Consider the following 129173-nt stretch of genomic DNA (forward strand, 5'->3'; position numbering starts at 1 on the left):
TATGCACTTGTGTAAGCAGGCAGACTAGACTAGTCATGCCTCTGAGAAGAGGTAAAAAATGATTGGGGATGAGTTAGAGAACTGGCCAAGGAACTGTAATCCCGGGAGGCCATTTTGTCTCCTGGATTTAATAGTTTCTGGAGGAATCCAGAGACCATGACAATGAGTGTGAGTGAATTGGACTAGGCCTTGTGTTGTAGGCTTTCTGGGAAGCTGACTCTGAGATAGAGCATAGGAGGCAGGATGCTTACTAGAGTGTGCCCTTGGGATCAACACCTGGGGAAAGGAGGGGAAGGAAGTAGGAGTGGGCAATGGGACCTAGGATGCAGGCCCAACAACAGCTTCAGCTGACCCACAGGGAGCTCTGGAGCTACAATGGCCCATCAGAGTTGTCCACAGTTGGGCCAAAATGGCTGGGAGTTTATATTCCTGCATTGATCTGTCATTCAACATGGATGACCTCAGTAGGTCATCAAGGAAACCACCTTTTGGTCAAGATGGCTCTCTGCAGCTGAGACAATCTCTGAAGGGGCTAAGAGCTGAGGGTTGTCTACCACCAGGATTCCTAGCAGCTGGGACAACAAGCACTTCATTGAAGAGGGATCTGAAAGTGGCCACTACACCTGGTCAAATTTGGGCTGTGGCTTATCTGAGTGATTACACCAGGTAATGGGAACCCAAAAGAACTGCAAGGCTAGCTGTCAAAGGCAAGTCATGCCACCTGAATTTTGTTGCTTCTGCCTCTAAAAATCATTTTATTTTGAGATGTGACGGGGAAGGGCAGAAGTGAAGAGTTCTGGACCTGGCCCTAAGTCTGTCTACAGGGGTGAGGCAAGCTAGAGTGTAGTCAAGGGTAGAAGTGACACAGGCTGAGGCTGTCCATGGAGCATCAGAATGATGAGTGGGTATGTCATCCAAGTCCTTCAGCAAGAGTCAAGCAGTCAATATAGGGCATCTAAAATGAACCAAATGTCAGGTGGGGGTAACATTTGGAAGCCATGCAGTCTGTTGGGCTGTAGGGGAAGGCAAGGCACTAGGACACAAATGATAACAACTACCCTTTATTACGTGCCTAGGTGGACCAGGAACCCTGCTAAACACTTTACACACATCACCTCATTTCACACTTACAACTCTGTGTGGTAGGCATTATTATCTCCTTTTTTATGGGCAAAGAAACCAGTTCAGAGAGAAACATGCTCAAAATTATACAGCTGGCAAGTGGCAGAGATTATGGAGACAGACTGCCTGGGTTCAAATTCCGGCTCTTACTAGATGTGTGACCTGGGGAAAATGACTTAAGCTTTCTGCTGCTCAGTATCTTCATCTTTAAAATGGGAATAATAATAATAATACCTACCTCTTACAGCTGTTATGACCATTAAATGCATTAAGATCATTAAAGTACCAAGAGCAATGCTTAACACAGCTTAAGAGCTATGTAATTGTGAACTAAGGGAACAGTGGGCCTAACTCTAAAGCCTGTGTTCTTGACTATTATGCTACCCTGGCAGGACTCTCATTCTTGGGATGTGCAAGGAGACAGCTAGGCAGCCTAAGTGCTAGGGAGTAGCTAAGATATTAGGCAACTAATCATTCATTCATTCATTCACTTATTCACAAATATTTACTGGGCACCTCTATATACGTGCTAGGCATTTTTATAGGTACTAGAGATAAAGCAATGAACAAAACAGCTAAAGTGTCAGCCGTCATAGAGCCTATACTCTAGTGGGGAGACAGGCAATAAAGTAAATAATAGATAAAAAATAATGTCAGGTAGTGGCAAGAGCTATGAAGGAAATGAAAACAGGGTAAGGACACAGGGAGCTGTGGGGGTGGGGCTGGAGGGAAGGAGGAGACTGTGTTCTTTCAGAAAATGAGATCAGGAAAGGCCGCTCTGATGAGTTGCCATTTGGGCAGAGACCTGAATGAAGTGGGGGAAAGAGTCGGGCAGTAATCTGGAAGACAAGGACAGACAGAGAAAATAGCGAGAAAAGCAGGCCCCCCCGAATTGTCCTGAGTTGGGAGTGGTGGGCTGCCCTTAGGAGATGAGAGCTCGAGCGAGGTGGTCTTCTTCAACGGAGGCAATCTCCAAAGTGGGCTGACAGCTGAAGGCCATTGCAACAGCACTCCCGACAGCTGGGGGAATAAATGTTTCTTTCCCGGAAGGCCATCTGGGTGGCACATCCAGCTTCTACCACCCTGTACGTGCTTCAGTTGCTTGTTCTACTATTTGGCTTACTTGTGGAAAAACATATCTTTGCCACTAACGAATATATGCTAAATATTTTGAAAATTTCATCAAAGTTCTCATACAAAAGCACAAAGGTTGAAATGTGACACTGGGTGAAAGTAGCTAGAAAGACAATGTAAATGTTGGAACACTGATTCCTGAATAACACAGGGGAAAGGAGCAAAAGATTAAATCTGAAAGTTCTTTGGAAAGGAGTACTTGGCAGATGGGTGATTTGAAAATGTGATACCGTGGATTCTTCTGCAACTTGATAGCATATCAGCACTGCCCACATGCTCTAGAAACCAAGTGAATGAAGAAGGCTGTCATTAGAGCTGGATATTGCTTTGTGATTCTGGCAACGGTTTGTTCTTAGGCCACGTTCCGATTTCCCGGTTTCTGAATTCTAACCAGTAATTGCCATTACAGTGTGTTTGGGGGGATGGTTACCAGAGATTGTGGCAAGAAGATAGACTTCTCTGCCTTTTAAGGCATCTTAGTCATGATTTTGGCAGCATAGGAGCCTTCAACTTAGTAAAGTGAGCAGCCATTTCCATGGCAGAGAAATAAGCTACTGTTTGACCCAGAGAGGGAGCTTTCGGCTGTTTTTCGTTGACCTGAGCCAAGGGAAACAAGATGACAGATTGGACAAGCAGCATACCATGCAATTTATGCCCTTCACGGACTGTCAAACATTAATTTAATTTAATTTTAATCATTACCATCTGGTGCTTATATAGAGAGGCCCAGATAGATATTTCCTTATCTTGAGCTGGTGAACAGTGCTGTGTTTTGGCCTGCGGCCATGTCCATATACCCTGAGGAGGGGGTAGGGAGACTGTGGGAGGGGACATCTGTACTGACGCCAGACATGCAGCCATCACCAGCCCCAGAGGTTGTAAATGGGACCTGTTGTTCGTGCTGGTCCCACCATGGGTCAGTGGCCCTTTCTCCTGCCCCACTCATGGAGGCATCAATGCCGAGCCGTGTCTTTGTACCCCTGGACACTGGCAAAGAGGACTGGCTGAGGATGGTGTCTGGATGAATTGGGGCATCGGACTCTGTGGCTTAAACCTCTTGAGCAGATAAAGTGACCAGTAGCCACATTTAATCTGTTCATCAGGTAATTGTTAAGCATTGACAATGGGGATAAGGACTGGAATCAAATGACCTTTGAGGTTTCAGCACCCCCGAGCATCTGTGATTCTTTGTGTCGATCACAGTGCCAGGCCCAGCAGGGAATAAAGAAAAGGATAAGGAAGCATCCCTTCCCTATGAGCTAACTTAGTCCTGGAAGGGATTTTCCCTTCTTCCCAGTCCCCAGACTGAAGCTCAGATTATTGGTGGCTGGTAGTGGGTAGAAGGATTGCCAATGAAATCCCAAGGGAGTAAGGGAGGCGGCCTGGAGAGAGAAGCCCTTCATTTTCCTGAATTTTAATTTCTTAATTGCAAAGTAGCTTGGTGCCTACCAGGCTGGAGAATGCCATTCATCAAGCCAGTTCTGGCTTCAGGAGACAAACACTGAGCCATGTTTGTTGCTTTGTGGACCAAGATCATATGACCTACTGGAGAGGAGAGAGCAAGTTTTCCCCTTTTCTTAGAAAATAGAAACAGTTCTCTTTTTTTCCTGATTTTTCCGCAGTAATTTTAGATACATGCTCATTGCCCCCAAAAATTCAGATAATACAGAAAAGTAAAAAGTAACAAATTGGTCAGGCAAAGATACAGACCAATGTTAACTTTTGGTATATGTCTTTGCACACACATGCATACACATATATATTTACAAAAATGGGATCATGTTATAGGTAATGAAAAGCAAAATATCTTGCTGGGTGATTCTCTTCTCCAGCCAGATGTCAGCATGACCAGAAGGAGCATTCAGGGCCTTCAAGCAGGGAAGGGAGAGTGGCGTTGCAAAAGTTGCCACTTCAAATTTCAAGGCTGGATGTTCTTTCCAGCTCAAGCTGTGTCTGTCCAACCCACGTCTTGGCAACCACTAAGGGCAGACTTGCCAGCCCTTCTGAAACATGAGGCCACCTCTATTCAGAATGTGAATCTTGTTTCTTTCTATGAAACATTACATTTTTCCTTTTAAAAAGTAACAGAAAGCACTTTTCATCATGGAGGGCTAAAGGGCAAGTGCAGGTTGGAAGAAACATTTGCAAGAGTTAAAATGGAGTATGGTAAGTAAAAATTATTTTTTGTCTTCTTTTCCTAACTAGACAGATTTTTTTTTATGTCAAAAGAGAACACTATTCCACACAGAATCCATTTTGATCCACATGCATCAAAATTCACAGGATGCGATCCCCAAGTGTATTTTGTCCCAGGTAACCATGTGGCGGAAGCTGTCTCCTTGGGGGGGACTCCACTTCTGGAGAGTGACCAGAGAGTAGAGGCCCAAAGAGCCAGGCCATGTGAGGAGTGGTGGAGGAAGCCAGGCTCATTTCAGGGAAGATGGGGAGTCTTAGATCAGTGGGAAGGTGGGCTAGGCTTATTTTATATTCTTCTGGAAGTTAGAACCAGAATGAAAGGATCAAACTTATTATGAGGCAGAGAGCTGATACATGAGATTTGGGAGGATGGGGAAGGAAAAAGAGCAAAGGCAACTAATATTTATTTAGCACCTACTATGTGTCAGAAGTTGTGCTAAATTCCTTATACTACTTTATTTAATCTTCACAGTAATCTTAAGAAGGAGATAATATTATTCGTATTTTATAGCTAAAAAAAGTAAGACTCAGAGAGGTTAAGTAACTTGCCCAAAGTTACACAGCCATTAAGTGGAAGAGTCCGGTTCAAACTGAGGTCTGCTTGGCTCCCAAGTGCCTTTCTTTCTCCACATCACACTCTCTGAAAATGGAATGGGTAGCCCTCATGAGCTAATGTGTTCCTGGGAACCTGGCTGTATTTAAGCAAAGACTAGATGATTACTTGTCAGAGATGTGCTTAAGGGGATTGGTGCATTTGTCCGGAGCTGGAACACATGGTTTCTAAGAATCCTTACAACTGCATGTTCTAACAAGGTCTCTCTAACTAAAACATGTCACTTTTGCTTGTCTGCTAGGACACCCACTGTAGTCATGATTAGAATTATGCTTTTGGCTAAGGCACCATCCTCAGGAAAAGCAACTGAAGATATATTCCCATGAATGTTTCCTTGGAGGACCAACTCCAGCACAGATTGTTGGTGCCCTATCTACACGACCTCAGCACTCATCATTCCCATACATGCCCAGGGGGTCCTGCCACAAGCACCAAAACTCTCCACCTGAGGGGGCTTTCTTTTGGTTCTCAAAGAGCAGGCCAGAAGTGCCAGAAAGTTAACATCCTTGGGAGCAGTCCTCAGCCAATGACAGATGGGATTTGAAGATAAGTATTCCAGCTTCCTTGTCCTTGTTTAGGATAACCCTAAGGCACACCTCATAGTCTCCCAGGGTCCCCTAGTAAGATTGCGTCCTAGTTGCCCATAGGGGTAAGCTGCTCTTTAACACACCCTTTATTGGTTTTCTTCCTCTTCCTTGTCTCATTTACCCTCATGCCTACTGGTTCTTTCAGGGATCACCTCTTAAACTAATTGTACTCAAATGCTTGTCTCAAGGTCTGCCTTTGGGAGAACCCAAACTAAGACACCAACATTATTTACCCATCAGCACAGGGTTTCTCAACCTCAGAACTATTGGCATTTTGGGCTGGAGAATTCTTTGTTTGGGGTGGGGGGCACTGTCCTGCACACTGTGGGCTGTTTAGTAGCATCCTTGGCCTCTACTCACGAGACGCCAGTGGTACCATCCCCCTGTTATGACAACCAGAAATGTCTCTAGGCATTGCCAAACGTCTTCTGGGGAATGAAGTCAGCCCTCATTGAGAACTACTGCCTGTTTGAGGTGCCATGGGAAGCACAGGAAGGGTAGGTTTTGCAAGGCAGACCTGTTGGGGTTGGCTGTGGACAAGCTTCACAGTGAGCCCTGGAGTTTAGTGGACGTCACAGGGGGAATGAGGAGACTGTGTGTATGTGTGTGTGTGTGTGTGTGTTTTGGGAAAGAGAAATGATGAACCAACTCTTTCTGTTTCATAACTGTGCCTGGTGCCAGGCTGTCCATTGTCCAATACAGTTGAACAGCTCAGAACTAAATTGTACCCCTTACAGTTCCTTCTAGAAAAATGACAAACACACAGAGACCATTTCGCTGTTTGTGTAATATCGGTTTTCAGGTGAGTTCGGTTTGGATAACTGGTCCTTAAGCAGCCATTTCACAGCCTGTCAGTTTCTGGGTTGCTAGAGATGTTTTGACTTTTAAGTACTTGTGTGCAGCTATTAAAAAAATCAATACTGGGGCCGGCCCGGTGGCACAGCGGTTAAGTGTGCACATTCCGCTTTGGCGGCCCGGGGTTCGCCAGTTCGGATCCCAGGTGTGGACACGGCACCGCTTGGCAAGCCATGCTATGGCAGGCGTCCCACATATAGAGTAGAGGAAGATGGGCACGGATGTTAGCTCAGGGCCAGTCTTCCTCAGCAAAAAGAGGAGGATTGGCAGCAGATGTTAGCTCAGGGCTAATCTTCCTCAGGAAAAAAAAAATCAATACTGTATGTGGTTCCAATATGGGGAATGTGGTCAGAGTAGAGGGTCTGATAAAAGATGCAAATACTTTCTCAGCTGGAGCTTTGGGGCTGATTTGGCTTGGTATATGTGCACATGAGACCCCTGAAGAGAGTTACAGATTTTCAGGGCTGGTAAACGAGATTACAGACGTGGGCTCCAAAACCCCTCTATTCCCTGTAAATAGAAGTAGCAAAGAGGTATAAATATAGGTTAACATCCATGATAAAGTCTTCATTTTATCCCTCGGATTCCTGTTAAGAAGGTACTAATTGAGGTTTCTCATTTCCACTGTACTCCAATACTTTGCGAGGTCAAGTAGGGAAGCAAGCTGCTGATGGATACTGTTCATGCCCCGCTCAAATCCTATCAGATCCCTTTTACCTGTTTGGTGTGCTCAGTACCCAGTTTCAGTGTGCTTTTCTGCTAATGACTAGTACCTGAGACCTTCTTCGGCTTTCCCTTGGGCTGTTGGAGCTGCCACCTGTACACAGAACCTGGGAATTTATATCCCCTGGGGAGGCCCACGGCCAATAGGCGGGAATATGAAAGTCCAGTTCTCTTGCGTCATGTTGAAATAAACTCTAGGTGGTGTAATTTACACTCCAGAGCTACACCTTGGGATGATTATGAAGCTGAGACTTTTCCTGAAATCGCAACTTTGTTTCTTGGTTTCCTCTTTCTCTGTGCTGCTTTCCCCACTCTCTTTTGGTCTTTCCTGGGAGCGCTTTCCCAATAAATCACGTGCACAGGAATCCTTATCTCAGGGTCTCCTTGTGGGGAATCGGATCCAAGATATAAGCATTTCAAAGTCTACATTTGAGTGGGAGAGGAGGTGAATTCTACCATTTACATGGGTTGTTCCGTAATGTTACCCTCTCCTATAAGATAGACATTCATTAGAAGTTTCTTGCTCTAGTGGATGATGATCTTGGGCTGGAGAACTGAGAAAACAAATAGACCCCTGCCACCTATGGACTGCTCCTTCTGCCTCCATAGCCCACAGGGCCACAACGGACCTCAGGAGGTGTTGCTGAATCTCACTTAGCCAAGGGAAGTAGGAGAAGCTGGCTTTGCTCATGTTTTAAACGAATTAGATCTTAGATACCCAAAGCTGTGCCTCTGTGCTTTCCTACTTGAAAGGACATTGTCACAGAGGATACGTGATTCAGCAAAACAGGTCTGCAGTGAGGACACTTGGATTAAAAACATATTGGGGGGGCCGACTCAGTGGCATAGTGGTTAAGTTCACACATTGGCAGCCCAGGGTTCACAGGCTCGGATCCCAGGAGCGGACCTAGCACCACTCATCAAGCCCCTGAAGCATATTAATTTTAACCAACTTTATTGAGGTGTAATTTACATGCAACAACACGCACAGATTTTTAAGTGTATGGTTCAATGCGGCGTCCCACATAAAGTAGAGGAAGTTTGGCACAGATGTTAGCTCAGCAACAATCTTCCTCAAGCAAAAAGAGGAAGATTGGCAACAGATGTTAGCTCGGGGCCAATCTTCCTCACAAAAGAAAAAAGAAAAAAGAAAAACATTGGGCTAAGTCTCTGATACTTACTAGGGTTTGAGAGGGTCTCCACAATTTTATTGCCAAACTGATTGATGATACAGCACTATTTTTTGAGTGCTTTCTACTTGTTTGGCAGTGTTTTCTCATGCATTATATTATTTAATCCTTGTGGTATACTTGTTAGATATTAACATTCCCATTTCACAGGCACGAAAGCTGAGGCTCATGAGGTTATTTAGGCTACCCGCCTAAAGTCACACTCATAGTAAGTGGCAAAGCTGGGATTTGAGCCCACATCGGTCTGATTCCGACAACTATGTACTTAACCACTCACCAGAGTATAGTTAGAACACTGGCTCTCTTCTCTCCAAAGTGATGAGGGAAATATTTGTCAAAAAGGCAGAAAACTATCTCATCTGAGGTTTATATAGACCTTTTTCTTTTCCAAGAAGACTAAGTAAACGTATAGGAAATTGAAATATATTAAATGGGCCTGGCATGCTGCAATACAGATAGTATGTTATATGGTGAAGTTTTCTCTAAGCTTAGCATTTTCTTATTACAAGGTCAATATGATGATTAATGGTTTAGGCACAAGGTAAAAAAATGATCATTTTCTTTGCAGTCATTGGAGGGTATCGCATCTAGTGTAATTTCTCTATTTGGGTATGTGCTAGGATTGTTCTTGGGTTTGAATTTTTGTTTCTGCCCCTCCTCCCCACCCCCAGCCTCTCTTTTGCCCTAGAATCAAGGCCAGAATGGCTGCAGAACTACTCCTGTTTTACCCAATTAATTCCCTCCAGGATTGAAAAATGTGCTATTCCTGAATTCTAATAGTTTTTGCAAAGCTCAGATGCAATATGAGAACACTTTTGGACGACAATCTTCCACGAAAAAAAATTACCAATATATCCTGTATTTAGATACAGGATATGTATTCATATTTTAGCTAATGCAGTGAAGGGAAACTGCAGATCTCTTTGAAATTTTTAAGATGTCAATTTTCAGCAACATAGAAAATAAAATTTGAAAGTAGCTGCAAAAGAATGGATTTTTATTTTCATTTACCATTAGGTCCAAAGTTTAGAGCAAAACTCTCCTCTCTGGGGTTTCAAATATTGTTTACCCTGAATAGACTATGCCTTCCTGTTTGATAGAAAACACATGAAAGCGTTCTAATTGTGAAGCAGCCCCAGGCAAGTGGTATTTAGAAAAATAAAATGCTAAGCATGGAATCACAAAGCTGGAAGAGACCCTACGAGAACATCTAGTTCTGCCCTCATCTTCCAACTGAGAATGGTTAACTCATCCTGTATGGGTTATTTTTTATTTTGGCAGGATTTATAAATCTACGTTTTAATGTTTAGTGCTTACTCACATGACATGTTTCAGTTAACAGTGGAATATCTGGGTAATCACAAGAAGCCACTAGTACCTAACAAAGCACTTGGCATGTAAACAGTATTCAATAGAACTTTTATTAGAAGGAATAAATGCATCAACAAATGAAAAAATGAAGGCTGAATAGTCGAAAATTTATGGTGGGATTCTAACTGGTACGATTAATGGAAACGAATTATGCCCAAGTTCAGTGTCTTGCAAACTCTACCCATTTCACATTCCACAGCGTGGATTTTGTCCTTCTCAGTGAGCAAGGTGACCATGTAATGTATATTCCAAACAAAGACCCTTTTGAGCATGAAAGGGGGTGCTATTTTTTAATTGATTAAATTTAGGGGGCACTATTAATAATTACACCAAGACAACAGGACTGCTCTGGGCAAATTGGAATAGTCACCGTCTCAAAGAGGGATTAGGAGCAAGGAAAAACATATTTATACAGGCTCCAAAATAAGAAACAAGGGAGTTTTAAACAGAAATGAAGGTTGGAAGAGTTTCACTCTCAACACTTTTGACATTCTTACCTTGGACGTTCTTACCTCAGTTTGGCATTATGCTGAGAAGTGGGGCAAAATGACAGATAAAGACTCCTTTCCAATACTTAGGAAAGAGAGAAGAATTAGACTCTTATCAAAAGCTAGACTGAGAGGGAGCGCACCCTGCAGACTCCCAGATCTGTTTCTTGCTTCAACAGTGTTGGAAAGGAACAGACCGGATGCTCCCTCCCTTACCCGTCACTTACCACCCTCTAACCCCACCCCTTCCGTGGCAACTTCCGGCACCATCTACTTGCCTTCCTCCTGCTTCCGGGACCAGCTCAGGCACCTTATTCTGTGGTGAGCTCCTCATTGCTGACCAGCCATGGGCACCAGAATCCGCCAGACTTATTGTGCCAACGTGGAGGCCGCCGTCAACAGCCTGGTTAACCTGCATCTGCGGGCCTCGCAGACCTACCTCTCTCTGGGCTTTTATTTCGAAGGCGACGATGTGGCTGTGGAGGGCGTGGGCCACTTCTTCCGCAAGTTGGCTGAAGAGAAGCGTGAGGGCGCGCAGCGTCTCTTGAAGTTTCAAAACCAGTGGAGCAGCCTCGCCCTCGTCCAGGATGGGGAGAAGTCGTCCCAAGATGAGTGGAGTGGCAGCGTGGATGCCATGGAAGCCGCCATCGTCCTGGAGAAGAAGGTGAACGAGGGCATTTTAGATCTGCATGCTCTGGGTTCTGCCAACGCAGACCTCCATCTCTGTGAGTTTCTGAAGAGCCACTTCCTGGAGGAGGAGATGAAAGTCATCAAGAAGATGGGCGACCACCTGACCAACCTCCGTAGGCTGGCCGGCCCGGAGGCCGGGCTGGGCGAGTATCTCTTCCGCCGGCTCACCCACAAGCACAACTAGCAGCTTCCAGAGCCCAGCAGCCTTTGAGTGACTCCTCTGCATTCCCCCGACATCGGGAGTTCTGCCTGAGCCTCTTTTTCCAGCCAGGAGGCAACTTTCTAACCACCTTGAAACCCTCGCCCAAGGCCTGGGACCAAATGGAAACAAATAAGGTTCTTTTCGCAGAGGGGATAAAGGTTCTTTTGCAAAGGTTGCGAGGGGGAAAAAAAAGTATGCAGAATAGCATGAAGCATTTGTAGTCTGTTTAATTCTCTAGATTTTCTAAAGAAGCTGTTCCTGACTTTTGTGAATCACCTGTGTATGTTGAGAATCTGGCAAACTATGTTTTGTCTGTCACAAAAACTCACGTATTCATAAAATGTTGCGTTCAATTTTAGGGATTTCATAATTTCTCTGAAACCATCCTGGGTACTGGATTAAACTCTATTGTTCTAAAATTTAACTTTGGTTTTGCCTAGCAGAGCAGAGAGCCGAGTACCTTGACCATGTGATGTTGTGTCCCCCGCCCCATCCCGACATTAATGACAAAATTGCTTTTCCTGACTTTCAAGTTGGTGTGATGTCATCTGCCTATGTTAAATATAATAAGAAAGAGCCCTGTGAAATCCATCTTTGTGTCTCCCATTAGGTTACAACTGAGAACACTGATTATTACACCATACACTGACCTCTTTGTGAATCCTCTTGAGAAATTTCTTTCTGGTCTTAGGAATAACAGTGCTTCACTTGGGTAATTGGGTTGCTTTTGTTTTATGGACACCATAAATGATGTAACTAATTAAGTTTCCTTTTCTAACTGCCTGATACAGAGTTTAGAGCGAAATATGTGGTCCACCCAGAGTAAACGAGTAGAATTGTATAAGCATTTTTGTGTAAGCTTCATTCCTGATTCTTCTGTTACTGATTTCTTGGTGTGTTTTGTGGATTCTTTTAAGCCACCTTAAACCCTTTCTGGAACAAGGTTGCGTATAAAGAGATAAATAAAGTAAACTTTAAAAAAATGGCTCTGCAATTCATTTTAGAGAAAAGAGAAGATAACTTTAAGGAAGTGCTAAGGGAGCCGACGTGATTAGAATGGAGGTGGGTCAGATGGAGGTTAAATTCCAGAAGCCAAGAGGAGAAGCAGTCAAATGTAGCATTCTTTTAAAAATATGCTTCATTTTTCTGGTGAGTTGTTTTCTGTTAAATCCATACGTTTTTGTCCCACAGATATCCTCTTAATAATTGTGTATTCCTTGCACTTTGAAAAGCTGGAGTTATAACTTGTTTTCAAACCACAGAAGTGGAAAAAATCAATTCTTTTCCTACAGCAGCTTTCCTTCCCCGAGCAGGAAGACCAAAAGCATGCTATCATTTCTTTTATCCTACAAGGGTCAGAGGTGTACGAATATTTTACAGAGATTTGGACAACGGTTTTGCTCAGTTAAGCAGGGAACTTTATCTTCCTGTTTTCATGCAAAGTCTTTTGATAATAAAAAATAATATAGTGGAAAAGTTATTCCTAGAGAAAGAAGTTTTGCCTGTTTGCTGGTAGTTGGCAGTAAGAGATAGAAGAAAGCAGTTAACCATGCTCAGATTTGGATTAAAACTCGGATCTCTGTACTTAAATGTATACTTCAAATCAAACTTCTTTTCAAATTAGCACTCAAATATAAACATAGAAATCTGAGAAAAAAATCACTTAAAACTATGAGATCAATTGGAAGACTATAATTTGGAGTAGATTATTTGGGAAGAAGGATGCTAACATTTGTTCCCAAGTAATGACATTGTATTTGTCAAACCATTACTAATTAACATCTTTTAATGTCAAGAATGAGCCTGTAGGAGAAAGCTTTATTAAAGTCTCCCAAATAGGCTGAAATGTTCTTTGGTCATCAAATAATTTCTGAAAAACAGCAACTTGCTGGGCATACAATAAATGATTCAAAGACGTGTGGATAAAATATTCGTTTGGCTTTTAAAAACAGCTTAAGGTTCTTGGCAAATTTATTTGTGGAAAAAATGGAGATTTGATGACATTAAAATTCTAGAGATTAATTTGGAAACAAGTCCCACAGTGATTTCCTCTATGGCTAACCACTCTGTGTGTGTGTGTGTGTGTGTGTGTGTGTGTGTGTGTCTGTGTCTGTGTCTGTTTGCACAGAGAATTATGATTAATGATTCCTGTAGGCTATGACTAAATTCTTTATACCAGCCTTCAAGCCTCTCCTTGGTCTACCATGTCTAGTCTACCTTTTAAATTCAATTTCCTACTGCTTCCCTATTGTTGGAAGTTTTAGGGGGTACCAATTGCTCATCTTTCCTTTCATCCAAGTTCAAATCAGAACAGACACAAGAAGCCAAATGGAAATCAAGATAACCTTTATTGGTGGTAAAACCAAATTGGAGAATGTGTTAGGGCTTCCTATTGCCACATCCTGAGTTAAATTCAACCACTCAGTTCCAGGAAGAGAAGCTGAAACAGAGCAGAAACCAGGCTGGGCTGGCCAGAGGCAGGCTCAGCCTTTCCTGGTGGCCCAAGGGAAGTGGGGAGGACACGGCAGGCCCCATTGCCTTGTCATTGCAGTGACCCTGTACTATGGCTAATGTGCACCAAAAGACATCAGGCTCTCAGAATTCTCCACATTCACTCCAATGCCCTCCTGTTAGGGACTAGAGTGGAAGTTTCTTCTTTTATAGAAGTGTGAGGCCTAGGAGATAAAGGTCTCCTGCAAAAGACCGCAGGAGCCCTCTGCCATAGCCAAAGTGCTCAGTTTGCCGTCCCAGTACCTGCAATTTTCATGTGATTCCTTTCACCTGGAAGGCTCGTTATACTCCTCTTCACCAAATCACTTTTCAGCCTAGTTTCAATCTGCTTGCTTCTGTGAAATCTTCCCTGACCAACCCAACTCAGTCATCTGGCATGGATTCATCTTCTTTTAGTTGTCTTATGGTACCCACTAGACTATAGGCAAGTTGGACTCTGGAAGGCAGTGCAGTGGTTGAATGATGGGCTCTGAGCCAGACTGCCTGTGTTCAAATCCTGCCTCTAACTCATCTTGGTCCAGTCTTTCCACCTTTGTTGGTCCCGGCTTCCTTATCTGAAAAACTGAACACGAGCATATTAAAGATAATACTATCCAACTCATAGATTTTAGGGAGGATTAAATGGGATAAGCCATGTAAAATCCCTAAGTCATGGCCCAGTCAGTACATGCTAAATGCACAATAAATATTAGCTATTTTTATCAACTGACCTTGTATCCAAGCAGAGCTTAATAAAGAGCTATGATGGTAGCATCTCAAAATAAGCTTACTTCTCAGTTTCAGGAAAATAGGTAACTTTAGATTCTAGAATCTTTCTTAATGATCGTTCCTCCCTCTAAACAGGCACTAGGTATGGAAGTGAAATGCAGGAATTTGCTCATTTCTTGGATGTGATGGTCAGTGAGTAGGAGAAGAAAAAAAAAATGAAGGAGAAACACTCTCTCTTCAGCCAAATAAGTGGAGCCATCTTATTTAGGACCTGGGATTAATTGTTTTAATTACCACACTGCTAAAAGCGGGCATGACGACATTTTAACCTCTCTCAGGAAGGACAAGCCACACAAAGGGGTCATTTCAGAGCCGAAGCTAATTAGCTACTAGCTGCTACTCTTACATAGTTTCCAATTCTTGGGAGTCTTCTCTGCCCACTCTTTTCGCCCACGTGTCCTCCTCCTTCCACTTCGTGGTAGCCTTGGATATGGCAGCGTGAGGGAGCAGGGACTGAATAGGCACAGTGAAGACTCCAGGCATCACTGAGGCCTTGAACTTCTCTTTCACTGTAGGGCCTGTTTAAAGCTCTTGCTTTTGGGGTGCTATGTAGTTGGTTTTCCATCTCCAGAAAGATGGACAGTCTTAGAGGGTCGGGTTAAAAATGCTACTTATTTAGAAGAGGGGAATGTTTTTACTACATTCATGTCATGTCATTTATCTCCATAAGCCATTTATCCACCTTGATGAACAATTTATTTTTCACGATAATAATGAAGGAGGTACTAGTCCATGGGGGACTGGCAGGGGGGACACATTAGGAAAGAGTTTTGAATTAATGTAAGGTTTCAGCTGAGTATAAACTCCACAAGAAGCAGCCATCCTCCTCAGGATTTTAGAAATTCTGATGGCTAAATTAGGGATCGTAAGCGGAAGCAGAGAAAAGTCTGGTTTTCACCAGGAGACCTCAAAGGCCCCTGAAGTGCACAAGGTGTCAGGTCAAAGTCAGGGGGACACGGGTAGAGGCAGCTATTCTGGGATTTAAAATCAAGTACATATTCCTGCTAAAAAGTCATACCATGAATCTAATAATAAGAAAACCCCAGACAGATCCAAATTGAGGGCATTCTACAAAATAACTGGCCTGCAATTTTCAAAAGTGCAAAGGTCGAGAAAGGGAGAGGAAGACTAAGGAATTGTCCCAGGTTAAAGAAGACTAAAAGGCATGACAACTAAATGCGTGATCCTGGATTGGACCTGTGTAGCAGGAAAAAAAAAAAAACTTATAAAGGACATTGCAACAATTTATAAAATTTCGACCTGAACCATGGATTGGATAATGGTATTGTATCAACATTAAATTTCCTGATTTGGATAATAACATGGTAGGTAGGTGGGAAAATGTCCTTGCTTTTGGAAGACACACGTTAAAGTATTTAGGAGTAGCTGGGCACAATTTCTCTAACTTGCAAATAGTTAAGAAAAACAATTAGTGAATCTCTATGAAGGGTATACTATTATCGCAACTTTTCTGTAAATTTGAAATTATATCCTAAATAAAATGTTGTCCCCCAGAAATCAATCACAGATAATTTAGACCTGTAATTACTGCAGCTAGTATAATACCTAATTTATACTAAGTGCTCAAAAATAATTTGTTGAATAAGTATTGTAATAGCTTTCAAATGACCCTGTGGGCTTGGATTTCCAGTCACAGGGCTTCATAAACAATTTAACTACCAGAAAATTCCAAAGTCTTTGTTTTCTTCCTCAATATAAATTGCATGCTTTCAAATTTATCTAACCCTCATCCCCACAAAGGATGTCAACAATTTTTTTTTAAAAAGAGAGGGGCCAGAACAGGGAGGCAAGGAAAAGGAAATCCTATTATTTTATCACTACACAAGTGATACTGCTGCTGGACTAAGTATTTTAATTTTCCAGACTTTATGGTTTTATATCTTCAAAGGAGAATCTGTGCTACTTGCTTTCCTGGTGAAAAAAATTCTTTCTTTCACCATTGTATCCTTTTAGTACTATGCAGACCTTCAGGGTTTAAAACTCCTGTCAACCTGAAACATCACAGAGCAGAATAGAAGATTCAGTTTTATTTTCACTTTTATTCCCTTCTTTTCAGCTCTCATTCCACACTCGTGAATGCTATCAGCACCTGTACATATAACCTTTCTTTGGGGCCTTCCTCTCCTCTCATCGTCGCAGGAAAAAATCATTCCCTGAGATTCAGAACTTATCTAATGTTCACAACCAGACCTCGATGTTATTACAGACTGGTCAAACCTTCACAGCCAGCCCATTTTGATCTGTTGGACATAAGCCATCTCACAGAACACCAAAGTCAGATAAAGCTACTCTGAGACCATGATACAATGAAACAAAACAAGGTAACTTAATAATTTTGTCTAAGCACAGGCAAAACTCAAAGTCACCGTGCCTCTCACAAAATACCCAATCATAGGATTGCCCTGCTTTCTGATAGCATCTAATCTAGAGCAAATCTCTGCTTCCTTGGTCCCTCCCCCAAATCGTCTATCCAAAGCCCAAATCCTATAATAGTTTCTTTCTAACATACTCTTACTGAGACACCCCACAGTCCCTCATGATGTGTGTTCCCTCTCTGCAATGAGTAAAATTCCAACTTGTTTAACTACAAGTGTGTCTTTGGTCATCTTTGGCTGAAGGGCAATGACACACTATTCTGGGGAATATTCTCCATTCTATTACAGATATTTGAGAGGTATTATTAGGGGTATCCAAATCAAGTATGCACAGCCTCTTGTTTCATCTAATCAGGTAGTATTTATTGGTCATGTTCATTTATTCATTCAAAAAGTATTTATTGAGCATGTACTCTAAATCAGGCACTGAGCTAAGTGCTGTGGATATAAGACACAGTTTACGTTCTCTGGTAGGCAAGACTAACATATAAAAGTGTAACTTCTGTACAGTATGAAAAATTGTATAGTAGAGGTAAGGGGCAAGTAGTGGTTTGCAAAAGAAGGCAGGATTACTCTGCTTGGAACGTGAAATGCTTTTATGAAAGAAAATTTGCTTAGCTGATCTTGAAAGATGATCAGTGTTGATCAGTTGGACAGGAGAAGACGAGGTATTCTAGGCAGAGAGGAGGCACTTGAGGTAAATGGAATGACTGAAGTGCTTGGAATGAGAAAGTGGACTGGAAAGAAGTCTGGAGGGGAAGACTGGGCAAGGCCCAGGTCACGGTGGGCTTAGTGGATTTAATCTCACAGCAGCAAGGAACTTGCCAGAATTTATGGAGGAAGCAACACAAATATAAGCTGTGGCCCATGCATTCAAAGAGTTTACATTCCTGTTGGTGATGTGAAACTTACACTAAAAAACAACCAGAAAATAACACAAGCAATATAGAATTATAGCACCCACATCCTCTTCATCTACCCTGGCAATTGCTTGTAAATAGTGCCCATACAACTCTTTGCCAGAGGGCACTCTGGCCAAAGGAGCATGCTTGGTCTGCATGTGGGAGAGTTCAGAAGTGCTAACTTTCGACCTTTCCCTCACGGTGACCTTGAACCAATAAGGGATGGAAATTCATGTATAAATATCTCAGTGTCCTCAGCTCTCAGCAGGACAATTCTGAGGCACGTTTCACACAGCATCTCAGAAAGTGCCCAGTGAAATTGAGCCCCAGTTTCCCATAGCAGTAACCCTTTCATTTACACACATTGTATTGATTTTCCTTCCTGCTCTAGGAACTTCTGGAAGAACCCATTCTTCTCTCCTTTTCTCCTCCGTCCAGTATGCCTCACCCTTCTGTCCCCACCACCTTGCTCCATTTATTGCTTATTACCTTGCCCCTACATAGGTACCAGTCTACCCTCATGGTGTTGATGGCCCCAGGAGAGACCCAGCCTGGAATGCCCGGCTCCCAGGCAAAGCTACTGCTCTTATTCCAGTCTCAGTTAAGCGAGTGAATTGGCTGCTTGTCAACTTTCAAACAAAATCATCACATTTTGGGGGCACTGAGACCGCTGCCAGTCACTGTAGCTTCCTAAATATTCATAAATACAACAGCTGGGGCTTGGTAAACACATTTTTCAGACAGTGGTCACTTGGAATTCTGTGAGTAATGACAGCCTTAGTACTGGGCTTGGCTGTAAATTTCTTCATCTAGACATCCAGGTCATGGACCCTCTGAGACTTGAGAAGAACATTTGAGCCTATTTCTCTGAAGCGAATCTTAACGAGCCGGATGTCTATTCTTGAGTCAGCTCACATTCCAATTAATATTAGCTGCTTACGTCAGTAAACCTGTATTTAGCATGACACCTGTTGCAAAGAGGATCATGTTTCTTTATGCCTGTAATAACAATTTAAATCTCTGAGTGCAGTCAGAATTTGACATTGACTCTATTCCTCCAACAGTGTTGACTGGAAAATCTTTTTGGCATGGTGGGATAGGGTGGGAAGTAAAACCAGAAAAAGAAAATGGAGTACGATACTTTTTTTTTTTTGGTGAGGAAGGTTGGTCCTGAGCTAATATCTGTTGCCAATCTACCTCTTATTGATTGAGGAAGATTGTCCCTAAGCTAACATCTATGCCAATCTTCCTCTATTTTGTATGTGGGACACCATCTCAGCATGGCTAGATGAGCAGTGTGTAGGTCCACACCCAGGATCTGAACCAATGAACCCTGGGCCGCCGAAGCAGAGTATGTGCGAACTTAACCACTACACCACTGGGCCACCCCAGAATGTGAGACCTTTTTAAATGACTGGCCCAAAGCTAGTAAGATGTTGAAAGTATATATTAAAAAATAGAATTTAGTAAATAAGCATGCTATAAAATCAACATATAAAAATCAATAATGGAGATTGTGATTAAATGAATATATATTTTTATTAAAATTCATTGAACTGTACACTTAAAAATCTGTGCGTGCTGTTGCATGTAAATTACACCTCAAGAAAGTTGATTAAAATTAATATACTTCAGGGGCCAGCCCTGTGGCCAAGTGGTTACGTTCTTGCACTCAGCTTTGGCAGCCCAGGGTTTCACTGGTTTGGATCCTGGGTGCAGACCTAGCGCCGCTCATCAAGCCATGCTGAGGCGGCGTCCCCCATAGCAGAACTAGAAGGACCTTCAACTAGAATACATAACTATGTCCTGGGGGGCCTTGGGGAGAAGAAAAAAAGAAAAGAGGAAGATTGGCAACAGACATTAGCTCAGGGCCAATCTTTAGGAAAAAAAATTAATATACTTCATATACACAAGCAATAACAAGTTAGAAAATATAATGGAAGAGAAGACCTCATTTAAAACAGCAAAGAATAAGCCAAAATAAATAAAATATAATACCTAGGTGAAACTTACTTTTAAAAAGCCCAAAAGCTATGTGAGAAAAACTGTAGCACACTTCTGAAATACACAAAAATACACATGAACAAATTAAAAGACATACCATGTTCTAGGTTAGGAAAATTTATTATCATTAAGGTGTCAGTTCATCTTAAGTTAATTTTTATGTTTGTATACTGACGAAATATTTAATAGTAATAAACAATTATTGTTAATTTATGATGTGATAATGGTATTGCAATTATATTAAAAAGAATTCTTTTAGAAAAACATTTTGAAATATTTATGAATAAACTAATACAATTATCTGGGATTTGCTTCCAAAAAAAAATCCAGTGGTGGGGAGAGGGGAGAAGTCGTTAAGGGTATAGATGAGTCAAGATTGCCATATGTTGATAACTGTTGAAACTGGGTCATGGTATAAGGGGGTTCATTATACTACTCTCCTTGCTTTTCTATATGTTTTAAATTTTTCATATTAAAGAGTTAAATAAGCAAAGTGTAAAGTGATCTGTTTTTAAATTCTATTTACAGATACCATAGTAATTTTCTATTTTCTCCCCTTATAACAATTGATCAAAGAAACAAAATCTCAAAATGTAAATCAGTATTTCCCAAAACCAAAATGCAAAGAAAGAGATGAAGGAAGGAAGGAAGAGTAAGGAAGGTAGGGAGGCAGGGAGGGAAGAAAGAAGAAAAAAGATATATATGATCAAATAAGGTTAGAAAATATTGCAGATATTTTCCCAGTCTTGTAAATTCACAGCGCACATTAGCCAGTGATTCTTAACCAGGTGAACATCAGAACTAGCGAGAGAGTGACATTTTTTCTCTTATTCCCTAGATCTGGGTGGGGCCCAGTCATCTGTAGGTTTTAAAACTTCCCCAGGTGATTCTAATGTACATTTTTGAATGAGAGTCACTGGGAGCATATAAAATGCCCAGAAAACGCCTGCAGTCAAGAAACTTGTTTGCTATTGCTTGCCTTGGTACTTCCCAAACTTCTGTGACCAAGGAACCCTTTTATCATATACCACCTTTTAAGATCTCCCCCAAACCAGTGTTCTGTAACAGGCAGCAAAAGGCAAGCTTAAACTTCCTTGAAAGCTGTCTATACAGTAGAGTTTGGATTAGATTACCTCCAAGGTATCTGCTAGCTGTAAAATTTGCAAATTGTAAGGCCCAGATCGCCAGGGATGAAAAGTGCCGACATTATTAACTTGTGCCTTTGTATTCAGCCAAATGAGTCCATCAATCAATAATATAACAATAAGAACAATAAATAATAAAATAAAAAATGAAAAACAATAAACAATAATAATAATAATATAAATGTGCTCTTAGTCCATATCTTTGATAGTTTTCTGTCTTCCCAACTCACTCCTCTATCTTATCTTCCACCTTTCAGCTCAAATATATCATCTGAGTAACAGCAGTAAAATCTTTCCAATGTATTTTTTACTTTTAATGGAAGAAATAGAATTTATGGCACTACCTTACAAATGAAGCTCCGCCGATAGAGTATTTATAGCTTTCAAAGAGAAAAATTTAAGAAAATACCTATTAATTGACCCCTCCAATTAAAAAGCAAGTCAACGGGAGCTGAGCCCTTTAGGAGTTAATGGTTGTTGCTAGAGTGACCAACCATTCTGGTTTGCCAGGGACTGAGCTGTTTCCTGGGACACAGGACTTTCAGTGCTAAAACGAGAACAATCTCAGACAAATCAGGACAGTTGTTGCCAACCACTGTTTGAAAGGGATAAAAGAAGGTGTGCGTTTTTCCCTGTGGGTCATCATTAAATTACCTTTATCTTCTGGACTTTCTCTCCTCCTACCATAATAGTGGATGTGTGAATGACCATGGCTCAATGTCATCCATTCCATTATTACCTTTTCTTGCTGTGGAAGTTGGAGGGCTGCATATTTTTTAATATTGCTTCTACCTTCTCTGAGTTTTAATCTGTCATCGCATGGCAACAAGAGGAGTAAAGAGTTGTAGAAAGCAGTCTTGGCTGATTTCCATTTACATGACAACTGTGCTATATGTGGGTGGGGATACAGGGACAGGGAGAGGCACACATTGGAAAACATGATGTTAACTGCAAGGCACTGAACATAACTATGCTTATCATTGCGCAATAAGCCAGCTGGTGCCCAATTTGCATTGTCCCTTATTGATTGATTAATTGATTGAAACAAGCGCAAAACCAAAGGCTTATTTTGGATGCGTTAAAAAATTCTTTATCCAATCCTCACTCATAATTTATTTGTTGTTTACGTGGTTCTAAGGGCACCAAGTACGATTCACGCTGGAAATTTAATGCTTTTCGAGCGGTTTATTGCCATCATTCCAGTTAAGTTTATTGGGCTATAAAATCACTAGAGGTGATAGATTATTGATTAGCATTTCTATTGGTAAGTCGCTGAGCCAGAAGTTGCCAGTGTCATACAGAATAACAAAACTGACTCCTTCCTTGCTTTCTGGGCAGCAGTTTTTTTTTTTTTTTAATACCACAAATTTATTACCTCCCAGTTTCTGTGGATCGGGAATCCAGGCACAGCTCAGCTGAGCCCTCTGGCTCAGGATCTCTTCTGGGCTGCAGTCAAGCGTGGACCGTGCCTGTAGTCTCACTGGGGAAGGATTCACTTCCAAGCTCACCCCCGTGGTTGTTGACAGGATTCGGTTTCTTGTAGGTGTTTGGACTGAGGGCCTCAGTTCCTTGCTGGCTCTTGACCAAGGGCCACCCTGAATTCCTTGCCACACAGGCCTCCTCAGCATGGCAGCTTGCTTCCTCAAAGCCAGCAAGATGGTCTGCTAGCAACAGGGAAGCCAGAGTCTTGTATAACTAATCATCGAAGTGTCGTCTCATCACTTTTGCCATACTCTATTTGTTAGAGGCAAATCACTAGGTCCAGTTCACACTTAAGGGGAGGAGATTATGTATGGGCGTGAATACCTGGAGGCAGGGAGCATGGGAGGCCATCTGAGATGTCCACCTTCCATTTAGCAGTTTTGGAAGAAGCTTAGCAAAGCGGTTGACTGAGATGCCTCTGAAGCCTTGTTTGGATTTCTGGCATTGCCACCTACTAGTTATATAGCCTTGAGAAAGTTACTTAACCTCTCTAAACTTCGGTTTCCTCATCAGTTAATTCAGAACAATAATAGTACCTAGCTCTCAGGGTGGTTTTGAGGGTTAAATTTAAATGAAATTAATAATGTGCACATTTAGCATGATGCCTGGCATGTGGTTGGTACTCAAAACTATTACTTTCTTAGCCAGGATTCCCTAGTAGCACACTGAGAGACGGGCAGATGGGCTAGGGAGCAGGGAAGTAGAGGAAGGCAAGCAAGGGTGGAATCTTGGCAAAAATCCTACAAGGGGTAATGTCAGCCTGATCCTGCAGGGGGCTCTCAGTGTGTTAGCCTTCCAAGTTATCATCTTGAGCTCAGGCAGCTGTGCTTTACTCCCCCACACTCTATATCCTCTGGATAACAACCGTCCACCTCAAGGCAGAGTGGGGGGATGGAAACTCCCGGCACTAGCCCTCTGACCTTGTGGGCAAAGCAGCTCCAGTAGCCTGAGGGCAGCTCTCTGAAGAAAAGCCACCACAGGGGCTGGGCTGGCAATTCAAAGGACACTGACATTGGTGGAGGGAGGGCACATATTAGTAGAATGCCAAAAAGGGATCTGAGTGGAGCACTGATATTATCCAATATATTACCCAATTAAAAGATGAAAGTTCCAGTCTGAGTAGTGGGATAAAACAAGTTCACAGAAAACTGCAATTGGATGCAAAATGTAATAATAGCTGTCACTGAAGTTTCAGATGGGGACTAGGCAGAAGTTTCAACCAGGTCTTTACAGGAGAAGATAGAAGGCATCCAAAACGATACTGAGTATTGGTCAGGATTTTAACAAGCAGAGTGAGGGAAGTGGTACGGAAAAAACAAGAAGATAGGGGATCTGGGGACAGGTTTAGGGAACAACAAATAATTCAGTTTTCTTGTAGGGTATGGTAAGAGTAGAGGGAGAAAAGCCAAGCATAGATGTGTTGAGGACAGATCACAAAGAAGCTTGAATGTAGGGATGATAAATTTGCACTTAACTGAGAAGGAACTGGGAAGCTATTGAAGGTTTTTGAGCAAGTAAGAGATCATTGCTCTACTTTAGGAAATTAATTTGACTTTGCTAAATTTGATTGTTTGGAATAAGAAAGGAAGTGTAGGGGAAGAGAAATTAGAAGCTTATTACAAAAGACAATATGAGTAATCGTGAGGGTTGGGAGTAGGGCAGCAGTAGTGAGAATGGAATATGGGAGCAGATACAGATGTCGCAAAAGCAGAGAGTTTACAAATTTGGCAATTAATTAGATAGAGTGAGGAACAAAGAAGAGTCTTCCAGCCTCTGAGAAAGGAGATAATTTGTGGAAAAACATAATGAATTTACCTTTGGACCTGTTGAGTTTGAGATGTTGTTGGATTATCCAGGGAGTAATTTCCATCAGGAAGTTGTAAACACAGGAATAGAGCTTGAGAAAATAATTTAATTGTGAGACATAAGTTTGGTAGATGAAATTATGGAATTGATGAACTCACCAAGGTCCAAGTGTGGGAAACATGTAACGACCAATGACAAAGTCTTGGAAAGCCTTTAGGAGCAAGAGGAGGAAGATCAGTGGAGAAGACAGAGAAGGAGCATCCAGAAGTCGAACGAGGAGGCTTCGGTGTCATAAAAGTCAGGAGAAGAGAAAGGCTCAAGGAAAACAACATGAAAAGATGGAGAAAGATGAAGAGGAATAGGTAGAAAGGGACAGAATGGGACTGACCATTAGCAGATCATCTGTGACACTGGTGCGTGGTTTCAGTAGGGCAGCAAAAATGGAATCCACACTTTGAGGGAATAAGCAATGAGCAGGTTATAAGACTTTTTTCAAGAAGTTTGCAGTGAGTTTGGCAGCTTGTGGGAGGTAGGATATAATTATTTTTAATACAGAATAGACCTAAAAGAGGGAAGGGACAGTAAAACAGGAGTAATTAAAAATATGAATGGATAGAGTCAGATCTAGAGTGTCACTAGAAGAGCCTGAGGTCAAGAGAATATACGTATTCTTCCTGGCCCTGCTGGCGCTGATCAGGGAAATAAACTCATTCATTACAGCTTCCTGTGGTTGATGTAGCTATCATCCCCCCTTCTTCCCTTTAAGCTTAGAATCTTTCAAATTGTTACTCAAATAGTGTCTTTAGTGAAGTGTGTCTAATTTCGGATGAAGCTTGGCATTTGAGAGAGTAATTTGCAAAAGATGACTACATCAGGGTGTGGAATAGCGGATGCCTGACGAGCAGTGAAAGCTCGCAAATCCACCCACCACACTCATCATCATGGAGGAGAGCAATCACCCTGAACCAGAATGCAATTTCCACATCTAATTTTTGGTTTCTGTGTTAACTAAAGGTTACAGTAACCAGCACGCAGATAAAATATCCTTCAACTGAACTTCATGTGCCCGGTCACTCTTTATACCTCTAAAGGTAAGGATTTGGGGACAAGTTTGTTAGTCAAAGGCTCTAAATAGAACCAGAAATGAAAGAATCTTAAAACCACTCACTATATTATTTTTATCTTCAGTATATTTTTGTTGTCGTTGTTTGGATTTCTTTTCTCAGACATCAGGAGAAGGGATGTGGGGTTCTAAAGTGGGCCTGGGAATAAAGAAAGTAAAACTATCCCTGTGACATTATTAGTGTTTGCTCAGACTATCATCTCAGATTACAAACAGGCATTAAGCTTCTTAGATGCAGCAAGACCCTACCTTGTGCAGACAGTGACAATGGCAGCTGTGTTCCTGTTAAGGGCTTAGTGGTGGTGCTGGTGACCTTTAAAAGCTGTGCAGAGCCATGCTACCTGTGCAGCTGCTTTCCTGCTGTTAGATTTGTATATGCCATGGTTAACAAACTGGGAATTAATTTAACCATATGGTATGTGCACGAGGTGGTTTCTTTTCACCAATCTGTAGCCCACAAGAAAAAAACCTAAGGACCAAATGATGGAACAGAAAAAAACTTCAAAAATATAAATCAAGAAAACATTGCTGAAGTGATAGGAGGCTTGAATCTACAGATGGGAACGGCATACTGTATCCCAGGAAAATTTGATACTGAATGAGCATGCCAATTATTACCCTCTCAGCTTCAAACGTACTTTTCTATACTCTACTTGGTGATGCTGGGCCTGAGACTCTGCAAGTGACGTTTTTCGTTTGCCAGCTGGTTCCTTGTTAGGCTCTGCCAATAGGGGGCACTAGAGAGATGTCAGAAGCCAGGAGGAGAGACCATCCTTTCTTCTGTTTGCTTGATACTCCCCATCAGCATAGACCCAGCAAAAGTACTTTGTTGGTTCCTGTCTCCAGCTTCTTTTGGTATTTGCATAACTGACTGATCTTGCCCCTTCAAGATACAGCAGCAGCCAGAAGTGCACACTCTTCAGAGGTCTGAAGTTCAGCTCTGCAGCATCTCTTCAAGCTTCTAAGGTGACAGCACCAGCCAGGTAGCACCCCTTCCTTGGGAATTGGAGTCCCCTCCTCCAAGCTTCTAGGTTCTGATCATCTCTTCCCTTTGATTCCCAGTCTTAGAAGTGATAGATGTTTTCCGCAGGTATTATCTCTGGGTTCCCCTAGTGTTCTCCTTTTGTTTTTCAGTCTTCTCACACCTATGCAAAATTCCCTATATTAAATCTCCTCTGCTGAAAGACCTAGTACATCCGTTTTAATGATTGGACCCTGACTGATAGAATGAGCAAGAACAAAACATATCCTAGTAAACTTTCTAGGCTTCAGAAATAAAGAAGGTACCCTGTGGGCATTAAAACATAAAGATAGAGCCACCTACAAGGAAAAAAATCAGGTTGACTTCTGACTTCTACACAGTAATATTCAAACCTCGAAGATAGTAAGTATAGCAATGCCTATAAACTTCTAAGGGAAAAAGAGTCCTAAGAATATTATAACCATCTAAAATGTTGTTCAAGTATTGAGTCAACAGATAAATATTTTCAGATATTCAAGAATTCAGGAAATACATTTCTCTGAAATCTTCTTGATGAAACTAAAATAAGAAATGTTTTCAAACAAAAGATGAATGGAGACTATGGCAAGTGACTTGGCAATAGTCATTAACTTCACTTCAGTATATGCCTAAAGGTAAAGTAAGATGGTAGACTGCAAATGTAAAATATGGCAATGAAACAATAAAATTACTAACAAAACTCAAGAAGTAGAGGAAATACATCTTCTTACAGATTGTTGATCATTTGTAGAAATGCAAGTAACTTTTATACATTGTTTTTTTTAGTTAAGGAAGTCTGCTAAACTCTTCTTAACTCTAATAAGTTATAAACTCTGTGAGATTTTTCTACACAGATAATCACATCATTTGCCATAATGACAATTTTTCTGCTTTTTCAATTCCTATACATTAAAAATGTTTTTCTTGCTTTATTGCACTGGCTAGGAGTCCATACAATGTTGAATAGAAGTGGTTATAGGAGGTCCCCTTGTCTTTTTTTTCTGATCTTAATAGTAATCCTTTCATTTTGTCACCATCAAGTATAATAATTGCTATCAATATTCATAGACGTCCTTTACCAGGTTAGAGAAGGCCTTTTTTATACCTAGTTTGCTGAGTGTTATGATCATGAGTATATATTAAGTTTATCAGACCCATTTTCTGTATCCATATAGATTTTCATCTTTAAATTGTCAATGTAGTGAATTTCATTGATCAATTTTCTAATATTAAATTAATCTTGCATTCCATGGCTAAACATGGCCATATTTTTAAACATTGCTAAATTCAGTTTGTTAATATAGTGTTCAGTGTTCCTATATCTATATTCATCAGTGAGAACAGCCTGTAATTTTTCTTTCTTGTACTATCCTTGATTGGTTTTGGAATCAAGGTTGTGCTAGCCTCATCAAATGAGTTGAGGTATATCTCGTCTTTCTCTGCTTACCTTATGGTCTATCAGATAATAATTTTTTATAAATGTTCCCTATGTGCTTGAAAAAATGTGTTTTCTCCAGCTTGGGCATGCAGTGTTCCATGAATATGCATTGGACCAAACTTATTGATTGTCATATTCAAATCTTCCATATCTTTGCTGATTTTTCTGCTTAACCTAATTCCTAAGAGAGATGTGTTAAAATTTCCCCATCAAGGTAGTGGATTTGTTTATTTCACCTTGTTTCATATTCTTATATATATTAGGTACATACGAATTTAAAAGTTTTATATTATCTTGATGATATAAAATATGGAAGAAGATAAAAACATCTTTACCCGTCTCCTGAACAACACAAGGGCTCTAGCGTTATCTCTAATGGCCACTCTCCATACTTACATGGTTGTCCAGTATTTTAGTTCCATATTATTTTCACTTTAAATATTAAACACTACTATCTATATATTCCCTTGTTTTATTGTTTTATATACTCACTTTGGATTTTATCTATTGTCTTTTCTTCTTGCATTTCACATATTACATCTAAGATTATTTTCTCCTGCTTGAATAACAGCCTTTTAGGATTTACTTTAATGAGTATCTGTTGATAAAGATCTTTAATTTTTGTTTGTCTAAAAAAGTTTTTTGTTTCATTTTCGTCCTTGAAATACAGTTTCTGTCGGTAAAAATTTCTAAGTTGACTCAGAATATTAAAGATATTCTGAGATTCTGGCTTCAATTGTGGCTATTGATCTAATAGCCATTCCTTTATAAGCAATTGTTGGTTTCTTTTCTCTGGCTGATTTTGTTATTTTCTCTGTCTTTGTTAATCCACAGTTTCTTTAGGCTATATGAAGGTGTGGATTTCTATTTATTTATCCTGTTTGGGATTCATTAAGATTTCATAATGAGATTTAGTGTCTGTTAACAATTCTGGAAAATTCTCATTCATGAGCTCTTTAAATTGTTCCTTTCCTCCATGTCTTTCATAGTTTTTATCTCCTGTCTCTGGAATACATTTTAGGTAGTTTCTTTAGATCTCCCAGCTGGTGCCACCCCAACACATTCTTCTGATGGCTAAGCCTCTTTCCTCCCATGCTACAGTGGTGCAGCAGGACTGGAGCTCCCAATTGCATCTTCTCTCTGTTCATGTGGGACCCATCTTCTGTCCCTCTCAGTAAACATGAACCTAACTGAGGTTTGTTCCTGGAACCCTCTCAGCCTGGTAGTCCACCACCTTACCATCGCCTCCCAATTCTCATTTCCCTCCTACACCAGTACAGGGACAGTCCAGCAAGTCTTCCAGCTAAGGAGACATCTAATAAGAGAGTGAAATTACAGTCTCCTTTTCTAGTAGGTGTCCATAACTTTATGAGGAATTCTTTTGAAACCCTCTTCTTCGCTTTGAAAAAGGGGAGCATCCTCCCCAAACCCAATCAGAGAAAGCGTGTATAGTAATGGCGAAGGGTCAAAACAGCTCACTTTACAGATCCTAAAGGGCCATGAGCTGTCCCCTAGTTCTCCCTTTATATTTACTAGGAACAGAATGGAGTAGGGTGGGTGGCAGTAGTGTCTGTTTTTTTGATCTCTGATTCATCTTCCTTGCAGGGAGGCAGCTAGCTCCAACTCTAGAAGGCTTGATGAACTTAGATTTAGGGTACTAATTAGTCTTTTGTCATCAACTTTGGGCCTTAACTGCAATTCCAGGACAACAAGAAAATCCCACTCAACATCAAAGCATTATTTTTTGAGAAAAGTTGATCAGTCATTGGGCTACTCGACTGATATTGTCAACTGTATTCCTAACCATACTTGTTAGTGCACCGTGCTTAACTCAAATAACTAAATGAGTATGTGTTTAGAAGAATCATAAAATCTTTCTGAGCTCCTAGTTCTGATATAGGAATTTATCTCTCAATTTCTAAAATTAGATCTGCTCTAAAGAATAGTTTGTTGAACACTTTAGGATGTATGAAACTTACAGAACTCAGTACACCCTAGGCTCCTCTTGGATATTCCCCCCAAACAATAGCAAACAAACAAAAACTTCAACTTCTGGTTAGCTTTTCAAATTAGAGTGAGTACAAGCACAGTCTATCGATTGTCTGGGATGAACACACACTGCCATCATCCATTAACAGCTCTAATTAGGGGAGCCATCAATTAAAGTAAAGCAGGCCTTGGGCTAAGAATAAACATGACAGAAAACAGTCATGATCTGCTAATTATCTATCACTAATGGACATTAGTGAGTTGAAGGACATTATGACTCTCATAAAAACAATGAAATATTTAAATAAAAAGATACGTGCTTATTGTAAAGCAAGTTAAACAAGGCAGAAAATGATAAAAAAGAACGCAAAAATCTCCACAAATCCCCTGACCTGGGGATAAATGCTATTAACATTTTGGTGAACATCCTTATAGCCATATAGTAACATCCCTTTAAAAGAATTACATTTTGTCATTGTTTGCAGTCTCTGTAAGATACATTTTAGATGCTTCTCCATATTCTTCATGACCTCTTCACATCCTTTCACTTTATAGAAGTAAGATAAATGATTAGCCAGTGTCGTTTGTGGATACATGCTGAGGATTGGTAGTGGGGGCAATCTCTGGAAACCTGGGATGTGAAAAAGTTGTGGAGAATATTGACAAGCATCCAAAAATTTCGAGAGTTGCCCATAATTTTAGGGAAATTCCCCAACTTTGATAAGGAAGACCATATTTAAAGGCACAACATTAGCAAGTCAGTTTTGCCCTGTTGATCTGATGCTGGTGTTAAATCAGTGGTAACTTCTTTTTGGATTTCATCGGTGTGGATCTTCATGTAATTGTCTTTATGGTGTCTCCTTTAATTGCCTAAGCAGGACTGCCACCTAGCTTCAGTTGCTAAGTTTTCAGAATGTCAGAGCTTCCATCAGATAATAATGAGTGGCCAACTTGAAGGTTCCTTCAATTGCCTTGATCGCTTATCACTTCAAGTGCCTTTATCCCAGGGCAAAGGAGCTCTTCATTTGGACTATTATAGTCCGAGCATTATTATATCATCACTGCAGGCATTGAAGATTTCAGAGGAAAAAGTAGAATGATTTAGAATAGATTAGAGGATAACAAGAATGAGAAGGACCTTTGGCCACCCAGAGGATGGAGCAAACGGAAGTATGCCATGGTCCTTGGTTAAGGTGGCAGGCAAGGGCATCCTTCTTCCCCAAGGAGATACTGAGTTTCATACATCACTCAGAACATCAGGTGCCTTGTAGCAGAAATAATTTTTTGATGACTATCAGAATCAGTGGTTCTCCATCCTGGCCGCACATTAGACTTACTGGGGAATCTTTGAGACAATATCAATGACTAGGCCCAACCTCAGAGATACGGATTTAATTAATTGTTCCAAGATGTTTCTCAGGCATCAGTACTTTTAAACTTTTTAATGACTCTCATGAACACGCAGGGTTGCAAATCATTGGTCAAAATAAATAGAAGGGAGAGAAAGTCTCATTATATCTGTAGTTTAGTTTGTGCAAGATGTCAGTATGAGCATCTTTTGGGGAAGGAGAAATGGAAAAAAAAAAGGTAGGAATTTTCTTATTTTGGTCATTTGTACTTTAGTGCTGTTTTCTTATGTCTAGGATACCCATACAATTTATCATCCAAATCAGGACTCTTGTGAAAGTGAAAGGGGTAGCTATTAACAATTATGCCAGGACAACAGTTGTTAACTGTAACCGTCTAGGCAAACTGGGACCAATTGTCACTGCTTATAGCTATGGCCTGCCTCTCCTCTTGGTCTCAGTAACAGCCCAAAGTTAAGCTATGCGGTTGTTGATGTTTTAATATTTGCCCATTGGAAGACTTTCAAGTCAGTTTTTAAAAACATGTTTTTATTGTGTCAAGTTTTGGCAACTGGTTTTTGGAAAGCCACTTTTTGAGGGATTTAAAAAATCGACTTTCTCGAGATTCTTAGTTCACTTCTTCACCACCACTTTGCAGGAGAGACAGGAAATGAAACCCACATACATTGCCTCTTTTTTTTTTTTGCCACTGTGAATACTTTATAGGACCTCAAGTCAAAGTTTAATGAGACAAAAGTTAGAAACTACTTGCTCTAATCAAGTTTTTAGTTTGTGTGTGGATTTTGCGTGTACATACCGGGTCCATTTCCCATTAATAAGGATAATTAAATGTTAACTGGACTTACCACATTTGTGAATGCATAGTCTTAATTAATTGCCTTTATTGATTAACTTTGTTCTTCTGGCCAAATGAAATGTCTATGAAAGCTCTCTAAAGAAGTAGAAGTGTCGTATAAGCGGAACGTACTATTATATCGCTGAAAGTTTGGAAGTTTGTATTTTAAAACAGAGAGAATCCTCGCTTTCCAGGAATGATTTGGCTCCATGGGTTTTCAATGTGTTTTTTAACCTGAGAACCATTTTAGCAAATGAAATCTTACGGGGAAATTCAATAGATAAAACAAATTAAAGACCAGCTGCTTGGTTGAAGTGAGAAGAGGCGATGGGGATGGGATGAGGGGAGGGACCTGGGCCTCTCCTGTTCAGTCCACCCTCCCCCCTTTTCAGGATAAGGGCACAAGAAGAGAGGAGTAACTTTGGGCTTGGGAAATCTATATTATAGTCCTAGTTTCAGTCCAAGATTTATGCTGCAGTCCAAAATTTAGTTTACTTCCAGAAGTTTCCCTTTCAATTGATGGAGGATAATTGATTCTGCCATCTGCCTGCCACTCAGGGATGATATGTGAGCCAAAGATGATAAATATGACATGCTTTGATTTCTGCCAATGACAATTTACATAAATCTAAAGTATTTTATGTTTGTATAGTAAAATTATTACTCATTTAAAAAGCAACAGGCCCAGAGAAAGAAAAGGAGATAGAAGTTTAGCTGTTGAGTTAGACTAAAGAATATTTTAGCAAGAATTCTGCTCCCTTTATATCTTTTGTTATTCATAAAGCCTAAGTGACAGGTCTACAGTTTTTTGGTTTTTTTTTAAAGATTTAATATTTTTCCTTTTTCTCCCCAAAGCCCTCCAGTACATAGTTGTATATTCTTCGTTGTGGGTCCTTCTAGTTGTGGCATGTGAGACGCTGCCTCAGCGTGGTCTGATGAGCAGTGCCATGTCCACGCCCAGGATTCGAACCAATGAAACACTGGGCTGCCTGCAGCAGAGTGTGTGAACTTAACCGCTTGGCCATGGGGCCAGCCCCAACAGGTCTACAGTTTTGTTTTGTTTGTTTCTTTCAAATTTCCTTCTCTTACAGCCATTTGTCCATTAACTGTGAATGGATTAACAAATTGTGGAACATCCACACAGTGGAATATTATCCAGCAATAAAAATAAATGGACTTTGGATACACACAAGAACAGAGCTGAATCTCAACAACGTTATGCTGAAGGAAAGAAGCCTGACACAAAAGACCACACACTCTATGATTCCACTTATGTGACATTTTAGAAAAGACAATCTAATCCATTGTGACAGAAAGCAGATCAGTGGTTGCCTGGGGCTGGAGGTGGGGGGGGGGGTCAACTAGAATGAGGTGCAAGGGAACATTTAGGCGTTTTGGAAATGTTTGGCATCTTGATTGTGGTAGTTACACAGGTTTTTGAATTTGTAGAAACTCATCAAAATATACACTTAAAATAGATGCATTTTAGTGTATGTAAACAGCATGTCGATTTAGTTGACTAAAAAGTTTTATTTTCTTAGGGCAAACAGTTTTTTCTTGGCACCGATGCCAGTGGAACAGGATGAAATATTATATTGAACTAGTCCTGTGCAAGATGTAGATCAGTTGGTCTGCTTTTATCTCTGAGACACTGTTGTATCTGATTCTAAAAGCTTAAAATCTAGATGTAAATATTATCATTGTATCTACTTCTATGTTTACTCCTTGTTTCACTTTATCTTCCGATTTATTTTATTTTTCCCCCATTTTTAATGCTTGCTATATTTTTATGTTGACTTGCATCCATGCAAGTTATGTGAAATCTTTCTAGTACGGAGTATAAATTTTTAAAATAAACTTATTTGGGTTTCTTTTATTATAGACAAAAGTAATGTGTATTTTCCCCTCACTATATTTATACACATACTAGTACACACACACAATTACTAACCATTAATAGATTTAGAAATCCAATGAAGTTAGTGGATTTGAGAGGCTCTCTCTTAACTGTGATAGGACTTATTAATGAAATGTTTGTTGTTTTCTATGAATCCTCCCTAAAATAGATATAAACATGATCGAATATGACTAAGAGTAGACACCCGTAGTGGAGAAAGCTGGCAAGAGATAATTCTAGACAACTCACTAGAAAAGTATGGTGTGGATTTAGCTATTGTTTATCGTGTTAATGGCGATGGACATTAAGCTCTGCTGTGGTATTTAGAAATACTCAAAATCAGCTGTTCTTTCCTAGAAGCAAAGCTGTCTCATGGCATCAATGAAGTGTGTTGTTCAAAGGAGATTTGCTATTGGGAAATGTGCCCAAAGAAAAGTAAATAAATAAAGTTTTAGATGGGGAGTTGATGAAATAAATCTAGGAAGAAACTTTATTCAGCACTTTCATATCTTATATATGAAATAAGTAAGATTTATAAAGAAATATGTACCTGTAAACTAAGAATAAGGAAATCAGGCTAAAAAACACATGATTCCATTTGAAGGTACAGATGGTGCCCATATGTTACTGTAATAGGAAAGGGAAATGCAGATATGTTAATGAAATTAAAATTACCTAAAATATCGAGTTCAAAATTTGTTCAAAATCCAAAAAACAGAGCTAAATAAAAGGCGAATAGTAAAATACAAAAATCTGAATCTAAATCTAAAATGGTATAATATAAAGACAACCATCATCTATAATTTCCATATCAATTAAAATGTGCTTTGTTGTAAGTTGAGTACTCTTCCTTTAAACTGTTTTTCATAGACACAAATGCACTATTGGCAAGTAAATTAATTTCTTTCTCTTCACTACAGATATTCATAAAGGAATAATATTATCACACAAACACCTTTCTTTCCTTAAGTTAAAAGCAGAGATGAACTAAAATTGTTTCAAATGTTGAAACTTTGCAGCAAAACTATGGCATCAATATTATGCCTGCCCTTGGCCTTGGCCCTTCAAAGTGTGGTCTGTGGAAGCAGCATCAGCATCACCTGGGAAAAGAAATGCAGACCCACAGGCCAATCCTACACCTCTTGAATAGGAATCAGCATGTTAACAAGATATCCAGGGAATTTAGATGACTTTAGTTTGAGGAGACCTGTCCTAAACCATCAATGTCGCCAGAATTATTCAAGAAATTGCTAGGGTGGCCAACCATCCCAATTTGCCCTGGACTGAGAGATTACCCTGAATTTAGGACTTTCAGTGCTAAAAACCAAGAAAGTCTCAGGCAAATCAAGCTGAGTTGGTCACCCTAAAATTGACCAAAGTTCAACTTTAGCATAGAGGAGGAAAAAAATATAAATGTGGGGAAATTACACTCTGGGTCAATGTCCATTAGTGTTAGCTCTTCTCTCATAGTCTGTTTCCACTCACTAATTTTAAGCATTAAGAAAGTAATCAAATGAGGAACAGCTCTCTGCTCCCTGAGATGTTGAGATCTTACTGCTCTTTAGGTCCTCCTATGAATCAAAACACGGAGTCCAGGTTCAAAGGCCTGAGAGGTAAAATCTGTTTGCTTTCTCAGTAAACTTCTTGCCACAGGGTTAATACGCTGGATAGTTTCAAGCAAGATATTTTGTTCTATTTCTTTCTTGGTTTCTCATTCAGGATTGTTGAACTGCACCTCTTGCCTGCATGTGATTATCTTATAGTTGCAAAACCTCTAAGGAAGGCCACCTGGGATAAAACTGTTTGCTCTCATTAGCTGGGAAAACAAGGCTCTGTTTATTCCTCATGCTAGTGTCAGGGGGATGCTGGTTTAATTCCAACACAGGTCTAGGTGTTGATTTCACACAAAGGGATTAGCTCAGGTGTCTGTGAAAGTTCCAAGGCAGCCTCGTAGGAGACATCGGACTCAAGACTGTGTGACTAGGGAAAACTGGGTGTACAAAATACATCGTAATTTTCTTTTAACACACGTGATTAGCAAATACTTATGAAATCAAATCAAGTAAATAAAATGCCGGTGATGCCCTCTAATTTACTATAGACGCTGGTGTTTATTTTGAACTCATGTCTGATAAATGTCCCTTTTGTACAGTGCTCACCTCCGTGAACGTGGGCTGGGTAGTCATTCGCTGAGGCAGATGCTGCCAGTGCTCTGCCCGTAACCCCTCTGATCCCTTTACCATTTTTCTCCTTCCTGGATCTGTGCGGATTTTCATGCCCAACAGCCAGCAGCTACATCTCTTAGTTGGCTGACTGCCCTCAGGTAGTTGGAAGCTTATTTGCCTGGAGACATGGAAAGCTAGAAATGCCTGGGTATATACATCCCCTGAGAGCAGCCCTTAACCAGTGACTGACAATGAAGAGAAGTAATATTCCTGCTCCCTTGCCCCCTGATGGGGACAATTCTTAGATGTGTTTTACACTGTCTCCATAACTCCCCTATGAGATTGACCCAAAGCAACATTCCTTGGAACTTGGCTTGCTTACACACTTTGGCTTGGCCTCCTTTCCTTCCTTGTCCCATTTCTCCATTTGCCTGCTGCTTTTTCAGGAAATACCTTTAATAACTCACTTTCACCTGAATCCTTGTTTCAAGGTCTGCCTCTTGGGCAACGTAACCTAAGATACTCATGTTACATGATTTGAAGAGAAGCCAAATCTTTTCTGTCTCAAAAACACAGAGGTTTATACAAATAGATATGCAAATATCCCTCAAGCATATGCAAAGATGTTCTGCCTTGATCGTGATAAGAGAAATGAAAATTAAACTTACACTGAGATACTATTTCTCATCTGTCAGAGGGGCAAAAATTTCAAGGTTTGACAACATACTGCATTGGGGAGGCTATGGGGAAACAGACACTCTCATTCCAGAGCTCCTGGAACTGCAACTCCTTTGGAGAAGAAATTGTAACATCTTTTAAAAATTACATATGCATTTACCCTTTGAACAAGCAATCCCACTTCTAGAAATCTAGCAAAAATACAAAATGACATATATTTAAAAAAACTATGTGTAATGACTAAAGATTGGAAATAACCCAAATGTCCCTCAATAGGAAACTGCTTGAACAAACTATGGTGTATCCAACCAATGAAGAACTAGTTAGGGTTAGAAAGAAAGAGGAAGATCTCTACGTACTGCTAGAGAATAAACTCCAGGATAAATTGTTAAAAGCAAAATAAAAAAGCAGGGTGAAGTAAAATGTGTATACCTCACTACATTTGGTATAAAAAAGGTCTTGGGAGACACACACACACACACACACATTTGCTTCTCTTTTCAAAAAGAAACAATGAAAGAAAACAAAAAACTAATGAAGAGTATTACTTACAGGAGGAAGGAGGGGATATGTGGGCAGGAACAATGATGGAAGCTGGAACTCTGAATGTGCCTTTTTCTACAATTTTGACTTTTGAATCACAAATTGTTTTACACAAATCAGAGGCAAAATTAAATTAGAATAAAAAGCAAAGCAACCTTTAAGATATAAAACAAACTTTAATGATGGAGCCTAATTATAGATCAATATAGTGGCATAACCACGGAAGAATTACTTCAAATGAATTTAAAATGCATCCCTTCTATATCCCTTTACATTCTTGGAGGAATATGTGCTAAAGATGAAATAATCTCAAAGAAAGCTTACGCTGCACTCGATAGTCTTATTTTTAATAACAATATTATTCTTGAGACTATGATATGTGAAGTAGGCTACATCACATTATTAATTATGTTAATTTAATTAGGAATAAGTATTTTCACTGTAAGAGAAAAAATATACAAATATAAAATCAAATAAGATTCCCGTAAGCTTAAGTTTGCCTTAGAAATACCAGTATAAAATCATGATTTGTTTTTTCATTTTCTAAAAATGTACGTATTTCCTGATTCTGTTCACCAAAAAAGTATAGAAGCAATGAAAACCCAGTAGGAATGAGGACTCTTAACATCCCAATTATGGTCTCTGTATAGCATTTGCTACAAAAAGGAATCAGAGCTCCTTAGAGTAATGTTTAGTTCCAAGCCTGGAGCAGGAAATGTATAAAAAGAATTTGAGCTATCATGTTGTTCTAGAAAGCAAGGAAGCTATCAAAGTCTATAGGGTCATAACAAAAAGTTTCCTGCTGGTGAAAGATGGGACAATTTGAGCATCAAAAGGAATAATGAAGCACACCAAATATATAAATATCCATGATTTCACAATATTTGAAAAAAAAGTGAGTTTCTTTGGAAGTTACTAGAACATTAATTCATTATTCTAAAATTGAAAGAATCAAATATTTATTGTTTCTTGTACAAGCTACATTTTAGAGTAACTACGTAGCTGATGTACATTTCTAGCAGCAATCATCAAAAGTTGTCAAAATTATTAGGTGGACGTCAATGGGGACCTTTATAATGGAAAGATCAGGCTGACAATGCCTGAACCCCCTGTCATCAGTCAAGTCACAGAAGGAAACAATATGACCTTATTGTCATATAAGCCAAATAAGATAATTGAGGACAATTTAATGAAAGGACTGTTTACCAAAGTATGGGCATGGTTAAGGAAAACCAACATGGAATGATGAAGTACCCTAGGATTTGCATGAGCTGGGGCCATTAACCCTAGGCCTGAAGGGGTAAAGAGAAGGAGCAGTTATTGGAAGCTAAGAAGAAAACTGTAGCTGTAAGAGAAGGTCCCCTAATGAAAGCTGTGGCCTGTGATAGAGAAATGTAACCACTGACAACCTGTGGCAACCCAGCAGGGAGCAACCAGGGGAATAAATACCTTGACTTCACTCTCTTCCCATCCTATGATCTATAGGTGTCTACCATTGGATAACCAGGAGCCAGAAGACAAAGGAGTCTGTTGGTGCAGTCTATAAAAGTCAGCTCCTGGGGCAGAGAGCAGGATGGAGAATAGTGGAGAATGGAACTGGAGGGATAAACAAAGAATGTCTGACGCACAGTCTGGATCTCTAGTAGACCTGAACAAGAGACCAGACTTCATAAGGATGCTCCCAGCATTCAGGATTTCTCAATTTCTCCCTTATGTTGAAAACCAATAAGAAGCAGGCTACCGTGGCAATAAATTCCAACAGCGTCCTCAGGAGGAAGGCTGCAGTGACGCTGTTCGTTCGGCCCATTTACCAGCTGGCACACTAAAACACCTACAGTGAGATTCAAGATTTGGTTAGAATTCGGAGCTCCAGGGACTCTAGAGAAAGATAAAAACTGTAACAAATTCAATATGTCTGCCCCCCTGCAATTCCTTTCAGTTGATTTTAAACATTAATCCTCTCTGACAAAATCTTGCCAAAACTCCAAATCTTCCTTCCTCTCCAGGAATTATCTTCCAGAGCTCCTGTGCTTTCTAACCATGAAAGGACGTAATGATTTTTGTCACTTAATAACTAAGGTGACCATAACATACAGTTGATCCGCATAATTCACAGGTACCGTATTTGTGAATTTGCTTACTCGCTAAAATGTATTTGTAACACCAAAATCAGTGTTAGCGGTTCTTTTGCTGTCATTCACATACATGTGTGGAGTGGGGAAAAATTTTAGTTGCTGGCTTGATGTGCCTATTCCTAGCTAAGGTTGAACATGACGATCTTCTGCCTTCTTGTTTCAGCTTTCATACCATAAACAAGTGTCCTTTTGTGGTCTATTTAGTGCCATGTTTTCCCTGTTTCTGTGGGGTTTTATTGGTGATTTTGCTGTTTAAAATGGCCCTCAAACATGTAGCACTGAAGTGCTCTCTAGTGTTCCTAAGCACGAGAAGGCTGTGATGTGCTTTATGGAGAAAATACCTGTGTTAGATAAGCTTCATTCAGGCGTGAGTTATAATGCTTTTGGCCATTAGTTCAATGTTAATGAACCAACAGTGTATGTGAAATCAGGTATCCTTAAACAGAAACACAAATAAAACAAAGTTACATATTGATCAGTTGATGCAAATATTTTAACTAAAGCCTTGCAGGAACCTAACCTTGTATTTTCCCTAGGAGGGCTGTTTCATTATTTACTAATTCAATGTTTGTGGTGACTTTACAGAACATAACTACTATGAATAACAAGAATAGACTGTATTAAATGAAAGAAAATATAATACGAAGTGAAAGATGGAATGCCTAGTCAACAGGTGAAAACTGGGACTAGTAACACTGTAGTGTGTTGCAGCCAGCTTCCATTAACCAACTCCACATTCATTGACGCCATTTTGGTAGCTTGAAATTGGCCATTGTGGTAGTATTTACACCATGAAAAATGGCAAACTCTACCAATCAGAAAGCCAGTTGTTGAATATTTACTAGCATACCACCGACTATAACTCTTCCTTTCTGTAAATTTCCCCTCAAATGCCTTTTGTTGAAGTATAGGAATCACAGAAAAGCTGCCACCAATGATCTCACCTGCCTGTAGCACTGGAGAGAACAATTCTCAGGTGGATGACTGGAAGTGTGTGGCAAAAATCCTATGATTACTACCTTTGTCTGCTGATACCCATGTGCCTGTCACTGAGGAGTAATAGCTCTCCTTCATTCCACCTTCAATTTCTCTCATAGCAAAATCTAACTGGAACCTTGATGACAAAGGAATCTGGGAAATACAGTTTCCAGGATTTCAGTCCTTGTGGTACAAGAAAGAACTTAGAAGGTAGAGTTGATACTGAGTATCAGTTAACCCTATATGACATGAAGGGAAAATAACTCTGGTATTAGTAAATATCAGTAAACTATTCAATAAATATTTCCTATGTACCAGGCACTGTGCTAGGGGATTTTGAGCAGTATTTTCAAACTATGGGTAAAAATCGATCATAGGTTGTAATATTAATTTATTATGTTGTGTCTAATGTTATTTTTTAATAAAATTGAGCAAAGAAGGATAGATCAGAAATATTGAGGGCATCACACGTAGTGTGAGTAAATACTGTTTGTTAAACTTTTGTCTCAGATGGATACATATGTGTCTACTTGTTTGCAAAGTAAGATGCATTTCTTACTGTTGACTACAGTCTAATCAACTTTAAAAAAGCATAGCTTTAGAGCAAGGATCAGCAAACCTTTTCTTTAAAGGATCAGACAGTAAGTATTTTAAGCTTTGAAAGCCATATGGTCTGCGCTGCAACTACTCAGCTCTGCCTCTGTAGGGTGAAAGCAGCAGAGGTAATAAGTAAATGAGTGGACATGGCTTGTTCCAATAAAACTTTATACACAACAACAGGTAGATGGCCTGTAGGATTTGACTCACAGACCATAGTCTGCCAACTCCTGATTTAGAGCAGTGCTTCTTAAACTATATGTGGTAAAGCACCCGCTTTTTGTTTCTGTTTATTGCTGCACAGGATGTGTATACAGCTCATACCATATGCAACTCATCCAAATGAGTTCAACACCACCCAATCTGGCCTATGCCTTGCTCAAGAAGGTGAGTACAATGATCATGCACTTAATATGGCAATGTTAAATTTCTAGAAAATATTGTAAATACATACTCTCTGTTCGTGTGCTCATCTTGTTGCAGACTGGTAACAAAGAGTTCACAGACCAGAGACCAGCTCCATTCCACGAACTACATTTTGAGTAGTACTGCTTTGGAGAATACAAAGACATAAAAGACACTGCCGTTGTATTCAAGAAGTTTATGAGCTAATGGAAGCAGACCTGTTAACAAACAATAATACAATGTAGAATACAATATGTGCTCTAATACAAAAACTAGCTCACAGCACATGAACATATTTTTCCCAAACTTGACCTACCTATCTGAAATGGCCAATTGTGCTTGATATATGTGTGTGTGTATATATATGTATACCGTGTCCAAAGAAATTATTTAATGCATACCGACCCTTATTAAGACTTTTCTATTTGATAATAATCTGCGTGTATGTATATATATAGAATTTTCTATCTTTTTTGTTTTGAAAGCTGCTCTGTGAAATTTAGAAGGAAAAAGTCGTCTTAGAGACATTATTATGAACAATCCTTGGTGAATGAAGACTTGGGAAACATTCAACTCAATTACTGCTGTAGTGTGGCTGACCAACTAAAGACAGAGGCTATTGTTATTTTCATGTCAAATGGCTTGCTTCTCTCTCCAATGAGAACCATTACTTTTTATATGCTAGTAGTGAAAATCATTAGGAAATATTTTAAGATTTATAAATATGTATTATGGTAGATGAGAGTCAGAGGGAGTGTGATGGAGTAAAAATTCTTGACACTTGAGAGTTTCTGGCCATTACTTTTCCCATGCCCTTCAAAATGAACTGTTATATCGCTCTTTCCTTTTTCTGCCCTCCAAGGAGGGACTTCTAATGACAAACTGGTTTGAGAGCTTCTGTGCTGAGAGTCAGAGTAAAATGGTGAAGCAGAGTGTGTTGACAGGTGTTTCATGGGATCATGAGATGCTAGATGTGGACAAGACATCCATGCAAGCATGAGTTGCTAATGTTGAGGTGTTGGTTGGAAGGAGAGAGATGGGAGAGCACCTGTGGTGTGTGATGGGAGTGTGTGGGAGAGGGATAAAAAAGGGAGTTTTAGGGCTTAGTGCTGAAGACTGTGTTTCTCATCATGGATTTGCTAAAATATAAGTAAAAAATGTAACTGATTTAAAATTTACCTTTGGTTGTATGAAATATGCTCTTTTGAAAACAACACATGTGACAATGATTTTACAACACTAATATTGTCATCTTCAAACTACTAATATTAACTAATAACATTTTATTTTGTCCCTTTCATCCTGAAGATACTCAAAGAATGTTTGAAGCTGCATCTTCAGAGTCTGTTAGAGGTACTAAGTTTTCTTTCGGTGAATGCAAAACCAACATGGATAATATTGAAAGATTCCTGTGAATCAGATTTGACACTTTATTTTGGCCATTATAACCTGATTCAGTTAAAATTGGGAGATATTTATCCTTCATAAGAATCTATGGAATGAGGAAAAGATAAATAACATCATCGTAATTTTACAAATGGGTGAATTGAGGTGCAAGACATTAGATGATTACTCAAGGGTCACTTGGTGAATTGGACCTTCTGATTAATTAAATTGTAGATCTGGCATGGATGTACAGTATCTTCTTGTCCCTAAGAGAATGCCCAGATGATTTTGGTAACTGGATCAGCTACGGATGTAAGGCTGAGGGGAGGATCCAATCAGCCTACCGATGTCCCAGCAGTCTCTTCAGCCTAATATCCTGCCGTGAACACCAGGATGCTCCCCAGAGACATCACTCTCTAGGAAGGATCACTTGAGACTTTTTGTGCTTTGAAATAGGCTTCACTCCTACCTATATCCTGGACCTTACCTCCAGGTTCTCCTCTCCTCGCACATTACCCTAGAAGAATCATACCCTCAGCTTTAAGTTGGGCCGACATCGGGGGGATTTCAGACGGTGAAATTTTAGGAAATAAGATTTTTATTTTGCTGTTTTGAGGAGCAAAGGCCCAGGACATATTCTAGGACAAGAGTGGGCCGGAAAGAGAACCGAGTATGAATTTTTCTTGAGTTTACTTGTTTTTCATTATGATGTGAAATAGAAAGCTTAAGATTATTCTTGGTAACATACTCATGAATAAATGGGTCAGGGAGGAATCAGCTCTGTCACTCATAAGAGAGGAGGATATCGCCAGCCTCCGAAACCCTCCCCCATGGGTCACAAATCTGTTAGGTAGATATTGTCCCTCTCCTCGCCCACAGAACATGATAAATGTCACGGAGAAAGTTCAAGGGTGGTTGGGGAGTGCACATTTTATAGAAAAAGTCTGTCTAAAACCCGAAATGTATGTATTTAATTTTCTCCAGAAATGATTTGCAATTATCTTCCCTCATCACTGCATTTTTCAGGATGGAGAAAGCCATTGTGTTTGTGGTACACTTTTTCTTGGAGTGACTGATAGCATTGCAACTTGGGTGATTCAGGAAGGGTTTTTATTCTCTTTAATATATTATTTTAATAAGTAAATTTAAATCAGACTGTTTCTCCAGCTTAATTGCTTTTATGACATTCTACTGAGCCCCCGCAGTTTATATCATAAGGCTGACTCTCTTGGAAGGGTGACCTGCCTGGCCAGAGGGAAGAGAAATCACTGTTGAGCCTAAACTTGTTCCCAGTGTTGACTCATCTTTCCGGATGCATCAGCACAATCTTATTCACCTTAATCAAACATATGGCAAGAATGAGACCATTAATCTGTGTCAAGAGCTCTTCCAAATTCTGTTCCTGGTTCTTCCAAGGCGGGAATGCAAACTCAGCATCTGGTAAATGGGTCATAGGCTTTTTTAGGTCACAGGCCTTTTGAGTGTCTTATGAAAGCTCTGTTGATCCAGGTCCTCTAAGACAGGATTAGCCGTGCAAGAGAGTTATTGAGAGAAAGGTTTGTGAGGGAAAATGAACGGGGAGGGCAGAACTGGGGAGGCTAGGGAAGCTGTCAGACAGAGAAGGGTATCTGATGTGACCCCCCTGTAGAAGAGAGAGGGAAGAAAGGAGGGTTAGGTGGAGTGTCTTAGACTTCAGTGCAGATTTAATAGAGCTTGACAAGGCTCTTAGGTAGTCCTCAAGCCAAAGTTGCCTGTCAGAGGAGTCCCACATCACCCAGGAACACGCCTGCCTTAGTATCCCTGCTATATTGAGTCAGCTGGGAGCTGCTGGAGGTATTGGTTAATTACACTCCCGACAGTCAAAGGTCTAAGAGGGGCACCCCCATGGCCACCAGTTTACTCCTTGCACTGCACAGATCTACTTCACACAAATTCAGGGAACGGATACTCCATGGTTCCCACAGGCCTCTCTTCCTCAGAAAAGGCGGATTAGTGGGACAAATTACACTTGCTACAGTCAGTCTTGGAGCTACAATTGGTACTCATCCTCTGCCTCCTCCACTACCCATTCTAAATTTCTCTCGCCCTTTGTTAGTGTTACTGGCTTTACCTGGTGGTCTAACCCAAACCTTCATTCCTGAGAGGTCCGAGCCCTTGGAAATCATACCCTTCTGAAGCTTGGGGTTGCTACACTCGCCCATGCAGTCATAATTGGGTAAGTGAGTACCAAGAGGTGCCCGAGTGTATCACCTGAGTAACACACACATTTCTCCCTGCTGCCATTATAAAGCAGCCCTATTTCCTTCTGATGATCAGCGTCAATTACTCTTGCCACGATTGTGACTCCTCTTCTTGCCTGCTGGTCCCTAGGCACAAGGAGTCCAAAGTGTCCTGGTGGTAGCCATAGCTTATAGTTCAATGGGACCCTTCCTGTATCACCTGGCAAGAGCGTGCCTTCATTGAGGACCATGACCACCAACCCTGTTGAACCCAGAGTTAATGGAACTGGAAGCAGAGAGTCCTTCAGTAGTAAGTGGGGCTGCCCATGCTTCCACCCCTTGATCCCTGGATCCACATATTATTCCTATTGGGGACACAGCACCAGATAGAGGTTTCTGATTTAATATACACACCGTGTCCTGAAGGCCACCCCCTTCTTTCAGAGTGTTGCCTCAAAACCGGCACTTTAGTTACTCCTTTCAAAATTCATTACAGTGTTCTATGAGGCAGGCTGCTCCTGGTTATTGTGGTGTGTGATATGACCAGTGGATCCCGCGGTCATGGGCTCATTCCTCCTTTGCTGTAAAATGGGTCACCTGTTCGGTTGCTGTGTTGCACAGGATTCCATGCTTGCGGATCAGGTCTTTCCCTGGATAGTGGTACTGGCTGAGGCTCTACAGGCAAGAGAGGTGAACTCATGCCTAGAATAGGTATGTATCCTTTTGAGGACAAACTGCTGGCCCTGGACACCAAGTGACCAAGAGATAGTGCCATATCTGGGAGTTCAGTATAGGTCTCTGTTGCCAACAGGTTGGACATTCAGAGGCAGCAGTAGCTAGATCAGCTTTCTAAGTTGGAGTCCACTTTATTGGCCTAAATCTAGGCCACTATGGCCACTTCATGAATATTCCCATCGTGACAGTTCTGGGGTGACTGATGATAAAGGCTAGCTGATGTCAACTAGCTGAGTAATTTTGCCTACTTGGTTGTTTGGTGCCTCTTCTGTAGCAGACATTTACACATGATGCAAAGATTTTCAAATTTCGTACCCACTCTCATATTTCCATCTGCATGCCTCTACCCCAGAACCCCTTGTTTCTGATCTTCTAGTCTTCCCTTCCAGGCCATTGGCCCATGAATCTAAATATTCTATAAATCTAAATATTCTCACCTCAGACCACTGTTCCTTCCACACAAAGTGGATGACCAGATGCACCACTTCAGCTCCACCCATTGGGAAGATTTTCCCTCTCACTGTCATTCAGGGCCACTCCTGACTGTGGTGTAATGTAGCCACCATCCATCTTCAACTTTCACACACACACACTGAGCCAAGTCATCTGTAAACCAAATAAGAACTTTATTCTCCTCCTTCAACTGTTTGTATGAGAACCCTCCTCCATATGGCTATAGGTTCAAGCCTTGGTGGGGCACTGGTACAACTCTTATGGGTGACATGGGAATCTGGGCTACCTGCTCTTGCATTTTACTTGTGTCCTCTCGTCTTGTTTGGGTCCTATCCTGGATGTGCCATTTCCATGTTATTATGGACTGATGCTAGTTCTGTCTGATTTTATGACGTGATGATTCAGAAAGAACCCAACTCAGAATGGGTAACTCCAGTTGTATGGCTACTTGGTGCCCATGGTCAAATGTTTTATCTTTGCAAGGGCCCAGTAACATACCAGGATCTATTTCTCAAAAAGCATATCATTTTCAGCTGTGGATGGCTTGCCCTTGCTCCAGAATCCCAAGGCCTACAATGTTTCTCTTCCTCTGGAGCTTGCCACAAGCTCCATACTATATCTTTTTCCATCACTGACATTTGTAACACCATGAGGTCTGCTGGATTGTATGCCTTAAGTGGCAAGGTTGCTTGTGTCATACCCTGGACCTGCTGCAGAACTCTTTCCTGCTTTGACCCTACTTAAAGCTGGCAATCTTCTATGCCAGAGGAATATTCCTGGGAGTGGAATGTGCTGCCTCCAGAACCCAAAGAGGTCTACCACATGCCATGCTTCCTTGTCTGTGGTAGGAGATATAAGACTCAGCACTGCTTCTTATTTTGGAGCGGGTATTCCGGCATGCTCCTCACCCCTAGACTCCTCCAATAGAATCACCACTAATGAAATCTTTAGCAATTAAATCACCACTTTGTGCCGGGGACTATCTGTGCCCCACCTACCAACCAAGACAGTGTCATCTTCACCTGAAGGGCAGTGAATGACCACGTTCCAACTCCACATCTTACTGCCCATATTCTCAGACCACTCCTGGTACCACTTATGTAGTCCAGCTCCTACAAGAAGTAGATGCTATAATGGAACTAGCCATGCAAGAAATTTATTAGGGACAGTGCCAATGAGGGAAAATGGGGAGGGAACTGGAGGAAGCTGGAGACCTCAAAGGAGATCTGACTCTGGGTGAAGGAGAAAGAGAAGGGAGGAAGAAGGTAGGAAGGTTGGGTGGAAGCATCTTAGACTGCAGTGCAGTTCTGAAGGAGTTCTGCAAGGCTGTCAGGGAGTCCTTGAGCCAGAGGTGCTGTCAGAGAAATCCTGTGTCCTTGGCTTGGAGCAGGCTGTGGGAAGCATGGCCTTGGCATCAACACAATGATGGATTTCAGAGTGCAGGAGCTGGGACCATCAGTCATTTATGGTCCTTGCAGTAGGAGATCTGAGACGTCTGTTTTTGTGGCTGCCACAAAAGCTTTGTTTCCCTTCACAGAAAAAATACTAACATACACATGTAAAAATGTGTCACTTCATGGGGTTCATGGACCTTCTCAAGTCCTTTCATTGGATCCCACGGGTGGTTAAGAATACCTGTTTCTGGAATTTATTGCCGATGCCATTTAATGAGAATAGACTGCTGTGGGCTTTTGTCTGAAAGATAACACCTCTTCAAAAGACACTATAAATTCCTTAAGGATGTATTATAGCCTCTTTGTTAAAAAGGAGGGAGCCTATATCCTCTTAATATAATGCACAGTACTATATTCGTTGTAGATCATCTGAATATGTTGGATGGGTACCCAATAGGGATTCCAGCCAAAATAGTCTCATTTGGGGAACAGTTTTAGCAGTAGGATTGGGAAGCAGCCATGGCTTTTCAATCTTGAAGCCCTCTCTTGTTTTGTAGATTCGCAGAGATTTGGTGAGTCTACCAATTGCAGAAGGCCCAGACCTTCATTCTAATAAAGAAGATGCCCAATTTCTTTAATGAAATAAAATGTTTTCAAAATGTAAGCCCTCTTTGGTAAGCAGCGAGGTTAAAGCTGTGCAGTGGAATATATTCCAAATCCAGACAAAGGATGACCTTGGGCAACTCACTTAATGCTGGTGCTTTGGATTCCCTTGCATTTCTAATGTTTAAACATATCAATACATTTATTTATTTATCATTTTAATTGAGATAAAATTTACATACTTCAAAGTGCACATATATTAAAAGAACAGCTCAATGAATTTTTACATACAGCTATGTGACTGCCAATCATATCAAGATATACAACATTTCCAGGACCCTCAGAAGCCTCCCTCATGCTTCTTCCAGTTAGTACCCACCCACGTAAAAGAAACCACTGTTCTGACTTCTATAACTATAGATTAATTTTGCCTGCCTTTAAACTTCGTGAGCTCCTTTGTGTCTTCTTCCGCTCTGCATTATGTCTGTGAGATGCAACCATGTTTTTGTGCATGACCATACTTCATTCATTTTCATTGCTGCATAGTATTCCATTGTGTGACTATATTATCATTTACTGACCCATTTTACTGTTGATGGATATTAGGGTTGTTGCCAGTTTGGGGCTATTATGAAAACGCTGCATGGATTCTTGAACATGTTTTTTGATGGACACAAGCGCTCATTTATCTTGAGTGCATATCCAAGAGTGAAATTGCTGGGTTATGGGACATAGGTATGTTCAGCTTTGCTGGATATTGCCAGATAGTTCCATAACATGGTTGCACCAGTTTACGCTCCCATCAGCAAAGTGTGAGAGTTTTAGTTGTTCCTTATTCTATCCTAGCCTCACAAACAGTAGGTATTGTAATTCCTTTAAATTTTAGCCATTCTGGTGGGGATTCTCCACTTTTAAGTAAGACTAACTGAGCTATTGTCAATCAGGAAAAAGGCACATCAGTACTCTCAGAACCTCTTAGAGAGCTTGGGATGGTTTTACCCTGCTAGATACACAGGATTGTGACATGGGTTTATTTTACTGACTATTTATTACAGCACTCCCAGTTCTTTGGAAGTGGACCTATAAAAATAACAGAAGAGTTTTATAATTACAAAGGCCCTTAGAAAAGCCACTGGAAATGATTCCTGGAAACTGCAAATCGAGTCTATGGCCTAAATTAAAGTGGTACTAGGAGGGAAATGACCACTTCAGGGACCAGAGAAGTGGCCAGCCTCAGAGGAAGGAATGGATCATTTATTTTATTACTGAGAATAACTATCCACTCTTACTTAAATATGTGTAACTTCTCAATGGCATTTAAAGGATTAATTTAATTATCAAAGAACTTGGACTTAGGTCAGAGAAACAGAGATGTTTACATTCATGAGGCTCTGCTGTTATTGAGCTTTCACTGATGAAAGAGGAAGGACAGGGAGGCCATTTATAATTATAACGAAGCAGTTTCCCCACTTTATTCTACTCTCAGACCCATGAGCAGGAAATATGTCTGTCTGATCTATTAATCTGCAAATCAAGATCTGAAGACAAGAAATATAGATCCAACATCTCCCTTAATCCTTTCCTTTAGCTGTTCTTACCCTATAAAACTGCCATGATTTGTCTATGGGGCTCCATTTCTAAAAGCATCAAAAGAATTTAAAATGAACAAGCATTTATTAATTGCTTTCTTTGCACTAGGTAAGGGACTAGGGATCCTTGTATCTATTATCATAGTCATGCTTCACACCAAGTATCTTGCTTACGTTCTGCTCATCCCTGGGAAGCTGAGAGATTATATTTATATGCTTTAAAGATAGAAGTATGGAGCAAAGAGGTTAAGTCACTTGCTTTTACATGTTTCCTGATAATTTCAGGTTCAAAGTTTATCCTTTCTCTTTGACTTTTAGATTCAACTGCCAAGTCCTGTCAGTTTTCTCTTGGATCAAGTCTTCCATTTCCACAACTGCTGCTCTAGATCAGGGAACAAGACAGTCACAAGATTTGTTTCTCAAATAAATCTACACAGTATATCACCAGATCAATCTTGATGAAACACTGCTTTCATTATGTCCCTCCCTCACGCCAAAATATTCAACGGCTCCCCAAAGCCTGCAGGAAAAATTGCAAACTTAGTAGCTTATTGCTGAAGGAGCTCCTCAGTTTTGCACCAACATACTTTTCCAAATACCCCTACACACAAATCCTCCATTTCAAACAATATCGACGACTCACTACCGGCCATCCAACAAGATTTCCCATCTCACACTTTTGCTTCCAGTCCTGCCAACCTGAATGCTCTTCTCCTTTTTCCTTGTGTATCCAAATGTTGCCAGTCCTTCGATGCTGGAGTCATATCCATCCACTGACCCGAAGGGTTTCCTTATCAGTCCTACAGGAAATGTTTTCTCCCTTCTCTGAAGTCTTGTGACATTTCACAGTTGTATTAAGCAGACAGCAAATTTCTTACAGAGTAACAACAGAATGAAAGGTGGCATGGTAGATTTGAAAATAAATTATATACTCCTTGAACTGAAAGAACTCAAAATGTGAGATGACAATATAAATGGAAAATTTAATTAGGAAATTAAAGATACATTAGTAACATTTTTGAGCGCGTACTATGTAGCAGGCTATGCACTATTTTCCCTGGACTTGCACTTTTATTTCTATAAATAGGTGCTATCATTATCTTCTTTTTACAGATGAGGAATCTGAGGCTTAGAGATGCTATGAGACTTAACCAAGGTCATCCAGCTAATAAGAGGAGAGGTGGCATTTGAATAGGCCATATTCTTATCACTTAAGTTATAGTGCACTTAAGATGTGATCTCAAGTTCCAGTTGCCCCAGGAGGAAGACAGGGAGATTGGGGGTGTGGGGGGGTGTGTGTGTGTAACACTTTGAAGGACTAATAGGAAAGTGAATACAAAGAAGCAGAGGAGGGCAGGAATTCACAATGGAGGAATAAAAAGATGGAGTGAAGCGCAAGCCAATAAAATAGAGCTTAGGATCCTGGAGCTAGTTCTGTCAACATTTGTCTCCCAAGTCCTCCTTTCATAAACAGATCTGTTGTACATTCTTTCTTTGTTTTTTTAAGATTTTATTTTTCCTTTTTCTCCCCAAAGCCCCCAGGTACATAGTTACATATATTTTAGTTGTGGGTCTTTCTAGTTGTGGCATGTGGGATGCCTCCTCAGCATGGCTTGATGAGCAGTGCCATGTCCGCGCCCAGGATTCGAACCGGCAAAACCCTGGGCCACCGAAGCAGAGCGTGAGAAGGTAACCACTCAGCCACAGGGCCGGCCCCTGTTATAGATTCTCAAATGGCTCAAATTCAGTCAGATATTTGGTTCTCAGCTTTAAAGCTATGGAAATGCCATTTTATTGGTTTGTCAACAGCTGAGTAGACTTTAAGGACGAACTCATACCAACCAAATATCTAAGATTGTTGGATAAACCAGGTAACTGTATTTACGTATAATGATACTGTTTTACCATACACTCAACTCATAGCTGTCTTACAAAACACTCCTAATGGATATGTCCTATCAATGGCTTCCCATCGCATTTAGAATAAAAACCAAAATTCTTGCCTTGGCCTGAAAGGGCTACATGGGCTAACTCCTGTTGAACTTTCCAGACTTGTCTTATGTTCCTCTTTCGCTTGCTCACTACACTCTAGCTATACTCATCTTCTTCCAGTTTCTTGAAGAAGCCAAGCGCTTTTTCACCTCAGGGACAACCTGTACACTATCCCCTCTAGCCGGAATGCTCTTCTCCATTCTTCACTTAATTATATGGAGATCAGAAATTAAATACCTTAATTTCTTTTACTGACCTTAGTTAAAGAAATGTAATTTTTACAATTATATTTAATGAAAAGCCTTGAGGGGAGATAATCTTATTAGCATAAGTACTTTGAGAATTAATTCAAAGTGTCATGTTGTACCAGTTTCAGGAAGATAACGAAGAGAAGTGAGAGGACATTGACATTCCAGTGACCACCTAAAAAGGCACTGTTGAAAAAATACCCAGTAGGGGCAAATGTTTTTAAAGATAAAGATATGTACTCTGTACCTTGTTCATGGGATAAGAAATTCAGAGAGATGCTCTATGACAAGGCTTGTAAATACAAAATGTCTAGGGTAACCACTTCTGCTTATAAAACATGTTTGTTCTAGGAACTTGTAGCAGTTCGCTTAAGTGATAAAATATTTTTGTAATAAGAAAGAGAATGGGCTCACTAAGCAGTAAATGAATTTACCAGCCCTACAGCTCAACCTACAGCTGTTGAAGAACTGGCATCACCTGAGACAAATCTGACCCAAATCCAGTAAAGGCCTGGGTCCCCAGTTATGCTCATCAGTCAGGACTCAGTTTTAAGCTCACCTTCTCTGAGAGGCTTTCTCTGGGCACTGTATTTAAAGCAGCACTACTCAAATTTTGGAAAATCACTTGGTAAAACTACAAAGGCCCAGGCCCTCCCTACTTCAATAAGCCAGGGCCTCTGTAGTCTTTATTAGCTCTCCAGGTGATTCTGATACTCACCAAGGTTTGAGAACAACTGATCCAAATGTGTAGGCTTCCTTTAGTCCCTTTATTCGCTATCAGAGCATCCCGTTGGTTTCCTTCACAGCTCTTACCACAATATCTATTTACATGTGGTTATCTGTCTCCACTCCTAGACTATAAGCACCATGAGGACAGGAATCATGCCTTTCTTGTCAATTACGGTATCCTCAGTGCCCAACACAGTGCCTGGCACCACGCTGCGGCTCAAACAATAGACGGCTTGGTTCACATTGAATGAATAAAAAGAGATTTCAAGACGGATTTTAACCACAGTTAGTGCAGCCAAGACTTGCTTTATAGAAGTGAGTCATTAACTTTTTATTTTCTATCAGAATCTTTTTGAGGAATGCTACTAAATATTACACATATAATCAGAGTAGAGTCAGCTGTGCTGGTGTAACCAGGAATGAGTGTTCCAGATTTCTTTCCACTTGGTCTCCCTTGGATCCCTGAAGGCAGTATAGGACCTTGCTTCACAATGGGTGGTCCCTGGACCAGCAGCAGCAGCAGCTGGTACAAGAGGAATGGTGGGTAAAAGTGCTGACACCTTAGCACTAATCAAGGCAGTAGAAGCAAAAGTCATTTTATTCCTCACTGTCACATACAGGCAGTTGTTTAAAAAAGCCAGATTCATTTATGAATATCCTTGATGAAGCAGTAAAAATTATTAACATTACATTTCAACCCTTGAGTACGTTTCTTTAATATTCTGTGTGATGACATGAGAAGTAAGCATTAAGTATTTCTGTTGAATAACGAAATATGATGATTGTCTTGAAGAAAAGCACTTGTGCAATTCTTTGAGTCGTATGTTGAACTAGCTGCCTTTTGCATCGTACCCCTATTTCAATTGAAAACAAAAAGCAACAACTGACAAACTATGGTCATTAGAACTTGGGTATTTGCCAGATATCTTCCTGAAAATGAACAAGAACCTGTCACTTCAAGGAAACTAACTGACAGTATTTGTTGCCAAAGATAAAATTTGAGCTTTCAAGAGAAAATGAGAATTGTATAAAATTTGTATCTGCTTCACAATACTTAAAGATTTTTCTAATGAGATAGGTGGTTATCTAAGTCCATTTGGGCTGCTATAAATGCCCCAGGCTGGGTAGCTTATAAACAGCAGACATTTACTTCTCACAGTCCTGGAGGTTGGGAAGTCGAAGACCAAGGTGTCAGCATGGTCGTATTCTGGTGATGACGCCCATCTGGTTTGTAGCCCGCGCTTTCTCACTGTGTCCTTACATGGTGAAGGGGCTGAAGAGCTCTGTGGGATCTCTTTTATAAGGCACTAATCCCATTAATGAGGGCTTCACCCTCATGACTTATGCACTTCCAAAGGCCCTGCCTTCTAATGCTATGATCTTTGAGGTTAGGATTTCAACATATGAACTTTGAGAGGGACACAAACATGCAACCAAAGCAGTGGTGATATTAACAAATGTGATTTTTAAATTTTACATAATGTAATGTGCCATGATTTGGAAGATCTGCATAATTCAGTGAACTAATATTTTCCAAATGACCAATGTGGAATCACATATGGGTAAATGACCTATTCAAATTACAAGATAGACATGAAGTTTAATGTAACAGTGTAGAAAAGCTCATTGCTGTGGTTTCAGGTTTCACATTGCAACTAATCTTTAAGGAACTATCACTTGTGGAGTTTCAGTGCAACATCAAAGAATATCCAGGATTATTTGAAAAGGCTATTAAAATAGCCCTCCCCTTTCAGCTACTACTTATCTGTGTGAGGCTGGATATTCTTCCTACACTTCCTATACTTCAATATCCTACATAGTGCCACAGATGGAATGCAGAAGCAGATATGAGAATTCAGCTGTCTTCTATCAAGGCAGGCATCAAAGACGTGTAAAAATATAAAACAATGTCAGCCACTCTATTCATTAACTTTGTTTTGGAAAATATATCATTTACATTAACCTGTAATAGGTTTACTATTGTTATTTTTAAATGAATGAATCAATCAATATTTCTAAAATTTCTCCGTTTTAATTTCTAATGTGGCATATGCTGATAGATATATCCCACATGAACAAAAGCTCTTTGAGATCTTCATAATTTATGAGAGTATAATGAGGTCCTGAAACCAAATGTTCGAGAACTGCTGCCTTAAGAACAGTTCGAAAACTTCCTTTGGGCAGTTCTAGCCTTAGTCAAAGATGGATAAACCCTGGCAAGTTCTTCCTAATTCCTTTCTCTTTTTATCAGCTAGACACCAAGTTTGACAATTGCCAAATGCCTCTGGTTCATTTCACGTAAATATACATTCCCGTCATGCTTTCCTAAGCAAAGAGTTTATTCAACTTGATTAGAATTTTGCACCTTGGCATCCATGATTTGGTTTGGCAGAGAACCAGGTCACTCACCTGTAGTATATTCACAAACCAGCTCCCAGAGAGGGAGAGCGCAACTGAAGTATCAGCAGCTGGGTTCTGCCAACTGCAGAAGACAAGCTCATTCCTTGCACTCTTTTGGACACCAATTATTCGACTCAATATATTTCTGATGACGAGATATAATTTTGTTATAAAAGGCCAAAGAAAAATATAAAGTGTTAGAAACAACTGATCAAATGAAAGGGGACTAATATTTATTTAGCACTTGGTCTAAGCCAAATACTCTTACATGTTACTTCTTTTAATCCTCCCAACAATGCTATGAGATAGGCATTGTTATTCCCATTTTACAGATGAGGAGAGCAGCGTTAGATAGCTGTTATGCAGCAGAGGAGGGATGAAACCCAGGCCTCAGTGACTCCAACGACAGATTAATAGTCAGAGGATCTGGGTTGTGTCAAATGCGTTATGATGGTGCTTCACGGATGTGGTGATAAAAACACCTCGAGTAAGTCTTTAGAATTGCCTCAGTCTAATGATTCTCAATGTGTGGCCCCTGGACCAGCAGCATCAGCATCCCTGGAAACTTGTTAAAAATGCAGATTCTCAGGCCCCCGATCTAGACCTGCAGAATAAGAAGCTTTGGGAGAAGCCAGGAAGCCAACCAAAAGGGCAGAACAACTAAACGGCTGCCAGGATTGCCAATGTATAAAGGTGCTAAAATATCACAGAAATATATCGGAAATGTTGTGTCAGCTCAGGTCTGCTCTTCTCTGGGGGAAAGTTGATTTCCTATTCCACGCAGCTAATAAATTCCTTGTTACGAATTTGGACATGTGACGGGAAAATAATATTTATGTATAATGTTCTGCTTCCTTCCAAGAAAGGCTAATCCTGGTAACTGGAAATGTTTTTGCTTGCCAAGCACGAGCTCTTCACTATTTGTCTAATGGCTCTTACCTCCCTACTCCTCCCTTGACGCCTGAAGGATGATCAGTACAGTACAGATCTCCGAAGAATCCTATTCACGGATCATCTTAGAGCAGATCCCCTAGAAGCGGAGCCTGACGTGGGGATTCTTGTGCTAATGATTTATTGAGGAAGCACTCCCAGGAAAAGGGAAGCTGGTTAAGCAGCAGGGGGAGCTAACCAAGAACGTGGTTGAAACAGATATCTGCTCAGTCTGATCCCATGGGCAACTCTGGAACATGAATTTCACCAGAGTCGGTCCTGTCTGGAGGGAAGGGAGCCAAGTTTTTGTAAACCTCTCTACTAGTCACTCATTGGCTGAGGACTGTGGGTGGTGGGGTGAGGATGAGAGTCTAACCTCCTGGGCTAAGTGGTTCCAGGTGGCTGAGCGTAGCTTTTCAGAAAAAGGGACAGCTGTGAGCCATAAGCAGCCAACCCCAACACAGCTGGGGGATGGGCAAACCCAGGTAAAAGGGATCTGAATGGGGCACCAACAGCATCTACTACATGGATGTTTTTTGCATCTCTGTTCATGTCCCTGGATTTCTGTATCCTTCCCTGCCTCAAGTGTGAACTTCCTTCTCTATCCTTTGGCCTCACACAACTATAGTCCTGGATCATCCAGCTTCCCAGTCCTCACTCAGACTAGAAGGTAAATCAAATCAAGTGGCTACATTTGTAGGATCCCAGATGGTTTGCAGAGGGGTGTTGAACACATGCATTATCTCTCCCTATAGAATATATTTCTATCCTAGGAACATTTTGTTGCTATTTCCTATTTTCTTCTTTTGTAAAATGAAGGATAGTCTGGATTACTTCTAAACCTCGTACTAGTTTAAAAGTTCATTTGCCTAATGATTTTGCTCCAGAAGGCAGTTGCGCTTACATTTCCTCTGGGAATGGGTTTCACCAAAACGTTGATTAGAAAGTGAGTCTGGAGTCATTGATGTAACTCAGACATTATTAAAACTATGAAAAGATTTAGTCCATATCAGAGAATTCACTTTCATTTGCTCTGACCAAGATTCTTTTATCAATACTCGATGTTAAATTTTCTGGACAATTATTAGGGATGAATCTCTCTTTTTTTTTTAACTTTATTTTTTTTTTAAAGATTTTATTTTTTTCCTTTTTCTTCCCAAAGCCCCCAGGTAAATAGTTGTATATTCTTCGTTGTGGGTCCTTCTGGTTGTGGCATGTGGGACGCTGCCTCAGCATGGTTTGGTGAGCAGTGCCATGTCCGTGCCCAAGATTCGAACCAACGAAACACTGGGCCGCCTGCTGCGGAGCACGCGAACTTAACCACTTGGCCACGGGGCCAGCCCCGGGATGAATTTCTTTAACATATTAAAGAACTTCAGAGTTAATCTCAAATTCCTGCTTCAATGATCTGTGTCGTGTCTTTGCCACACAAAGACGGACAGATACTATCATTTCCATTGTGGAGTCTTAATGAAACTGCGGCAGAAACGCAGGCAAGACACCAAAACCACCACTGAAGTAGCCCTATGTGTCTTATTTTAATCAAGGACAAGGTGATATTGAAAAAACTTCCTGAGTTAAATAGTTGATGGTAGGGCCACCCCTATCAGATACTGGCCCTTTGTGTGACTTAAAACAGAGCACCTATTCAGGTTTATGAAATACTGAAAAGTGTCCCCTCTAGGTGGACAACTTACAAAGAAGTCGTTCTTTCTTCCTGACCGGGAGGCCTGTGAGGAGGCACAAGAGTTGGTTAGTGAAGTGCAGCAGGTTTCAACCCTCACTCACACCTTTCACCTGAGACCTTTGCAGAGAGCACAACTTGCATGTCAGTATATGGTGGCCCTGGTTGTAGGAGTCTGATCATCGTGACTTGACTGGTTTTCCATTCTTTGATATGACCTCTCATGTTTGTCAAAAGACATCAATCCTACAAAATTGATGAGGGGTGCCATGTCTCAAGATGTGCCTCAACCATCTCCATAATCTAGACATTGATGAGTGCTTCCAAGACAAAGAGGCCCAAAAGGATGTATTCTGGATAGCCTCTCTGTCTGTATTCTTCTTTCATTCTTATCACATGAGAAGACTTGCCTTGGAACTTTGGCACTGAACCAAGGGGCCCCTGCCATTTTAACTGAGGTTCTAGGATCACTTGCTTGTGTAGGAGGTCTAAGGTGGCATTACTATGCTAATCTGTGTAAATCTTTCCGCCTGGGGATTTTACAATAGTCAACCCATTAGCACAACATCCGTTAGAAACATCTGACATTGAATTCTGTTTCTAAAATTCCTGGAAACTTATCACTGGAAAAAAAAAACCCAACAACTGATGATTCTTCCCCGACATTGAAATCATTGCAGTGTAATCAGTTAATGTGTTTACTTCCAATGTTATAGTGGAGAAAGCCTGGAAGAAAGGAACTCTTTGGCTAGTTATATTAATTAAGTGGATAGGGTCTGTTATGTACACCAGAGACCCAAGGGTCATAGTTGAAGTTCTTGTTAATCTTTGTCGTTGCAATAGTTACATTGGAAAGGGAAGGGGGGGCTAAAAAAAAAAACAGGAAAAGATAGAAATAGCTTTGGAAAAATTAGGGCTAAATTTTCCTTCCCTGTTTTCTTTATTCCTGATAATATAAATAATGTCTTCTTAAGATGAAATGCTAAGAAAGCAAATAAATTCCTACAGGTTTGGGTTGAGAAGGACATTAAATGGTGTGTACATAAAAAAGAAAGCTTTGGGCCTTTTTGAGGTAAGGTGACTACATTTTGGCAAGAAAATGATTACACGATCTTTCTGATTGAGGGAAGAAGATTATACCTTCCGGTTGGTTCAAAAAATAACCAGTAAAGAAATGAGAGCTCATTGCCATGGGGGACCATTTAGAAAGTAGGAGGATCCTCAGGATCACGTCCTTTGTGTGTAGGCAGTCTGAGGGACAGCCTCCACAATCCACATGGCACCTCTGGTTGAATTGTTCCTATACTCTCTGCTGAAAGAAGAAAGATAATCCACTAAACTCCACTCTTTCTTTCTTAAGTGCTCCCCCAAAATTACCATAGACATGAAAGTCACCTTTGATATTTACTAGAAAAATTATTTTCCTGTAACACTCTGAAACCCTTTTTCCCTACAAAATATGTTTTATTGCATCTTCATTGCAAATCTAACTTGTAATTCATCTCTTACTCACCATTCAAGTCATAGCTATCTGCTGAAGAATATGTCAACCGGCCCGGAAGCATTCTTCTAATAGTAGTGGTGGAATTAAAGGTAATTCCCTATTTTGTCCTCTGTAAAATACATTCTTTTTTTTAAAACTCCACTTATGGGATTTAACATTTTAACCAAAAAATTTCAAATTATACCATAATAATTCAACAATACAAATTTTGGTCACCCACGAGAGACATCTAGCTTTCATTTACATGATAATAATCCAATAATGCAAATTTTTATTATTCTGAAGAAAAATTGGAGGAAAAAATGGGCTAAAATGTGTCAAGTAGTAGATTTATGGAAATATCCAGTGTGCGGTATAAGTAGATGCATGATAAGTACAAACATGGAAAAAGGAAATTGCTCCTGCTGGGGTATTTGAACCTATGAAAATGTCACTCTCTAATGGAGCTTACATTCCTAGCCAGGTGTCTGTGGTTTTACCATTTGCTCACAAAGACTTCTTTAGGCTTGTAACATTAAGTATTCATCACAGAGAAGAGATGTGTGCTTTTGAAGGACCCATCTTCCCACAAGTGACTGGAAAAACTCTAGGGTTTGGGCGCAGTTAGAGCTATTGTCTAAGAATTTCATCACTTGCCTCCATAGGTGAATGTCTGTCTACCTCATTTGCCTGAAAATTGTACTACATCAGCAAGATGGATCATTTGGCTTCCTTGTTGGTCCTGGGGGATATGAACACAGCCCGCAGATCTACCAGCAGCTGACTGCCTGGTAAATGTTTACTTATAAATTAGCATGGGTGATAATTTATTAAGGTAATAAGCATAGATTACATTTAATGGCTTAGACATTATGCATTATGAACACAGTATTTTATGTTTAGTTGAAGCAAATGTATATGATTACTAATATGATACCCAAATGTAACTCAGAATTATGAATTAGAGAGTTTAAACCAAGTCAAGCCATGAATTACAGTGCATCAGCACTTAAATTAAGGGCTTCAGGAAGGTTTCACGATGGCAAAGTAATATCATATTGTTCACCTATACCATGTATTAGGATGTGTTCATTTCTTAGATTTTCTTCTCCTTCCCCAACAAACTGACTCATTCTGTTACTGAAGAACATCGCTTCTCGACAAGCATCGCAGCATCAAAACTTTGGCTTCTGGAGCTGAGGTGAGTAATCTGTCAGCAGGGACACCATGACAGCCTAGAATGACACAACAAAGAGAGAGAAAGAAAGAAAGAAGTGGACATTAGCAAGAGTCTGCTTAGGGACCTAAGGAAGGGGAACTGGGCTGCAGCTTTGAAGGCCTATGGTTAAAATGTGTTTTCCCAAGGAAATGATAAGGGGACAGTTCCAAACTAATATTTATTTTTATTTGGATAAAGGAAGGTCAGGAGGAATCAGGCTGACCCCAAAACATACACAAACATCATGCTTACTTGGGCCATGTTCCAGGACTAGTGGGCGAGAGAGTTGAAATGAGACACCATGGTGGTAGCCATGATTGGATTTTCCAGTCATAAGTGAAACCTAGGTATTGGCTGGTTTTAGAGAAGTATAATCCCTCCCGTCCTCATGTTTATACTGTGGTTTAGTCACTTGTAACCTAGAGAAGTTTAGAATAAATCAGATGTAGAGTAATGAAAGTAAATTATTTGGGCTAATGAATAATGTCTATTTGAATCTGGGTCGTCGTGAAAGAATATTTATAACCTAGAGTACAACTTCCCATTAGGCTGTCAGCCTCAAATAGTAATTTTCACTTTTACTCTTCCCAACTTCCACAACATGACAATAGTAATTATATCACAAACAATGACGATAAATGTTTATTGAGTGCTTACTATGTACCAGACTAAGTGCCTTATCATGTGTTATACAGTTAAGAAATATTTGCCAGGCACTGGGATAGGTAGCGTGGTGAGCTAGAGAGAAATGTTTATGTATTACGTCATTTAATGCAAGAACCTTCTAAGGTAGCTTCTGTTATTATCATTTATAAATGAAGAAATCAATCCTGGAAACAACAGATAGTACAAAAGTGAGTTTGGACCCAGGTTCCTCCGACTCCACTCGAGAGGTAGTTTTGCTGCCTTTCAGGTGCTTGCTCCTTCCTTTCGACTGTGAAGTACACATGTTCCTTGCCTGTAGAAGTGCCAGGCTTACATTTCAAAAGTGTTCATTGAATGTATTCATTGAATGTTTACCATGTGCTGGGCCCTGTGCTCAACGCCTTATGTGCATCATAGTGTTTGCTATCCTTTCCTACTGTGTGAGGTGGCAAGAGCTGTAAAATACAGATGAGGAAACTGAGGCAGAGGGATTTCCCTGAGTGCTGCTAGGAAGGGGCACCTCTGCACCTGCCTGTCCTAGACCTTGAACGCTATGCTCTGATGACTCTCACCTTATTTAATCCTCCCAACCTTATGAAGTTGTTTCTATTTTCATCCCCATTTTCATACGAATAAATTGGGTTTAGAGAAGTTACAGTACTTGCCCAAGATCACAGAGAGAGCCAGAATTTTAATCTTATTTCCAAAGCCTATTTTCTACAACCAATACCCTATATTGCCTTCAGGCTACAAAAATGCATCGAGCACATATTTAGAGTATTTGTCAGGCACCATTCCACTTAAAGCGAAGAACATTATAGACGAGATCAATGCTCTTATGAAGGAGTTTTTAATTATAGTGAGGGAGACAGGCAACAGACAAAAAAGAAAATATCAAGTAGCTGGGGAACTACTTAAGAGTGAGTGGCCAGGGAAGACCTTTCGAACGGAATGACATTTAAGTTGAGATCTGAATGACAAGAAGAAACTAGAAAGGCCAAACTCTGGGATGAGAACATCTTCCAGGTAAAATATTTTAAGCTTTTTATGGGTTCCTGAGACCACATCTCAGGTTTGGTTTTGATTTTAATGGTCATTGCATGTGTCAAATTTATTTTCAAATGTAAAAATCTCAAAAAATCAGCGTGGTGTGAAGTTGCCAGATTTAGTTAAATAAATAAATACAGACAGACAGACAGTTAAATTGGCATTTCAGATCAACAACAATTTTTTTAACTCTAAGTATGTCCTAAATATTGCATGAGACATACCTAAACTAAACAATTACTTGTTTATCCGAAATGCCAATTTTAACTGGGTGTCCTGGATCTTATCTGGCACCCCTAACTTGGAGAGAAGAGACAGTAAAATACTGCGAATTGCATTTGCAATTATGTTGTGTCTCTAAAGGTTATCCTGATAGCAGTACTTTGAAGGGTCAGCTTTTTTCAGGGTCCCTTTCGGTTACTTTCAGTCCACTGTAAAATTTGTAGGCAGAAGCAGAAACCCACTTGACTTTTTGAGTCCTACTGCCTTACTGATTATTGAAAAATACAAAAGTAAGCTTTGTGGAGAGGAGAGGGTATATTTTTTTTTAAAACCAAGGGATCCAAAGGTCTGTGCACTATGGAGAGAGTGATGTGATTACTAGAGTGTTCTGAACAGCATTCCTGGAAATCACCAAGCATAGAAGCCTTAAAAAGCTACTCTGAGAGCTAAAAGAATATGCTTTTGCTTTAAAATGTTAAATACTTTTAGAACAAGCCCTTCATCTTATTTAGTTATATACCTTACATCCATCAGTCATTACAGGCATCTCAGAACTTGAGGATAGATTTTTTCCTTTTTAGCCTTCTTCCATCCTAATTTTAAATTAAATTGTGTGTGTGGAAATCATTCCCTAGACAGTGGCACTGTCCAATAGAGCTTTCTGCAATGATGGAAATAATCTATGTATGTGCTGTCAAATGCAAATAGTGTAGCTACCAGCCATATGTGGCAACTGAGCACTTAAAATGTGCTTAGTATGTCTGAGGAATTGAGTCTTAAATGTTCTTATATTTTAATTAGTTTAAGTTTACATTGAAATAGCCACATGCGCCTGAAAACAAGCATTGTGACATGAGGACATCCCAGAAAAATTTATCACAGCGGTGCCGAACCTAAATGCCATTCTAAATAAGCTGTTAAGAAGAATTTATTTGCGTGTAAAATAGGAATTTAGACTGGACAATCTCTAGGGTCTCATCCCACTTGAAACTGCTATGCTTCTATGAATTGTACAGGCCGTGGGGGGACTGCACAATACTCATTTTTTTCATCTCCAATGCCTGGCAGAGGGCCTGGCATACAGTAGATGCTCAGTATACGATGGGTGACATGAACTTAACTCAATGGGACCACCAAATCATCTAGCTCAGGGCCATAAAGAGTGTGGCATGTGTGTCACCACCTCCCTTCCAGAATCCATGTCGGGTATTACTAGTCAATTATGCCACTCTTTCTATCCAAGACCACAGGCAGGCTTAGAACCTTCAGAACATAGGACTCCAAATAGCCTGTTGAGGAGATTGAGGACCTAAGATTAAAACTCATTTGCCATCTATGTAGCTTGATCTGCTTATTTTACATGTGAGCAAACTGGGACCTAGAGAGGTAATGCTTATCCAAGATGACACAGCTGACTAGTATTAAGGACAGTTCTAGAATTCAAGTCTCCTCACTCCCAGCTGAGTATTCTTTTTATTTTAGACTCTTTACCTTCATTTTAACATGGCTACATCTCTTGCTTTCTTTAAAATATATTTTCCCCTAAGAACAGTGAGTACCTAGGGAAGGTGGAAGATAGAGAGATGATGGTAGGACTTAGATGAATGGAAAATGGATGGGCATAAGATTTCACTGAGTGTATGCATGTATATATATATATATATATATATATATTTATCATTGTAAACATTTCAACCATGTGAATACATTATGTATTTAATGTTTTAAAGTAAATTCAATTTAAGATATTGTCTAAAAAACTCTTTAAAAATTCATAAATGCAGAACATCTCCATAAATAATATTTTAGAAAGCATTCTTTTAGCTTTTCCCTCCTGAGTTTCTACAAAGGGCCTATTGTAACAGATTTAGGTTGATTTGTCTTTGTAACTTCAACCGTCTTCTGATAAAGAATAGAGCTCAAGGAAAATTTTTTGCTGTGGCTTTTCCTGAGGTATATGGTTGGCGAGCTCACATATTCTTTTTTGTCATCTAGATCTTTGCTCTCAAAATGTGGTCCACAGGACAGCAGCATCTGCATGACGTGGGTGCTTATTAGAAATGCCAAATCCTGTGCCCCATCTCAGGCCTACTGAATCTGAATCTGCACTTTAACAAGATCCCTAGGTGATTCAAATGGACATTAAAGCTTCAGAAGCACTGGTCTAAATGACATGGCAACTGCCATTTTGGCCAAAATGAGTGTCCTCAGGTGGCAAGCTGAAAGGTACAGTAAAAAAAAAAAAATCATCCCTCTTATTAGGTATGACAAATTTAGGCCTGATATACAACTTTCCATTACAAAGGGAGTCATGATTGGTTTCCAAGCAGTCATAGTGGAGCTCGAACCTCTGCTGGTCACTGTATTAGACCAACAGTGAAGATGATGGTGGTGACAATAATTATAATAACAATATTTACAGTGATTAGATACCACACTAAATGCTTTACATGTATTATTTTAATGCTCACCATGACACTATCTATCCCCACTTATAGATTAATAATTAGCAGATAGTTCTTTCCAGCTTGTTTTTCTCTACTCCAGAGGCTGAAAACTATAAACTACATTTCCCAGACTCCTTTGCAGCTAGGATGCTGGCATGCCACTCAGCTGCCCCTACTCAAGATTTGGAGCCATAAGTGAACAACATGCAGTGGAAGCCATCCTCTGGGAGATTGGATCTTCTGGTCCATATGCAGGTGGCAGTATCAAGTTCAGCTGGAGCAGCTATAATGGAGTATCTGGCATTTAGTTTCAACAACCCTAGGTACAAGGCTATGAGTGGCTGTGTCACTGGTGTTTCAGCTACAAAAGAACCACAGTGTTGTTGGGCAATCTTCCTGCCTGTGTTGTTTCTGAACATGTGGGATCCAAGAATGATTCACTGCACCCTCTTTCCCCGGAGATTCTGGGACCTGCTTAATACCTTTTAATAAATTCCTTTCCATTTATCTACCTAGAGTGGATTCTATTGTTTGCCAGTACCCTGGCTGGTATAGTAATTGAGATCAGTTAAATCACTAAAAGCTAAAAAATGGTGGTACTAACTTAGGGTACTTGAGTATTCAGTTTTCCAAAGGAGAAGGTGACGTTTGAGATATTGTAAAACAGAGACGTGAGGTTAATATTTCCTAAAATAGCAATGATAAAGCTGAAACCAGTGGCATTATATTAAAGGGACCAACAGTCTTTAAGGTTAGTTTTGCTGCAATTCTGGAAATGTTCTACACCTAAAAACAAAGGTGTCTGTATGGCCAAAGTCAAGTAGAGAACCAAAACAATTATCTAGGCAAGTCATGAAAGGAAGAAAGAGAGTAGGAAGGAAATAAGATTTCTGTAAATGCCCATTTTGTGCCAGGCACTAAATTAGGGGCTTCTATAAACATTAGCAATGGGATTGCAAAATAAGAATTATACAACTTAAAATGGCCGGCAGGCAATGGCAGCTGGTGCTCAGGCTGACCAAGAGCAGTAAGAATTTTTATTAAAATGGGTATATTTGGAAGGAGATCAGTTTTACCCCATTAAAAATATATTATAAATGCTAATAAGCAATAATAATCTAGTATGAAGTTTCTGGGAGAAAATAGATGTCATATGAGCAAGTAATGCAGGTGGGTAATCTTGATTGCTTATTACTTACCAAAAGCCATGAATGACCAAGTTGAGGCCACACAGAGAACTCCTTATTATCCTCCATTCCCCATTTCTTGCTTACCATGATTGTCCACTTTCTGTTTTCAGCCTCTGGGAATACTAGTGACCGTGGAGAATAAAATACTTCATCGTCCACTTCTTCCGGCTTTCTGGGCAAGCAGTGTAAAAATGTCCAGTCAGAGGCAGCAAGTTTAGCAGTCTAAAGAAGAGATGGGGATAAGGCTGTGTTTTGACTATTGTATATGGCTATCACATCTGTCTTCTTCAATATTTAAAAATATACATATGGCCTGGAGTGAGAGATCCATGCAAAGGAAGAGACAAAGGGGCAGAGTGAGCATTTAAGGTCAAGGCGCCCAGGGAAAATGTATGTGATACTTTCAACCTACAAAACTTTAGTCATTTTTTTAATTTGAGAGATCATCACTCTAAATTAAGCCACTAACTCAGTTTTCTGGTACTCTGTCTAGTGGGATAGTGGGCATTTCAGTAAAGAACTCTACTAGCATAATATACGGCTGACAGCAAAAGTCACCAATTGTACCTCAATATACTTTAAAAGTCGCTTTTATGTGATTGTGTTATATTTTGAGTTTATCTCCAAATTATGGTTTTTAGCACTTGAAGCATACTTCTTCACTAGTTAAAACCATTTTGAAAAAGAGCACTGAGATAGGAGTGCATTAAATAGGATTATGGGCACTACGCACTAGATGTTTCATTCTTAATGCAAATGTGCTAATGGTTTTAATTTTCTCCAGCAGGTAAGTCCTGAAAGTTACATTTGTCCATCTATTTCCATCATTCACTTACAGATTCAAAACTACATTCCCTCATAATTTCTTACCTCAAAATCACTGCCTTTGTACGAAAATTTTGTTTTACCACCCACCCTAGTTCTCCGTTCAGAACATTTTGAGTTTCTAAAATACTGGCAAAGTGACATAGGAAAGGAATAACATTTGGACCAGTCATGCGTCAGTGAGGTGACCGTTCTTCAAGCATACAGCCCCAGCACCAGAAAAACGTCTAAAGTTGTTCAAGGTGAGTAGGAGGTAAGCCACAGGGAATTGAAAATTTCTCCATGCAAATATTGGCCATATATATGACAATGGATTAGCCAAAATAAATAAATAACTCCTATAACCAATAATAAAAGGGCAAAAAATAGAAAATGGGCAAAGGTTATGATAGTGATTTGTAGAAAAAGACATGGAAATGGCCAATAAACATGAAAAGAGATTTCATTTCATTAGTAATCAGGGAAATGTAAATTTTAAAAAGCACAAGATACAGATTTTTAAAAATTCAAAATGTAAATAGCAACTAAGAATGGAGAGAGTGTGGAGGGAGTATGAATTGTCAATCCTTTTCGGATGGGCACTTTAGCAGCATTTCCCATATTTTAAAAAGTATATACCATTTCACCCAGAAATAATTCTTCTTGTGATCTATTCTCCAGTAATACTTGCACAAAGAAATATGTATTATAAGGATGTTCATTGCAGCATTGTTTGTAATTGAGATAGTTGGAAATAGCCTAATTTATGAACAGGAAACATTTTAAGTATATTATGGTCCACTCATACTTTGGAATTCTATGCAGCCATTAAAAAGAATGAAAAATATCTAAGTGAATGGACAAGAAAATCTAAGATTTGTAAAGTGAAAAAAGTAAATCAGAATAATATGTCGAATATACCATTTATGATAAATCAGTAGTTGTGTATATGTGCAGGCATATGTAAATACACAGAAAAGGTCTGCAAAGAGACACATCAAATTGTTAAACAGCGGCTACCCCTGGGAATAATCATTGTTAAGGGGATGGGGTGAAGACATTTTTACTTTTCCCTTTTCAAACTTCATTCTATTGACACATACAAATAAGGAGCTTGTATTTATATAATACCTTATCAATAAAATATCTATTGCAATCACTTAATTCCTTTCTCCACCAACACAGATTAGTTGCTCTGCTGATGAAATCCCAATGTACACCTGACTTTTAGGGTATTCCTCCAGAACGGTGGTCCTCAAAGTGTGACCCGGGTGCAGCAGCATTGTGTCACTCGGGAACTTGGTAGTATGCAAATTGTTGGGTCTCACCCCTCACCTACTGATTCAGAATCCCTGGGGGTGCGGGGTCCTGCCAGCTGTGTGTTAATAACTCCTCCAGGCAATTCTAAGACATGCTCAAGATTGAGAAGCACCGCTTCAGATTTTAATTAACGGCATCAGATTAGATGGCACTCCCCTGGGAACGCCCTGGAGGCAGTTAGCAAAACCAAACTGGATTTGAGAGTACTTAGAAGACAGAGGCAAAGACTAGCTAAGGAATGTAATTATGGGGCTTTTCTTAGAGGAGAAATCAGAACAAATTGCATGCAATAGAAGTAACCTAACGTCCTACACACACAAAGAGGAAAGCATTCCAATGCCTCCATTGCTGTGAGAGCGAAAAGCTTGCTTCTCTCTTCTACCTGGGTTTCAAATTCCTTCATCCAGGACAAAAGTGTCTTTCCAAAGGACGCAGCTAATCTTCAGGAGGAGAGAAATCCCTGGGGGATAGTCAGCGAGTCCTTTATAGGGAATGAAGGGACAGTCTGCTCTCCCCAAAGTGAATGAGTGATTAGATGGTTCTGGCCTTTCTAAATGGAATTAATGAACCTTCAGAGAGGCATCAATTGGTACCTTCATCGTAACCTGGTAACCTTGGAAAGCCTGGAGCCGCTTTTTCTTCTCCTCTTCTTGTCCCATGCTTATCCAAGTGTCTGTAATTAACACATTGCCTCCACGAGCCGCTTCCAGTGGATCATTCGTCAGCGACAGCTGGGTATTGTTCTGGCATATACAAGCACGCAGGTTAAACAGCTTCATGGGACAGAGAAAGGCAATTATCTCTTTACATACAAAGAGCATACCTCCTTGGCATACTGCTCTGCCAACTTGGTTATATTGGGATCCGGCTCATAACCCTGGAGGGGGAAGAATTTAACTGTTATTTAGGTAAATTTTATTATATATGCTTTCTTATATATGTATTATTTTCCTTTCAACAATATTCCTGCTCTCCTTCCCTTTTTTGCTTTAAGTTGTAGTCCAACCATACTCAGCAGAATATAATATTTACAGTTAGAATTTCAAACCTTAATAGTGTGTTTTGGAATTTAAGAAGGTAATCAATTGCCCCATTATTCTTTTATTATCTTTGATCTCTAGCCATAAAGACAAACAGGATGTGGTGCTTTCTAGCTGTTGCTGGCACCTCTTCTTGTTTCTCTAAGAGCTTAAGAGGACTATATACATAATTCTATAACCTAATGCATTTTTGTCTCCGAGTTTTTTCACGAGCTTTTTTTTTGTAATGCTTTTGTGTCTGAAACGCTTTTCCCCAGCCACTCTATGTGAATAACACTTTCAGGTCTCGGCTTAAATGTTTCCTCCTCAGAAAAACCTTCCTTGACCACCCCAGCTAATTACTACCAGTTCACATGCACACATCTTATTCTTTTGCACACACCAGCAAGTGTTCTGAGTGCAGGGCACTTGCTTTGAAATGGCATTTACACAGCAAGGACACTGTTTTTGCTAAAATATATTTGTTTGGGATGCTTTGGGGAGGGCAGGGTCGGGACTTGAGTGAGGCAAGCGAGGTGCCTAGGGCACAAAACCTAAGCTGATGCTCACTGTCAGAGTCGTGCAAGCACAAATTTTGCACCACAGTCGCCTTGCTTGCTCCCCCTAGTCTCAACTCTAGGTGAGGAGACGTTATGAGAACAGCTAAAGCTGGCCAAGCTATTCCAGACCCCAGGTAGTCCCTCTGCCTCCATCCTCACCCTCCGATCTGTTCCGTACCCAGCAGCAAGAATTGTTTTCTCTGAAGCCTTCAATGTTTACTACTTGTTTCTTGAGTCGAAGCTAATTAAGAGCATCAAGGCTCCCCACCGACAGCCCCTGCTTCTGTCTCTTTTAATTCTTCTCAACATCTTGCTGCAGGAAAGCCAATCTTATTATCAGCCCTGTACATGTCTTGCCCTTTTCTGCCATCACAGCCTTTCACTCTTGAACACCTCCCCCTCTGTCCCCTCCTGGGCGTCTTCATTGGAACATGTCAGCTCCTCGTTTGTCAAAACTCTAGCCCAGCCTCGCCTCCAGACCCTCCATATGGAAGTCTTGTCAGTCCAAACGCCATAATTCTCACCTTCCTCCATCCTTCTCATTGTCCTGAATTCTTAGCGTTTATTATGATTTGGTTTTTATAAATTCTCAGCAGGGCATTGTGGTGGACACTGTGATGTGCCACTCAGATCCCCCTTCATGAACAAAGGACTTATTCCCCAGCTGCTGGACGTGCTCCTGGAAGATGGCTTTCGGCTGTCAGCTCTCTTCGGGCACTGCCTCAGCTGCAGAGAGCCGACTCACGGAAGGTCACGGACCCTTCCATAGTGACCTACATTTAATGACTGATTGACAGGAGGGTATGAAAACCTGACTCCCTCCTCCCAACTCTGGACAGATCTGAATGGCCCTCTCAGATCTAGAACTCTAGAAGGTCAGCCAAGGCAGTTGTTGGGCCTACGTCACGGCTTGGCTTCTCCCTCTGCCCCTCTGCTCTCTCCTGCTTCCTTCTTCTCCCTTCCACAGGTGTTGATCTCAAGAGCATGCCTTAATAAACATCGCGCATGCTAAGCTCTGTCTCAGAGTCGGCTTCCCAGGAAACTCAACCCACAACAGACATGTTCAGGGTTATTCATTTAATATTGTTTATTTGCACATGATTATCTACCATGGGTCCTTTTCTCATTACACAATTCTTAAGGAAAGAAACTCCTCAGATGATGATGATGGCTGCAGACATTTTAGCACAATTACTACCCTCAAATAGCCATAAATTCTGGAGCTTTGTTTATTGGGACTTGGGGAAGGTGGTTAATAAAGGCTTGCTAATTTAGTAACTAATGTTGTGACTATTCATCCCGGTAAACATAAATGAAGAAACTTGGCTATTACCCACTGTGCTTCCTGCTCGGAAAATGTAACCTTCCCTTTGGAGAGCAGGCTTTATACTCGCCAGGTATAATCATTCCTAGAGAAGGAATCAATACATACTTAGAGAACCAAGCGAGAGGTTGGGAAATTAGAAAATCACCCGACCTTGCATGCACTGGGCCATGACTGAGCATACAAAGAGGAATTTTTCACTCACAGCTCAGCTTTCCATACTAAATCACTCATTGGCTTTTACGTAAATCTTCAAACCAGACAATAAGGTGATTAACAAACCCAGTTCAGTCTAAATATTCACTTAGAACAATGTTAAAATTATTACCATCAGTAGTTTATGGGGCAATTTTACAATCAAAAACAAAACTATGTTTTCTTGAACATGTAAGTGTTTCTTGGGTAAAGAATGGGGAAATAGATTAATTATGGCCTTGGAAACTTTTCAGTGCTTTTTAAATTTACAATAAATCTCCGAGCTTTATCTTTAAAGGAAATGGGTCTACTTATAAATTTATGGAAAACTTCTGCACTATCAGACTTTCCAGAAGACTTTTTAAAACTTCCTCCCACCAAGATTTAACCAGGTTTTAGTACTCTTTATCATTTAAATGAGTTTCTGCATAAGAACAATAGTGAAATTACTCTGTAATATTGGAATTTTTTCCTTTGACATTAACAAAACATCTTTGACGTGCAATAAAATGTTTAAATCATATATTTTTTCAACAGAATAAAGCCTTACCAAAAATACCTTATAGTAGGGAACAATTATTGTTAATGTATGTTTTATCTGTAAAAACTAAATGCGATAATTGTTTGCATTAATATGGAGCCTTTCATCAAACTAGATTTGTAGTGAGAGTGTGCTAACTCTTTCCATAAAGTGCAAAAGAGCCACCTAAAGCACATGTCAGATCCCACACTTTATTTCAGTCCATGCTGAATGAAAGAGAATTATCCGTTGTAAGAATTATCTTGCCGTTGCCGAATCCCCAAAATTTACATAATAGGGTGGCTTCCAATACATGCTGTTGCCTATGCCTGCCATTGCTTCTGTGACAAATGTATTAGGTAGACTAGTGCTCTCCAAAACTTCCTTCCCAACCAGAACTTCAGATTGTGACCTTATTTAGAAGTAGAGTCTTTGCAGATGTAATTAGTTAAGATAAGGTCATAGTGGATTAGGGTGGACCTAAATTTAATATGACTGGTGTCCTCATAAGAAGAGGGACATTCATACTGAGAAACACAGACATAAAGGGAAGAAGATGGAGGCAGAGATTGGAGTGATGCAGCCACAAGCCAAGGAACACCTGGAGCTACCAGAAGTGGGAAGAGACAAGGATGGATTCTCCCCTAGAACCCTCAGAGGGAGTGTGGCCCTGCCAACACCTTGATTTTGGCCTGCCAGTCTTCGGAACCGTGAAACTATAACTTTCTGTTGTTTTAAGCCACCCACTTGGTGGTAATTTGTTATGGCAGCTGTCGCAAACTAAGGCAGCAAGGTGCATTGACTCAAACTGGTTCAGTGAGAACACTAGGGAAAAGCATTCTGGTTGGTTTGGTTTTGGCAGGATGCAGCAGACAATGCTGCTGCTCTACCCAGATGCCATCAGAGGATCTCCTTCTACAGCTTTGGCTCCCTCTCCCCATTTCAGTGTGCTTTCAACACCTAGCACTCGCAGCTCTTCTTCAGAAGACTCCCCTCTGGCTACCCTGCTGCTTTCCCTGCCAAAAGTGCCAGGGGGGCTACCACCCCCTTCCCTTTCTGTCCTTGATCAATAACTGGTTCAAAGGATGAAAGCCAACCTTCCTTGCCTCAGGTTGGGACAACTCTGGGGCATAACTTACACTCCAGAGCTTGCCTGTGGGATCAGGCTGAAGCTCCCTTCTGTGGGACTGTGCCTGACTTGGCACTATGGTGACAAAGTCATCCTGGTTTGCCTGGGACTCTCCCAGTTTTACCACTGATAGCCCCGTGTCCCGGGCAATCCCTCAGTCCCGGGCAAGCCTGGATGGGCTGGCCCCTGTAAATGGCACTCTTGCTTGGATTCTTCCCTTTCTCTGCCCTGCTCTCCCTATTCCTCTACAGGTCTCCTTTTGGAGTACTTCCTTGATAAATCACTTGTACTCGAATCCTCCTCGAGGGGTCTCTTCGTGGGGAACCTGTCCCAAGACACTGGTGGGATCGGGGGTGAAGAGTGCATGAGAGTCTCAAGGATGTGGTATTTCCTATTGGAGAAATTCATCTATGAAGCCATATTGTGTAATTCACGTTCCCAGTGATTGGCAAATAAACATCTCAACCTCAAGAAGTAGAAGCAGGGAGGAAGTTGTAGGCCTCACGTACTCACCTCTGGATGCCTAAGTATATCAGAGTGAACCAAAGCAGTGACTGTTGAGATACATTAAACACACGCTTGGTCAGAAACACACTGGTGCACAATAATTGTGAATAGCTTTCTCTTAATGAGAGGGTCAGTTCTATCTTTTACTTTGCTTCTGAAACAGTTTCTATTTAGGGGAGTTTTCCCTTCAAAAGACTCCTGATAGGATATAGTAGCCAATGAGAAACATAAAGGGGAAAATAATTCAGTAGAGATGGGGTATTTAAAAGATTCTGTGGGTATCCTTCAGGACTGGTTAGTGTATGAGTCTCTTGTAGGGTTGATTTTTATCCTCTAAAAGGCCTATTTATTTTGTATGAGCCTGGGGGTATCTTAACTTAGGGCTTCTCCTCAGGGGATCTGCACTTTTCTATTTTGATGTATTTATTTATGTATTTATGTTATTATGTAGGTAAAACATTTACGTCTTAAGAAATTCAAACCACACAAAAGCATATATCATGAAAATAAAGTCTCCCTCCTACCTCTCTCGTTGAACACCCCAGTTCCCCTTCTCAGAGGCAACAGCTATTACCAGTTTCTTGTGTATCAAAAGAGTTGCTGTGGACCTATGAAAGAAGTCATGCTTCTCGTACATTCTGTGAGAGATTAGCAGCAGGGTAGGAAATATGCAGGGTCATCTTCACAGCCATGTGGGACTCAGGTTGAAAAGCTGAAGAGCCCCTGGAGTTGAGTTTTGAAACACTAAGCTGGTGTAGATGCCATCACTGTGACCTTCACATTAGATTATTTTTCTACCAAATTGCAATCTTAGAAAAATGACAGCATCCTCCCCATGCTTTGGGAATTCTATGCTGTCTGGATTTCATTGCTTTCTTCAACCTTGGTGGTAGCAATGCACAAGGATGCCAGTCATCATAATGGCTGGTTTCAGGGCATTCAAAGGGATAATTTAGACATACTTTTAACACAGACTCACAGGATGAAGGCATCAGCCAAGACTATCTCTTATTGTAGAGGTGGGAAATTGGGCACTCAATAGGCCAGACAGCTATAATAGTAGGGCTTGTATCATAACCTAAATTTTTTGGCTTCACCTGTGCTCTCCTTGAATGGAAGAGAGATTTGTTTTCACTGGGTAATTGCATGTGGGGATGATTTAAGAGGGGTTTAGTTTCAAGGCAGAAAGTTTCCCTACCTTTGGAGTAGCCACCTGAAGGTGGATTCCGACTTTTGCTGCACTCATCATGATGGAGTGCAGGATGTTGTTCCCATCCCCAATCCAGCTGAGGGTAAGGCCTTTCAGAGAACCATAATGTTCCTAAAAGGCAAGGGAGGGAGAAGATTACAGCCGGGAGGAAATCCACTTACGTGAAACAATTAGTAGGGTTAAAATAAAGGAAACAATGTTCACCTCAATCTTAACGCTTTGTTGGAATGAATAAACTACTGATTTTTTTTTTTGCATTATACAGAGCAATTCAATAACATGAATGTACGATAAAAAAATAGCAAGATGTCCTAATATCTTAAACCAAGACATCATATGAACTCATACAGAGATTCATATTTTCATATATTTCAAGTCCAAATCTTTGTTGTATTCATTCATTCATTCAACGAATGGAGCACTATTGATGTTCAGACACTTTCCTTGGCCCTGGAGATATGGCAACAAACAAAAGAGACAAAAAGTCACCACGTTTATGGAGCTTACATTCATTGGTATAAGAAAGGGGAAATACAATGCATCTAGAACAGTGTAGCACGGTAGTTGACTATGTTCTCACTTATATAAAGTTGAAAAACATGCCCACTAGTACTCGTTTGTTTATGGATATAGAGATGTGTAGTTAAAGTATGAACACATGCCTGAGAATTATAAATTCAAACATCAGGATAATAATTTCTTTGTGGGGTAGGAGGAAATTGGATCAGGGAGAGTTACATGGTGAACTCCAGCTCTATCTGTAATATTGTATTTAAAAACAATAAAACATTCTAAAGTAAGATTTGACAAAACTGTGTACAGGACACATAGGTGTTTATTTTTCTTGAAGTGTCTATAGATTTCATACATTTTATATATTTATAAAGATAAAATTAAAAAAGAGAAAGGCTAAGCAATTTTGGAACTACTAGGTGGCTAAGCTAGGATTTAAATCCAGGTCCATCTGATTTAGATTCCATACTCTTAATAAACTGCTCTTTATTCACCCATCTCCTACTTTGAGTATTTCCTACATGAAGGCATTGCACCAGGTCCTGCAGGGGACAGTATGGTGAATAGGACATTTCACTGTCCCTCAATGAATTTATAATCCAGTAATGATAAAGCCCAAGGGGGGAGTATTAAAAGATCTGGTGTTTATGTAAAGCCACACCCACAAACAGCCAGTTGGTATCAAACATCGTTGTATCATCCTCTCTGCATGCATCTTATCCTCATCACCAAAGAGTTTCATTTTGAATTTAACCTCATATTTACATATGTGTAGCTTATTCAAATGAGGAGGAATACTGGACCTATCCAGTTTGCCCTGTCTCCCCAGAATAGTCCATAGACACAGAAACCATGGTTGTCAGGATTCCCAGTGGCAAGACCATGTACATTGGCTGTGGCAAGACCATGTACATCGGCTGTGGCAAACCAAACAAGATGAATTTTCCAAAGTTATTCAAGTTCCTAATTTGGGGGGACATAGCTAAATTTGAGCCTCAATCCTATAAATTCTGCATGTTCCTTTTTTTTTTTTGGAGGAAGCTTAGCCCTGAGCTAACTGCTGCTAATCCTCCTCTTTTTGCTGAGGAAGACTGGCCCTGAGCTAACACCCGTGCCCATCTTCCTCTACTTTATACGTGGGACGCCTACCACAGCATGGCTTGCCAAGCGGTGCCGTATCCGCACCCGGGATCCGAACCATTGAACCCCGGGCCACCAAAGCAGAACGTGCGCACTTAACCACTGCGCCACTGGGCTGGCCCCAAATTCTGCATGTTCTTAACTCCAGTCTTAAACAGTTTATTAAAATGATGGAAAATGGCCTCTTTCTCAGAAAGTGATTTAGTAATTGGCCATTTTGAATATTCAGAGCTCATTCCGCCAGTCTTCATTCCCAAGCCACAGAGCCTGATGTATGTAGGATTACATAAAGCTTTTCCATCCTGTATGCTCCAGCATTCCCTGTTAATCCATGTGTTAAATATGGCACCAAAAAGCAAAGCGATTGAAAGAACGGGGCATGAGAGAGGGCCTAAAAGAGGTTGGGAATAGAGTTGAGAATAGAAGGATCTTATAATCTGTTTTTAACAATGCCCCCTCTTCCTTGAATATCTAGTATGCACACATATGCTATAATTCTTTGCCAAGATGATATTTGAAAACAAAACACCCATACCTTGATTTAAATTGTTCCATTTAGAGCTACCCAGGAACTATTTATTGATTTTGCTCTTGTGTAAGGCAAAGAAATAAGCCAACCTGGAGCGTGAGGTAATCAGCCAGGATCTGAATAGGATGATACAAATCTGACAGCCCGTTGATGATTGGGATGGATGCTTCTTTAGCCAAGACGTCCAGATCTGATTGTTTGTACACTCGAGCCAACACTGCATCTGTCATGCTAGACAACACACTGCAGCAAACCAAGAAAAGATAATCGAATTACGCTTAATAATTCCTTCTTTAATACAAGATCTTAAACAGTAATAAGAAATGCTAATGAATTAAAATTTTTACTGTTACAACTACTATCAACGTGACAGATTTAAATGCTAATATTAAACATGTAGTCATTACAGAAGCCAGATATTGTTCTACTGATGTCTTATCCAGTGACCACTGATTTTACTATTTTTTACAGAGACAAGAAATCAATTGTGGGCCTTGCAGTCGCACTGATGAATTATAATTGATAAGGGGAAGTTGGCAAAGTTCAAATGGACAAGACCAAAAACAAGATATACAGAGAAACATTAATGACCTGGCATGTGGCTAATTTTCTTTTGTATCATCCCACAGACAAATATACAAAATATACACTTCACTATAGAATGTACCCATGTGGCAGCCATGGAGGTGCACGCACAGATTGCCTAACAAAAGAGAACCTTCTGGGAGGAGTGCTATTAGTTGACAGCCCCCAGCTGCTATACCACTGGGATCAGCTGCAGTGTTCCCACTGAGGTCACACTCTCCCCAGGCTTTTCCCATCAGTGACTGATCATGGTACCAGAGCTGGGCCATTCTGCCTGAAGTGGTACTTCTCTGATGGGTGGTGTTTGCCGTGGAGATCCCCATCGGCCTGGCCAAGACTTGCTCAGAGCTCTGCTGCAGACTGAGGTTCTTTCTATCCTGGCCCTTCCTTCCTCCTCTCCTTTCCCTGGGGTCAGACGTGCACTGTGGTCTGAAGGCTTTCCCTGCCTGTTCTTGCTTCCTCTCTCCTTAATCCTTCACAGTTGTTGCCCCTAATATATCTCTTGCATGTCTAACTCCATCTTGGAGTCTGCTTCTCAGTGAACTTGAACTGACAGAGTCAGCAATGAACTCTTTCAGGAGCTGAGCCTGAGAAGGCATTTGGCCCTTGTCCCTGCACTCTGCATAGCTATCAGCATCTCTGAAAAAGACAGGAAGTGCTCAACACCATACAACAGAAAAAAATCCACCAAGAAAACAAGGCAAATTAAATCACGGCCATGAATTCAAACAACACACAGAAGGAGGAATAGTATTATTCTCATTTTATAGCTGAAGGACCTAAGCCACAGAGAGGTTAATTAACTTGCTCCACATCACACAGCTAATTAAGTGGAGGAGCTTATACTCAATTCACAGTCAGTTTAATTCAAAAGTGCATGTTCTTACCATTACAACACATTGTCTCAAATTCACAGATGATAAAAATCTGGAAGGAGAGCCCGGGATCCAGATTTTCAGTTCTCTCCATGTGTCAGAGTGATAGTGGTCCACCAGCTAAAGCTTCAGCTTTACAAAAATAGTAAGGATGGGCTTTTGTTTACAATCTTGGTTTATTCTTGTTATTTAAAAGGAAACCCCCACAGGAGAGGCTTCTAACCATTTCAGTTTTAAGGAACTCATTTAATGGCAAAAATGTTTGGAAAGCCTCTCATGATAGTAGTTGTATCAAATATATAGTCATGATTATAAGGTATCCAGTTAGTCTTGAGTTCTGATTCTGGCTCTGTAACTTACTACCTCTGCGACCTTGGGCATGTTATTTAATTTCTGTATGACTTAGTTTCGTTATCTGTAAAACAGTAATAGTAATATCCATCCCGTTAGATTATTGTGAGGATTACACGTGATAACCTATATAAAATGCATAGTATGGTATCTTGTTTGTAGTAAGAGATCAAAAGGTAGTAGATATTATTACCATGTCAAAAGAGAAAGCACAAAAACTAAAGCTAGTATGTATTCAGTAAGGTCTTCATAAATTTGTATTTTAATCATGTATTTGGAAAATTAGTCCCTCTTATATGTCTAAGACATATTATTTACTCAGTCTATAGAAAAGTGTTGGTGCTTATAAAATTGAAGGGCCACTAAAAAAATCTCCTTGCCCCCAGGGATTAGAGGATCAAAGATTGAAAACCATATTTCTATAACAGTATTTTCTAGACTCAGATTTTTTTCAAATTTTCTTAGATTTCTCATTCCCATAGTTCTCAGATTTCCAGATTTCATGGATCAGGAAAATTTCCAAAAACATGTGGAGATCAACATAAGATTCCCAACTTTTTGTTGAACAAATTAAGGGCATGAGAAACAAGCAAATAAATACATATAATACATTAATATCTTTATTTAATGAAAGAAAGGACATTTTAACACCAGAAAAGGTGTGAAAGACCTAATCTCAGAGAATGATCCTTGAAATGGAATTAATTTAGCTTTATGAAATTCACTCTATTGTCTTTATTTTTCTTATTTTACCACTTCTGCTGAAAAGTTTTCATGGCAGGGCAACAGTGGAGAGTCAAGATTTGGGAACCAGTGCTCTGAGCTATCTACGCACATTGTATATTATAGCGTGCAAGAGGTGAAGAAGAGAGTCACGTTAGATTTTCTCTTACAAAACAGGTGATGTTTGATGGTTGACTGAGAGGGGTTTTCAAATTTTGCTGCACACGAAAGTCACCTGGGGAGTTTTAAAAACTCTTGCTGCCTACGCCATGATCTCTAACAATTACATCAGAAAAATAGAATCTTTACAGGTGGGACTTAGGGATCAGTAATTTTAAAAACTTTCCAGGAGATTCCAATGTGCAGCCAAGGTTGAGAACCAAAGCTAGCACCTCGCTCCTCAGATCAACAGCATCAGCATCACCTGGGAGCTTGTTAGAACTCCACAATCACAGGTCCCACCTGTATTTTCTGAATCAGAGTCTGCTTTTTTTTTTAGGAAGATTAGCTCTGAGCTAACATCTGCCACGAATCCTCCTCTTTTTGCTGAGGAAGCCTGGCCCTGAGCTAACATCTGTGCCCATCTTCCTCTACTTTATATGTGGGATGCCTGCCACAGCATGGCTTGCCAAGTGGTGTGTAGGTCTGCACCCAGGATCTGAACCGGCGAACCCCAGGACGCTGAAGCGGAACGTGCAAACTTGATCACTGCACCACTGGGCAGGCCCCAAAATCTGCATTTTTAACAAGGTTGCCAGGTGATCTATTTGCCTATTAAAGCTTGAGAGTCCTAATAAAGAGAGAATTGAGGCCACCATATTTTTGAAAGCACCATCCATTCTTTTCTGAGCACCCTAACCAGGCCAAAAAAAGAAAGAAAATCAAGAGACGGCAGCCCACAAGGAGGACCTTGTCCACGATGTCATTGGCAGGGAGTGCTTTCTAGTTCAATTGAAGGAAAAAGGCACCACAAATCTGAGAAATGAATAATAAGGCCCCCTCATTAGAGTGAGCAGCTCCCCTGCCCTGTCTGATGCCCTAAGGCAATGGTTCCCAGACTTGAGTGTGTATCACAGCTAAGTGAAAAACCAATAAACTGCAGAGGCCCAGGCTCCTGAAATAGGGTTGAATCTGCGTCATTGTATTTTCACCGCGTTTTCCAAGTAGCTCAGATAACTTTCCAAAGTTTGAAAACCACCGTCCTAAGGCATAGGCTATCATGTTGAAAGAATTTTAAATCTTCTCCCCTTTCTTCAAGATCTTAATACAAGTTCCATTCCCCGTACAGATATACGGATGCTTCATACTACAGAATGCAGGATTTTAACTCTATCACAGGAAAGTAACTTAGATGGAGGTTTTTGTTGCTAGTGCTGTTGAGTCGATTCCAGCTCCTAGCTACACTGTGTACAGCAGACAAGAACCCTGCCGGGTCCTTTTGCCCCATCCTCTGACCTTCTGGTGCTGTATCAGACAATGCTCTGCTGCTATTCACAGGGTTTTCACGGCTAATTTTTTGGGAAGCGGGTGGCCAAGTCCTTGTTCCTAGTCTTAGTCTGGAAGCTCTGCTGAAACCTGTCCACTATGGGTGACCCTGCTGGTATTTGAAATACTAGTGGCATAGCTTTCAGCAACACACAGCTGCCACAGTACGACAACTAACAGACAGGTGGTGTGGTTCCCTGACCAGGAAACAACACCAGGCCATGGCACTGAGAGCACTGAATCTTAACCACTAGATCACCAGGGCTGGCTTAGATGGAGGTAGATATCCCAATAAGGTCTAGAATTATAATCAATTATCAATTCCCTATTTCAGGAGAATTGGTTAATTTTATGATACCAAAAATCCTATGAGAGAGAGGTAGAGGGGTTTGACCCCAAAGGACTTCTTTAAATATGTATCATTTCCTAAAGTTTGTACAGATAGGATAAAAAACCTAGATTAACCATTGCAGTTGGCCTTCTGGAATCTCATAGTCAGAAAAACAGATTTGACTTCTATTGTACCCTCTCAAATAATTTTAGGGAGCCAGGACAATGCGCTGCCAACTTTGTAGGGTTTTCGTGAACTTTACAACGTGTTGTTGAATTTTACTAGATTTCGTGTGTATCACATGTAAATGTTATCTTAACCTCATCGATGAGGAAGCCAAGGCCTTTGAAAACCTTGAAGAAATTAGAGCAAAGTTAGGAGAGAATAAAGAAAGATAAAGCTGAAAGAGGGAAACACTAGGGGAATGAATGGAGAAGTCAATGCCCTATACACACGAGTATCTCAAAAAGATTGAAAAAGGGCAATTGCTGAGGTTCCCTCCCTTGAACAATCCCGAGAGCTCTCGAAGCAAAGCAGTCAAAAGGCAAGCGTACATTTACTTGCCCTGTTTACAATGTGGAGCTGGTACCCCTGAACCTCTATGGTGTAACCTCATGGAACAGTGCCTGGTCTTCTCCACTGAGGTTGCCCAGCATCTAGTAGAACAGAGGTTCTCAGCCTTGGCTGCACATTAGTATCACCTATGGAGCTGTAACAAATCCTGATGCCATATTCTGCCCTTTGGAAGGTTAAATTAGAAGCTATGGTGGGGGATCCCCATCCATATTTTTAAAGCTCCCCAAGTTATTCCAATATGAAGACAAGGCTGAGGACCACTGTCCTAGAAAATAGAGAGAGAGAAGAGGTGGGAGGGGAGTGAGATACTCTGCTGCTGGGTGGAACAATGGATCAATGTAGGGGAGGAAAGTCTCAGTATTTGTTGGAATCCCATCCTCTAAGAAAAGTTGGGATAACAATATGACATGTTATACTGGGAAAAACGAGCTCTTATCCACTTCTAAAGGAATCATTTTCCTTTCAGCTCAGTCACTATCAAGAGCAGTCCCATGGCAGCAGCAGTAGCTATAATCCATCCCCTCCCAACACTTGTAAGCATCCTTAGTGCCCATATTTTGATCTTAATATTGTTCTATACAAAAAGGAAACTGGAAACCATTAGAGGAGAGTCAATTCCATGCCCTTGGGCAGGGTAAAAGCAATCTAGGTCTGTAACACCCCGGTGTTGCCAGGAAGCAAAAGTGCTTTTAAGAATGGCAGGGGCAGTGCTAAAAGGAAAAAAAAAAACAACTTAAAGGAGCTCCTATTTGTCAAGTTGTGATGATTTATAGTAATCAAAATCATTAAATTAAACAAGTTGTGTTTGTACAAGGCCATGATGCTTGTAAAAGAAGAGTTAATATAAAGAAAATGTACAAAAATATGATTGTGATGTCAAAGAAGAATGACTATTACCAGTACATTGAAATTTATTTACTTAAGTAAGAAAGTGTTTATATATAACTATAGATACAGATCGAAATTTTGTGGGTTTTTGTTAAATACATTCCTGTTCATAAAGTACAGGCATGTACCACTTTTCATGTGTTTAAACCACAAAGAATTAACATAACTTATAAGCCAAATATCCTAGAAGTAGCAGGAACTATAATATAAATGGAGTGGACAGGCCTCATCAGCTTTCATGGTCTCATATAAGGTGAAGTCGAGGAGGAGTCCAGCAGTGAACTAGCCCCAGTTGCCACACACGGTTTCCAATTAGAAAAACAAGACAACCATTTATTCCAAAATAATAACATAGCTACCTGTCCTGAAGAAGAAATCTAAGTTTTCAGATTCACTTTCCTGTCTCTCTGGGAATGAAACCCAGCACTTGATAATCCAACTAATTATAAAACAATGCCAAGAAGAAAGTCATGTATTTTAAAATCTTGAAATCAGGCCAGGTTAATACACCATGAAAATATTACAATGGATCTTGTACTCCTAAGATTAAAAACAAACAAATAAAACTTAAAGAACACTTCATGTTTTAATTTCCTTAAAATATCAGAATTTATATGAAAAACAGAAATAAAGTTGATATGGTAGACAGAATAATGCCCCCCAAAAGATATCCATGTCCTAATATCCAGAAGCTATGAATACGTTACATTACGTGGCAAAAGGAATTTTTCACATATGATTAAATTAAGCATCTTGAAATAGGCATATTATCCTGGGGTGAGCCTGACGTAATTACAAGAATCCTTATAAGAGAGAGGCAGGAAGTCAGAAATGAGAGAAGATGCTAGCTATGCTGCTGGCTTTGAAGATGTAGGAAGGGAACCCTGAGCCAAAGGATATAGGCAGCCTCTGGAAGCTGAAAAGGGCAAGGAATTGGGTTGTACCCTGGAGCCTCCAGAAGGAACACACCCTGTGGACTCATTTTAGACCTCTGACATCCACAAGTGTGAGATAATGAATTTGCGTTGTCACTAAATTTGTGGTAATTTGTTAAAGCAGCAATAGAAAACCAATATAGACCCCGTGATAAAAAGTGAGACGATGTGATAAAAATATATTCAGCCTAGTGGCCAGCAGCTGTAATTCATCCTGAATTTAGCAACCGTTCCCATAACTCAACCAAAATTAAATGGTCAGCAATCCAATTAACCCGAATTCCTAGCCTCCTGAGATGATATCTTTTTTTCTTTCCAGTCTGGTGGAATTACTACATAAACCCTGAAAAGGTATAAAAATGGCCTCTTGTCGAATTCCTGACAACCCAGCAATGTACAGAAGTTAAATCCCAGGACCAGGTAAGGATAAGAATAAAACTAGGGATAAGAATGTGAAACCAAAGTAAATCTATGGTATGAACAGCATCGTGCCCAGTTTTGTTGTTAAAATATTAAACAGCTGTGTATCAGTGTGCTATTTTATGTGTATCTTTTCCATCTTAAAATGTTTAGAGCGTTCAAGGAAATCGGAAATGCTAATGCTAGGCTTGTGATTACCTTAAATGTTTAAAAGCATTTGATTAAGTTTGCAATCAATGTTTAAGCGGTTGAGGAGACTTGTTTTGTTCATTTGATATGCATTTGATTTATTGGCTGTATAAGTAGTATGTGAATATTTAAAGCAATCGTTCTGAAACTTGAACACGCATCAGAATCACCCGGAGGGCTTGTAAAACACAGCCAGTTGTGTTTCTGATCCAATAGGTCTGGGCTGGGGCCCCAAAGAATTTGCATTGCTAACAGTTCCCAGGTACTGTTTATGCTGCTGGCTTGGAAATCACACTTTGAGACCCACTGAAGAATGTTTGCTATTTTATGTTTAAATATACGCTAAATGTCTGATAAATTCATAAGATTAATATATTGGACTGTAAACAAAGTACAAAGAGTAGGAAATATTTCTATAGGCACAAAAAGCCCCTTGGACATTAAAGCATCTACAGGCTAAAGGGAAGACAACAAAGCTTGATAGAAATGCCGCTTCAATCCTTCAGCCACAAAAGCCAAAGGTGAAGTGGAATCAATGATATGGGGGAAGAAGAGCAGCTCCCAGGTCGTTTTCACACTGGAACCACTTGAGGAAACAAAAAGATATTAAAGACTTTTAAATGGACAATTAGTTCATATTATTTTGTCAATGATGTTGCTTTCTACTTTATGTTTAAAGTTGCTGTAAATCTTAGAGAAATCTCCATTCTTACTTTTCCTCTTCTAGGCTCCTAAAAACCTTTTTAAGAAAAACCTTTTCACTGGCAAACTTGTAACTAGAGCTGGACTTATAGGCCCATTAGCAGTAAACTGGGCTTTGTATAGCTCTCCATCAATTTAAAACCCCAGCTTTAAACACTGTAAGAGCTTTGTTGTATGTGCTGCAAATGAAAGGTTGACAAGTTAAAAATACTCTCTGGCTGTGTAATGACTTTTCATTTTGGTTTCTTTTCATTTCCATTGAATATATAAGAGTTCTGGTTGCCTTCTGGTGGATTCCTGAGGCTTTGCAGACAATCTTAGGCATCTGTCAACAATGGTGGAAAAACAGCTTTTGCAAAATTCAGATTACCTACATTTAAAGTTTCTCACACATATCAGTTTCTTCTGGATATTTAATAGCCAATATTAGGATTTTTAAAAATAATTAACAAGTTAAAATATTCATTCAACATGATTTTGCCTAAATGTTTAAAACGTGGTCTATTTTTCCCTGTCATCTCTTTTTGTACGGTTTAGAAAAAGGAGAAGCATGGCATAGGACTTTAAATGGAAAGATGGTTCGGGAGATAAAATGTTAACACTGATTATTTCTGGATGACAGCAGTATTGGTGATTCTATCTATTTTTTAAATCTCTTTTAGTATTTCCTAGCGTTTTCCACCAAAAGGAGTATTACTGTAATAACCTGAAAAAGTCGCATCATTCAAAAAAGGAAATTTCTCCCAAACCTTATTTAGAAAGTAATTGAAAATGAACTAGGGCTTTTCAGAGCAACGGCTAATTCTTGGTGTTGGTAAAGAAGTGTGCAAGATGAGCCTGGAACATCTTGCCATATCAAAAAGCAAGGGAGTTATCAAAGACTAATAGAGTTATGTCAAAATGACCCAGTAGCCAACTTGAAGACAGATCACATTGGCCAAATATGGGACAATTTGAGCATCAATAAGAATAATAACTTCAGTGAATTGAAATCTTCAAATATATTAAAATACATGAGTTTCTAAAGATCCTGAAAAACAGAAGAACTTTGAGAAGTGTCGTAGCAAGACCAATTTCAACTCAATTTCAAAGAGAACTTTCCGTTAGTTTGTATAAACTCTCACCAGAACAGTCAGGCTGTATAAAAATGGAACAAGATAGCTCAGTATGGAAAGAGTGTCCTGATACTGGATACTCTCACACAGGCTCAAGGATGATTTTGAAAGAATAGTGTAGGGGAGGCAGGAAAAGGATGGTTGATCTAAATAACCCATAAAGACTTTTCTAACCTTGAGTTTCTATCATTCTTTGATATTTTTTCCTTTGGTATAAGATCAAAATTTGTTTAGGAATTAACCAAAACACTCAGAAGGCCAAAACAAAACAAAAAACCCCATAAGCAAAGTTCCCCATGGCCCCAGGAAGGCCTGATGCAGAGTCTGCGTAGTTGGGTGGACAGATATCCCTGCCCCCCCCCCCCCAAAGAAGGCACCAACGGTGCGCCGGACCAGATCTTAAGAGCAAGCATGGATATTGACGAGACGGACAATCACACGGCAATGCTGATGCTTAGAAGGAGTTGAGTTGTTCCTAAACTATTGGAATATAGTGAACACGTTCCAAAAGCCAAAGGTAAACAGAAATTGTATTCTCTTAGGGTCCTGCCATGCATTTTTCCTTTTGTCCTCATCCTGCCTTGAATCAGACTATGTGCCCTCTAAATTCCAGTTTGTTATCAATGATGTCTCCTATCGGTTGAATAGCTGACTGGAAAAAGTGGGAGGGATTTTTGGCTATGCGTAATGACACCACTGAGAACCCTGTAATCATTAAAAAATGGACATTTCCTGTTTTTGTGTTTTTATTGAAGCAAGCCAAGGCCTTAGAGGAGACAGATTTTATCCCCAATGTCAATTACTCAAGGAATAAACTTGCTGACTGAGTCTCCCCCCAGGAAGGAGAATATTCCAGTACTCTGGTATCTCCATCCAGGTTATAATTTTAGTTATATCAATATAAGAATGGTGAGGAAACAAGATAACACCTTCAGCAAACCTTGATGGGCTCCTCTCAAGTGGGCTTGTGTTGGAAGAAGCCCAGAGATGTTGAATGAAATTGCCATATGCGATTTATTCACAAAGGCTTCTATAATGGTTGGATTATTTTGATTTAGATGTTAGTTCCCAGTTTTGAGGACTCCAGAGATCAATGGGTAGGGCATAATGGTATTCAAAATGACCTCTTCAAAATGTGCTGTAGGAATTGCAATGATAGGTCAGTGTATGCTGACTAGGAGACCACAGAGATGGCCAGAATGGGGTCAGAGCTTGTCCTAAGATTGAGTTAGGCCATAACTTGATTTAATCAACATTACTTGAGTTTCTTCTGGGTGCCTGTCCTTTACAAGCATTATGTCATTTATCCTCATATAATTCATTGAGACAAGTATTCACATCTCCATTTTACGGCTGAGGAACCTGGGACTCAGAAGCAACTGGTCCAAACCACAGGGCCAAAGTGGTCTAAGCTGTGACTTGTACTGAGGCCCAACCCTGCTGCGAAGCCCCTGCTCTTTACACTCTGGCAAAATGCCTCTGACCTATGCATATATCACAGCTCATGCTGCAAAGGACTGGCTTTTGTTATCATTTATGCAACGACATACAACTGCCATGCCTGCTAGCTTCTTGGTGACCTCTGTAAAGATTCATGGGGATATCATATTTCCTATTAGACACCAATTTATAAGTACCTAATTAGGTATATATTTCCAATTAGATGCCAATATTTTAAAACATTTTACTAAGAAACCTAAGAAAGATTGCCCTTTTTTGGTCTTAATATCATTGGTATAAATACCTTAATAACAGTATTCTAGCTTTTTAAACCATTCCTTTCAATATGACAATGGTTCACTCCTTCTCTTGAGGACTGTGTCTCATCCACAAATCCCTCTATAGCTTCCATTATTTGAGCTATCAGAATGGCAATGATTTGAAGCCCTTCCATGATGCTGCAGGAGCATGTGGATATAAGGTTGTGTAGTGGTTTGAATGGTGTCCCCCAAATTCATGTCTACCTGAAAACTCAGAATGTGACCTTATTTAAGAGAAGGGTCTTAGCAGATGTAATTAGTTAGAATGAAGTCATACTGGAGTAGGATGGGCCCTAAATCCAATGACTAATGTCCTCATAAGAAGAGGAGAGGATACACAGAGACATACAGAGAAGAAGCCCAGGTGAAGATGGAGGCAGAGTTTGAAGTGATGCAGCTACAAGCCAAGGAATGCCAAGGATTGCTGAGAGGCACCAGAAGCTGGGAAGAGGCAAGGAAGGATTCTTCCTTAGAGCCTTCAAAGGGAGCGTGGCCCTGCTGACACATTGATTTTGGACTTTTAGCCTCCAGAACTGTGAGAGAATAAATCTGTTGTCTTAACCCCCAAGTTTGCGGTAATTTGTATACGGCAGCCTTAAGAAACTAATACAGTGGTTTAGGCTGATTTTCCTTTCTACTAGTTTTATATTGGCAGAACACACTTTGGCAATCACTACCATAAGTACATTACATCTATAGGGAAAGTAATTAGAGTAGAACAACGTTACATTACTTGGTTTTATATGGAGCCTTTCATACACATGGTTCCTGAAGCTGCATTGCTAAGTACTGTATTAAAGTGAAAATGACTGTGAAGCTATTATGTACCTTTCAATAGTGGACTCAGAGCATTAGGCATGAACAGCTGTCATTATGGAAGAAACAGAAAGCTTTGAACCTGGAGTGATAATGTCCCACTGCTGTTGCTAAGTTCCATCCAATTTTAAACTTCCAAAGAATTAGTGATCTAAGTCATGCTAAGGTGTCACTTCTGGTGTCACAACTAAAAGGACAAGCCCAGAGCAAGGAAAAAACTAGAATATCCAACTCTAAACCCTAGTAGAGCACCAGACATTTGACAGAGAAAACACCCTCAAATCTGAAGCAAATTTCACTGAGTATATATGTATATGTTCTGTGTTTTCTGATATGGTAGGGGGCAGAAAAGAGTTGCTAAGAGAGACTTCTCAGAAGAAGGATGTGAGCAATGGTTTCTTCTATCTGGTGGGAGCCTGGCCATGTAGGGATTGACACTGAACTGAGGAAACAACTCAAATCCTCCCATGGGTACAGGATATGCTCCTTCACCAGTTAGAGTGTATGTAGGTTAAGGGCATTTAGCAAAATTCAGAAGAGAGATGGGAGCCCAGTTGTGCAGAGAAGAGTTAACACAGCAGTATTGAGATGGCTGTCTTCGAAAGGCCTGCTTACAAGCCCTTGGCTGGCAACCAGGAACTGAGACTTTGGGAGGGCTCCCACCATTCCTAAAACTAATACGGGTGGCCCACTGTGCCTAACTTGTTCGTATAAGCACTATGGATTATGCTGAACACCTGCCATTCTTCTGGAAGTCTGGAATTTGGGTATGTGCCAGGCAGAGGGTACCAAAGTGACCAGCCCCCAATAAAAACCCTCAGCACTGAGTCTCTAATGAGCTTCTCTGGCAGACAACATTTCATGTGTGTTGTCACAACTCATTGCTGGGGGAATTAAATGTGTCCTGTGTGACCCCACCGGGAGAGGACTCTTGGAAGCTCGTGCCTGGTCTCCCCTCGACTAGGCCCCGTGTGCATTTTCTCTGTGCTGGTTTTGGTTTGTGTCCTTTTTTGTGATAAATCTTAGCTGTGAATACAACTACATGCTGAGTCCTGTGAGTGCTAAGGCGTCATCAAACCTGGGGATGATCTTGGGGACTGCAGACCCCCAGCTCCTCCACAATCTCAGCTGACAGCTCCACCTCAGGGCTCCCCTTCACTCCCCACTAGCACCCTCAGATTACACACCACTCAACTCAGAATTAGCTAAGGAGAACTCACCCAAATATTTTGAAGCGTGAACGGGCTTTATTATTGTAAACAAGAAAGAAAAGAGCGATACATTTTATTTTGAATGTGTATTTAGGTTTTTTACTCCCTGATCTGATTTTATTTTTCCTTCCTTTGGTGGCTGAGACAGGACCAATTTGTAAGGGTACTTTTTTTTAATTTTCAGATTTAAAATATGTTTATTTGCAGATTTTAAAACATTGCTGGCTTTCCTTCTGTTTCTGAATACATCAAGCTTGTTCTTGCCTTAAGCTTTTATCCAGCAGTTTTTTTCTGTCTGCAATGCTCTTCCCACAGCTTTGCATAGCGGGCTCTGTCCTCAATGAGTTCTTAACTGTCACCTCCTCAGAGAGGCCTTCCCTGACCACCGATCTAAGGTAGCCCCCGCCCCACACCCCCACAGATCACCCTGCTTTAGCATCCTCATAGCACTTATTTTAACCTGCTATCCTATTTATGCTTTATTCATTTGTTTGGTGTAAGCTTCCTCCCTCCAGAGTATAATTTCCACTTGAACGAGGAGTTTGTTTGATTGGATCAGCATTTGTTATCAGTGCTAAAACAATTCCTGGAAGAAAAACTAGGCATTCAAGAAATAGTTTTGAATAAATGAATAATTAAATCATTTGAATAAATAAGTGACACTTTGGAAATTGCGTGTAACAGCTTTCGGGAGACTGGTCTAATTTTGATTTTTTTCAGTGTGAATGTTGCCACATCCACTGTGTTTCCCCTCGGGTTCTCTTCCACCAATGTGCAGTCACGTTTTTATCCCACCAGGCCCCCAAAGCAGCCAGAAAGGCAGATGGAGAATCCACGCCGTCAATCAGCGTCAGGTGCGCACTATTCTCTTGATTTGAAAGGGCCAGCAATGTCATTTAAACATCATCCAATCTCTTCGCATCTTACAAAGTTTAACTTCTACAAAAAGCAAGGAGGCAATTGCTCTGGAATGTACGGTGCCTATCGGCAGGGTAGATGTCATTAAGATTCACTTCCTTGCTTCTCCTGTTCAATTGCTTCTGTGAAAAGCAGTGGATTTCTCTTCTTCAATTTAGATTTCTTGAATTTCTGAACCTCTGCCATATCTTGTTTGTCAGACATTTTGGCAGACTAAGTAGTAATGGGGTGCACAGAAGAAAGTCAGATTTCCACAGTAGCTACTCTACCCCCCTTTCTGACATCCCTCATCTCCCATGCCAGCCTCTTCTGATATCACAGTATCCTTATTTTCCTTGTAGCTTGATGATTTCCTCCTGCCCCTCCCTAACTGCACCTGTCCTCAAGGTTTAACCTTCTGCAATTCTCCCCCAGTGACACCGTGGAGCTCATTTTCTACCACTGAGTTTGTACTTCTGTTTCTCCAGCTCTCAACTTCACTCAAGGTCTTTGTCTCCGATGCCTTGTGGTCATTTGTCTTTGGAGATTCAACCTTTAATGCAATATGTCCAATTCCTGATCTATCACCTTCTTCTCAAAGCAGAAACTCCTTTCATTTTCCTGCTTGTGCTAATATATACATGTATATTTTAAGAATGACAAATCTGAAATCATTTTGCCTCCACTATCAATTTATGCTTCACAATTAGTTATTGTGAAACCATATAAATGTCTTATTAGCTGTCCCTTCTTTACCATTTCCTTCACTATGACACTAGCCTAGACTGACAGCACAACAGCACAGGATTACTATACAACCTCCCAACTTGGGGTCTCTCAAAGTGTGGTCCAGCCACTCTTGAAGCAAAGTCATTTGGGTTTCTTGTTAAAATATAGATTCCCAGGCACCATTTGAACCCTAACCTGCAGAATTGGAATTTCTGAGTGTGGAACCCAGAATTCCGCATTTTAACAAGTTCCCCAACATAATTCTCTTACTAGTTTTAGAGCCCTTGAAATTAATCTGTCTACCTCCTATTTCTACCCTGGTCCAAATTACTCTGTATCTGTCTACATATGGTTTACATTGGGACACACTTCTGTTTAATGACTACAACTTTATATCTAATACCTTTGCATGCCTTTGAGAGTATAAAGTAGATCTTAAGGATCAGAACTCCCTCCCTGTATAGAAAAGGAAACTAAGATTCAGAGACATTTCACCTACGGAGGTCACAGAGTAGGTAAGTGGCAAAGCTTGAACTAGATCTCAAGTCTCATGACTTCCAAGCTGTACAGAAAAGACACAGCAGGCTTGACTTTGAAAGTTCTGCTTGTAAAGTTGGCCCTTGGATGGCATCTGGAAACATCTATTTGGGGAGGGGTTCCGCCATTCCCAGGACTTATAAAAGTGGCTCACTGAGTCTAAAATGTTTTTACAAACAATATGGTTTAAAATGAACACCAGCTTTCCTCCTGGGAGTCTGGAATTTGGGTACATATCAGGCAGAGGATGCTATGTGACTGTCCCCCAATATAAACCCTGGGCACTGAGTCTCTAAGGAGCTTCCCTGATTGACAGCTTTTCACATGTGTTGTCACAACCTGTTACCAAGGGAATTAAGTGTGTCCTGAGTGACTCCACTAGGAGAAGACTCTTGGAAGCTTGTACCCAGTTTCCCTTAGACTTCACCACATATGCCTTTTCCCTTTGTTGATTTGTGTGGATTGGTTCCTTTCACTGTTATAAATCATAGCCTTGAGTATGATTATATGCTGAGTCCTGTGAAACCTCCTGGTGAGTCATCAAACATGGGGGTGGTCTTGGGGAGCTTGTAACACACGAGCCAATACTTTCCATAACTTATTTCACTTTCTCTCTCATGAACTATATAGAAGAGGCAGTAGGGGTAGTCAAAACTGCATGGTCTTTAAAAAAAAAGCATGATTTAAACCCTAACTTAGGTGCTAAGCTCCATTAATTCTCTGAGTCAAGGTTACATTGTCTATAAAATTGGGCCAATAATATTTACTTTGTAAGATTTTTACAATGATTTAGCAGTAATAGTACAAGAGGTCCATAGTATACACCTTTTAAGGAGGAGCTTAAATCTTTTTTTGGATAAGAATGAATGATCAGAAGTAATTCTATAGATCCAATTTTATGTATCCATGTAGCAATGGAACAAATTATATGGACTAAGAGGTCCCAATCACGTTAGAGCTTCTGAGCAGATTGTTTTTCTCGGGATCTGTGTAGAGTTCTTGTAACTAAGAACTTGCAGTGGGAATTGTTGTCTGGAGAGTAAGCACAGAAAAAAATATGTTTACACTCGTCTTCAGCTTTCAGTCTAGGCTTGACTATTTGTCTCTTGCTTTTGGGGTCCTGCCCACTCCACTGATTTCTAGGCCCTCACCTCTTTCTGGCTGCCAATCTGCACTTCTTAACTCTTGATTGGATGCCCAGCTGTTCCTCCAACTGTACCCTTTTCCAACCACTAGTTCACACACGACGCATTCACCATCATTCACTTGGTCCTATATGGAGGATCCCCGCTGAAATTTCTCTCCTGGCTATGCCCCTGGCTTCATCCCTTAACCAGATTATAATATCTGCTCTTGAATAAAGTATATTTCACTTTTGTGGAAGCAGAATTATTAGGCAAATATAATTCCAGTCAGTGGCAGCATATTTGGAAGGAAAACTCATTTATGTTTGTTTATTCTTTCTGTCCCTCACGTCTAGAAGATGAACACAACACTTTTTCTTAGTATTAACATTGTCCCATCTGAAATAATGTAACTAAGTGTTTAAAAATGAGTTATTTGAAATCTCTTCAGCAATTCAAATGAGGCAGATTCTTTAGTATATAATAGGGTAGCTGCCATGAAAAGCAGACAATGTGTGCAAAGAGTTACTTTATGGTGCATCATTTTCAGAAAAAAATCATCAGTCTTTGATATCAAGGGCAAAATATTTAACAAAGACATTTGCTCTGGATTTCTCAACCAGGCATGATACAATGGTGAGAACATTGCACGGGGAGTCAGAGGGCCTATGTTTCAGTCTTTTTCTATAGTATAGTGGTTACGAGCCTTTTCCCACCTCTACTTTCATCTAGGTAGGGGTGAGCTACCAGTACTTGCCAATGGAATGTGAGTGCAAGTAATCGTGGTACTTCTCTGCTAAAGTGGCTTGAAGGAAGTATCCCTTCTCCATGCTCTCTTCCCCTAGCTCCTGGCTGGGTGTTGACACCCAGGGTGACCTTGGAGGCCACACTTTAAAGACGATAGAGCTACTCTCATCCAGAGTCCCTGAATGGCCACGTAAATAATCAGTCCTTCCCTCTTACCAATTAGGAACGTCTGCACTATTTCGAGCCATTGAGATTTTGAGATTTTGTGTATAGTAGCTAGTATGTCCCTAATTAAGCTGTTTTACCTCTTTATGCCAATCTGTTTGGGTTGTTATAAGGATTAACTGAGTTATCACCATGACTGACAGATAACAAACGCTCAATAAACGTTAGCTGTTAATGCTATTGCCTGCTTTGATGCTAACTAGTTGTGAGTCATTGAACATATCCATTTCTCTGGCTCTCCATTTCTTCAATTGTAAAATGTAAGAGTCGTGCTTGATGATTTCCATGTTTTCCTAAGTTTGAAATTTTATAAACAGAAAGCTCTTCAATTTGTTAAGAAAAAAATTATCTTAACCCATAGAAAGTGACCAGAGGATGAGGGAGAAGCATTCAGAACATCAGATAAAGAGGGAAAGAAGGAAAACAGAGAACAGTACAAAGGACACTAAGAGAAAAAACCATATTTAAAGAGAAGCATATTTTCTTTTTGAAATTTATCCTTCAAATCTGAAAGAAGCTTAGAGAGAAGAAGATTTACAAACCGGGCTGTGTCTGTGAGACTTTCATTCACTCCCAAATGAATATCTTGTGTGGTCAGAAAACAAGGGTGTCCTCCCAGAAGTGCAAATCCTACAATAAAAGAAAGAGAAAAAAAGAACTGAAATAGGAAACAAAATGATGAGGAATTGGCACCATCTCAATTGAATAGTCAAAATCTTTAAAGCTCTCCAACCTCTTTGATGGGGAATTTCTACGCAAAGCAAAATGAGGAGCTGAGGGAAGTAGATGGAACTTTTTTGTATAAGCACTCGACTCTCCTCGGATGTGTGCCTGTTTCTCCACCCTCTTGTTCAGAACCTGGCAATAATGGAGCATTGTTCCCTTTTGGAGGCTATGCCTGGTTTCGATTCTTTAAAATATATAAGAATGTCCATGCAGGAAAATGGAAAAATAAACTATAGTGTGGGATACCATAGGTTACAATGCAATGCTAGTCAGTAATAAAAAGGAATGAACAACTAATGTACACAACATGTATGAATCTCACAAACATGAATGAAAGAAGCTGGACACAAAAGAGTAGATGATGTATAATTCCATTTATATGAAGTTCTAGAACAGGAAAAACTAACACAGAGCGGCAAAAATTGAAATAGTAGTTGCTTCTGGAGATGGTGATTGACTGGAAAGGAGCATTGGTGAACTTTCTGAGGTAATGGGAATGCTTTAAAGAACTTGATAGAGTTTGTAGGTTACATGGGTACACGTATTCTTCAACACTGATTGAGCTGTACACTTAAGATCTCTGTGTTTTACTATATACACATTATACCTTAACTTTTTTAAAAAATTGAAAATAAAGTAAGCATTGGAATGGCAGTTTTGGGTCACGAAAAGTCAGCAAAGTCAAAGGGTGGTTCTACTATTTTATTTATCCTCCAACCAAGACAAAGCTAAGCACCGCTCACATATTACCTCACCACTTTCACCCTCCACAGAATGTGAGATTACTGCGGACATCTGAGCAGATAAGGCCTCCTGCCCCACCCTCACAGCACACTCCGTTAGTCTGAGGAGGATGACACAGAGAGCAGTCTGCCCTAAGCTAAACTCTATGGGCACAAGCAGAGCCCTTTTATCACACACCCTGGGGCAAAATTATGGGAAATTGTGACATCCTACCAGAACTTTACTGTCTCATTTGAGACAGCTTCAATAGGCAGGCTTTCTTCAATACACGATGTTAAGGCAAATAAGTATAATTACAAAACTGAGACTTGTTCAAGGAATTTTGCAAACATTATTTTTTTCCTCCTTGTTGTAATATACCTAATTTATCTTTTGGGAAATTTACCACAGTCACAATTTTCTAATCCCGTATGTTTCCCATGAGAAAGGAGAAAATCATCAATTGCGTGATGCATTGTGGGAGGAGGAATTTTAGACCCATGAAGGGGAATTTGACTCAAAGTCTCATGAAACACCCCACTGAAGCCTTAATGCAATTTGAATAATGCAATTTGAATATGGATGGGCATTAAATGCTATTAAGCAATCATTTCTGTTAAGTGTGATGATATTGTAGCTATATAGGAAAATATCCTTGTTTATTTAAAATATGCATGCTGATGTATTTGGGGATAAAATGTAATTATAGCTTTAATTTACTTTAAAATGCTTCAGCAACAAAAATGAATAGATAAATCAAAGGAGAAGCATATTAACAGTTGTTAGATTGATGTAAGGGGTATTGATGTGCTCATTATGCTAATGTCTCTACTTTCTGTTTATTTGAAATCTTTCTTAATTAAAAGTAAAACTCAAAAAAAAACCCACAACAAAACAATAGTCCTCATTTCTGTTACCGCCTAAAATGAAATAATTATATTCCACCCATTTTACACTTAAAAGTGTTATCTTAAGTATTCCCAGACCAAATGGTTTTTAGCTAGAAGCCACTGTGTTCTGACTCTAGCAATGACTATTCACAGAGTGCTACGATGTGCTGGCACTTTATAAACATTCTTCCACTGAATCCTTCACTCTGACAAATAGCACAGTAGATATTATTATAAGAATTTTTAGACAGAGGTTCTGAGAGTCAAAGAGTCAAAAAAACTTGTTCAAGATTGTTTTTAAGAACCTACAGCCCTAGGGCTTGCCATAGGGGAGCCACCCCCCCCCCCCCCCCCACCGAGCCAGCTTACATTGGGATCTACAGAGACAGGACAACAGAGTGGAACTGGACTCAGTCTTCTTCATCTGGAAAATCAGGCAGTTTGCCTAGCCGTCAGATCAATTGCAGACCCGATGTGCTATGCCCCCAGGTAGAATCAGAGAACATGAAACACACTAACACCCTACTTGCCATGGGTTCTGTTCTGTAATAAACCCACTAACATATCAACACTCTACCTGCCATGGGTTCTGTAATAAAGATTCTGACTCCATTTATGATGTTTGACTGCTACCAGCTTTCAAGCCATCACTCTCCCTTCTCCTTCTGCCCTGTATCTGGGCAAGCTGATAAGAAAGTGCAGATGCTCCCTCCTTGGGCACAGCAGGAGGATCAAACTACAAGCCTGTGCTTGGGGATCCTCACCCCGGCCCCACTCCCCAACCACAACGAAAGCCCAGGCCAGTATCCTTTCCCGGCTCTCTAATGCCACTTTCAATGAGCTTAGGAGACAACCCTACTCTTCCCAGAAAGCCACATTATGTGAGGAATAAACCTTTTCATACCGTCTTAGTACATGTGTGGTGTCTTCACTGTCAAAGATCAAACCAAATTTTGGTGGGAGCCACATCTTGTTTTTGTGGAGTGACCGCAACAGGTCCTGGCCTCACAGCATTGTTCTGAAATTTACTCATTCTAAAATTATGGGGGCCGGCCCGGTGGCGCAGCAGTTAAGTTCGCAGTTCTGCTTCTCAGTAGCCCTGGGTTCGCCGGTTTGGATCCCAGGTGTGGACATGGCGCCTCTTGGCATGCCATGCTGTGGTAAGCATCCCGCATATAAAGTAGAGGAAGATGGGCACAGATGTTTGCTCAGGGCCAGGGTTCCTCAGCAAAAAGAGGAAGCTTGGCAATAGTTAGCTCAGGGCTAATCTTCCTCAAAATAAATCAATCAATCAATCAATCAATAAATAAATAAAAATTATGCACCTGGTGCTGTTCTAGGCACTGGGAAAGGCATTATAAACAACAAGGTACAAGTCCCTGCTTACACAGAACTTACACTCTAGTCAGGAGAGACAGATAATGAACTGAATGAGTAAATTAAGTATCTTGTGTATTAGATGTTGTTAAGTGTCATAAGAAAAATAAAGCAGGGAGGGCGGATAGGGAGTGTAAGGAATAGGAGCTGTTGCTTTAACTTGGTCAGGGAAGCCACACTGAGACATACTGGGCAGTGGGAAGCGCTTGTTCTGAGGTCCTGAGGAAGGGTCATGACTGGTGGGGACAAGGAGGTTGCTATGGAAGGTACAGAGTGTGTGAGGAGGAAAGTACTAGAAGGTGAGGCTGCAGAAGGAAGGTGGGGAGTGAGCAACAACTTTGACTTTTGTCTGAGTAGGATGGGAAGCCATTGGAGGGTTGGAGCAGAGGAGTGACATGATTGGACTTCTGTTTTAATAGAACACCTGTGATGGTGCAAGGGCAGAAGAGGGGAGCCCAGTCAGGAGACCACGGCGACAATTTGGGTGAGAGTTGATAGCTCGGACGGGGGTGATAGCAGCTGACGTAATGAGAAAGTGATTGGGTTCTTGACGTATTTTCAAAGTAGAGCCAGCGCTCAGCTGATGACCTTGCTTCCTACCTCACTGAAAAAATGGTAGCAATCAGAGAGCTTCCAGATTCTACCACCCCATTTCCCCACCTGTCAGCATCTGTCCCCATATATTCTTCTCTCCTTCGCATTAAGCGTAGATGAACTTTCCATGCCCATGTATAAACTAGAAGCTATACTCCCTTGCCTACTCAAGGATGTTGCTCTAGCAATTCTTGCCTTTCTCCCTTGCATTACCTACATTTGGAATAGGCTAGTCTCATTTTTTCACTCATTAATAAAAAACAAATGCAAACTTTCTCTTGTCCCTATTTCCCTGCCAGGTATCCCTTTAATTATTTGCTCCCTTTGCAGCAAAACTCTTTGCTTTTTCTTTCTCTCTTTAGTTCCTCTTTTCTCATTTCCCTCAAACCTATTCCCATGAGGCTTTGGCCCTCTGACACTGCACCAAAACTCCTCTCACCAAGGTTACCAATGACCTTCATATTGCTACATCAGGGCCTTTTCAGTTCTCATTTTTCTAGACTTAGCAGCATTTAATAAAGTTGTTCACCACCTTCCCCTTGATCAACTTTCTTCACACATCATCCAGGACACCACCCCTTTTTGCTTTTACATCTACTTTGGTAGTTGCTCCTTCTCAATCTCCATTGCTGGTTCCTTCTCCTTTCCTTGACCTCTTAATGTTGATGTGCCCCAGGACCAGTCGTTGGTCCTCTTTTCTCCATCTACACTTATTCCCTTTATAATTGTATCCACTCCCATGGCCTTAAATACTACCAATATGCTGATGACTCCCAAGTATCTCTAGGCCGAATCTCACTCCCATACTCCAAACTAATATCCAACTGCCTTTGAACATCTTTGCTTGGGTGTCTAGTAGACACCTCAAACTCAATCCTTCCAAAACTGAGCTCCCCATCTTCCCTCCATCTTGCTCTACCTGCTCCATCCTGCTCACAGTTGCTCAGACAGAAGCCTTGAGGTCATCCTTGACATCGCTCTCTCACTCGATACAACGGGAATCTTGTTGGCTCTCCCTTCAAAACATACCCAGAATCTGTCCCTCTTACCCTTTCCACTGCTACCACCCTGGCCCCAGCCTCTATGTCCTAGAGCTACCTATTGACAGTTTTCACTGCTTCTGTCTGGTCTCTACTCCCCACCTCCGCAGTTTATTCTCAGCAGAGCAGTCATAGAGATCCTTTCAAAATGCAAGCTAGATCACGTCCCTCCTTTACTCAAAACTCTCCAAAGATTCCCCATTTCACTCAGAGTAATAGCCAAGTCCAAATAAGGGAGCATGTGTTTTTTTCCTCAGTGCCAGGCACATTCTTCTCCTTGCTGAGAGCACTTATCACCTTCCAACATACCACATCATCCCCTGATTTATTTTATCTATTGTTTATTGTCTGTCTACCCACTAGCATATATGCTCCCTGAAGGCAGGGATTTTCCTCAGTTCTGTATCACTCTCAAGAATCCAGAACAAACACTGGTACATAGTAAGTGCTTAACAAATACTTGTTGAATGAATGTAGGAGGAATTTTGACTCTGGAGAGAGGACCAACTGTTTTACTTGCAAATGTCTCCTAATTTTGTTAACAAAAAGAACAGAATTTTCTGTTTTGTGTGAAGGAAGCTAATGGAATTCGGTGATGATTACAATCACTAATCACTCCAGCATTTAATCTGTTTCTAAACAGGGAAAGTCACCTAAACAAATATAAACACTGCACCTTCATCAAGAAAGTATTTATTGTGTATCTACTGTGTGCCTAGCATAGGGATGAACGTCATTGAGGGGTGGGGACTATGGAGGAGGGTTTCAAACAAAGTTTAAGATCTCTTGGCAGGTCTGCTCCAAGTCATACCCTTACTTTGTTTTTTAATTTATTTTTTTATCGAGGTCACATTGGTTTATAACATTATATAAATTTCAGCTGTACAGCATTATGTTTCGACTTCTGTATAGACCACATCACCTTCACTACCGAAAGTCTGGTTTCCATCCGTCACCGCACAAATGTCCCCCTTTACCCCTTTCGCCCTCCCCCCACCCCCCTTCTAGAAGTCATTTTGCTATAACAACCCAGGATTAGTTTGTTGCCTTTTCATTTCTCTCTTTGTGCTATAAAGAAGATTCAGGGCTGGCCCGGTGGCCAAGTGGTTAAATTCGCGCGCTCTGCTGCAGGTGGCCCAGTGTTTCGTTGGTTCGAATCCTGGGCGCGGACATGGCACTACTCATCAAACCATGCTGAGGCAGCGTCCCACATGCCACAACTAGAAAGACCCACACGGAGAATATACAACTATGTACCAGGGGTCTTTGGGGAGAAAAAGGAAAAAAATAAAACTTAAAAAAAAAAAAAAAGAAGATTCACATCAAGCCTGGGCTTATGAGGTAGGGATAGGAATCGGGGTCACAGAAAGTGTTAAGAAATAGGAGTCAAAGCCTTCAACAGTTCTTGAAGGAGATAAAATGTAAGTTCATTGACTCTGTAATTTTGGTCACTGATCAAAAGGAAGCCTCAGACCCCAGTCCAAAAGCACAGGTCAAGCATTCGCCAGTTTATCAGACCTGGATGGAGATAAGGGTTTCAGGAGGGTGTCAGAGCTTCTGAGAAGCCACCAGGAGCTGTCATCGCTGAGGAGAGGAGAGCAGAGGGATGGGTCTCTACTCTCTCTTCACCCTTCATCCAGAGAAGTCTGCTTTTGTCTGTTTCATTTGTTTACGCATTCATATCAGATTTTTTTTGAATGAAGGGTTTCTTCTGTTAATATCTTAACTTCCGTCTGGGAAAATAAAAACACATCTTTTTTTTTACTATTTCTTTTTCTCACAGATCCCTGCAAGGTTTGGAAGAAGGAGTAAAATAGAACTCATGCCCTGGAAATATGAGGGCTCTGAGGGCTCTTGCTGGTACAACTAAGGCAGCCATTAACCTCTCTGTGCTTCACTTTCATACCTGAAGAATAGTACCATGATTTTTATATTACCACCTTTGTAAAAATGATGAATTTGAAACAGCTTGGAAAGCACCAGCTTCTATTTCACCTTGAAAGTCAAATACCAATGTTAAATAATGAAAAGAACCATCTCTTAGGATGCTCTGTGCATTTTTCTATCGGCTACTGTGCTCATCGAGATTAATAAATTTATCCTTCTATCTGCTCAATTAATTTGCAATAAAAGAACGTAATCATCAGTAGACACACAGGAGAATTGCACGGTTTGCCAGGCAGGCGTACACAAAGAGTGGGTGAGGAATGAATGTCTACAACTACACACAGTGACATTGATACATCTCACAAACATAATGCTGAGTGAAGGAAGCCAGGCACAAAAGAGCATATGCTGAATGGTTCCATTATAAAAAGTTCGAAAACAGGCAAAATTAATCTATGATGTTAGGAGCCAGGATAAAGTTACCCTTGGGTAGGGGGAGTAGCAACTGGAAGGAAATACAAGGGAGAGCTTCTGGGTGCCATTAACATCCTGTTTCTCTATCTGGGCATTGGTTAAGAGGACGTGTTCACTCCAAGAATTCATTGAAGTATATACTTAATGATTTGCCCACTTTTCTGTAGGCATGTTACACTTTAATGAAAATATTAAATGAGCAATTAATATAGCTTAAGTTGAGTGGAGAATTGTATTCTGTCCGCTGATTTAAGTAGAAATACTGCTGCACCTCTGCAACTCAGGCTGGGGATGGAAACCTCAAGGACCATCCTGTGAGGCTCGCCCCATCCCAGAGGCTGGCACAAATCTGGGGCAGTACTTGACAGTTTTAATTACAACCTATTTTCACTCTAAAAATCAAGGTAACAGGTTTTGATGAAAAATTGTGCCAAGGGGCAACTATTAAGATGCACATGTACACAACAGAAATGCCCTGCCATGCTTTTGGTTGATGTTGACCATTTCTGTAAGCATTTAAAGCAGCCACTTATTCTGACTGATTCGCCTCCTGTTGAGTTTGGCAGGATGCCATATGCAATTAGACCCATGGGAATTTATTGAGTATAATGATGACTACTCTGTGAACCGTAACTTTTTATGGTCATATGTTCCTTTTCTCATGTATTTGTTGTTACAGTTTGCAATTTTGTGCAGGTTTCAGAGCACTTCTTTATAGAAAACCATCATTTACCAGAATGCTTAATGTCATCTTTAGAAAAAATTTTACTGGAATAAAACATGACTATTACATGTCGGAATTAAATTAGATACTTAAAAATACATTTAATAATAGCTTCCAATCCTGGGTCTGCTATTTATTAGCTATGTGTCCGTGGACCATTTGCTAAACCTGTTTCAGTCTAGTTTTCTCAGTGGTCTCACCCTCATAGGGTTGTCATGAGGATTAAGTGAGATAATCCATGTTATTAATGTAGAGCACTTGGCACAGAATCTGCACCCAAAGGCTTATTAAATCTTCACTCTTGGGGCCGGCCCCGTGGCCAAGTGGTTAAGTTCACACACTCTGTTTCGGCGGCCCAGGGTTTCGCCGGTTCAAATCCTGGGCACAGACATGGCACTGCTCATCAGGCCATGCTGAGGTAGCATCCCACATGCCACAACTAGAAGGACCCACAACTAAAAATACACAACTATGTACTGGGGGGCTTTGGGGAGAGAAAAAGGAAAAATAAAATCTTTAAAAAAATAAAAATAAATCTTCACTCTTGGTTTTATTAATAGCTTAACTACCACATTATATGTGAGTGGTAAAACCAATCACTTATTCAGGGACACTTGATATCAAAAATAACATTTGAACAGAAAAAAGTGGTAGAAAACACCAACAACTACGAAAAATTCAATTTAAAAAACTTAAAATGGAGAAATTTCTATGTATTCATCAATTCTTTTGATGACTTCAGAAAAGAACACCTCTCTTAAGCACTAATGATAAAAAAGAAAATAAAATTCTGCCCAACTCATGGAAGACCAGTGTTGAAAGGGAGCAAAACTTGAGAATTACTGACTGGTTTATGCAAGATTCATTTTTCCTTTCCTGCATGTCAGATGTCAAAACGCTCTCTTAAAGGAGCCAGCTTTAAAGAATAGAATGTTCTCATCTGTTTCCTTTCTAGGACTTTAAAGATTAGATGACACTTATATGTTTCCCCTCTTCCTCCTTCCTTCTCTCACGGGGAAAGAGGAGTACCTTAGTAAGAACAGTGAACTTGAGATCTGAATCCTGGTGCTATTAGTATTAATTGAGTGAACTGAGCAAGTCACTTAATCCCTCTGAACTTCATTTTGTTATGTATTTGATGAACCTCATTACCGATCATTACAAGGCAAGAATTATACGATGTAGTCGTTTGCTTCTAAGTCCTAGGAAGCTCTGATACTTGTAAGTAGGATAAGATATTTGAAAAATCAAACAACGTGTTTTTGTTTGCGGTACCCCCTCCTGGATCCTATCCATTTGCCCATTTGGGCAGTCATATTACTGATTCAAGGGAGGTCTGATAGAGCAGAAATGCGGAGAGAAAGAAAAGAGGCGATGTGTGGCTTATGAGTTTCAAAATAGACTTTTTGAAACTCATTACAGAGATAATAGTTTGAGAAAAAAAGAAATTTTGAGTTTGAACAGCCTAGGCTTCCAGGCACAAACAATTGATTTCAAAGAATACGTGGATAGTCAGAGCCAGTTTTTCTCCCTGCTTTATGACCTGGCCTCCAATGCTGGTAACTGGGAGGGGAAGAAGAGGAGCAAGAGAGAAGAGACAACGGAAATAGAAATTGATGGACCTTTCACACTGTACCTGCTGTCTGTCCACCAGGCCAAGCACTGAAAGGTGGGGAAAATGACGGAAATTTCAGATGAGTTTGGGGAACTCCAGAGCTGGGAACATCTGTGTCTTTCTTTTAAGACAGAGCTCCAGGAGGTAGCAAATGTTATAGAACTCTCTGGCACCCAGCATGAGGAAGGAACGATAGAGTAGAGAGAAACTTGCAGGATCTTTGTGCCCAGCGTGGCATGGAGAGCTGCCAAAAGGTCAAGAGAGCAAAACCAAGAGATATCTCAGGTCTTGTGATCAGAGTGAAGCAAACCCCACAAGGGATGGGAGACAGCCAAGGTCCAATGGGGATACAGAAGTCCCAGCAGATTCCAGTATGGACATTTGATGATGATGTTCTGATGACCAATGACCAGATCCCCATGGCCCTAGACGTCTAGGCGTCCAGATACTCTCCAGGACTTAACCATGACTGTGGGGAAAGGGAGAGGAGATCCTAAATTGACAAAGTCAACCCTGAAATGACTGAGGATTGCCTAACGTTGCGGAGATTTGGTTTCCACCATGCAGCAAAATTGGCGCAAACAAGAAAAAGTTCTTTACATGTTAGAAAAATACACATTTCTTGCCCACATGAGTTGGAGGCCTTAGAATTTGTGCCCGCTTACATTTTGTACTGAACATACGGAGTTATTTGGGACGTCTACGCAAGTCCTCGTGGAATTCCTACAGATGAAGCTAATCTTTCTGCTTGCAGCTTCTATGAGAATTGGAAAGCGCGTTCAGAGGCTGGTAGGGCTACTCTCAGTGACGATGTTTTCCCTTTGTGGTTACTAAAGAGACAAATCCCCGCACTGGGCTATTCCTCCCAGGTCCTCACCCTCCGGCCCCCTCTTCAACACAAGTGCTGGTCTGGCTGTAGACTCACCTGTTTCTGTGGACAATCGTGTTCGAGTACTTCTTTTTTCAAAAATCATGCCTAGGGACTTCCCTTGCAATAAAGGCAAATACTGAAAATCAAGGACAAGAATACAATTAAAATGAAAAATATATTTTATATCCAATATCAAGGATTATGCTCCAAAACTTATTCTTTGCATTATTAGAAAACATAGAATAATTAATTACTGCTTCCAAGTAAGCATTCAAAATGTTAATTTTGAAAGTGAGTTTCAAGTGTTTTTTCCATGTGCTGTACAAATGGAACAGAAACTCCCATAGCTCACTGACATGTAATTAGAACGTATTATTAGTTGATCTGGGTTCAACCTGAACATTTGCTTCAAAGTACATTCATATTTCATATGGGAACCATCTTCTCACTTAAATCCATGGAAATCCCTATCAATGTTCAGTCACCTTGAAGATGCTTGATTGGGAAGTGTTTTCTCAGCTAGGAACATGCTACTCTATCACAACATGGGGTATTAAGATTCCTAAAGATGAATCCCCAGAGTTTCGGCTACACTTTCATCACGCATCCTCGTGGGAGTGCAAAGGCTTTTCTGGAAGTCATTTGGAAACAATCTGGAGAGTCTGGGTGTGGGGTGGGGCTCTTCCTCCTTCCTCTTTCTGTAGATGGACTTCCTGATAGGATGCCTTCTGGAACAAATAGATTCCTGTCTGCTAACCTCTGTCACATACAAAATGTGAAGAACCAAGGCCTGGGATCTTGGGGGAGCTTTTCTCCATATTTCAGGTCTTCCATAGGAACGTCAACCCATAGTAGTTGGAGTCACTCCTGTTTTCAGTTTGTTCTTAGGAACTTGGAGAGCTAGTGAACCAGATAAGAAAATCAAGGTGGTGTAAAACGTTCTCAACCTGAAACCAACTCTTTAAAATGCTTTTAAACAAGCTTGGAATAGGAAAATGCTTTCACAATTAAGCAGTCTAAATGAAGCTGCTGCATTAATTAAGCGTGTTTCAAACATAAATTTCTCAAAATGCAGAATAATGCTTACAGCTAAGCACCATATCCCATCTCTTCTCCTACTTGGTTACCATTTAATTGTTTCTTGCTAATCTAAATTTTTTTTAACACTGTCACATCATCGTGAATTTTTTGACATTATCCTAATGATTGTAGATCTGATATTCATCCACAATTGAAATTTGTTGCTGGAAAAAAATGTAGCATCCTTATTTTTAACTTGATAGAAAAGAAAGGAGGTATAAAAATATAAAAATAAAATCTTTCCGGAGAAATGATTCCTTTGGTTCTGATCCAGTTAGTAATGCATTTCAACATTCCACATGAAAGAAGTGCAATGGCTTGTCATTGAGTAACTGATTTTTATGCTTTTTATATTCCTCTACACTCAGTGATAATCAATTACCTTGTCTGTGTGGTTTCATTACTTAGCTACTGTTTAGGAATTTTAATGTGTTTTCCTTTCCCTCTTTTTTTGGAAAAGCTGTCTTTAAAAAGGCTGATTGGTAGTAATGGAAGGTAAGATGAAAATGCTACATACCTCTCCTTTCTGTTTAATCCTAAATTTCAGATCTGCTGATAGCCATAGCATATACTTAATTTCTTCTCCTGTAAAGTTCTTTAGCGTGAGGAGGTCACGGCCCTTCAGCTGTACTTTATTTTGTAGCGGTTGTCCACATCTACAAAGAAGTAAAAGCAAGAGACATATATTTAAGGAAAAAAACCCTTATCCTATGGTGAATCACTGTTTTAGTCTTGAAACAAAACATAGTAAATAACATGTAGCCTCGCGTGTCTCTGCAGTGTTAATGCATGGAAATTGATGAAGCTGTGCTTTACATTTTAGATATCCAGTAGTTTGAGTGTTGAGAGAAAAGAAGAATTTAAGGAAAGAGGTTGAATTCTTGCTTGCTGGAATAGCCATATGAGTGCCTTTGCCAGTTACTAGCTATGCAACTTCAGGCAAGCTACTTAACCTCTCTCTGCACCTAAATTTCTCACCTAGAAAATGAGTATAATAATCTTATAGGGTTGTGGCGAGGATGAAATAAATTAATACATGGAAATCAGACAATGTCTGGTGTGTAATAAACATTTGATAAATTTTAGCTATTATTACTGAGATCATTAAATTGTACAATCAGAGTTTGTACTGTACATACAATAGAAAACAATTTCATTCTTCTTTTCCCCTACTGCCCTTCAAATCTATTCTTAGAGATTTGTTCTTTTTACTTGTCCCTGGTCAAATACAATGGGCCCTGTAGCTTTTCTAGTAACTTTCAGAAAATAAAAAAAAGTCCTCTGCTTATTTTACTCCCTCAAAGAGTCCCAGTAAAATAATGTATAATAATAATAATAATGATTTTTTAAAACTTTAAGAAATGTACTGCAAGTTAACATCTTTTTCCTTGCAGTTCATGCCTAATTCAAGGTGGCCTCCTCTATGGGGACAGCGGAGCCATGAGTCATTTCCTCTGTTGCCCTGCCTTCAGTTCCTCCAAGTAAAGCCAAGGGAAGGTGAGGACGGAAGGGCCAGGCGAAGGCTGGTTCTGTTCTAGCAATCTGGCATTGGTGTAGGTGCTTGAGGCTGACTCTTTCTCTTGGGGGGTGCTTTTGAGAGTCCTTTGGAGAACTCTCTCATCATTTCTCACAGCAGTCCTTGATGGCAGATAATTATATTTCCTCTGCCCTCCAAGGGAACACATCCAGACTCTTTTTGTTGAGATCGCCCATCCCTTCAGGAGGTCTGTTGTTCATGATGTGAAACAGTACCAGGCTAGATCTCTTTCTCATTCCATATTGGTTCATGGGAAGCCCTTCATGTTCTTTGCTCTGACAAGAGTCAGGTTCATCCCAGTATAGACTCCTCTCTTATTCTGCTGTCAAAACAGCTAGCCAGCCAATTCCTCCTACTTTAGATTTCCCAGGTATAGGCCTGATATCAGTGTACTGTGTCTCCAAGCTCTCCCATCGAAGAGATTGGTGCCTTTGGAGCCACTTTCCCTCGTCTTGAGGTGAGGGATGAGTACCCCTCCATGTGGGACACAGCATACACAATGTTAACTCTTCAAAAATCCTCCTCAAATCTACAACCCATCTCTTGGTTTCTGCAATCCATTTTAGAAACTGGAGGTGATCACCAATGGGTTGCCAAACTGACTTTTGTGTATCTCCTCTGCAAGTCCTGTTTTAGTGGTCTAGCATCTCACTTTGGCATGAGGGAAGAGTTGGCACCTATTGGGCCTGGGCAGAAACTGAAAGAGAAAGAGTCTCATTTTAACATTGTGTTACATTCTGATGACAATAATCGTTATTTGGGGCAATCAGTATAAAATGGACAGCATTTATTCTTTCAGTATTCCCAGTGTTATCCCTATTAACAATAACTGGTATTGTATACCATTAGAAAATGTGAATAACCAAGGGCAAATTGTGGTTCACCACGTGTATTAAACATTAATTTTACTAGGAGTAAAACAACTGTCACAAAATGATCACGCTTGAACTCCAGCTTAAGAAGCGCGCTTGTGCTACTTGAGATGAAGAATAAATTCCCTGGTGGGATTTATATATGTCTTTTTGCAATGATGACAAGATGACAGGTAGGAAAATCACAAATTCACTCAATTTGTTGTTTTCACCGCATGATATCAAATAACGGACAAATGAATGTTTCCCTAAATATCCAACTTACTAGCAGAGTTGATTGCTTCATTTAGTGTTCAGTAGGTGAATAGATTTTTTCAGTAGAACTTTTGTGAGATGAAATCCTTCAGAGAGTCTAGTTAGTAAGGAAAGGAACTTCCATAAAGATCAAGGGTTTGTGGGTTAGTTGGCTAATGGTTGATTGATTGATTTAATGTAAGATACTAACGACATATTCAACTCCAATTGAAATTAGTGTTTTCAGCTTATATGTGGATCGACATCTTGGTCAATATTCCTATTTCAAAGATGTACTATTGTCATCAACTTTTAAAAATATGTGATTCATAGACTCTTCAAATGGAAATTTCTTTAAAGAGGCAGTCCTCAATTTTTTTATTACAGACTTCTAACATTAAAAAATTTTGAACATGGATCCACAATGTATGTTTACTTATTTATAATATGTGTGTCACTTTCCTAATAGATTATGTACATAACAAAATGTAAAGAAAAATAAATTAAAAATTTAGACTAAGAAGAACCAAATATTTTAAAAATAAATTATAAATACACAAAAATATTTTGCTGGCTAAAGAAGCTTCTAGAATAGTCCTTTTACTGGAGCTGTAGTAAAAAGCTTACAAAACTGTGTCCAAGATCTGGATAGTAGCAGTCAACAATTTGATAACTTTAGAGACATAGCATTTAGGAGGAAATTTGTTTTCAAATATATTTTGGTTAGACTTTTGGTTCTGATAATACTAATTAGTGACAATATTAAGCAATACTTGGAATATACAAGTACTGATATTGTTGATAAGTAAACCCTTTGAGTGATATTTGTGCATTTTTTGACTGGAAAGTTCATGCATTTTTCAATTCCAGTTTCAGAGTCAACTGGATCCTTCTTCTGGAGATCTGTAAACAGGTTTAACATTTCTGGCCTGGCAGCTTAATCTTTCCCAATTCACATTTAGGGTAGCTTTGAAAATATTTTTTCTTCTGAAATAAGGTCCAAGCAACATCACAGAAGATAAACTCTCTTGACTTAGTGTCTTAAAATAACACATTAATATTCCATGGCTTGAGACTTCTTCCAATATTATTTTAAAAGGGGGAAAAAATTTGCTGAAAATCCCATTCCCTAGGATTCAAGGAATTTGGGAAATATCACTATAGTTGTCGAACTCACATCCATCAACAACAGGGAAACAACCATGAGCTAATTTTGAGGCCTTATTTTTTTGCTTAGAGTGTAAGCTCAGACTCCTGGTTATTTTGGAGCCCACAAAAGCTGAGTCTCTAGTCTGCTACACTTAAGGGATTCTTACCCTCCCCTACTCTCAGTTCCTGAAGGCTTTTGTCTACAGTAGTCCCCCCCTTATCAGAGGTTGCACTTTCCATGGTGCCAGTTACCAGTGGTCAACCACAGTCTGAAAATATTAAATGGAAAATTCCAGAAATTAAGAATTCTTAAGGTTTTGTCTTGTTTTGAGGAAGATTCACCCTGAGCTAACATCTGTTGCCAATTTTCCTCTTTTTGCTTGAGGAAGATTTGCCCTGAGCTAACATCTATGCCAATCTTCTTCTATGTGTATGTGTGTGTGTGTGGGTCACTACCACAGCATGGCCACCAATGAGTGGTGTGGTCTGCACCTAGGAACCAAACCCAGGCCACCAAAGCAGAGCATGTTGAATTTAACCACTAGGCCACAGGGCCAGCTCCTAAGATTTCTTAAGTTTTTAATTGCATGCCTTTCTGAGTAGTGTGATGAAACCTTGCACCTTCCCACCCCATCCCACCCAGGAGAATCATCCCTTTGTCCAATATATCCATGCTTGATACGCAACCTGCTGGTCAGTCACTTGGTAGCCATCTAGGTATCAGACCAACTGTGGTGGTATCTCAGTGCTTGTGTTCAGGTAACCTTTATTGTACTTGACAATGGCCCCAAAGAGCAAGAGTAGTGATGCTGGCAATTCAGACATGCCAAAGAGAAGTCATAAAGTGCTTCCTTTTAGTGAAAAGGTAAAAGTTCTCAACTTATTGAGGAAAGAAAAAAATGTATGCTGAGATTGCTAAGAACTACGGTAACTTTTATTACAGTATATTGTTATAATTGTCCTATTTTATTATTAGTTATTGTTAATCGCTTACTGTACCTAATTTATAAATTAAACTTTATCGTAGGTAGGTATAGGAAAAAACATAGTATACATAGGATTCAGTACTATTTGTGGTTTCAGGCATCCACTGGGGGTCTTGGAACATATCCCCCACAGATAAGGGGGAACTACTGCACTCCCTTCTAAATACTCACTTTCATTTAAGAGAATATCATAGATCTTAGAATTGTCGTGTTGTTATTGTTGAATCTCAAGAAAAAGAACTGGAAATAAAAGGGAAATGAAAATTTTTCAGGGAACTAAATTTTTCTCCCTCCTTTCCATGAAAGGAAATAGGAAAATAACAGTGAAAGAGGAGGACCAATGACACCTTTAGCTACTTCAAAAAACCTCCGACTTCCAGCTTTTATTACCCAAACAGAAGACAGATTGGGAGAGATAGAAGGTCTCTGGAGCTTTCTCAAACTTATCTTTATGTACTTCAAGAAGTTTTTAAGTTGGAGGGGGCAGTTAGGGTTGAGGTTAGGGTTAGAATTAATGTTCTGCTGTTGCGATCACATTGTGAAATGCAGCTTTTCTTATTTCTCCATTGACAGAGTTTAAAGATAAAAAGAAGACATAAACATCCTGCTTGAATCTTCCCTTTTTGTCCAGACCTTTCATTTAAAAATTTATATAGCAACAAAAACCGTATTTCAAATTCTTTTTCTTAGACCACAATTGATCAGATGAATACCTCTTTGTGACTCCAGTCTCCACATGGCAGCCGCCGACAATGTTGCCCTCACTTGTGTTGCCCTGGGATCGCAACTCCAATAAATGTTAGCAGATAAGCTTTTTTTTCTTTTTAATACAGAAAGTTCTGGCTTTGCACGGTAGTGTGGGACTGTAAATAACCATTAAATCTGAAATCATGCAAAGCGACCTTAAAAATCAATGGGAAAAATTACAATTGTTCTGTAACTTTTAAATTTTTTTCTCAAAACATTAAAAACTCTATTATTGTCAGCTATAAATGCGTAGGCAAATGAGAAAAATAGTAGAATTGATATATGTCTAGTACACTGTAATTTAAAACATTAGAAATATTGAGAATTATAGTGTTTTATTTCTTTGTAAAAATAGTCCAGTAGTTTGAACAGTGCACGCCATTTTCTTATCATGTAACTTACAACACGGAGCAAACATCTTTTCTATGCTTTGGTGAATTATCATACTCCTTTCTAAGTATGGATCAACTTCCAACATTTTATCCTTTGCTCTTTCAACATTGTGAAATATCTCAGAGAATTCCTTTAATGAGAAGTGTTTTGCTGGTGCCACTTCCTCTGGACCATTTTCATGTTTTTGTCACAACCGTTTTCCTCATTTATGTCGATAAGTTTGTCTTCACTAAGTTCCTCGAGCTGCATAGCTAAAGCCTTTCAAACAGTAGCAGGGTCAACAATCCCACCAGCTATTTCTTCTATAAATACATTTACATCTGATTCAAATTTAACTGCCATTGTTATTTTTTTATTTCTCTGTTGCACTTTCATCTCTGTTAATTTCCTCTTTCAATTACCCATTTTTATAAAATGTCACATGGGTTTATCACTGGGAGAAAAGAAGGCAGCACAACTATACTCTTTGCTGTCTATGTGAACTGAATAACAGATGCACAGTGAGCAATCATCAACAGACAGAAAGAAGTGATGTGACTGGTCACTGCTCATGATGTGTATCTCTTATTTACATAGTAATTTGTGGACTGAAGCGCTAGCAATGAAGCTTTTACTTTATGCAACCACCCACAGTTGATATACCATGGCAACTGAAACTTGAACTGCCTGCTTGGAAGACTGGCGTTATTTAACTGTGGTAACTGAAATTCCTGCATACTGGGACCATGCAAAGGAAGGACTGCCTATTCTCCAAATGCTTTCCCATTGTAGAACTCTTTCATATACCATTCTCTCTGTCCAGAACACTCTGCCCTCAGCTCTCAAGCCTGGCTCCTTCTCATCCGTAGGCTGGGGACTTAAATATCACCTCCCGTGAGATCCTTTCCCTGACTATACTAAATAGTCTTCACTTTGCCTTCATTTTGTTCATAACACTTTTCACAATTTTTAATATTTATGTGTCTGTTTGTTGCTTACTTTTTAATCTTCCCATTAGATTATATGATCCATAATGATCCTTCCTGTCTTATTCATTAATATAAACTCAGTGTTTATTGTACTGCCTGGGATATAGTAAGCATTGTCTGGGATATAGTAAGCATTCAATAAATATTTCTTAAGTAAATGGATGAATGAATGATAGTATGTCGCTGCAGCAGAAGTAAATCAATTTGTATAAGAAATTCAGCAAATTTCTGGGAATGAATTTAGAGAGATTCATCATGATGGATTTTCAATGTCCTGACCAAGGTCTGCTGACCCAAAAAACATACCAGAAGCCCCCAAAACAGAATTCATGTCGAGGCCAGAGCAAGGATGGGCTGCGGCCCAGGCTGAACACAAGGCCTAAGAGTCATGAAAGAGAATTGATTGTGACCTAATGTGTGGCTAAAGCTGAAATTGCCCAGCGCTCAAAAGCTCTGGTACAGTATTTGCATTACTTGGAACAGTAGTTGGACATATGCATGTGAAACAAGAGCGTTATAACATTGGCTCCTAGGCACAGCAGTCTGAGTCAAGTGCAAAACCTGGAAAACTGGTGAGAGGATCTGGTGGGACAAGTTTTTGCTCACAGTACCATGATGGCCAAATCCGAAGTCTGGTAATGGTGACCATACTGATATTTTGGTTCTGTTTTTCCACGAACCCCTTTGGACAGAATAAGTCCCCAGGGTTCTTGGGGACAAAAAGGGTAGAGAGATAGATACTATACATCTGGCCACACTGGCATGTGAGGGCTTGAGTAATTAAGTGGAGCTTTTTCAAAAGATTTCCCGTCAGTTGGTGAAGGGGGTCACACTGTTTACACCACCGAAAAATCATTAGCATCGTCACCACCTTTCTCAATTCTATCCAGAAGGTGGAGCAGGAAATGTTCGCTTGGGAAAGAGGGCTGTTTTTCATAGATATCAAGAGCTAACCAGGAAAATTTATCACTGGAAGGAAAGCAAACACAATGGTTCTAGTTTGAATTCCTATCCTGTTTACTATCTCCTCATAGACCTCCCCTTGGCTTCAAAATGGTGCTGCCACACCTCTTTCCTAAGCTGCTGAAAGTTAGAGAAAAGTAGAACAGCTCCACAATTGTACTATGTTGAAATGCCTCCTCCACAGGCCCCTTTTTTTCTTGCCTTCCTGCGATAGACCCCCACTCGGATTAGCCAGGTCAAACCAGTGGCATAAATGGCTATTAAGTTCTCATAGAGACCGCATGCCTCAGTTAGAGACAGCCTCCTCCTGTTCACGAGCACCCGAACCAGGGCCAGCATCACTATTTTAGTGTTTCCATAAAACTGCTGGGTCTTCTACTCAAGTGTGTCTCCTTAGTAAACCAGACCCAAACCACATTATCGTTCTTCAGCCAATGCATAATAGGGAGGATACAATATTGGAGAAAACACTGGGAACCATGTACAGATTTTCCGTCAAAACTGTCACTGCAGTTTGGTTAAAGCCAAAGCTTTTGAAAAAGGCAAGACTAGTTCCTTACATCAATTTTATCCCTTGAAAAAATAATTACAGAGATTTCTCAACCCAAAATCACTGAATGCTAAGAAGTTAAGCCAAGGTAATAGTAGACCCTTGTGTTAGCTTTACCCAAATATCTTCCTAGCTAGAAAGTGGAAGAGTATTCTCTATTGGCAGAATGAAACCTTTCATTGCTAGAGTCTATGTTTTCCAATTCTGGTAAATTGTTTGGAGTATGAGGGGGGACCTGGATGTGTGCCCTTGTATAACTGTATTTTGTTGGAAGAGGAAGTGCTTGATTCAAGTAAAATGTGGCCAGTTAGAAACAGACTTTGCCAGAGAAGGAAAAAATTCAGTGTTAAATGATATTTTGATCCCCATGGAGAATTCGAGATAAAGAGTTTAGCTTCTGGAGTCATAAGAGAAGGCCAGTGGGCCTTATGGTTGAGATTTTGGTCTTTCTTCAATGTTGCAGATTGATGCAACAGTTAAGGCATATTTTCTTTGTGGTTTTCTTTCATTTACTGAGGTATTTTGGCTATATCTAAAAAAAGGGTACTGTGCAAGGGTGGATTGGCAAACTCCATCAATTTGGAAGGATCAAAGTAATCAAAGCAATGGAATGAAGAGCAGTGGCTTTACATATTCAAATTCTAGTCCTAGTTCAACTATGACCTTGTGAAGATCATTTTCCATCTTTACCCTCAGTTCTTCATCTGAAAAATTAAGAAAATGCACTAAAAATCACTGATTCTTCGTCTTTGCTTCCACAACACACATGAAGTTTATAAACACAGGATTTCCCTCTCAACAAAACTGGAAAAAAAAAGAGATTTCCCACTGGCCATACTGGAGCCATCTGAATTCTCAGTGGCCTAACTTTAATTTCATCCTTTTCTTTTCATCTCAAGAATGTACATTGCAATGCATGCAAGGGAGAGTGACTTTATTTTCACAAAACTCTTGAATCTGATCCTACTGATTTGAAAAATAAAGCACAAATCATTTCCAAATTTCTTTACATTATTATTAACAACAATAAGAAGAATTTATTAGTAAAAATTTACTTGCAACCTTTCTCACCATTGCCACATAGTACTCATATGTGATATAAATTACTACTGATAACGGGGTGACTAGGTCGTTTCTAAGATAGCTTAGATTGTCAATATTCTAAAATTGTAAAACTTCCCCTCATTTGAAAATTGAAGAGTGAGATGAGGGTTAACTTTGTGCAGACCTACTATTAAAGGGCTGGAAACCCAAAACTATTGAAAATCTGTAGCTGCCTCTTTTTCTTTTATCTTAGTTAAATTACTAAATTGCTAAAAATAACAAACTAGAATTAAAACCCAAATTCTACTGTTGGCCAAGGGAAACATCATGATCCCATTCCATTCTGGGTCTCAAGCCTTCTCCAGTTTTCTAAAGTCAAGAAATGTGTTTTTAAAAAGGCATTCATTTTAAGTTATAACAGAAAATGTGAGTAATCAGAGGACTGTTTTCTCATTTCTATGCAAGAGCGTGGATGGCCTGTAATCACTTTGTCTGTGTGTCCACGTGTGTTTAAATGGGCACGTGTGTGGGACGAAGGGAACATAATGAGTTATGTAAGCCCTTGGAGAGGTCTGGAATGAAATACCTGAATACCAGTCACCTCCGGCTCCAATCCATAACCTCCTCAGAATTGGGTGGCTTAGCTCAATATTCTCTGAAGAAATTTCTATTTGTGAGATGAAATTGAACTGCACTTACAAATTGGTCTTCTCTGATAAAGAAAGAGATTTTTTTAGTGGTTTCTTTAAAAGCTATAAGTGGTTCCCCTAATAGGCAACAAATCATAGGACACTGTCTATTACCCCAACACAGCCAGGCTCTAGAGCCTTGTTTGTGAGATGAAAAGCCTATGGATTGGGTTTTTTTCGGGCAGTCTTGGTGTCTGATCCTATTGATTTTGTAAAAAAAAAAAAATTGACTAAAAATGAATGATCCAGGAGCCTGCATGAATGGCTTCAGTCTCACTTAAGCTGTTATTTTATCATGTGCATAGCTATCTGGCTGCTCGCTTCAAAACTGTGCAGTCCCTGTTTTGTGGCATTGCCAAACCCTAACCACATATTTCCTATCACTCTCTAGTGTTAAACTCTTGTGGTATGTTTTATAACAAAGATCCTCCACCCTTCCCAAGAGAGGTGGGAAAAAGAAGAACTCAAATCTCTGTGGAAGGCTGAAAATCAAAGTAAAAATACAATACAGACAGAGTTGACAAGGAGCTTTTCTCTATTGTTGAGAGGTTGTCAAAGGCCATAGGTCTGATTGGAGGTCAGCAATTCTGAATTCATCTAGCTGGAAGGTGGTGTGGCTAACTAAAAGAGTGGGAAAGAAAAATACCCATGCCACAGAGAATGACACCATTTCAACGTGATCCATTTCTCAATAGAGACTCACACTCTTAAATTTCTAATAACCCGGGTGATTCAAGGCTTTCATATTTTCAAATAGCAGGCATGGATTTGCACTGATTGAGCTATGCTTTTGCCTCAGCCCCCATTCACTGTGAGAGATGGCTAGTCGGGATTTTCAGAATTGTAGTCTGGCTACTGGGTATAGACAATAGAGTATTAGTAAATACCAAAAAAGCTCAAATATTTGGGAGAGGATTTTCTTGCAAAAATTTAACCTGTAATAATTGTTTTAAAAAGTCAGTCATCACTGTACTTTTCACAGAAGAGTACATGTTTAAGTTCCAAGCTTTGGCTATTCATTCAGTTGATTATTTTCGGCTCAGTGAGGATTCTTTGTTAAAAACTATGGAATAAAATTTCATCACACTTTTATCTGATGTAACTCAGTGGGATGGAATAACAAAATAATTAACATTCGTCTGTCACTTTACAGTTTTCACACACATCGTCTCGCTGATTATCACTAGACTGTGAATTCATGTGTCTGGAATGAAATATCTTATTTACCTTATCTGCCACTGGAACTCCAACACTTGTGTAGGAGGTGGCACAAAGTAGGTGCTTAATAGGTATTTATTAAATGAATGATTGAACCACCTTGTGATGTAGGCAGAGCACAGACTACTCTTTTTCCCATTTTATAGGTGAAGCAACATTACAGAAAATTCTAGTGACTTGCTCAAGTTCACATAGTCAGCAAGTGGTGGTGCCAGACCTTGCACCTAGTTCTTTGGACTTCAAAACCTGAGCTTTCCTCCAGATTCTTGTTGATGTGGCCTAACTCTGGCACTAATTGGTAAGCCCCATAATATCTCTGGGCCTCATTTACCTTATCTATAAAATAATAGAAGGCATTAATCTGTGGCTTTGAGGTCTGACTGAAGTCAAATACTATGGGCTTAATTTACAGTATCATTTACAATGTCATTCTGGCTTCTGAGAGTCTTATATTCCCAAAAAAGTGATGCTAATAGTGGAGTCCAGAGAGCCTAGGGCTGTCAGGTGGCCCAGAGAAGGGAGGCCCAGGGCCACTGTCACAGGTCTACTTCCTAACAGTGGGAGAAAACTTCAGACTAGAAGCTTCCTCCTTTAGGGAGTCAGTGAGGTTGTTTTGAGGTTGGTTTAGGTTGTAAAGAGGCTCTGCAAAAATTGTCATTGTTAACATGCAACTACTCTAGAAGCTTTCTGGCAATGATGTCAGCATTTGGTGGCTGCTTCCCCGGTTAACTCCCCACCCCTGTCACCTTTCCCACAGACACACTCCACACCATCTCCCAGCACATGCTCAATGGCTGTAAGCAGGATGTAGCTTTTACAATGAATTCGTTGGAGACAGCCTCCTTTTACATGCTACCAAGAATTTCAGGGGTAGATTTCAAATTTGGGTTTTATTTTTAAAATATCATTATCTTCATCACATATAAGGTTCCTTTGCAGCAGACTTGCAAAGACTTATCTAGTTGTTATTTGGGATCTGCTTTTTAAAGAATTGATGAATGCCCACGCCCTAGGCTGACATATTGTTTTCAAGCAAAACCAAATACAAGCTGAAGGCCTTGTGTAAATTAGTTCCTCTAATTTTCTTCAGCGAGTTGCTCGTTTAGAATGCACACAAACAGAAGATGTCAAGAACATTTAGTCTGTTACACCTGCCGCAGTTATTCCCTCTCCCCCACCCCCAGCCCGCAATGAAATCTGATTACAGAGGACTGAGAGATGAAAGCTCAGCTGGAATTAGAGACAGCTGTCTCAAATAAGGGTGGAACCTGGCACTGCACCCTCCGGAAAAAGGCCTTTTGAAGCTGCACTGCCCTGCAGAATAGAATTTCATTTATCACCATGGTTGCTAAGTCAGACTCAAATCTCTGGCCATCACTTACCGAAAATTTCGAACCATGAAATTGGGACCATTTCTAAGAGCTGCATTATTCAACAGGATCCTCAAATTAAACAGCATCTTCTTTTGATAGTGAAAAGGATGACTTTATGCTCTTGAAAACACCTCACCAAGCTAGCCGGTGGGGTCCACCTAAAAGCTGAGAATGCTTTCGATTGCAGTGAGAGAGCAAAGGTAATATTACCCGTCAACTGCCTTATCAAATGGCCAGAGTACAGGAGTGTTTGGACTTTAAGCCAAGCTCCACCACTGTGTATTTTTTTTTTAGGAGAAATCCTGACTTTTTTGGTGCCCAGACTCCTCATTTTTCATAATATATTTACACTGTCATGCACTTGTGCAAAATCAATTGACAAGTACTCATTGAGCATATAATATGTGCAAGGCGCTGCCGTGCTGGCTGCTGTGAAGGTGCATAGAAACAATTCATTCAGAAAATGTGACTTGGCAGTGCAATACCCCAGACGTAGACGTGACAGCCCTGAGTATCTCCAGTGAGATCACTTTCTTGCCTCCAAGTCCCAGCCTTTCTACAAAAACAAATAGAAAGAAGTGCCCTGGAAGCTATCTTTTGGTGGCAAGAAGCTAGAGAGGTGGTAGAGGTATAGTAAAAAGATCTCAGTACTGGAGCTTCCATTGTGCCTTGCACATAATAGGTCTTAAAAAAATTTGTCACTTATTAATTCTAGCAGGAACCCACAATCAGTAGATGTGGGCAGGGGGGTTCCATATGCTCCCCCACCCCCCGCCGGTAGCCTCTCCAGATCACTAAGGGGCCATCCAAAGCTTCACATTCATTCATCCGCAGTTATAAATTGGATATTTTCAAAATCTATTCTGTGTCAGATACTGGGCTAGGCCGGAATTTCAGAGAACTTCGGTGAGCTCACCTTTGTAGAGTTTACAGTTCAGTAAGGATGATAAGATTTGTGAATAAATATCCATAATACAAGCCCATAGGAGAGGTCCAGATAAAGCGATACCACATCACAGGGAAGGGGGAGTGCTCTAAGCTGGGAAGGTAGGAGGCAGAGGAAGAGGGAACAAGGTGGGGGCTGCCTCTTCTGGTCAATTTATGTGACTTTAGCAAACCCAGGCGCGCACTTGCTAGCAGTTTATGTAACGCAAGAAAAGTGTTATTTAAAAAACAACTTTGGCCACTTCTTGGGCAGGGATGGTTGTGATGTCGTAACTAACATCGGCAGGGAAATAAATCTTGACACTGTTCCTCTACTTATAGAGAATGATGTGAGACAAAGAGAGGGAAAGACTGAAATTTCCAAACCCCTGACAAATCCTCTGTTCCAGAAAGAACATTCCAGGCAGAGACAAGTGTATGCAAAGCCTTGGAAGTAAGAATGTATAGAGCGAATACTCCAAGTGGGAGAATAGATGGCTGCTTTGTTTGAAAAGAACATAAACCATCCTTGAAGAAGCAAAATAGGCCAGTTGTTGGATAGATCTCAGAGGATGAAATTGTTTTATGTAGTACAGGGAAGAAAATGGAATGTTTGCAGGGAGACTGAGGCAGAGGAGGTCAAATGGCATGCCCGTATCTTTAGTCAAGTGTGCTACCTGTACAAACAACTCGTATGAGTAATGCTTGGGGAGAAACCAAGAAGCATCCCCAGTGTTATGGTAGAGAATGTGGGCAGCACTTCTGAGATGCCAAAGCAACTCATAAACCCTTGTAATTCTATGGAGGTCCTGCAGAGGGGACCAAGAAAGATTGAAACCACCCATAACTCCCAGAAACATTGGAAGAGAGGAGCTACACCATAAGTGAGACGAGGTTAAAGGCAATTTCACTGAATCACAAAAGACAAGATATCTCACCTGCCATGTGGGTCACATGTGGAAAACCACCTTACGGGGTTTGACATTCATCCTCAGAATTCATCCAGGTGCTCTCATTGACCCACTCCGTGACTCCTAATTCCACTTTGACTGCCTGATTTGGCTCCCTACCTAGCTCCCTTTGTTCACCCAGCCCTCCATTTTTGTCTGCCACCAACAGCAATTGTGCTGGGTGGGCTCTGAGGGATACAGAGATAAACAGGAGTGATGAGTTCCTTCCCACATGGGGCTCACCCTTTGAAACAACTCCAGAGCATGACTTCTGTCTCTGCCCCCTGAGCCTCTGCATTCTAACCTAGGGGAGGGGCTTGTTCCCTGCTCATTTGCTTCACGCCCCAAGGGACATTCAGCATGGCTTACTCCTCATCCAACTTCCATCATTGGGGTTGGGGGTAGGAATTAGATGGGGTTCCTGGAGGAGGTGGCACTGATCCTTGATGAATTGGGGAGAATTAGGGTATTGTCAAAACTGGAGGGAGCTACAAAGGATATTACAGCACAGGAGGGAACTTACGAGTAGACCCCAGAGAGAGGAACAAATAGGGTGTGTCGGGGTAACAACAAATGGTTCACACTTCACCCCATCACTGACCATTTAAATGAAGCCCTGCCACACTAAGCAAATTATGAAAAACATAGAACCATGAGTTTCCAGGTCCTGTTCATATCCCCTTTGCATTCAGTCTTCCCCTATATACCTGTCACTTCTTAATGCAAGCACCCAGAGCTGTCTGCCGGAGGATAACTCCCCTTACTCCTCACCCCTGCGTGGGGGGTAACTATGAGGCATGTTTTACACACTCCCCTAAAGGTCCCCTGAGCCTCGATTGTCCACAGTACTAACCTGCTCATCAATGGACCCTGTATTAAGTGCCTTCCCTACGTTGTCTCACTTCCTTCACTTCCTTACCAGTGCTTCCTGGGATCAGATTCCAAATAAATCACTTGACTCAAATCCTTTTCTCAATGTCTGCTTCTGCGGGAACTCAGTCTTGGCCCAGATCTACCTTCTCAACAATTTTTCAATGCTCTGCTTCATGTTGTCTTCCCCCAGGCCCTGCTCTCATCTCTGATTTGGTACCTGGGCTTTCAGTGTCAATGTTGTTGTCTTCCATCCCATATGGAACCCTCACTCTCAGATTTAGTCCTGATTACCCTGCAACTGGTGGTGTGCTAGTAAATGTTTAATAATCAGCTCTTCAAAAAAAGAAAGAAGCTCTAATTTGTGGCATTGACCGATTTGTGTGGTGTAAATGCTCCCACCGTGGCCAGCTTCAAGCTACTAAAGTGACATCACTGAACACAGAGTTGGGAAGAGAGGTGTAAGACTGGCTCTTGCAAACCATTGCAGGCTGGCTCCAGCACACCACTGCCTATAACTACCACCCAAAAAAGGAGGATTCTCTCAAGGTTTGGACAGAAATATTTGAGGCAGGTTGTTGAGGGCCTTGAAAGCCAGATTATAGAGTTTCGAATTTAATCTATAGTCAAAAGAAGATTATTAAAGTTTTAGAGCTGGGGCAGAGGAGGAGACATATGTCATTATCTGCATTGTGTTTTGAAAACATTAATCCAGCACCATTGTGTAAGTACAGTGGGGAAAAAACAGAGGCAAAGAGACAGAGTTTATTGTGTTATGACAAGGGCATGAGCACATACTGGGGCTGTGGAAATAGAAAACAGTGAATGTATGCAAGAGAGATTTAGGAATTAGAATCTACCTATCAGAACAATTGATAATAATGTTGAGGGAAGGGAGACGGAGAAGTTAATGAGACACCAGGATTTCAAGTTTATGTTGTCACATTTGAGTCTAAAATTCCAAATAGCCAAATGTTACCATTGAGGATATGAAAAATGTTAGTTTCCTGGGCCAGCCCCTATGGCCTAGTGGTTAAATTCAGTGCACTCATCCCACAACTAGAAGGACCTGCAACTCAGATATACAACTGTGTCCAGGGGGGTTTGGGGAGATAAAGCCGGAAAAAAAATTCAGTGCACTCCACTTTGGCGGCCCAGGTTCTGTTCCCAGGCACGGACCTACTCGTCTCTCAGTGGCCATGCTGTGGTGATGGCTCACATGAAAAATGGAGGAAGATTGGCAACAGCAGTTAGCTCAGGGAAAATCTTCATCAGCAAAAAATAAGAATATTGGCAACAGATGTTAGCTTAGGGCGAATCTTCCTCAGCAAAAAAAAAAAAAAAAAAAGAAGTTAGTTTCCTGAAATTTAAAGTTTGTAAGCATCATGTATGAACTTGCAATATTTCTTTGAAATTGCTACTGTGCTTCCCTTGTGAAATCCAAACACTGAAGAGGGAATTAATGTGATGGAAAGAATTCTGGGACGGATGTTTGAAGATCAAACGTGACCTCTGTCTGGGTCGCTAACTGATGGTGAATTTGGCAAGTCGCTTCACTCCCCTGAGACTGTGAGTCCTCATCTGTCCAACTAAAGGTTTTATGAAATGAACTATTACACCACTTTGGAACATTTAGGGTGCTAACCAAACATGAGGTACGGTGTCTAAGAGCCCTGGCATAGCTATTGCCAGAGACCTATTGCAAATTTGAGCTCTGTACAAATAAGACATATGGCTGTTACTGCAGTGAGAAGCTCTGTTTATTTCAGAGTGTTACTAATTACGTAACTACATTTTATAGCTGGTTGTCTGGAATCTTAAAGATCCGAAGAAACCACAGTATTTGCATGCAGTACACACTTTAGTTAAAAGCTCTGCAAGATTGTTGCTGGTGCTCTGTCTTCCCCCGGATATGAACAAAGAAGCATATATCCCTGTTGGAGACCAGTAGTCATCCTGTGACCACGACGAGAAGCAGCCTTAGAATGAAACTATGGTTTGGCCAAGTGGAAGAAGGAAGGAGTCTTGGTCATTTATGACATCATTGAGTTGCAAAATCAACCAACCTCCTGTCTCTCCCCACCACAGACACCTTGTTATGTAAAATAATAAATGTCCTTTTTGTTTAAGTCACTCTGAATTGGGGTTTTTGTTACTCACAACCAAATGTATGCTAACTAATACATAACTTGGCTTACACTTTTGAAGGTTTATTTCTCATGTAGCAACAGGGAAAGAATGATGTCCTTCAAAGATGTGGGTTCTAGTTCAGAACTTATCGTTTATTGGTTGAATGACCTTGGGCAAGTCAGTTTCTTTATCTACAAATGGAAACGATATTCTTTTTTCCTCCTTTATTTTTTTCTTTTGTTTAAATGAATGTACTTGATATGTTTCATTATCTTTAAATTTTAAAAATTAGCATACAGGAAACTTGACCTTTTTTTTGGTGCACAGCATTATGAGTTTTAACTCATATATGGATATGTGTAACCACCACCACAATCAGGATACAGAACAGCTCCATCTCCTCCCAAAACTCCCCTTTCAGTCCTTTTGTAGTCACACCCTCTTCTCACCCCTAATTCCTGTCATATTGATCTCTTCTTTCTCCTTTATACTTTTGCCATTTCCAGAATGTAACATAAATGGAGTCATACAGTATGTAATCTTTGAGCCCGGCTTCTTTCACTCAGCATAATGCCTTTGAGATTCACCTGTATTGTTGTGTTTATCATTAGTTTGTTCCTTTTTATTGCTAAGGAGTAGTCCTTTGTATGGATATATCATACTTTGTTTATCTATTCCCCATTAAAGGACATTTGGGTTGTTTCCTAGTTTTGGAACTTATAAACAGAGCTGCTACAAACATTTGTGTCTAGGTTTTCGTATTAACCTAAGTTTTATTTCTCTAGGGTAAATATTAGGGGTAGAATGGCTGGATTATATGGTAGGTATATGTTTGACTTTAGAAGAAACTGCCAGAATATTCCAGAGTGGCTACACATTTTCAGCCCTCTCAGTAACGCATGAGAACTCCAGTTGCTCTGCATCCTTGCCAGCACTTGAAATTGTCAATATTTTTCCCTGTTGCTGTTCAGATAGGTATATAGTGGTTTTTAATTGTGGTTTTAATTTGCATTTCCCTAAAGGCTAATAACATTGAGCATCTTTCCTTGTGCTTATTTGCCACCCATATATCTTCTTTGGTGAAGTGTCTATCAAATCTTTTGCCTAATCTATTTTTTAATTGACTTATTTGTTTTCTCATTGTTTTGTTTTGAGAGTTCTTTATGTATTCTGGATACAAGACCTTTATTGGATATGTGATTTGCACATATTTTCTCCCAGTCTGTAGCTTGTCTTTTCATTCTCTTGATAGTGCCTTGTGTAGAGCAAAAGTTCTTAATTTTGATAAAATTCGACTTACCATTTTTTTAAATGGTTTATACCGTTGGTGCTGTATCTCTGAACTCTTTGCCTAACCCAAGGTCACAAAGATTTTCTCCTACTTCTGAAACTTTTATAGCCTTACGAGTTATATTTAGATCTATGATCCATTTTGAGTGAAGTTTTGTCTAAAGTATGAGGTTTAGTTTGAGATTTTGCAGGGAGTGGTATATGGATATCCAATGGCCCTTAAGAACTCTCTATGTCCTAGGTTATATCCAATTTGCTGAAAAATCCGAAAAATCCTTTTGTGTTCATTGTCTTTGGAATGCTTCATAAACTGTAAAGCTGTGTCCTCTTTTAAGAATGTGTTCTTATGTGGCTTGGATCTGAATGAGAATTAGCAAAAGGAAATAAATTAGAATTATGATGGAGAAGTAAATTACCCATCAGCTGGCTACTATTTTTCTCTCCACTTGGGTATATGTCACCCACAGAGCTCCTGCTTTACAGAGAATTTGAAAATTACTTTTTAATTAACAGATGGTAACGGGACTTTGTCAAAATATTGATTCTTGCTACATCACTAGTAGAGTATTTGTTCAAACACGCAGGCCCTAGGGGAAATTGTGAAATCAGTAAAGATTATCTCTGGTCCCCTTTCCACCCCTTTTCCCACCATACCCTTTCAATTAAGGTATATAAAGAAGGTAGACTGGGTCCCACATGAAGACCAAGTTTCTGAACAAGAGTATGAAATGCTGATCATCAAATTCAAATGCAACCTCTCTTCACTCTTGTCATAAAAACCACATTTTCATTGAAGTCATTCTTCTGTTAATCATTTACTCTGGCAGTTGTTGATGTTAAGCAAAGCCTAAAAATGTTCAGAGCTTAGACAGGGACAAAAATCTCAAGTTTTCATACCTGGTGCTTTTTGTTTTGTGATGTGGTACATTTCAGCATTAGAAGACAAGATTAGAAAATGCATACACAATTTATGAAGTAGGAAAAGGGTAAATAAATATGGCTAATGATCCAACCTTTATGTCAGAGGCAGATGAGATGCAAAAGGTGAGGTTATCTTTTATGGGTGCCCTTTTGTTTGTTCAAGCTCCCACCCAGAATCCTAGAGCCATCTCTTTCTCCATAGGCTGATTCCAATTTCTCCCCTTGGAAGCACAGAGGTGAAGCTGTGCATAAAGGAGATTTATTGGCAGACCAAAGTCTATCAGGCATTAAGCAAATAGGGAAATCCCAGAAGTTCAAAGTTCACCGATGTCTCAACAATCATCCCTGAGGCTCCCTAGAGTTGCCATATACTTCTAGAATTTGAGTGATATGAGAGTCCTGTCAGGCTATTGGCTTTGCTTCCTGCTGCCCAGCACTTGGTCTAGAAGAACTGTCCCAATAATAATTTCTATAGCAATGTTCTCCCCTTGAGCCCAGGACACGTATCCTGAATGTCCTCCAAAATCACTGCTGGTGAATGCCTTCTCTGTTCATTTCTAGCTTTTGATGAAAGCTGTAATCATCTTTGTGGTTGGCGCCTCTCTCCAGACACTATTTGGGAAGTCCTCTTGATCTGCCCATGATTGTCTTATTTGGCCACATCTGCTAAGCAAGAGCTCTGCCCTCACTTTAGACTACTAGCTAAACACAGCCTTCTTCCCTTAAGGCTGCTCCACTGGTAACAATTCTGTGACCTGTAAAGGTGGGACTTACCCAGAGTCCAGGACATAAACTATGGGAATTTTGTCTCCAAAACCAGAGAGAAATAAGCCCCTTTTCTGGAGCTTTGTTGATGATTTGGAGCCTGGATCATGGAGATTGGGCACTCACCATTACAGATTTCATTCTCCAGAATTCTCCAACTGGAGTTCAGTGTCCTTTCTTCCAGAGACCCAGGTCATCCTTGATTGTTACCCAATGTGTTACCTTTAAGGGATAAGCGCTTCATCTGGAAAGCAGTATAAGGAAAATTAATCCAGAGATTTACAATTGGAGAGCTATTTATTGTGAGCAAATTCCTCAGCCTAAGCCTCAGTTTCCTCTTCTGTTGGTGGTACTAGAAGCTCCTATCTCAAGGCTGCGTTGTGAAGATGAAATGTGATAATGGATATAGAGTACCATAGCTTAGTACGTGGCTCAGCATTCAACAAATGTTAGCTTTTATTAGTTACTAGCATCAGTACAGGTGGTGAGAGCCCCATCAACCCCATCACAGTTGTTGGCTTATTGTAGTCACTTTTCTAGAAATAAAAGTACTGAGGTGTTGTGCTTTGCTTCGCCATTGTGCTTTAAACTAATCAAAAATAAGAAACGAAAACAATGTTTCCCAATGAAGACCTACGACGTGTTTTCTTCACTCTTTCCCTTTTCCCCTTAAATGATGGGAAAACCGGGGACTTTGTTCTCCCTCAGTACTTCAACTGCCTAACTTTTCAAGTTTCTAATCTTTTATTGTCTGATAGTGTTTTCCTTGTGTAACCCTGCTAACCAAACTATTCCATTTGAGATAGAAATGAGATAAGGTAATTAATGATTGTTAAGTGCTTTTAAAATACAAAGGACTCTATAAATGCCAAGAGTCATTGTTGCCTTCCAGTACAACCAAACAGTATAATAAAAATGGATCATAAAATCTCTTTGCTACCATGGCCACTACTCTTTTTGCCAGTTAAAATGTACAATTATAGCCTTGTTCAAAGAAATGAGGGACATGAAAACAGTTCAGCCATTTTCTAAAGTAGTCTTCCCCAATCAATGGAACACAGAACGACTCTAGAGACATTAGCAATATATTTTGCAAAGTCCATATGAGTATAACGCATCACAATCACCTTTAGTTTCTAACGATATCACTGATTCTTCTCCGTACCCACAGCTCTTTTCCTGCAATGAATGTGCTGTTTACATCTCTCCTGCATGTATTAGTTAGTTTATATCACTACCCGGTGATTTTTCTTATGCACCATACATCACTGCAGCAGGACACTGGACAGAGATAAATAACCCAGGTAACTTTGCATTAGGTAGATGGCAGAGAGTAAATGCATTGTTGAGTTTAGAAGAAACTGTTTGATCAGCTTAAAGTGGCAGCTATTTGCTATTTTTCCTGTTATAATTCCAAATAGGACAGCATTTTAAACTAGCCAGGTATAACTGCCAAACCTGGAAGCCCACCTAGTTCTTTGTATTGGGAAAGCCTGGGGACTTTACTAGGGTTCTACAAATGGTTAAGACATATGCAGGGATGCAAAGAAGTGGGTTTCCATTACAGGGTCTGAACACATGCATGACCAGGATTCAGGGTTGTTTCGGAACCAGACTCATATAAAAGTGTTTAACAATTTTGAAATCGACCACAGTCTTCAGAACATTCTGTGCTGTTTTTTCCTTTTTCATCCCGACACTGCCCTTTGATTTGACAAAGTAACGTTGGCACCTGACACTATTCCTTAACTTTATTAAGCGAGTATAATTAAAAGTTATTTGCGTTCAATTATTTGCTTATCTGTTTCTTTGATTGTGCTTTCTCTTTTCATCAATACCAATTTCAGCTTCATTTAATTAAAGTGGTGAAATAATTAGATAGATAAGAGATTTAAAGTAAAACTGATGCATCAACCTTGATAAGCCCCTAAGGCCTCCTGGAATATTAACTTCCTTTATCACTGTTCTCACTAAGGTTCACCTTGATTTTTAGACGCATTTTAACTTTGGAGGGGTACTGAGGAAGTTATTAAAATCAACATGAAGTGTCAAAAGGCAAGGAAGCTTAAAAAGCCTCAATATCTAATATTATAGGAGGAATTCCATAAATATTATGACTTGCTGACATATGTAGAAGTTTTACATACAAGGAGAAACTGGGTCAAAAATGATCGTTTAAGACTACTCATTGGATAAAAGGAAAGATCTTGGACTATACATTTATTAAACTTTTAATGTAAGCATAGCATCTCCTTTACTAGATTCTTGAGAGGTCTGAGATCATAGAGTATTAGACATAGGTGGACCCTGAGTATCTTAGTCCAACTCTCTCCTCCAGAGAACCAGAAAATACAATGACTTTCTCAAAATTAGGTGAAGGAGGGAGAAAAAGAGAGAAAGCAAGTGAGAGAGAAATAGAAAAATGGCTTCTAGACTCCTAGTGAAATCTCCTTCCATTACTGATTGACAGAAAGGGAGAGGCTTCCACTACCCAGCATCCAAACTCCCCTCCAGTTCTCCTTGTGTGAGTCTTAGTGTAGAATCTTAGTGTAAAAATCTTCCTTCCCTCTCTCCACCCCCTGCAAAGCCAAGGCATGGGCACATGATCCAGCAGATGCTCTCACCTGGGGCTTTGAATCTTGAAGGACTAAAGAAAAA

General features: G+C 40.2%; 2 protein-coding genes across 2 annotated transcripts; one reads left to right on the forward strand and one right to left on the reverse strand.

Moving 5' to 3' along the window:
- Nucleotides 1–10625: 10625 nt before the first annotated feature.
- LOC124246034 (ferritin light chain-like) lies at nucleotides 10626–11153 on the forward strand. Its single transcript, XM_046673914.1, has one exon. The coding sequence runs from the start codon at nucleotides 10626–10628 to the stop codon at nucleotides 11151–11153; it is 528 nt and encodes a 175-aa protein (XP_046529870.1).
- Nucleotides 11154–59194: 48041 nt separating this feature from the next.
- On the reverse strand, nucleotides 59195–118864 carry OTC (ornithine transcarbamylase). The gene is made up of 10 exons (XM_046673892.1): nucleotides 118675–118864; nucleotides 106460–106598; nucleotides 104917–104998; nucleotides 94484–94571; nucleotides 76810–76963; nucleotides 74527–74649; nucleotides 68898–68951; nucleotides 68668–68817; nucleotides 66035–66172; nucleotides 59195–60415 (listed from the first exon to the last, which is right to left on the reverse strand). The coding sequence occupies exons 1-10, from the start codon at nucleotides 118749–118751 to the stop codon at nucleotides 60356–60358; spliced, it is 1065 nt and encodes a 354-aa protein (XP_046529848.1). The 5' UTR covers nucleotides 118752–118864; the 3' UTR covers nucleotides 59195–60355.
- Between the last annotated feature and the right edge of the window lie 10309 nt (nucleotides 118865–129173).

Source organism: Equus quagga, chromosome 10 (assembly GCF_021613505.1).
Source record: "Equus quagga isolate Etosha38 chromosome 10, UCLA_HA_Equagga_1.0, whole genome shotgun sequence".
In the NCBI taxonomy this organism is placed as follows: Eukaryota; Metazoa; Chordata; class Mammalia; order Perissodactyla; family Equidae; genus Equus; species Equus quagga.

What these genes read in the sequence shown, in the direction of transcription:
- LOC124246034 (XM_046673914.1), top strand. Translation starts at nt 10,626, where the DNA reads ATGGGCACCAGAATCCGCCAGACTTATTGTGCCAACGTGGAGGCCGCC.
- OTC (XM_046673892.1), bottom strand. Translation starts at nt 118,751, where the DNA reads ATGCTGTTTAATTTGAGGATCCTGTTGAATAATGCAGCTCTTAGAAAT. An exon ending in TTCATGGTTCGAAATTTTCG is followed by an intron (nt 106,599 to 118,674) that starts GTAAGTGATGGC and finishes ACTTCTTTGTAG; the next exon opens with ATGTGGACAACCGCTACAAA. An exon ending in ACGATTGTCCACAGAAACAG is followed by an intron (nt 94,572 to 104,916) that starts GTGAGTCTACAG and finishes CTTTTATTGTAG; the next exon opens with GATTTGCACTTCTGGGAGGA.